Source organism: Rattus norvegicus, chromosome 1 (assembly GCF_036323735.1).
Source record: "Rattus norvegicus strain BN/NHsdMcwi chromosome 1, GRCr8, whole genome shotgun sequence".
NCBI lineage: Eukaryota > Metazoa > Chordata > Mammalia > Rodentia > Muridae > Rattus > Rattus norvegicus.
Genome location: NC_086019.1, coordinates 119,176,191 through 119,298,086, shown reverse-complemented (window position 1 = coordinate 119,298,086; position 121,896 = coordinate 119,176,191). Strand labels below are relative to the sequence as shown.

The 121,896-nt window shown below is 35.1% G+C and overlaps 2 protein-coding genes and 2 long non-coding RNA genes across 17 annotated transcripts; 2 read left to right on the top strand and 2 right to left on the bottom strand.

Annotated features, from left to right (window-relative positions):
- Positions 1–989: 989 nt before the first annotated feature.
- On the bottom strand, positions 990–93,843 carry Ube3a (ubiquitin protein ligase E3A). 14 transcript variants are annotated; one of them, XR_005487990.2, is made up of 14 exons: positions 91,434–93,843; positions 78,426–78,489; positions 76,119–76,238; positions 72,494–72,538; positions 39,007–39,290; positions 34,133–35,379; positions 26,509–26,653; positions 24,861–25,066; positions 24,088–24,252; positions 22,704–22,859; positions 22,531–22,604; positions 8,884–9,027; positions 3,478–7,873; positions 1,054–2,654 (listed from the first exon to the last, which is right to left on the bottom strand). XR_005487990.2 is itself a non-coding variant. In XM_063266837.1 (14 exons), exons 4-14 carry the CDS (start codon positions 76,136–76,138, stop codon positions 7,753–7,755), a joined length of 2,607 nt encoding a protein of 868 aa, XP_063122907.1. In that variant the 5' UTR covers positions 76,139–76,238; positions 78,426–78,489; positions 86,004–86,092; positions 90,903–91,300; the 3' UTR covers positions 1,054–7,752.
- On the top strand, positions 34,407–36,100 carry LOC120097268 (uncharacterized). Its single transcript, XR_005494493.2, has 2 exons — positions 34,407–34,545; positions 35,909–36,100. It is a non-coding gene; the product is annotated as an uncharacterized LOC120097268 (long non-coding RNA).
- Positions 51,187–72,487, bottom strand: LOC134483384 (uncharacterized). Its single transcript, XR_010060253.1, has 2 exons — positions 71,079–72,487; positions 51,187–68,694 (listed from the first exon to the last, which is right to left on the bottom strand). It is a non-coding gene; the product is annotated as an uncharacterized LOC134483384 (long non-coding RNA).
- Positions 93,844–95,182: 1,339 nt separating the features above from the next.
- Positions 95,183–116,717, top strand: LOC100912195 (protein BEX1-like). The gene is given in 3 exon segments (XM_063278646.1): positions 95,183–112,704; positions 112,706–113,020; positions 113,023–116,717. Coding segments are annotated over 3 exon segments (387 nt in total). The 5' UTR covers positions 95,183–112,677; the 3' UTR covers positions 113,068–116,717.
- The last annotated feature ends 5,179 nt before the right edge of the window (positions 116,718–121,896 follow it).

The following is a 121,896-nucleotide window of genomic DNA, read 5'->3' as shown; positions in this document are numbered from 1 at the left end:
CCTGGGTTCGGTCCCCAGCTCTGAAAAAAGAACCAAAAAAAAAAAAAAAAAATCTTTACTACAGAAATCTTTCATCATAGAATTATGTCACAGATATTATTATTCCTTATTTCTTAACTCCTTTGCATAGGTCTGCTTTGTTGAATTATGCAGATTTGAAGTGAGTGAAGTACTGGTGGGGTACTGAACATGTCTTTTATTTTAAACACAGTCTTTAGGTCTAGTGATGAAACCTCAAGCTTTGAGATGTTTCTGTTCATATTCAGGAAACTGTTTTGTTTTTTTGTTTTGTTTTTTTTTTTTTAAGTTTTACAAGTACTAAACAGCACAAATAGTCCATAGCAGCGAAACATTAAAATTACCAATTCTTAATTGAAGACAAAAGTCTTCCTCCTGCTCAGGCCCTCCTATAGCAACTCAAAACACCCTCCCTACCTATTTTAACAGGTACTTAGGGAACTTCTACACTTCAGGAAATATTGTCTTACTCATCGAGTTGTTAGAATTATGACAAGCAGTAGTGGGAAATGGTATATTAATAGCTTTATTTCAAGAATTTACCTTATGGGCAAACTCAACTTGCTTGGCTGTTAGTTTCCAATGCTTCCAATACCATGAAAGCATGTTTAATGGATGACACTCAGCTTCCAAGTACATGGTTTACTAAGGAAGAAAGCAGTTGATGGCTAGTTTCTTATAATAGTGATATATGTATGGCTCATGAAAAACACCCACCTGAACCCAAGACTGGTGTTAACTTCACTTTATTCAGCTGTCAAATGGCACTTTAGGCATGTCTTACCTTGGAATCCTTTCAAGAGTCAATTAACTCTCCCACATCATCCAGAATCTAAAGACCACAGAGTAACTTTCAAAATATATAATTTTTAACCTCACTGGATTTAAGAACAGTTGGAAAGCTCCAGGTATATTTTGAGACTAGTGTCAGTATTACCCTGATAGCAACCAGACAAAGATAACAAGAAAACTACAGGCCAGAAACTTTTATGAATATAGGTGCAAAGATGCTAAACAAAATACTAGCAAACCAAATCCAGCAGCATAGAAAATGGTTTATGTAGCATAGACAAGTGGGGTTATTCCAGGAATGCAAGGTTCGTTCAATACAAAAATTCCATCAATGTAATACAACATATCAATAAAGGACAAAAACTACATGACAACCTTTTTAGATACAGAAGCATTTGACAAAATTCAATACCCTTTTTTGATTAAAAAAAAAAAAAGACTCAGTAAGGTAGGAATAGATGGAATATTTCTCAACTTGCAGTATCTATGAAAATCCCACAGCTAACAACATATTTAATGGTGAAAGGCCTAAAGCTTTCCCACTACAATCAGAAACAAGAAAAAGTTGTACACTCTTGCCACTTCTATTTACTTCTATATACTGGATGTGCTAGCCAGGGCACTTAGGCAGGGAAATCAAATAAAAATAATTCAGATTGGAGAGGAAACAAAAGTATTTATATTCACAGATGCACAATCTTATATAAAAAATTTTAAAAACAAAATCAGTTCAGAATAGCTATGGTATGTAAGGTTAATACACGAATATCAATTCTTTCTAGATGTACAATGAGTAATCCAAACAAATATTTTTTTTAAAAAAAAGTTGTTTTATAATAGCATCAAGTGAAAAACATTTAACCCAAAAAAGCCAAGATGTATACACTGAAATCTATAAGAACAACATTAAAGGAAATTACAAACCTAAATAAATGGAAAGACACTCCATGTTTATGGATTAGAAAATTTAATACTGTTAAAATACCACCATACTTCAATCTGATGTATTGATTCAACACAAATACTATCAAAATCACAGATGCTTTTTATGTAGAAATTAAATAAATCCTAAAATCCAAGTGGACTGCAAGGGACTCAGAATAGGTAAAATGATCTTGATGTAGAACAAAGCTAGAGACCTAATATATCCTAAATTCAAAGCTTACTATATAGCTACAGTAATTAAGACAGTATGGTACTGGCACAAGAAGAGAGACACACAGGACAATGGAATAAAGTTGAAGAGTCCAAAACTAGCCATATTTATATTAGTCACTTTTATATGTGTTTCTGACAAGGATACCAAGCCCATTTATAAAGAAATTATTATTAGTATTTTTAACAATTAGGTATTGTTCTACTAGATATCCACATATTAAAGAATGAAACTGGACCCCTACAATGCACCACATGCAAAAATGGATCAAAGACAGAAATTTACGAACTAAAACCATAAGATGCTTAAGACATAAGAGAAATGAAAACATGTACACAAAGTGTTCATAGTTGTAGTATTCATAGTATGCAAAGCAGAAAGAACACAAGTATCCACAACCAAAAGAACAAGCAAAAAAAGATACAGTATATCAATATGACAATATTCAGCCACAAAAGAAACAGTACCAGTACATGCTACAACACAGATGTAGTTTGAACTCATTACTTTGGGGAAGGTGGCAAAACAGACAAAAAGGCCACATATTGTATGGCTCCATTAACATGAGATGTCCAAAATAGGCAAATTCATAAGCATACGAAGATGAGTAGTTGCCAGGGGTTGAGGGTTAAGAACAGGCAGTCACTCTTCATGGATACAGAAAACTTTTTACAGCGATGAAAATGCTCTGGAATTATATAAAGACAATTTCACAAATCTGTGAATATACTGTAACCACAAACTTTACACTTTAAAATGGTAAATTTTATACTATGTGGATTTTATCTCAAAGATGTGGGAAAACACAATTCTTCGACTTGGATGATATAAGGGCAACTATTCCAAAATAAGTCTTTATTACAGGCATTTTCTCTCTCTCTCTCTCTCTCTCTCTCTCTCTCTCTCTCTCTCTCTCTCTCTCTCTCTCTCTCTCTCTCAAGTTAACAAGCAAATGCTGGGAGAACTGCTCTCAGGATGTTTTCCAAGATGTTAGTTACCACCTGCAAGGTAATTCTACTGAAGCCACATAACCAGAGATAAGGTAGGAGTGGGAATAATCCAAGTCAAGGGAATTGCAGGGCCAATACTAAGATTCAGAGTCATTTGACTGAAGGCTACAACCTCAACCAATGTGTACTGTATTCCAGCTACCTTCCCTATCATTTTTTCTATGTGTAATTGGGTAATCGAAAATCAGGATAATGATCCCAGGTTCCATGCATGTCAGCTTAAGCATCTTAATTTGTTGTTTAATTTAGTTCTTTGATTTTGCAAAAGAAAGATGACAAATTTTAGATGGTCATGTGGACCCACCCTCTTAGCATTTGTCATCCCTTTTCTTGTCTGTATGACTTTTGGTAAGGTTTATAACCTCTCAAGTCACAGTGACTCATCTATTTTGTGAAAATGAAGGATCATGAGCACAAGCATTTGGCAGTCACTGAAAGTTCTTGTCAGAATTTACAGGACTTTGTACTTTACTGTTCAAGAAAATGTTAAATATGACTCACATATTTACAGAGAACAGAGTCTAGATGATTCCTCCATGAGAATTTGAGGGGCTAGTTAGCAACAGCAGAAAGACTTAAGGTATCAGTTGCCGTGTCTGCTGGGATAAAAGAGAGTGTGAGTGACATAAGGAAGGTGGTCTAGATTGCCAGAGTACACCAGAAGTCAAGATGTAGAGTTAAAAAACTGTCTTGCTTTCAATGATCTCATCTTTTCCAACTCACTGACTCCTTTTTCCAGGAGCTGATACCGTGATTCCAGAAAATCTATTCAAGAAACATGTGTATATTTCTTGATTAATGAGTATCTGCCTACTACCTAAGAGACACAGGGATCAGTACAAGGTAATTTCCACTATGAATTTACTCAGATTCCATAAAAGAAGATGCTTTAAGCAAAACAATAATGGGACAATATCAAAGCTAAAACACACAGAAAAAAAGGAAGGACACACACTTCTGAAGGCCTCCTCAACTGTTCCATAAATGTGATTCACTAGGGATATGCAGGCTGCTATTACACTAAGGAGAGAAGTCTTTTTGAGCATGGTACTTTCAAAAGTCCAACTGAAAGAATATGTGTGTTGTATAAAGAAAATCTAAGTAAAGGAATTTTGAGTAGGGATGTAAAGGGATGCTGGTGAACAGGAGGCACTAGGAAAGTATGCTGAAATCCATCTGTACAATTTATTTGAAGGAAAAGTACCCATACATACCAGAAAACAAAAATGAAAAGAATTAGTAGTAGTAGTTCAGTTAGGAAAATAACCTGAGTAAATCAAAGGATTTGGCCCTGAAATAAAGTAAAATTAAATAGGTTTGAGAGAAAATAACTGACAACCTATATATGCATAAACTGTGAGAGGGTAGGGAACAGCAAAAGACATGGTACATGTAGAAAGGTCAGAGGACAACTTTGTGGAGTTCTTTCCTTCTATGTTTATGTAGGGTCTTGGCAGAGTATTCAGGTCAAGTTTTGTATAGTGATCACCTTTACCCACTAAGCCACCTCACCAGGCCTCAAAATTGACAGTTTTAAAGGTAGTAACAAAAAATGGCTAGGAGATACAAGATTAAGAATTTTGTTTTTATAGGTACTGTTTTGTACTATACTTACTTTGAGGTACCAGGATGATGTACTAGAAATGCGGGTCTGATTTGATATGAGATATGAGACCCACAAGATATGAAACGAGAGAAAAATCTTTGGGAATTACTGAGGTTGAACAGAAAGTTCAGAGGAATTAATTCTAAGTATAATCAGCAGAATATCCACACAAGGAGTCTATGAGTTGGGATGGAAAAGTGAGCCTTTCAGGAAGCTTTACCTCAACCTATCAAGGGTTAAAAACAAGAGTTCTTTATTCTGGCAAATGGAAACTATTAGTATCATTCCAAGTATATTTTCAGTGAAATATCCCTGGATTAGCAGCCTTTACATAGTGAAATGCAGTACATACATACACCCAAACCTTCTTGTAACTGTTATTAAAGTCAATTTTCTGATTTGAAAGGGGAAGAGAAAAAAAAAGGCCTTTGTCTGTATTGTGTAAATATTTTCCCCACCAAACACCAGGGATTGTTTTACACTCTGACATTGAGTAAGAGAAGAAAAGATAAGAAAATGGAAGTTACTATCATCATCATCATCATCATCATCATCATCATCATCAATTATTTAATTCTGGGGGGCCTGGGAAGGGTAGAAAGGATAAAAATAAGTCTTGGGATAAGAAGTTAAAGGATGAACATCAGAAAGAGTAGCCTCAGTAAAACACTTCTTTTTCTAGGTTATATGGATTCTTGAGAAAATAATTCTTTAAGAGGTTGATTTCAGCATAGCCACCTTATGGAAACAGGGAGTGATGCTGCCCAGTGATGCATGTGCCACATGTCAATATGAACCGGTTCTCTGAACCCTCATTTATAGGTTTCTTTTGATATATACGTTCCTACACAGGGATGTACTTCCAAATAAAGGTAAGGTTATTACAAATGAATTTGATCACACAATTAACTTATAGACCACAATATGTACAGACACTCAATTTGTTTGCTGCAGCTGCCAAGTCTCCAGAAAAATTTTGCTCCAGACTGTGCTTTTATGCTGTAATTTTGAAATGTTCTACTATAGCAAGAGGTATTTTTTTAACTCGGAAATATTGTTCCATGACAATCTAGAAAAGCAATGATGAAAAGGCAGCCATAATAATGTGGCAACATGCCAAGAAAAACTGACTAGGAAGCAAGTGAGAATGTATTTTTACCTCTGAAAACATTTTAGGTTTATTTGTTTTCACTTTCTTTTAAATATACTGATGTTACTTCTGTTTGATAATCTATATTACCATTTCAAAACTTTCACACAGATATAGTATCACAACTACTTCAATACTGTAGTGATAATAAACTTGAGAACTGAAGAACACAAATCTCTTCATGAATTTATTTTATAAAATATACCCACTTAATTTGTCTTCTTATCACTTTCATAATACATAAGAAGCACAGTGGACTAGATGCCCATTATGATGACTATAGTCACATTTAGGGGGTCCTATAATCAAGGTAGCATACATACCACAACAGTGTTCTAAAGGCTAGCTCAGAAAAAAAAGGAAAAACCTCACATTACCTTATCACAATATGGAACGCACTGTGTTCTTTTTTCCCATTAAAGTATTTAAGCCACTGTTTCATTTAGCATTACAGTAAATAATAGCTCTGCCTCAACTACTACAAGAAGGAAAATAATCCTAAAAGACATCCTTTTCCCCTTCCAATGATTTGAAAGCTACAATTAATTATTCCCTGCCAATTTAAAACATCAGGTTGATTTGTACTAGTTGTGAAAACAATCAAGGCACAAGCTCAACAGGATATCTGTAGCTTGTAGTAAAATGATATACCAGTATGTCTCTCCTTAGTTAAAAATACATAATTCTTTTATTTTGTTATGCAACAAAAGAAATTAACATCACAAACATAAAAGACTAGGGATGGGAAACTACATTAAATGTCCAGCAATCTAAGCCTATTTGTATTTTATATATAGGACATGAATTCTTTAACACTTTTGAAGTAAATTTTAATTTGGAGGATATACAATTTAATTCTCAGGAGTACTAGTTCCATTCATTTCCAGGCCTGTTTACTGTGTAAATAAATAACACAAGGCACAGTAGCTGGACTTTCTATTATGCTGCAACACTGATCGAGTGCCTTGAAAAATAGTTGATTAAACAAGATGATGGCAAGAGAAGGGGAGACTTTGGATTGTCTATTTAAAATCTCGGGAATAATAAAGATTCATTTTAAGTGCACTTTTACATGCTTATTTATACAACAAACTTTCTAATTTTGTTGCAATAGGCTTGACTATCCTATCATTTGGCCAGATGCACTTTCCCCAGTAAACTTAAACAACAAAAACAACAACAACAACAACAACAACAACAACAACAATAAAAAAGATCCCTGTCCTTTCATATACTAAAAGGATTGGCTACTGAAACAGTTCATTGCAAGACACATGAAGACAACGTACTGTGGCATGAGTTGTTTTAATTTGTTGTGCTGTTACTAAAGTTCTGAGGGCTGTGGTTCAAACATTCCAAATTCTCCCTTCCATCTTTATTGATTCTCAAAATTTTGTACAGAAAACTCCTTGGGGGCTAGAACAGCAGTACTTGCACCACACTGTTTCCTTAACTTCAAGTTTCAAAAGCAAATGGTTAAAAAAAAGTTCCTGATTTGACTTAGATACAGGGACAAAAAAAAAAAAAAAAAAAAAAAAAAAAAAAAAAAAAAAAAAAAACAAACAAACAAACAAAAAAAAAACCCACATACTTGAAGATTACATGGTCTACAAATGGTGGCAATGTTTTCCTTGCGAGAATAGTTTCGTTGGTATATATATTTTAAATACTCAAAAAGGCTCAACCTCAAGCAGTAATAAACACAAGCAAAAGTGATTTAACCCTTAAAATAAATATTCAGAAAAACCTCTCTGTACATACAAGTGAAAGAATATGTAACACTTTCACGCAAAAAAATAATTATAATAATAATAAAGGATTTGTTCATATATGCAGCTGAAATCTGCTGTTCCAGCCCACAATGTCCCCAATGAAGAAGGGAGGCACAGACATAGATGAGTACTGTGGTTCACTATCTTACAGCCTTTTTGAACTGGGACACTATTACCATCAAATTATCCCTCTTATATTTATTAAGTTTTTTGACTTTTTTCTTTTTTTCTTTTTGTTTTTGTTTTGTTTACAGCATGCCAAATCCTTTGGCATATGTGATGGCCTTCAGCAATCTCTCTTTAAGTTTTTCTTTGCTTGAATATTCCGGAAGTAAAAGGACATTAAAGCAAGTATGAGATGTAGGTAACCTAAATAGAGAGAAAGGGAAAAAACAGGAAAAAAAATCATAAATCACTAGAAATATGCTCAGTGTTAAATGCTCCTATTAGATGCGTATCTTGTTAGGATGGTTTGTAATGAGAAACTACAGATTAAATAAATCATAAACATTGTGCTGTCCAGCTACAAAGATCAGTTGGATCTTTATCCTATTAAATTATGCAAATATTAAAGTGGTGCTGATGATAATAACATTTTATATCTACTGAGTTTCTACTCTATGTTGTCTATTGTTTCAGACACTTTACTACTGAAGTTCATTTAAATCTTCACACAACAAACATACTGTTACTAAACCCACTTAAAAGCGGAAATCACTAAACAACTTACTCTAAAGTTTAAAGAATATTCAAACCTAGATTTTAAATATTTCAAAGGTTAAGCATGTTTATATAGATTACAAATACTGCTGGCAAAATGACAATGATAATGATTTAATATAAACCAATTAAAATTAGAGCCACGATGTATAAAATAATGTAGAACTAACAGTAATGAAAATATATCTGTCCATGTATACCAAAGTCAACATACTAAGTAGGACATATTGTTCAGTCCCAACATAAAATAGTGAAGTATTTAATGGAGAAAGAAAACAATCAAAAGTCAAAATGAATTAACTCTAGAGTAACAATCTAGTATAATCTAAAGGAACAGACAATCCTCTAAATTTTAGTGTAGCCATTCAAGGTAGGCTGTTCTATAAGGCTTTCTTAATAAACAATGAAACAAGGGGAAATAAAAACATAACAACTTGATAAAGTATGTACTCCTGTAATCTCCATAATAAATTTTTAAGTTCGATAATCTTTAAAAATTACCTCAAATTGTGAAGGCAAAATATTCATTCTACTAATGTTTGCTGACTTCAATATTTCTATATAACATCAGATAAGTATATAGAGACTAAATGTTGCCTCTGCTTGCAAGTATGGAATATGGTGAAAAGGTTTACAGTGGGTACAGAGTTTGATATTACCTTTCTGTGTCTGGGCCATTTTTGGCTATAATCATCTTCAATTTTCCGAGTCCTCCAACAGGTGCTCTGTCTGTGCCTGTTGTAAACTGCAGGAAAAGTCTTTTCTGTTCATCTGTAAACGAATGAACAATTTCCCAGAACTCCCTAATGAAAAATGATACAATACTGGATTTAATTTAACATTCACTACAAACAAGCTCATTGCACTACAACATCATTCAGGCCAAAGTTAATAGGGAATATTAAAAATGCCAATCTTCTCTAAATTATATTTTATTTACCATTCTTCCACTAATTCATTCATTAGTCAACTTATGAAAGAGGACTGATAAAAGATTTTGAAAAAAATGTAAACAAATATTCCATTATTATACTTAGTATGTAAGTTTTCATCAGCCAGACTTTATATCTTGTAAGAACTATATATAGGATGACTATTAATATAACACTTTGCTCAAAAACTTCACATAAAAAGTATTTTTGTATTCCTATTGCTAACTGTGATTTTTTTAAAGTTTACTTTATTGTAAAAAGTACATGCATTTAGAAATCACAGAAGAAATCACTGAATGCTCAATATCCTACTCATATTTCTAAAACTTCAATCTAAAATCTATCAAGATCTTCAACAAAAGCATGAGTATAATAAATCTGTAATATATGCTGAGAATAATTCTGAAAAATCAAGTAATAAATCCCAAAAGTTAAAGGAAAGAAATCATACACAAAATAAGCACAGTTAGGGATCAAAATAGGACAAAAAATTGTAGATACTGAAAGTTCTAAAGACAGAAGTGACAAATTTTTTGAAAAAGGATAGATATGCGTGGTGAGGGACTTTAATTTTAAAAGAAAGTACATGAAAAACTGGAAGGCACTGAATCACATAAAGCAGAACCAAGTCTTAAAGAAAGAGCAGTTTAAACACCACTTTAAACACTCTACTACGCTTTGCTAGCCTGTGATATTTACTAACAGCAGGTCCATGGGAGAAAATATATAAAAAAGTAGTTGATAAAAAATTTAACTCCAAAAATTCAACACCCCTTCATGACAAAAGTCCTGGAAAGAATAGGAATTCAAGGCCCATACCTAAACATAGTAAAAGCCATATACAGCAAACCAGTTGCTAACATTAAACTAAATGGAGAGAAACTTGAAGCAATCCCACTAAAATCAGGGACTAGACAAGGCTTCCCACTCTCTCCCTACTTATTCAATATACTTCTTGAAGTTCTAGCCAGAGCAATCAGACAACAAAAGGAGGTCAAGGGGATAGAAATTGGAAAAGAAGAAGTCAAAATATCACTATTTGCAGATGATATGATAGTATATTTAAGTGATCCCAAAACTTCCACCAGAGAACTACTAAAGCTGATAAAAAACTTCAGAAAGTGGCTGGGTATACAATTAACTCAAATAAATCAGTAGCCTTCCTCTACACAAAAGAGAAACAAGCCGAGAAAAAATTAGGGAAACGACACCCTTCATAATAGATCCAAATAATATAAAGTACCTCGGTGTGACTTTAACCAAGCAAGTAAAAGATCTGTACAATAAGAATTTCAAGACTCTGAAGAAAGAAATTGAAGAAGACCTCAGAAGATGGAAAGATCTCCGAAGCTCATGGATTGGCAGGATTAATATAGTAAAAATGGCCATTCTACCAAAAGCGTTCTACAGATTCAATTCAATCCCCATCAAAATACCAATCCAATTCTTCAAAGAGTTAGACAGAACAATTTGCAAATTCATCTGGAATAACAAAAAACCCAGGATAGCTAAAACTATCCTCAACAATAAAAGGACTTCAGGGGGAATCACTATCCCTGAACTCAAGCAGTATTACAGAGCAATGGTGATAAAAACTGCATGGTATTGGTACAGAGACAGACAGATAGACCAATGGAATAGAATTGAAGACCCAGAAATGAACCCACACACCTATGGGCACTTGATTTTTGACAAAGGAGCCAAAACCATCAAATGGAAAATGAATAGCATTTTCAGCAAATGGTGCTGGTTCAACTGGAGGTCAACATGTAAAAGAATGCACATCGATCCATGCTTATCACCCTGTACAAAGCTTAAGTCCAAGTGGATAAAGGACCTACACATCAAACCAGATACACTCAAACTAATAGAAGAAAAACTAGGGAAGCATCTGGAACACATGGGCACTGGAAAAAATTTCCTGAACAAAACACCAATGGCTTATGCTCTAAGATCAAGAATCGACAAATGGGATCTCATAAAACTGCAAAGCTTCTGTAAGGCAAAGGACACTGTGGTTAGGACAAAACGGCAACCAACAGATTGGGAAAAGATCTTTACCAATCCTACAACAGATAGAGGCCTTATATCCAAAATACACAAAGAACTCAAGTAGTTAGACCGCAGGGAGACAAATACCCCTAATGAAAAATGGGGTTCAGAGCTAAACAAAGAATTCACAGCTGAGGAATGTCGAATGGCTGAGAAACACCTAAAGAAATGTTCAACATCTTTAGTCATAAGGGAAATGCAAATCAAAACTACCCTGAGATTTCACCTCACACCAGTGAGAATGGCTAAGATCAAAAACTCAGGTGACAGCAGATGCTGGCGAGGATGTGGAGAAAGAGGAACACTCCTCCATTGTTGGTGGGATTGCAGACTGGTAAAACCATTCTGGAAATCAGTCTGGAGGTTCCTCAGAAAATTGGACATTGAACTGACTGAGGATCCAGCTATACCTCTCTTGGGCATATACCCAAAAGATGCCCCAACATATAAAAAAGACACGTGCTCCACTATGTTCATAGCAGCCTTATTTATAATAGCCAGAAGCTGGAAAGAACCCAGATGCCCTTCAACAGAGGAATGGATACAGAAAATGTGGTACATCTACACAATGGAATATTACTCAGCTATCAAAAACAATGGCTTTATGAAATTCGTAGGCAAATGGTTGGAACTGGAAAATATCATCCTGAGTGAGGTAACCCAATCACAGAAAGACACACATGGTATGCACTCATTGATAAGTGGCTATTAGCCCAAATGCTTGAATTACCCTAGATGCCTAGAACAAATGAAACTCAAGACTGATGATCAAAATGTGAATGCTTCACTCCTTCTTTAAAAGGGGAACAAGAATACCCTTGGCAGGGAAGAGAGAGGCAAAGATTAAAACAGAGACTGAAGGAACACCCATTCAGAGCCTGCCCCACATGTGGCCCATGCATATACAGCCATCCAATTAGACAAGATGGATGAAGCAAAGAAGTGCAGGCCGACAGGAGCAGGATGTAGATCTCTCCTGAGAGACACAGCCAGAATACAGCAAATACAGAGGCAAATGCCAGCAGCAAACCACTGAACTGAGAATAGGACCCCCGTTGAAGGAATCAGAGAAAGAACTGGAAGAGCTTAAAGGAGCTCGAGACCCCTTATGAACAACAATGCCAAGCAACCAGAGCTTCCAGGGACTAAGCCACTACCTAAAGACTATACATGGACTGACCCTGGACTCTGACCTCATAGGTAGCAATGAATATTCTAGTAAGATCACCAGTGGAAGGGGAAGCCCTTGGTCCTGCTAAGACTGAACCCCTAGTGAAGGTGATTGTTGGGGGGAGGGCGGCAATGGGGGGAAGATGGGGAGGGGAACACCCATAATGAAGGGGAGGGGGAGGGATTAGGGGGATGTTTGCCTGGAAACCCGGAAAGGGAATAACACTCGAAATGTAAATAAGAAATACTCAAGTTAATAAAAAAAATAATAAAAAGAAATTTAAGTCCAAATATTACGAAGAGTCCTGCAAATGAGAAGCAAGGCTTTTGGCATATGAAATTTTGTAAAAAAGATTGAGTCGTGAATAACTTAAACTCTAACATGGAAAGTTTAACGATGGCATCATGAATCAGAAATAAAGAGATTAATAAATTCCAACAGAAATAGTAACACTTGCAAATTTTGAAGCAAATAGATAGCAATTTTAGAAATAAAAGATGATTCATAGATGAAGTAAGCAAAGAAGAAAGTCTTGTCAGTTTTATTTGACAAACATCCAAAATTTCCATTGACAACAGTCTAGAAATTTTTAAAAAGCAAGAAATGGGGAAGGGAATGAGAAGGGGAAAGGAGCTAAAACAAAATAATCGAAACTCAAGAAATGCTTATCAAAGTAAAATAATGGGAACAAATTGTTAAGTAAACTGATAAAACCTTTTTTTTAACCTTTCACTTGGTTAAAAAAAAAAAAAGTCCAAATTAGTAAAGATAAAGGACAATGGTGTAGAGAAAATACTGAAAATTTATCACAAAGTGCAATATCTCTAATGTATAAGAAAAGGCAAAGGGAAAGGAAATCTAAAAAGATTTCCTATAATTTAGCACTTATAAGGTTGAGGCAAAAGGTAGGCAAGTTCTAGGCTAGACTATGCTACAAGGCAAGATCTTGTGCAAAAGACAGGTGTGAGGTGGATCGATAATTGAATAATAAAATGAGTAAAAGACGGTATTCAAAATACAATTAGATGGTACAATGACCTTGAAGATAGAAAACTATACTGCAATATTATGTGACAGCTGTAGCCAAGCAAAAAAGTTACAAAGTAACCTCTACGTTAATATTTTGATGATATACCTAAAAGATTCTTTCTAGGTTTGTTCCTTGACAAGGTCTACCAGTCATAACATTCAATAGTAAATCTTATTCCTAAATGCAATTTTCTAATAATTTCTTGTAACAATGTTTTATTGTAGAGTAGGAGATAGTAATGTTCAAAATAAGGCAAATTTCAAATTTTACTGAAGTCGTGTATCATTTTAAAAATACACCGAGGCCAAGTAGTACGTCTACTATTCACAGTTCTAATGGTAAAAAACATTTACTATATTAAAAATAAATTCATGAGTTCATAATACTTGAAGACAAAAACTTACCTAATATTATTAAAAATATCACATTAACTCTTCATTCTATCAAACAAATACTTTGACTTTGCCTTTTCAATAGATTCATTTAAAGTAACAATATAATACTTGCTGATAAGAAAAAGATAGGAAAATAAGAGAATGACATATGTAGGATGATCATATAAAAGAAAATTATTTCCTTAAATGACCACTTTTACAATCACAGGTGAAATGATGGATAGAGTAAAGACAGACATAAAAGACATACAAGGCAAAGGACTATCGATAACAACAATTTTGTTATTACTTCACAATCTCTGTTAACAGAGCAAAATTAGATAGGAAAATTAGAGACCAACATTAATGTTTGAGATTATCTAAGACTTCTGTAAATACGACAGAATCATTTCACTTTTTAAAAAAAACATGAAGAGGGAGTTAGAGGAGCATAAATCAGCAAGAGATACCACTCTGGTTCCTGCCCCAACTTCCCTCAATGATAAAAGTGTACAAAGCCTCATCATAGAGAATATAATATTTCAAAAACGAAATATGTCTAAGAACAAAAACGTTCAGTCTTGAGGGTGACAAGGAGGTTTAAAAGTAAATTTGCTAAAATGAAGAAAGAAAACCAGAAATAACTCAAATGAATCGAGGAGGAATGACCATGTAAGCAGGGAGTTGGAGTGGAAGTGGGTGCATCCTCATAGAAGCACATGGAGGGGAGAAGGGGTATGGGAAAGGGGGAAAAGGAGATAACATTTGAAATGTAAATACATAAAATATCCAAGGAAAGTAAAATTAACACAACTAGAAGGCACATAATAAAAAAATAGAACAGCACAGGTTTCTCAGAAGTATAATCATACATATATTCATAAACATTTACTGAAATGTTAATTCATGAAGAAAGTTAAATTTCTTCACAATATATATTGCTATTTTCTTAGATGAAAATAATTGAATGAGGCATAAAGAAAGCTCTGGATGTGACATTCAATTCAATGGTGTTTGATAATCAAGAATTCTGAAGACAGCTTAGAGCTTTATTGCTGATTTATCTCTCTTTCCATAAATAGTTCTAATATGAAACGAGAAATTCTAGTGAAGAAGGCATAGAAATATGAATGTGTGATACTGAATTTCATCAATAAAATTGATATACATTGTCCCCTCAAAGAAAAGAAAGAAAGAAAGAGAGAGAGAGAGAGAGAGAGAGAGGGAGAGAGAGAGAGAGAGAGAGAGAGAGAGAGGGAGAGAGAGAGAGAAAATTAAGAAAATTAAGAATATAATAGGTGGAAGCTTGCAGCCAATCACTGGACTGAGAACAGGGTTCCCAATTCAGGAGCTAGGGAAAGGACTGAAGGGGTTTGCAGCCACATAGGAAGAAGAGTATCAACGAACCAGAAACCCTCTCAACCAACCAGAAACCCCAGGGCTCCCAGGGACTGAACCACCAACAAAAGAGGACACATGGAGTGATTGATGGCTCCAGCTGCTTATGTAGCAGAGGATGGCCTTGTCAGGCATCAATGGGAGGAGAGGCCCTTGGTCCTGTGAAGGTTCGATGCCCCAGTGTAGGAGAATGTTGGGGTCGGGTGGGAATGCGGGTACACCCTCATAGAAGAAGGGGGAGGGGGTGAGATGAGGCCTTATGGACAGGAAACCAGGAAATGGGATAACATTTGAAATGTGTGTACATATATATATATATATATATATATATATATATATATATATATATATATTTCTGAAGATCTAGAGAAAGAACTTGAAGAACCACTGCAATAAAGGGCAGAAAATGGGAAGACTCAGGTGAAGAAGAAATGTGGCATTTAAAGAATAGTGTACTTGAAACTACATTTCTTTAAAAAGCTAGGACAAACATTGTATATGAGGAAAAGAACATTGATATGCACACACAAACACACAAAAACAAAAACAAAAACACAGTCCTAGAAAACTCAAAACTAAGTTTTGCCAAGACATAAAGGCAAAAGGAGAAAAGAAGAGGGAGAGGGGGAAGGGGTAAGAAGGAGGAGAGAGGGAGAGGGAGAAGAGGGAGAGAGAAGGAGAAGGAGAGAGAGGAGGAGGAGAGGGAGAGGGAGAAGAGGGAGAAGAGGGAGAGAAAAAGAGGGAGAGGGGAGAGGAAGGAGAGGGAGAGGGAGAGGAAGAAGAGGGAGAGAGAAGGAGAAGAAGGAGAGAGAGGAAGAGGGGAGGGAGAGGAGGGAGAGGGAGAAGAGGGAGAAGAGGGAGAGAGGGAGACCAGAGGAAGAAAAGAAAGATCTGTTGAAGAAATAGGTATATTAGGTGATTCCACAAGTGTTTAAAATAATTTTTGTATACCAGTGCAACTGGAAATTAATTTGAAGAAACATCAAAGCCAAAAGGTGATTAACAGAGAAAGAACAGGAATACAAACTAGAAAGAGAAAAACAAGCAACAAATTGAAGAACTAAGACAAAAAATATGAAGTGATAGAAAGTTAAAATCTTTGAATTGAGTAGAGAATATGAAGAATTAATCACATTGGTGGTTCTATTAACACTAATAATTTAAAAGCCAAATTTGAAAAAAAAAACAAAAAAAAACAAAAAAATTAGCAATTCTCTGAAAAAGAAATAGAGAAAAGAACAAGCAAAAAGGACAGCTAATAGACCTTGAAATCAAAGAAAAGCCAAAAACTTTCATAAAGCAATGGATACAGAGCATGCAAAAAATAAAAAAAAAATTCCATTGACTGATAAGGTGAACATGAAAACCATATTTGAGCAAATAGCTAAAAGGGGGTGGGACACAAAGAACTGACGAACAAGAGTTATTTCCAATGAACTTAACATGAACTGAAAAAGAATTGAAGTAACACTACAAAAGGAAGATGAAGAGAAAGGGCAGTAGCATTATGAATTACACCCCTATGAAAGGTGAAGAGCAAACAAAATCAGGAGCTAAGTGGTTCAACAAGCCATTATAAAAACACCCATCAACTTCACGTGTCCCACTTAGATTTTAAGTAACAGGAGAGTCAGTTGAAGCAAGAAATTACAAGGTGATTGACTGGTGGGAGAAATACTGCAGGGTGGAGAATATGGTCAGTAGATTGAAAGAAGAAGCTTATTGGAAATATTTACCAAAAGATGGAGGAAAGTATGTGCAAACCAAACAAAAACAAAATGTTACCTAGTTGGTTAGTACCTCTATTTTACTGTAGAAAGTAAGAACTAATTGATCTCTGATCTTTTAGTCTATTAACATGTTTTCTCCCTGGAATGGAGAAATCATGTTTCCCTTTTATAGCACACAACAGGTCTTCTTCCCCTATCCTTGTAACTTACTTTAAGTTTCTTAGTATAGACATCTTTTCTGTGACAGACAAAAAAAAAAAAAAAAAAAAAAAAAAAAAACAAAGAAAGACCAGAGGTACCATTTCTTCTTTTGCTTTGTTTTTTTTATGTTGACTGTTTAATTCCTGTTTATAAGTCTTCAAAATAGAAGTTTAAAAAAAAAGACATTCTTCTACAAATGAATATGAAAATTACTATTTTGTATAGAAGTCCTATTTGTCAAGGCTGCAAAATTTATTTATTTTGTCAAAACCTAAAATAGGCTGTGAATTTTGCATGTTTATAGCAATTGGAATATATATTATTTTGAATGAATTTGATTCTTGAGCTTTTACATCAAAAATTATTCTAACATAACATACAATGTATTTGGAACCTTTCCCTTTGAGTGGCCATAGTACTAGGCAATTTCGATTGTTATGGTTTCAAAGTCTTTCTGAAGAAGATGTACTGATGAAGTGGTATATCATTCTTTTCATGGGGAAGAAGCATGGAAGAGAACAACAACAAAAATCATCTAAAGCCAAACAAAGCTTTTATTTTTAAAAATATGTACAATATATGATACTTACAAATATAAACTGTGACCCTGCTGGACAACATTATTAAAAAAAACTGTATTTGTACTTCATGCAAAAGCAAAGATTTTCAATACAGCTGAAGGCCTCAAGATGTAGGAAAAATGATAAAACTTCTCATTTAAAATTCTAGAAGTAGGGCTGGAGACTGTTTGGTGGTTAAGAGCACCAGCTGCTATTGAAGAGGATCCAGGTTGGATTCACAACCCCTCCATGATGGCTCAACTCTAGTGCCAGGAGATCTGACTCTGTCTTCTAGCCTAATGGACACTGCATATACATACTGCATAAGTACAAGTAAGCAAGCCACCCATACAAAAAAGAAATTAAAACAAAAAATTGTTATCTTTAAAAGTCTATTAGCTATTGTATTGTTTCATATTTTAATTTATAGTATTTTACAATATAAATATGTAATAAATTTATTTTTTTCAAAAAAGATAAACAAAAATAGGGATCAAAAGAAAACACACACACAATCTTATTAAATAGTATGTGCATGAGAACTTTGTAAATATCAAAAAGAGATGAAAAATATAAAGACATGAAAGTTAGAAATACATATAGTAAAAACTAAAATTCTAAAATAACAGGCTAGAAAAAAACTAGTTGAAAAATAAAAGATTTAGAAAACTTTAACGGAGAGAAACATTGAAGAAATATGACCAAAGTAAGGTGCAATTAGAAATAAATTTTATAAATTATGACAAATGCAAAGAAACTAGAGCTAAATTTAAAAATATACACAAAGGAGAATATGAACAATTTTACAATCTTTTAAAAACCTAAAATAGAAAGATAAAAACTATTAAGATTCAAAAAGTAATAAAATTGCACCATGCCAGACAGTCTTACTGATCAAATACATGGTTATTGAGGCACTAGGGAACATTCTGCTATGAATAGTTTTGGCTCTGAAGTGCTCTCCTATCCTTTGAGTATTAGAGACCCCTAGGTAAGACTAAGATAACCACATGAGCTGAGGAACTGTTAGAGGTACCAGCAAAAAAAAAAAAAAAAAAAACAGCTGGCAACAAGCTATATGAAGTACATATTCTCCAACATGTAAATTGTGGGAAATATTTTTCCTCTACTCAAAGACAGGTCACAGAGAGAGAGAGAGAGAGAGAGAGAGAGAGAGAGAGAGAGAGAGAGACAGAGAGAGAGAGAGAGAGAGACAGAGAGAGACAGAGAGAGACAGAGACAGAGAGACAGAGAGAGAGACAGAGAGAGAGAGAGACAAAGACAGAGAGACAGAGTGTGTTCAGTTGAGAAAAGTCCTTATAATCAGCACCAGAAAAAAGTAGGGAAACCTGGGCAGAATGAGATAGCAAAATAGTACAAATGAAAACCAAAGTCTGAGAACATAATAATGACTGATTATTAAACATTTTAATAGGATTCTGAGTCTCTTGACTTAACAGCTGAAGCATTAAAGGTAATGACAAAATCCTATTCATAGTATGTACTTTGTACTATACCAAAGGAGAAAGGTAACATTAACCCATTTACAAGTCCTTTGATCTACAAGAGTGATCTGCTTGCAAGATAAGCTGGTGCAATAGTGGCACAAAGCTGGTAGGGGTAACCAATATTCAATTTGAGTTAAGACCAACTCTATGAGCTAAACTTGTATCTAACATTGCTTGTAGGACTAAGAACCTGAGATCAGATAGCCCAGGAACCCAGAGGCAACCAAATACTACTGTTTTCTTTTTAATGGAATGTTACAGTAAAATGACTCCAAAAGCATCCTGCTTCATTTCTAGAGCTATGCCCTACTCAGCCATCATCTGAGAGCTTCTTCCTAAAGCAGATGGAACAAATACAGAGACTCACAGCCACAAAATAGGAAGAGAGTGAGACTATCTCCCCTCTAGGCTGCATGAACTCTGTGGAAAACGGGGAAGTCATGTAAGAATGGGGAGCGGGGGTGGAGGGCACACACTAAGGAATCAATGCCTTTTTGACACAACCAAATATTGCATGTATGAATTCAGAGACTGTGGCAACATGCACAGATCCTGCATTGATCTGTAACAGACGCAGTGCTAGAAGTGAAAAGTGAACATATATACCCAATTCCTAATCCAGAGGCTATCACCAATTCACAGACACTTGTAAATGAAACATTAGTTTTCTATAAGCAAGTCTCACTGAAGAAACATGCCACTCTTATGTGTGGGGCCATGTCCACCAGTAAATGGCCAACATAAAACTAACTCAAGGCATCTACAGAGGATCATGGTCTCATAATGTTAAGTCATGGTGTTTCTCCCCCCATACCTTAAAGGTCCTCTGATTATGTATTACAGCTTTGCATTTTTTATGAGATTATCTAATATACAAATGTGTGTCTCTACATCTATAGAAGGTTCTTTTAACCATTTTCCTTTGACTCTTTTTCTTGCTTAGCTGTTGGATCATCCCTATCTGTGTGCTGTTTATCATAATTTATTTTATTATTCCTTAGATACTCATTTGCTGTCTTACAAGAGACAGAAAAGGCATGGATCCAGATGGGAAGGGAGGTATGGGGGATCTGGAAGGGGTACAGGGAGAGGGAAACCATAATAAATATATTATATGGAAAAAAGATCTATTTTTTAAAAGCCCTCAAAAAATGAAAAAAAAAAAGAAGCTATCATACCAAGAACAAGGAAATTAAAATAACTGAGATTAAAAATTTGTTTGAATTTTCTGACAAGGCTTTTTAAAGCAATAGAAGTAATTATGAGCTTGGTCTCAGAAATATAAAGATGAAATAATATATAAGAAGCATAATATTCTAATTTATTCAAACTAAAGCATATATTATCTCAATACATCAATTACAAAACAATGCTGGAGGAGACTTTGATATAACTAAATAGAAAGTTCTGTCATGCTTGAGGTTTAGAGATTCCAGACTGATGAAATGACAATTCTCAATTGATTTATTCAATCAATTCAACCCAAATCAAAACCTCAAACAGAAAATTAATCCATGTAAAATTCAACAAACAGATTTTAATATCTATATGGAATTAAAATTAGTGAAAACATTGAGATCAATGAAAAAGTAAAGGATTTCACCCCATCTGACATAAAGACTTGTTCTTTGTTCTATAAAGGTAAAAGAATCGGGGTTGGGGATTTGGCTCAGTGGTAGAGCGCTTGCCTAGGAAGCGCAAGGTCCTGGGTTCCATCCCCAGCCCCTGAAAAAAAAAAAAAGGAAAAAAAAAAAAGGTAAAAGAATCAACAAGGTGTGATTTTGATCAAAGAACACAGGAATAAGCAGAGAAGAAGCAGGTCTAGAAGTAACTCATGCAAAACTCCATTTCAACAAAAATAAAATTCAGTGGACAAAAAAAGCTGCAGACTAGAAGAGCACATATATAACATGTTTGTAAATTACCCTTTAAAAAGAATACATTCTAAAAGAAATAGTTTATATCAGTGAAAAGTGGAAAAGACAATTCACAAAGTAATGGTTAAGATCATGAGTCATCAGTGATAAACAAATTTAAACAGATGAAATTTTATTTAATACTCCAAGACAACATGACCAAAGACTAATAGAGATATAAAACTGAGTTATAGCATTGTTGGTCATCTTAGGGTAAAATGACAGTACCGTTTTGCAAAAGCATACTTGCAGTGCTTCTTAAAGTTAAAAATGTTATCTACTACACATCCACAAACCTCTACTTAAAGTGCTTCTTCAGGAGAAATGAAAACACTTCAACAGTAAGAATGAAAATTTTATTTTTAATAGCTCTAATCTCATGATAATCCTATTGCCAATAATAAGAGAATAAATAAGCAAATCGCATACATTAATCTAAAATATTACTTTGCCATATTGTAGAGATAATGCTAGGATATTCCCATTGAGGCTTTCCTATTACCATGTTGATCCCTGTTATGAATCAACTTACAAACTGAGCAGCGGCTTGTTTCCCCAATGTAGGGTGATGCCAGGTCCCTGAGGATGGAGTGGATGGGTGAGAGTGAAAGTATCCTCATAGAAACAGTGGGATGGAGTATGGGAGAGTGGGGGAAGTGGATAACATTTGAAATGTAAATACATAAAATATCCAAGAAAAAAAACAAAAAAAAATTAAGTATATGTTCCTTCTATTCACTCAAAAAGAAAAAAAAGAAAAAATGAACAGCAATATAATGGCTGCCATGAGAAAACACCTTTGTGACTGGTATTAGAAAGTGCAAAGCAAGAGTAGTCTCTACAAACTGAAATGAATAATAAAATAATACTATGATATAAATATAATGGTAATTTATCATTACTAGACATAGTTAATATTCATTCTATTGTCCACATACTTGAGTCTTATAGCTCAAACGATCTTCCAGAAAAATATCTGATTAAATGCCCCTGACATCACAGTGGATGCCAAAAGGGCATTTTGACCATTCAGATTATAAGACAAGGGAAAAAGATCTTTCAGAGTTGGATAGTAGCATATTACAGAGAAGTAGAAAACAAGGGCATTTGACTAGAGAACAATATTAGTGGTAATACTGTCCCAAGAACTGTTCAGAATCACAAGTACACATGGTTCTTCCCAAGTATCTTAAAGACTAAATAATCTACCATTTATATATTACCAAAAATAAACCAAAGGCAAGAGAAAATAGGAGACATAAATCATTTAATTCATGAAATAAAGCATTAGACTGCATGAAAATTAGTAATATTAATACGAGCCTACTTTTGAGCTTACTTGTTCGGTAACCAGTACCAACAGATACATGACACAAAAGCACACATGCACTTCTTTGATGAAAAGTCTTCCTTTTTAAGAATTAAACACCTCACCTAATCACAACAGATTCTCTCGTATAGCCACCATCATACTCTGTAGTTTCTTCTAGTGCCTGGAAATCGAGATTCTGAAAATTATAGAAAAAAAAATGCACCTTAACATCTATAGTACACAATTAAAAAATAAAAAAATAAATTATGACCTTTTTTATAGATGTCTTTCTTACCCGGCTTCCACATATAAGTAATTCAATTTCTTCTGGTCTGAATAAGTATTTTAAGGGTGATTCATTAGTCACCATATGAAAACCTCTGCGAAATGCCTTGAATTGTTTTTCTACAGATTTATTGAGAATGTAGTCTGAATAGAGACTGACAAATTCCTGTAGGAATATTAACAAGAAATCAAATGCTATACAATTGAAACACAATTAGCTATTGGGCTACATAGTTTTAATACACTCACCCTCCACCCCAAGAAAACCTTCAGCAGTATTTCTCGTTAAAATATTTTAAAAGTAGATTTTGGAGAGTTTGTTCAGTACTTAAGAGCATTAGCAACTCTTGGAGAAGACTTATATTCAATTTCCAGCATTAACACAGTAGCTAACAACCATGTAGTTTCCAGGGAACTAAATACCCTTTTCTGGACACCATGAGCAATATATGCAAGTGCCAATATACAGGCAAAGCATCATACATATAAGATAAACATAAGTCTTAAAAAATTAATAAAATGTTCTATGTAAAAAGAAAATTATTTTCATAATCTCTCACTACTGACAGATATTAGAGCTGCAAGTCATGTGGATAAAAGCCATACAGTATGATTCCAAGAATAAATAAAAGAGAAATTAATATAAAATATAAATTTATCTAATAGTAATATTAATATGAAAATTACAAAGGACTTTACATAATAAGAGAAACTCTAATATACAATATAAATTTAAGCTATGAATACTGAATCTGAATAAACCAGAATGTCTCAGGTTTCCTCTGGAAAGTTTGGTGTTGGTATGCTGGCTACTGTATTCAGTTCAGCAAATATGGTACTTGGTAGTAAACTAAGCCATAATACCAAATTATAAAAATGTAGCCTGTATCCTGACAGTATAATATTTCACCAAGAAATAATAGAATAAATTAATATAGTTCTTAAAATTATACTACTTATTGTAATGTTTTTATGCTCACAGTTATCTTCTGTTGCCAAGTGAATACCTTTTAAAGTTAACAGAAATCAAATCTAATGTGGATAATTTCATAAGTATAATTAGACTTCAATGGAAAATACTTTTAAACACTACATCAGATCTCAATCACTGAGTTCTGTATACCTCTTAGGTTTAATATGGTAAGGCCCTGTATAGTAATATTTACCCCTTCATTCTTTTCTAGTCTGTTTAGTCTTTCCCTAAAGGAGAATTAATAATTAATTGTGTAAAAATCACATGAGCTCTTATCTAAGAGTTAGAAAATTGTAGCTTTACTATTTGGATAAAGATTTTGTTACTGCTTCAAACCATATTAGATAATTCTTTTGAAAACTTTGTAAGAATACTGCTTTGAAATTACATACTTACAAAACAATGACAAAAATTTTATTACCTTCCTGTTTTCATTTGTAATTGGAATTTTATCACCATTTTCTTTTAGATCATACATCATTGGGTTACCAAAAAGATCTGTCTGTGATATCTGGAAAGTGATCATCATATCATCTTCCACATTCCCTTCATATTCCAATAAATCCTTTAAACTCTGATATAAGATCTAACAACCAGAAAGAGAAGTGAGGTTACCAAATAATCACTAAAACAAATAAAAATAAATTGTTCATTCTTTGTGGAAACAACTTGCCAACAAAAACAAAGCCATAAATATTCTACATCTCTCAAGTAATGTAATAAAATAGGCTATCACAGGTAATGTGTCAATCTTTACTTAAAAATTCTTTAAATCATCAGTTCGGCAACAGAGTTCATACTGTGCTCTAGAATATACACTCTGTCTCCATGCTGGTGGCAGGACACAGGAAAAGGAAAAACAAAACAAAACGAAAAACAAAAAACAACACACGTATCAACTATACCTATCAAGGACCAGGCAATGGTCATTCTACTAAGCAGACTCACATGTGACACTGAAAACATGATGTTTATAACATTTTTTAGGAGGTCAATCAAAACATACTTGATGCAATATATACAAAATTATGAGTGTTTACTATACTTAACCAGACTAAAAGTACTTTACTGTAGTAGATAAAAGTAGATAATAACAAAAGTTTACAAATAAAATCATGTTTTTATATAAATTAAGATACACTTTTGTATTTAGATACAATCTTAAAGACTATTAATGAAGGACAAAAAACTTACTGGGTGAGAGTCTCCCAAGTCACAAAACGTTCCTTTTTTCCCCATTAGCTTCCTGTACACAACCATGGGAAAATGGACATCCAGTATACAGTTATTGTAAATAGCCAGACCCAGGACTATGCCAATCAGAGTAAATTGACCCTCAGTTTCAAAAGAAGATGGATTAAACCAAAATAATCTTGTAGCTTCATCGTATGTGAACATACCTATAAAGAAATAATTAAAATATAATTTATACTTTTTGAAAGACTAACAATTTAAATACAATTTTTAACAAAATCACATATGGAATTTAAATAAAGTAGATATATATTTTTTTCTATGTCATACACGTGAGATCTGATCATCAAAAATGTGTTCATTCGTGTTATACAATGTGGAAAACACAACAAAATAAAATCAAAATGTGGGTGATATTTCTGTAAAGTTTGTTCTATAGTTTTATTAAATTCAAGGTTTATCAATCTTTATTGACTAATAAAAGGTTCATTATGTTATAAAGCAAATGCATGATTAAGTACAAAAATCTGGAGAAAAGTTGATTAACTTTAAGTTACTTAAAGTTCATAACAAATTAGAGTTAATATAATATTTTGTGATCGTTCAGCTTTACATAATCTTCATTATTCAAAGCCAAACTCAAGAGCAATTTTTCCTATCATTATTTTATCTTTGTAAGCATTAAGAGGTTTGTCTTATTTTTACTAAACATAAAAAAAATTAAAACAAATTTTATATGCCTTTTAACTTTTCTAAGTTTATTTTCAGTTGCTTCTCAGGATAATTTTTAAACAAAGTTTAACTTAGCACTTGGTAAAATGAGTCAGGAAAAATCATGAGTTTAAGCCCAGAGTCCTTATATAGTATAAAAGATTGTCTAGAAAGCAAAATAAGCAAATCAAAAAAGCTTTAGGAAATGTTTTTCTAATGGAACAAGATTATTAAAAAAACAAATAAAACAGCATTAAAATATACTTTTAGGTTAATTTTATAAGAATTTTGGAAATATTTTAAAATGTTTCCTCATTTTAACTTTCAGTTTTAATGAGAAAGCAGAGTACGCCTATAGTTCTCCTTGAACTGTAGGAATATAAATTAAGTCTAGGCTTTTTCTTGCAATTTAATATTTGTGGAATAGTGGTTTCACAGTATCCAATTCATGCTTGCGTTCCAGTTTGAAAAATATGTAAATTATGTATGTATGTGCATTTATTTACTTGCAAGCCATGTTATAAACCCACGGAGTATCAAAAGTTCCAGTTCACAAATAATAAATGTGATAGAATTACACCAATGGATGCTCTTGGTCTTAAGTGCAACTAAGCTATAAAGTAACCAGAGAATAAATTATATAACCCATGATTCTCATTACTTCAGGTTTTTCAAATCCACCATCCTAAGGTTTTTCAAATGAAATTTACCGAGAAGGTAATTGTTTTCTACTAGAATATTTAGCTAAGTAATCTATGGAATAACTTGAATTACATTAGTAACAGAACAGTTCCTGAAGCATACATATTTGTTATCTGTAATTATGGGTAAGGTATGCTCGGTTCTTTTACAGCTTATCATAACTGAAAATACTTATAAACCAAGTTCACATTTCAAAAGATTAACACACCATCATAGTCTTATCATTAATACTTACCAATATCTGGATTAAAGATTTCCTCCACAACCAACTGAAAAAACTCTTTGGAAACGCCTCCCTCATCTACTCCTTGTTCTCCTTCAAATTCCACATACAACTGTTTCTTCAAGTCTGCAGGATTTTCCATAGCGATCATCTCTAGCTGTTAGTTGAAAGTATAAAGAGGACCATTGAGAACAGGAAAAGCGTAAGTAAAAGAAAACAAGGAGTAGCAAAAACAAAACAATAGGGAAACGAAACAATCAATTTTGTTTCTGAAAGGAAAAAAAGAAGCAAACTGACTTACTAGTTTTGGCAAAATTTATTTCAACACACAAGTATGTATTGTGTTTAAGAAGCTATATATTTCTTAATAAAGGATATAGCTAAAACAATGTTGGATTGGGGTGGGAAAGAGGAGAATGGTTGAAATTATGTCCTGTATATCTTCATCTTTTGGGGTCTAAAAGTCTATGAATTTATTCTCTTAAGAATCTCTATGTTGGTCTTCTTTAACTCATCTGTATGTCTTCATGTATGTACATGTACATATCTCCTTCCACCTACGATGTTATTCCTCAGGACCTGTTCGCCTTGTTTGTCAGGAAAGTATCTCTCCTTGGCGTAGCATCAGAACTATAATGACCACTCAAATTTTCTTTCCTTTAACAGACTTATGAAGATTAAACTCAGGACTTCTTGTAAGCTGATCTGCTTTCTTAGCTCACATACATAACTTTCAGTTCAGTATTTATTGAAAATTTGTTTTTCAGCATTATTTTCTGGTGAATATAAAAGAAACTAAATACTCTCTTACAAGTTTCAAATAGCACTAAATATTAACATTTAATTAAAGCTTCAATAAATCAATCCTATTTTCTAATGTACTAAAGGAACAGGTAATATTCTTCCCATATAAGATGGAAAATGCTTAAGAATATATCATTTCTAAGGAGCATGCAAAACTGTTAGCATATTATCCTTCAAAATATAGATTTTTAAAATTTATAATTTTATGTCGTCAAAAACTATCAATAGGAAGGTCTGATACTTTACGGTCAAATATATAGATTTAAAATTAGCCTTGGAAATGGAGAAAAAAAAATATCAACAACAGTGTTAGCTATAAACCTGTTCTAAAACAGAATAACTCTGAACACTTGAATTTACATGATCATCTTAGATCAAATTTAGTCCCAACACAATATACTGTTATTACTGTACTTTCTCCAGTTCTCGACCTGCTAAGAAAACATGTTAATTATTGATTCAAAGGTTTGTTGGTATTCAAGACAGCATACATCTGTCCAGTCTCTACCCTTTCCCAAAATTCTGATTCTGGTATATTCTATTGTGACCACTAAAAAATAATTTTCTATCTTTTTGTTTTGGTTTGAAATGTAAAATAAGCATAATAATACAGTATCAAATAAATTAATAGCTGAAGTACTTAAATTAATTCCCTAACATTAACTCTAAGTATGCAGTTGTACATTTAGTAATTTTAAATATTCCAAACTTTTTATATATTTTCGAACATGTATTTGATCCCAGCACTCAAACTCAGTGGGTTTACTGCAGTTATGTCTACATACAAAAGTCCAGTCCAATGAGGGCTTTATAGTGATTCTCTATCTAAAATAAGACTAACAAGAAAATAAATATTTCCAGTTTTGTCAGAATATTTAACCACAAGATTTTAAAAACAGAAGTATTCCAGGAATAAAAGCAGCAGCAACAACAATATAAAAAACTTATGGGTCACTTTACAATTAAAACTGATTTGATACCTATAACTCCTTAGCAAGATAGGCTGCTAAAACCATTTTATAGATGGTCTCGAAGTAATAAAAGGGCGAATAACTTAAGAAATAGTAATTCAGAGAAGAGAGGTTTTTATCCAGGGAGCAAGCATTTAGAGCATTGTTTACCTATTTTTCCAAAGAAACTAGAGATAATATTTTCTTTTGGATTTTGTGTGATTTTCTTGTTTTTCCATATTTTCAACAACACTCATTATTTTCAGAATTAGGATATATTCATATATTATAATTTAAAAATAGTTGGTAGCTTAATTTTGTAGGTGAAATATCAAATTAGCAATTTAAGAAGACCATTTTCCATGTTGCCAAAATGACTTTCTAAATTATTATCTTGTTTGAGATGATGCATTAGTAGCCTATCTTTTTAAAAATGTGGTAACAAAAACAAAAATTTAATACTAACCATACACAAAAGCCATAAGCAAAAGAAGTCTCATTAATTTTTTTCCCTTAAAAATAGTAACTCTTGCCAAGCTTTTAATCTCATCACTTTAGAGGCGGAGGCAGGCAGATCTCTGAGTTCCAGGCCAGAGTTGTTAACAGAGTGAGTTCCAGGACAGCGAGTGCTATACAGAAAAACTGTCTCAAAATACATCCCGCCCAAAAATAACTCTTAAAAGATTAAAACACACACACACACACACACACACACACACACACACACACACACACACCCCTACACTTTTAAGCCATTGTTGCATCACCTAAAGAATAATGTAGAAAATAAAATTAAAGTTATATTCCTTAGATGAATTTGTAAAATAAAGTTGTCTAACATGTAATTGGATACATGAAAACTGTTGGAATATGTTTATGATAATTCTGCAAAAAATCTGCATGGATTCTTGACTTTATTTATTAAACACTAATGGATTTGTATATGTATCTTTCTGGAAGTATAAAAATAAAATAGTACTGGCTTCATAGACAGCACTGGAGAAAATTAAAATACACTGACTGGTACTATTATGCTGTATTAAAGTACAGTGGTTAACTATTACTTCTTTTCGTACTAGGAAATCTCACTCATCACTCATCAACTGTTTAATATTTTTCTTAACCTCAATTGGCAACACAAAATCCTAGAGAGATAGTTTTAACAAGCTGACTTTATATGAAAACATTCCCAAAACTCTAAGCAGAATGATATACTGATTTAAAAAACAAGAAACATTCTATAACCGTATCTTCAAGGGTCAAAAAAAATTTTTAGCACCATCATTTAAAACCTTTACACATGGCTGGAGAGATGGCTCAGTGGTTAAGAGCACTGATTGTTCTTCCATATCCTGAGTTCAAGTTCCAGCGACCACATGGTGGCTCAAAATTATCTATAATAGAATCTGAGGCCCCCTTCTGATGTATCTGAAAATAAATAAATATGAAAAAAGGAAGGAAGCTAGCCTAAAACCTTTGGAAATCCCGAGTTTTTATCTCAAATCCTATTTTGACACAGTTGAAAAAAGAAACTGCTAATGATATTGTTAAATAGAAGCAACACTCAAATTAGCTCTATTTTAAAATTGTTTGGGGTAAAGAAGAGTGACTTACACACTTTGATAAATAGATCGTAAATGCAATTATCTTGATGAATTTAACTTTTTCATGTTCTGTAAATAACTCAAGACCAGTCTATTGTGCCTTAAAGTTTAAGGAGGTAACAGCTGAGTTAAATGATTACATCTTACATCCTAAGTCCCATCCAAAATCCAAATATGACATTCATTTCTGCAAGTAAGAATCTCTCTAAATTCCAATTTTTTTTTAATGTAGCACTAGGGACTTTAATAAATTTCATTCTTTTAAATGATTATATGATGCTAAGCTTTTATGCTACTGACTTGTTTACCTCTCATTCTGGTTGTAAGAAATTACTTTGAGGATAGAAATAAGAAGATTCCATTAATTTCTGTTAGAATAATTTTAAATAGCTACCATATTAAGCACAATTTTATTAATGAATGAATGAAATACACCTAGAGTAGTGCAGAAAAACTCCATTATTAAAGAACTATATGTCAACATATTTAAAAAAAGATCAAGTTTATGTTGCAATCGGTTTTTATATTAAGTGAAATAATGGAAGCTGAGTTAAATAATGCTTCTGGACTTTCAGAGAAAATTGGGCAGTAATGCAGTAATTCAAACAACTTTTTCTTCATGTATGTATGCCAGCTCCTGGGTTTTTGGACTTTCCTTTCCAAGTCTACATCTTAACAATTATTTGTAGTTAACTATGGAAAATTTTAGAACTTAACTAAATTTAATCAGGTCCCATACCACTGTCAATTCCTATTTTAGTCACACTGACTTCATTATCCCTTTTAAATACTAGCAATACTCTACACATGACACTAAAGTAATCAATAACCTATACGTAAAAACTGTACTAACCATTGTTTCCCAAATATTGGTTTGGAGGATAGATGTACCAAAATACTAGAAGGAACAGACCACTAAGTTTTCATAAGAATTCCTAATCTGGACCCCTAAAAGACCAGACCTCGACTTTTGTTGTGTATTTTTGGGGGGCAATTCTCCTTTTAGATTGTGAAGGGAGTCTAACTCATCTCACACATGGCAATACTGTCTCTTGATACATCTGATCTTATACTACTTTAAAAAAAAAGGTTTTAAGATTTTATATATGCAACATCTTTCAAAATGCTTTATTTTTTAAAAAGGGGAGAGAAAAAATGTGTCATTTATTTGCTGGATAGTAGAGGGACATGTGTGCCAAAGAACAACAACATGAGGAGTTCACAGAATAAGACTGAAGAGTCAATTATTTCCTACAATTTATGTCTTAGGAATTAAATGCAGTCATCAAGCCTGGTGGTAAGTGGCTTTATGTACTAAACCAACACAACAGCCTACAAAGAATTTTTTTTTAAAGAATATGTTAAAACTTCTACACTAGGATTGTTACTGAAATGGAATCTAGGTTCTCATTAATATTTATATCTGTATTATTTTCTAATTTTAAAAAGGGCAAAACCATTCAAAACAAAGTAAGAGAACTGTTGCATTTTTTTCTTTTTAGTAGAAATAAATTGTAGATTTACTTCTTTATTGTTTATTTACTGTTTAGTAGAAATAAATTTAAGAAAATAGTATACACTAACTATTCTCTTGTCAATAAGACAGATTTTCTAAAAATACCAGTTGGGGAAAAGAGTTGTTAGACAGATTGAAATCAATGAATGGACTTTTGCTTAAAAAAGAAAACTGGCCAGGAGTGTTTGTACACATTTATAATTTTAGCATTCAAGTGGGAAACAGAAACAATATCCCAAGTGCAAGGATAGGCTATATAAATATTCTTTATCAAATAAAAATAAAAAATTACTAATTTTAATTTACTACCCTACTGTCTACCTTTAAGGCAGCTAGTCTAACACTGAAATACGAGAGTCAAAAGAAAAGTTACAAAACTCACATATATAGGCTTTTCTAGGCCTCACTTATAAACTAAGGAGAAAAACATATTATTTCCTTCCTACTAACTCAAAAGGTTAGGTTCTATAACTTTTATTATGTATTTATTAATGTTAAATTCACTGCAAAACTTCTCATTCCTTTTTCTCTACACAGCTTCCTATACAGTTCAAAATGATCCGGTAAAAGAGACAGTGATGAACAGAAATATTCTGTCAAGCTATTTTATGAAAGAAAGAACAAGGCTTAAAAACAACAGGGGTTTATGTAGAATAAGACATGGAGACAGTAGAATTCCATCAGTTCACCTGTGGGCATTTTCTCAAATATAGCTTGCTGTAAACCTCCAACTTTCTGTATTAATCTAGTATGACTAAAATAATTACCCTTTGCTGGGGGTCATCAATTTGATCTCTAAGGCCTGAGTCTATGCTTATATTTCTAACCCTTTCATACTAGAATACTACAAAAGGAAAACATTTGAGAGGGGTCAGTTTAAAATGATTCAGAAAGAGAAAAAAGAGAAAGAGAAAGGGAGAAGAAAGCAAGATAGGGGAAAGGAGAAGAGCTCGGTGAAAACTCTTAAGAATTTTTGTGATAAATTCCATCTCCTTGTAACTCTACTGCTTATCAATGAGACAGACACACAGAATTGCTGAAGGCCAGCCAGGGCTTGTTTAAACTGGTACTAGTCAAGTATGGATATTATCAAAGGAATCACAATTTATAATGTGTCAAACCATATGACCAGTTGACATAATTAAATGGTATTTACTAGCAACAGTTTGTTAGCATAATTACAAGGCTTAACTGTTAATTTTACTCCAACAATTCATTAGGAAAATAAGGGGCTAATTATGATAATTTAAAAAATTTATTAATACTATCTAAGCTTTTACTGGCTCTTAATCCAATACCTTTATTACAGAAAAAAAAAAGAATATAAGAATATAAGAAGAAAATAATGAAAAAAAATCAGGAAGGACAGGTGCATAATTTTTCTATTAAATGTGGATTTAGTCCAATCTTATGGCTTTTCATATTTAGACAAATCCACCCCAAAGATAAATGTTCAAATAACTAGTATGTTAGTTATTCATTAATGGGTTATAATTTGTTAGAATATAAGGATGATGCTTCATTTGTAACTGGTACTAAATCTTACATCAAGTTAAACAAAAAGAACTAGCACTAACAAGAATAATTAATACCAAGGAATACCCTGAATTCCTTAAATATAATTTTGTTAACATATGACTGGCAATTTCCAAACCAATTTTCTGGTTTAACTGATACGGACTCTGCAATTCTTGTCATCTGTGGAAAGAAGGAACAGACAAGAGGCAATATCATTTGGTGGGGGAGGGAGGGGGGAAACAGGCAGTTAGAAGTTCCTGACTTCCCAGTTAAATCATATAGATTTAACTAACACTATTAATATTAATTCCAAGTCACAAAAATAGCTATTTTACATTAGTTTTAAAATTCACATAATTATTATTATTATTTAAAAAAAAATCCTACAGTGTCAAACAAGATACTGGGTGGCTTAGAACTCCAAAGACTTACTAGTTAACATAGACTAACCTTTCCTGGTCATATCATCAAGTTCACAATACAACTCTGAGTTGTATTCTACATAAAGGAATTTGATGAGCAGTTTTTAATTCTTTTACAATACAGATTTATTGTATTATTTCTTCCAATTACACCTACTTCCATTCTTAACATTGGGTATAACAATACCATTTGTCATGTGTTCCAATCTTTGAAAACAAATCTTTTCTTCTTAATGGAAACGTGTAAGGCTGGCTTTCAAGATTTAGAAAATCCATTCCTTTTGTTTGTTTTGTGCCTGTCAGTATGCACATGTGTATGCATGTGTATGCATATGTGTGTGTGTAAAGGCCAAAAGGGGGAAATATTTGTGTGGAGGTCAGAGAACGTCAAGTATTAGTGTTTGCTTTCTACCGAGACAGGGTCTGGTTATTTTTCAGTTTACATATGAGGTTAGCTTCTGAGGATTCTTCTGTCTCTACTTTCTATCTTGCTTTAGAAAGTAGTATTACAAATGGAACTATCATATCCTGTTTTACATGTGTTCAAGAAATCCAAGCGTAAGCCCTCATGTTTGCACAACAAAATGTTTATCCAGTGAGTCATCTCCCCAACCCTAGAAAATTTATTCTTGTTCAAAAGAAAATTATCATTAGACAACCAAGATACCAATATTTTTGGTAAGTAGCAACAAAGTTGGAGTAATATAAATCAGAAATGTTAACATGATTCTATCTTTTTTATTCAAAGTTAAAGAATTCACTGAAATATAACACTCTGCAGCTTTTAGTTTAAGTCCAATTTTAAATAATAGTCAAACTTACCCGGACAAGTGCATCATCTATAATATGGTCACGTCTGACTTTAAGTCTCAAATATGGATTCAACTGCTGTCCTTGAACTAGGCTGTAAAGAACAGTGATTCTTCTTTCACTGTACATGCGAATTCTATTGTCATAATACAATCCCAGATTCTTTGTGACAGCATTCAATATAAAGGGACATGTCATAAAAGAGAATTTGTTCTCTGTTTCAACTTTGAAAAAAGTATAATCTTTGTCCATTTCTAGAACATCATTCAGTGGTTCATTAATGAATTCTTCAAAGGAGATAAGTGGTTTTCGACAATCTAGAGTTTTAACGCCAATTTCGGTTTCTAGTGGATCCACTCGAGGACCTTTCTTATTTCTTCTTTCCTCTCCCAGAAGCTCCTGAAGTGTCAATTCACTGGACTCAGGTATAGGCTCTTCATCATCTTCCTCATTATGATTTGTGTCCACGTCCCCTCCCACTACATTTGCATAGTAAACCATTTTCAAACACTTTGAAGCAGCAACAATGGCATCATCATCATTCACTAGATTTCGGCTATTAAATTCATTGCTTATGACTTTGTAGGTAATAAGTTGCTGAAATGTTTCCATCATTCTCCGAATCTGGTCAGCACTGTATTTAGACCACAGCCTAATCAGTTTTCCTTGAGCTGCAAGGGGTAGCTTACTCATAGCTTTGCAAAATAACGGCAATGCCATTTCCAGATATTCAGGACTGTGGAGATTCCTATTTTCCATTACAATAATGAACAAATTGAGATAATTAGGGTCTCGAGTGTACACATTATGATATGTCAAATCACATTCCACGTTAGGTGACAGATATACAAGTGCATTCAGGAAGGCAGTTTCTATTTTTTCATCAGAGAGCAAACTGCTGTAGACCCTTCTTATAGCATCAATATCCACAGTCACATCATCAGGACCTAATTTTTGTACATTGTTGTCTCCCTGTGAGCTATCACCCATCCTTGAAGAAGATGCTTCTGAGTCTTCTTCCATAGCAGCAGCAGAACACGCAGCTTTTTCCTTTTCATCTTCATCCTTGTCTTCATCCTTCTCTTGAAGAGATTTCAATTCCTCCTTAGTGTGCTGTTTGACTTTCCGAAAGCTCTGAACCAGTGCCTCAGCACTAGAAAATATTCTTCCAATTACACGAATTAAAGGGGAGTAATCCTCTCTCTCCCTACAAAATTCATAAATTTCATATACTTTCTCTTCAGTTAGGTAGTCCACCTCTAGAAAATGGAAAGAAAAAGAACATTTATTATTATAATATACATGTTTATTTTGTTATAATTTTTACTGAACAAATAAAATATCTAAACATTCTGAATTTGATTTAGAATTTTTAAAAAAATGTAATTTACTTATTAACACCCTAAAATCACCAGCTCCTTTTTTATTTAAGTAATCCCAACAACCTCACCCTTTCTTTGGCACTCATTCAACATATAATTATTAATTATGCATTGGTAATTTAAGACTTGCCTTGTAACCGAGACATGTACTGGTATGTAACATTTATTGTAGATATGAACAAATATATATATTTATCATTTCATCACTGTACTTTATTACAACCTTACCGAAAAGCTACTATGCTAATAACCTAAAATCATTTTCCTTTACATTGTTCTCAAAAAACTAAGGAGGCAAGGTTTTACAAGGTTTCCTCAACCCCTTCATTTGCAATCAACTCTTTCTATACTTTTGTATATCGTAAAATCAAACTGACTCATGTTATGTATTCTTCATTTCTTCCAGAGTTTTCATTCTGAAGCTGAGAAAAAGATATTACTACTCAAGTAAACTCTACTGAAGTTAAAACTGCTACTACAGCTACTACTACCTATGACCATTATTTGGGTTCTAATAACTCTTAACAGAGCAACTAGAAATTATTACAGTCATTCAAAAACAAATAAAAGGAAGAAGCTAAGAGAGTAAAGACCACAAGCACCAAAATTCATATCTATTTTTCTCCCAGGAACAGATTTGGACCATAAATCTCCTAGCTTAGGGAAATTACTTTCAACAAAGGCTTTACCATTTCGTTAACAAAACAAAAGATATTTTATCTAATTGGGAAAAGATGACATTTTATATACTAAAGTCTTACAAATTAATATATTTATCAAATAATAATGCTGAAGCCAAACTTAATCTCTTTCATCAAAGAGTAGCACACTAGAATTATTAAATTAAACATTGAAGGTAGTTTAATTTTTTTATTTACATTGACAATATATCCCATACATTGATAATATGTCTAACACATAAATATCTTTACTATGATTGGTACATTTATTAAAGGTACCTATTCAACAGTAAGAGACAATATAAAATTCAAGTCCTCATTAATAGAATGGCTTCCAAAACATAAACCACAAAGCACTGAACTGTATATACTACAAAACTGATCTATGGACTGTTCTAGAGTATTGACACTTACTTATTTTATGATCTTCAATTCTTTGTTTCAAAAAATGCTCTATTTACTTATTAGGGGTGATGAAGCTATGGAGTTGAATGGATAACTGAATGAGTTCATTTTCTCCTTCTATACTGTGAGTCCCAGGCATGAAACTCAGTTACATGTACCTAGCTGAGGCAGCATGGCAATCCAAGTTCAATTCTTTAGTCTACTAAGAAATGTAAGAAAACACTAACATGGAGCTGATTTCTCATTATTCTAATGGAAAAAAATTATGGTATCTTCTTTGACCATTTCTCTTAACTATAACCAAAACACAGAATCTATCTATAATGAATAAACAGCCTGTTAGAAGATAATGTTTTATCTCCCTATCACTAAATTATAAAATTGGTTGGAAAGTGCATGTTCTACATATAGAACAATAAATATACATCCTGCCTGAAGGAGAATAACACTCTGGATCCACACACCATTGACTTGCAATGTCTTCTTTCAGAGCACATTCATCAAATGACACTGACATCTAGGAATACAAACTACTATTAATCAATACTTTTTCCAGGTAGTACTCGACTTAAAATGTTTAAAATGTTTATCTCTATCATCTGTCTGTCTGTCTGTCTCTGTCTATCTCTGTCTCTATCTGTCTTTCTCTCTTTCCCTCCCTCCCTCCCTCAGCCCCACCCCCTCTCTCTGTGTGTGTGTGTGTGTGTGTGTGTGTGTGTGTGTGTGTGTAAAGCAATGCAATAGAAATAAAAAACGTTATAATCTGGTTATCAACAAACAGGTAAGTAAAGAAACATTTTTTAAGATTCACCTGTACATTTTAATATGTGTGTTTTTGAAAACTGTTTGAGACATGGCTTCACATAGTATAAACAGACATATTGGAAATCAACACGGTCCTTCCTGAGAATCTGGACTACAATGCCACTAAACTCAGGTCCAAAACACTCTTAAAACATAACATTTTATACCATAAACAGTTTCATGCAAGAACAGATTTGTGATACACTAATTGATACCTACATATTTAATTAAAATTCAACAAATATATAATTATCATAATGAGAAATTAAGTATGATTAAGCCTGTGTAATTCCTAATTCAAAAATATTAAAGTAAATAAGTAAAGGCAATAAAATTTGGAGTGATCCACAAAAACAAGATGTGTAAAAAAGAAGCATACATGGGCTATAACTAGATAAATATACCAATTATATACTATATTTTTCCAGTTAGTCACATTCAACCATGGTGAAATATTATATTTCATTTACTGTTACTCTGTGATGTTCACTCTGTCGTAGAAACATGTATAATTGAGACATTGCAGCTTCTACATTCAAAATATTGATACCATTCACCTACTTATCTACAATGTGAACAAATTCATGAAATAGGACTGGTGTAGCCAAACTGAATAAATTATTTTTCTGATTTTTCTTTAGTTCAATTGTGAAACTAACATGAAATTCTAATATAATTTCATTTCACTAATTCCTTTAAACATGTTTCAAGTGACAGGGGCTAATCCGTAGCAATGTGAAACATTCAATTACCTTATTGCTAGTTGATAATTACTTCTATTAAGAAAAAAATAGACTGAAGAATCAATGAGGGAAAATAGAAGTTTTAAGAACTTTCGAAACATAGGACTATTTTTAAAAGACTAGATGCATTGGGGACCTAGCTCAGTTGGTAGTGCTTATCTTTCATTCATGAGATCTCCCTCAGTACCATATAAACAAAGTATGGGAATGTAAACCTTTAATTTCATTACTAGGAAAGTAGAAGCAAGAGAATTAAAAATATAAGAACAGTGTCACCTATCTTGAGCAAAACAAAAAGAAACAAAGCCCCACAAAAGCTGAGTAAATATTGGTAGGTTAGATCCCTAAGCAGTATGAGTACACCAAGTTCCTGAGGTAGAGAGCAGTATGTAAAAAGAAAATGTTAGAAGGAAAAAAATATATTATTCAGATAACTATTGCAAAATTTTACCCTGCTTTCTAAAAAAGGAAAACAAAGACTACCTTATACCTTATATTTGTATTTCTCCTTCTTTTACCACAGCCCCTGTAGTTCTGGACCTGATACCAGGTATTTACTGCAAATGCAATACATGTAGTAGATTTTTATGACCTAATAAGATATTAGCTACAATACAATCATTACAAATTGAGTTCAATCATTATCATATTAATTTTTAGAGTATAATCTGCTTCTGACAACTTCTGTATCAGTAAATATAAGAATAAAATATAAAGTAACTAAATACCTGTCTTTACCACACTTAAAAACAGTGGCTTTACTATACTATGATATCTTCAGGTTATAAAAACGCAAAAACCCAAAAACCACAAATTTAAATCTCTGAAATAGCTTTCAATTAACCATTTTGAATTTAAATATAGTCTCTTACCTTTAAACTCTTCCTTCTTGTTCATTTTTATCTCTGAGTTGTTAGATGCACCTTTTGAGTTCTCAAGGTAAGCTGAGCTTGCTCCTTTCTTGGAGGGATGAGGATCACAGAGTTTTGCATTAATTTTATAAAGCTCAAGAGCTTTAATAGCTGCTGCATTGTTATCCATACGAAGAAAAGTTGGACAGGAAGCACAGAACTCATTCGTGCAGGCCTCATTTCCACAGCCCTCAGTTAACTGATGGTAGTAGCGCTCTATTAGATGCTTTGCAGCTGCTCGCTTCCTGTACCAGACATTCAAACAATAAGCACAGTGATTAGTATAGCTCAGAAACAAAGCCCAACAGATAAGACAAAAGTTAGCTAAGCAATACAGCAATAAACTATTTAGATGTACAAACTGGAAATTGACTATTACCTCTCAAAGTGTTAATTAGTGAAATAAACACTTTCTAAAAAACCATAATAAGTATGTCAGCTTACAAAATTATTTTAACATGGTAGACTTTTCTTTGGCTTAAAAAAAGATAAGCTAAGGTGATGGTGTATGACCCTTAAACTGTATACCAGAACAACAAAAACAATAAAAACAGTAAGTTTACTATTACATCTGCATAGCAACTTTCCTTTTCATTATATATAAAAATCACTAATTCATAGTTCCAAATACTTGACTTCTGGTTAATATCAAATTTCTAGAGTTTATTTTTTCCCTCAATTAATAATCATGGGAGATTTAACAGTGCTTCACAAATTAACTATCTAAATCTCGTATTATGCCGAGAGAGAAGCACTAAGGCATATGACCTTGAACCCATACTTGTCACTAACCCTCTTCATTAGTTCTTATCCTAGGAAAGATAAAGTTTTTATTAGGGGAAACTCATATTCATCAACCTTATCCATGAAAATTAACATTTGATTAAGATATTTTTCATGTAAAGTAACCAATACAATTTAAGAAATAAATTATTTTACCAAACAAGTAATTGTTCTACATAATCTAAATCTAAAATTCTATTCTTTGAGATTACTGCAAAATTTAAGTAGAATTGAATATTTGGTCCACAGTAGTATAATTCAAAGCAATTTTTTTGGATCTATACAAGCATTGGACCTGCAAGTAGAAAGAATTCACCTAATTCCATTCTAAAACTTCATGCCATAATTTTAGATAGAACTAAGAGGCTAATGGCACTAGAGATAAACAAATAAGCACTGATAAGTGACTTTAGAGTCATTCTTTGCATGAAAGGTACTTATATTTAGAAATATTCCCTATATATTTACCACTCATAGTGTAAAGCCTGATGACTCAAGTTTGATCCCTGGATCCCACTTGGGGAAAGGAGAGAACTAATTACCACAAGTTGTCCTCTGACCTCTAAACACACCAAAACTTATGCCCAGTCACATATATCTACAGAAAATAAATGTAATAAAGTTTAAAATGTATCATGGAAGTAAGATATGCCACATATAGGAAAAGGTCATCAAAAGGAAGATATATTTCCTTATTATTTATAGAAACTACCATGCCTAACAATAGCAATCTGCTTCAATATACTGACAGCATGTACCAAGTAAAATAATTACCAACAGCCTTCCTATTATTTCCTTAACACAAGCCAGTGACCAAGTTATAAATGTAGTATGATTCTGTTTCAAAATATTAAATATTTTTCTAAATAATTAAGTTAATTCTTGCATGCTTTTCATCCTAACTACTTTATTTTCTATTACTATGTACTTAAACAATAAAAATTTCTAAGTGTCAGTAGGGAAGTTTCAACTTCATCTATATGATCTGAATGGGGCCAGATTGTTCAGGTTCATGAACAGGATCTGTAACTGAGCGAACTACTTACTTAGCCTTTCTGTGTCTCAGCTTCCTCATCCTTAGGATGGTGGTATATTTCAGAATTCTCATGATTTAAGAATTACAAGTGCTTAGACTATTTCGGTAGATTTTGGAAGAGGTAGGAAGAAAAACAGGAGGTGAAGATGAACAAAATGCATTGTATCATATATGAAATTCTAAAATAATTAATGGAATAGTATACCTGCTTAAGAAAAAAATATTACTTGTTAAATACTAAGCCCTATTGGTAAATGTCAGACACGATTGCAATTGCTGCAATTTCTATCATTTGCACACGTATATGACTTGGCCAAGAGAACTCACATTCCACTAAATCTCAGAGGAATGACATATGAAGCCACACGTGTGACAAAACTAAAATCTAGGCTTGACTCCAAAATTTGAAAGTTTAGTACTACTAAAGGAGAGATAGCAGAGTAAATGCTTGTAACTGACTAGCTTCTTTGCACCTAGTTACAAATAGCAGCCCACTAATAATAGTAATAATAATATTAAGTAAACAGAGGTCATAATAAAACCTCCAAAATACTCATAGAATCAACCATATTAAGTTGACTAACTTGGTTAATATGGGTTGATTAATATAAGTTAATTAATAGGTTAATATGGTTGGTTAAATAATATGATTAATCAACCATGTTAGTGATAATAAACTATTCTTTTCTCCATTATATATGATATACACTTGAATGCCAAATTCAGGGCATACAGATTCATTCAGGACATGTAAAAAGCCTCTAAACTTGGAAACATATATACAAATAATATAGCTTTTGATAACCTCCCAATGTTAATCCATAACATAAAAGTCACTAAATTATAGCTCATATGCCAAATCTACTATGTTTTACAGTTGAAGTTTAGAATATTTTGTATTCTTAAATCATTAAAAAATATTTTGTTTCATGTGTGAAAACTGCATAAAACTTAAATTTTTATGTCCATAATTTCTTATGTAACATAGTAAATTTCAAGTATTATAAATTTTCGGTGTGGACTCTATCATATTGGATCTAGCCAAAAGTAAAATATTTTGTCAACTTAAAATGAATTCCTTGTACATGCCAGTGAAACTTTCATCTAATTATCTGGCCTCCTTATTTTCACTTTGCGCTCAGAAGATGAATAAGGTTTTCTTCTTAAGTATTACTTTAACAAAAAGAGGCTGGGGAAAAGAAAGGAGCATAAAAGAAAAAGAGGAAAATAAAATCGGGAAATGAAGTGAATCCCTTTCTTGATATTCATAACCAAACTCTACGAAGAGGAGGTACCAGTTACTTTTGTCTATCACATTCAACTGACTTTTCTTGCAAATCCAAATACAATATATTGATTTCTTAAATAAAATTATGCCTTTCTTATTTAGTTCATAATAAGAATCAAGTGACAGTGTTCCTCTATAAACGATAGTTCCCACTTGTTTATTGCTTTCTAAGAAGCAAGGCCATTAAAAGGATTCTACAGAGACTGATAGGAGCAGATGCAAAGACCCCAGTCAAACCCTGAGAGCCTGAAGAGTCCTGCTGAAGAGGGAAGTAAGACTGTAGGAGCCAGATGGGTCAAGGACACCAAAACAACAAAGCCCACAGAATCAACTCAGTTGAGCTCATAGGGGTTAACAGAGACTAAAGCAAAAATCAGGGAGCCTGAATGAGTCTGACAAAGATCTTCGGCTTGTACGTTAAACTTTTGTAGCTTGGTATCCTTATAGGACAACTATCAGCAGAAGTAAGGGATGCCTCTGACACTCTTGCCTGCTTCTGAGAACCTTCTCATCCTAAATGGCTTGCCTTGTTTAGCCTTTATGGGAGGATAGGTGCCTAATCTTATTGAAACTTGTTGTTATGCCAGGTTTGATTGATATCCATGGGAGCCTGCTTTAAATGAAGGGAAAGAGGAGGGTAATGGATCTGTAGGTTGAGGGGAGGTAGGAAGAAGGGACTGAGAGGAGTGCAAAGAGAAGAAAATGCAGTCAGGATGTAACATATGAAAGAATTAATTAACAACTGATGTTTTCCGCAAATGATAATAAAAGGAAAAATAATTTTCAGTGTTCTCAGTAGCACTAATAACATTATTTGCTGCTTCCTAAATTAATTTCTAGATACCTCAATACTTAGAAATAGAAAGTAAATTATAATAAAACTAATAAAGTTGTAAGATAATTATAACTGTATACAGATAACATCAAGGAGATTATATACTAAAAGAATAAAGAATTTTCATATAAGTAGTTCAGCATGGGAATCAAAAACAATGAAATGGCTACCATAAAAACAAGAAACATAAGTAGAAAAATTAAAGAGATAACAAAGAACATGACTTATTCAAAGTGTCTTTTTTAAAAAAATAAGCAGTATAAAAACATGGAGATTTGACAAAATAGGTAAGAAACATAAATAGCCTAAGACTCAATTAATCCATGCATAGGCTAATAAGTACTGCTTCATGTTTTTCATAGGTAAATGTCTCAATATTTTATAAAGGGTTTTATAAAGAATGTACCTTTATAAAATCACTAATCCTACAAGGAATGGTGGCATATGCTTATAATCATAGCATCTGAGGCAGAAAGACCTTGAGTTTAAAGTAATTATGAACTCTGTGTGGAGGAATCAGAAAAACAAATATTATAACCTGCCACAAAATTGTTTTTAATGTAGGAAAGTGTCAAGAGTGAACAATGTGATCTCAAAAAGACCAGAAATATTCATAACACAGTTAAAATCAGTATAAGATAGGACCTATTGGGGGCTGGAGAGATGGCTCAGTGGTTAGGAGCACTGACTGCTCTTCCAGAGGTCCTGAGTTCAATTCCCAGCAACCACATGGTGGCTCACAACCATCTGTAACAGGATCCGATGCTCCTTTCTGGCGTGTCTGAAGACAGCATATAGTAAACTCACATACATAAAATAAATAAATCTTTGAAAAATAAGTAAAGAAAAGATAGGATCTACTGAAGTGCTATCAAATCACATATCACAAGGCTGATAGGACAAATATGACAATTAGTACCAGAAACCACGTGAAAGGCCACTATATATAAAACAAGGCAAGTTTCTTTCTTTTTTTTTTTATTATTAACTTGAGTATTTCTTATATACATTTCGAGTGTTATTCCCTTTCCCGGTTTCCGGGCAAACATCCCCCCCCACTTCCTTATGGGTTTTCCCCTCCCAACCCTCCCCCCATTGCCGCCCTCCCCCCATAGACCAGTTCACTGGGGGTTCAGTCTTAGCAGGACCCAGGACTTTCCCTTCCACTGGTGCTCTTACTAGGATATTCATTGCTACCTATGAGGTCAGAGTCCAGGGTCAGTCCATGTATAGTCTTTAGGTAGTGGCTTAGTCCCTGGAAGCTCTGGTTGCTTGGCATTGTTGTACATATGGGGTCCCGAGCCCCTTCAAGCTCGTCCAGTTCTTTCTCTGATTCCTTCAACAGGGGTCCTATTCTCACTTCAGTGGTTTGCTGCTGGCATTCGCCTCTGTATTTGCTGTATTCTGGCTGTGTCTCTCAGGAACGATCTACATCCGGCTCCTGTCGGTCTACACTTCTTTGACAAGGCAAGATAGATAGATGGATTGATAGATGGATGGATAAATACTAAAAATGCTTTATCTTTACAACCCAATGATCAAGTGCTAATAGTCTTCTATGGCCTAACACAGTAGAAATCTGAGCACACAGGAGCTTGATTCAGAGAGAAATAAAAAAAAAAAAAAAAAAGAATTCAGAGCCAGCACAGGCTATAGACATCTTGTCTGGGAAAAAGAAGCATGGAACAAATAAAGTACCTACTAATGATTTACTAAAAAAAATAAATGTAAACAACAAATTAAATAACAATCTCAATAATACATTTATCAGTCAAAAATCTCACATGGTATTTGCTGGTGAAGAGTTCAAGATAAAAATTAGTCCATTTCACGAATTGTATTAACAAAATAAGACTAAAAATTAATCAATACCAGAGGCTAGAGTGATAGCTCACTGGTCAAAAGCACTAGCTGTTTTTTCAGAGGAACCAAGTTCAGTTCCTATCATGATGTCAGGAGGATCATAAAACTGCCAGTTCCTCCAGTTTCAGGGCATTTAATGCCACAGGCACCCACACACTATATATAACATAAATACACATACATATATTAAATCTAAATACAGACAAAACCAATGCATAAAACACTTTGACAAAGCAGAACACACATCCTTGCTAACAACTCATTACTTAAAAGAAATCTTATGAAGAAGAAAATAGGCTTTCATGTCTTAGCAGTTTAATAGGAATGATTTTTTGTCCAGGGAATCCAGGTTTGACTCTCAACACCAACAAATTGGTATGCAGTCAGTTGTAACACCTGGGGGAGTTATGCACTTATCTGGTCTCCATGGGCACCAGCTACATGTGGCGCATACATATATGCAGGCAAAGCATATATACACATAAGATAAATTTTAAAAAGAGGAAGGGGAAGAGAAGGAGAAATATCTACTCTCACCACCTCTAAATAGTAAAGCACAAATCCAGTCATAGCTATCAGATAAAAAAAAGATAAAAATATAAAGGGACATTTGGAATAAGATGCAGGGCTATAGGCTGCTAACATGATAAGTAAATGAAAACAGCCAGAGGATTATCAAAGGGTAAATTCAAATTCTAAGAGATGAAGAATATTGGAAATCACAAAAGTGATACTGCAACAACTGAGAAACAGAGAAAAGACTGCAGCAAAAATGAAAAGCAGCAAATGGCTTCAGCCAAACTAAACTGGTAGTGATAAGGGATATCTCATCTATAAGGTAAGACAAGAGGGACTAAAAAGTACTCAGTCTTGATCACAGAACAAGCAAGAATCCTCATGAAAAACTGGAGGTTTTGGCATGACACTGACTTATTCTAAGTCAGCACCGGAGAGGGAAAAATCCAGTTTATAACTGCATTCTGAGTTCTGAGGAACTAGTCAGGGACCTACATCTATTTGAGAACAAACTATCACGGGGGTTGAAAAACATAAACAATCACCAAGTAAGGAAAATGGGGGAAGTCTTGCATAGTCTATGGGTGGGAAGACAGCTGAGAAAGGTAGACATGGAGTAGAGACTTGAATGCAAAAAAGTTGAGAAACTCAAAGTAGACAAGGCTTGAAGAGCACTGTGTCAATTAACCAGCACCTCTGTGACAAGGATCCAACCCTACAACATGGAGAATAAAGTATCAAGCCCATCCATATTCATGGGCAGCTCAACCTACAAAATTGGCTTGTCTGTCATGAGGTTTGCTGCCTACAGTAATTGACAAATCTGAAGGTAAGGTCTAGTGGAGAAACTGATTGCAGCTGTCTGATACCCCTGGCAGTATGCTTACCACAGGCAGGATCTAAAAGTACAGAGAACAATTTTCAAGAACAAATAATGCCTATCTATCTATCTATCTATCTATCTATCTATCTATTTGGATTTCCCTCATTTTAAAGCAGAATTGGGAGACAGCCTGTGGCTTGGAAATAACCAATTAAGATAGAAAAGCTGGAAAATCAACTAAGATAGAAAAGCTGGAAAATCCCTTAAGAAAATAATGAATGAGTGAATGAATAAATGAATACATAAATAGGTGAAAATAAAAAAAAATTAAAAATCCCTAGGCCATATACAGCAAAAATCAGCAAGCAAAGACACTGGTATTCAAAAACACTGAAAATCTCAACTCAAAAACAATTGTCTAAGACATCTGAGCTTTGACTAGTTTAAATCAGCACCAGCCTCAATAACTGGTCTGGAATATTAGGAGATGCAGAAGATATTACTCTAATACACTTTCTTTTACTCATTGCTTTAGACTTTATTTTTTGTAAGACTATTATTTATTTACTATTCTATTAATTTTATTTTGTTTCCTTGCATTACTTACCATTTGTTCCATTCCCGTTTTCCTTAGTAATCTTCTACATTTTCTTTTCATTTAAATTTGCTTCCCAATTTTTCCTGCCGAGACTTTTTTTCATTAAGGTACTATTTCTAATTTGAACCAAAAAATTTTTTAACTTCTTTTATCATTATTCTAAACACTTTTTAATGATGCTATAAAAGCTGGCATCAATAAATTTAAAATCTATTTCTAAAAAATGGTTTGGTTTTACTGTATGTGTTACAGGTTTCTTTCCTCCTTTGAATAGTTCTAAGGATTGAAAACTCAACGGAAGGCTAATTACAAACAAAATTAGAAAACATATCAATCTGGACAAGTGTACAAATTACAACACAGAAGCAAACAAAACATTAAAAATGAAAAAGTTATTTCAAAAGATCTGCATTTAAGAACGAATAAAAAGATGCTAAACTGGTCGAAATCTTGTTCAAAGAATTCTGAAGTACAACATGTACAAGAAATTGATATGAGTGGTAGGAGGGAGAATAATGGAAGTGAATAAAATGAAAAATGTCACTGGAAACTATAAACAATAGGACAAATCAAATACAAGACAGAACAGCAGGAATCGCAAATAAATCTTTATTCAAACACACCACAACACTGCAAGTAAACAAAACCAAACCCTTTAGGATATGATAAAAAATAAACTGAAGAATACATGAAGCAGAAGGAACTAAAAGGCACTAAAACAAAGTGAATGAAATAAAAGCAAAAAAACTGTTAAACCTGGAAAAAGAAATGAACATCTATACAGAAAGATGCTTAAAACCCAAATAAGTCATAGCCAGAAAGGACTGCTCCTTAGCACACTGTACTTCAAATCCTAACACTACAAAGAAAATAAAAGTATGAACATACTAACAAAGGCAAATTCACTGTAAAAATCCAAACTCTGACCAGAAAAAATTAAAGATAAAAATCTTTTTGGTGATGATTACTATATCCAAAGTCGTCTTTTAAATCTAATATAAAAACTTTCCGAGGCAGGCATAACATAAAGGCACTCATGACCATGAAACTACACTATCCACTTTTTTTATTGGTTATTTCTTTATTCACATTTCAAATGTTATCCCCTTTCCCGGTTTCCCCTCCAGAACACCCCAATCCGATACCCCCTTTCCCTACTTCTATAAAACTGCTCCCATACCAACTCATACACTCCCTCCCACTCTGGCATCCCCTTACACTGGGGCATTGAGTCTTCCCAGGACCAAGGGCTTCTCTTCCCATTGATGTCCAACAAGGACATCCTTTGCTACAGATGTAGCTGGAGCTATGTGTACTATTTGGTAGGTGGTTTAGAGATCTGGGGGTTCTGGCTGGTTGATATTATTGTTCTTCCTATGTGCTTACAAACACTCCTTAAGCTCCTTCAGTACTTTCTCTAACTCCTCAATTGAAGGCCCTATTCTCAGTCCAATGGTTAGCTCAAAACATCCTCCTCTGTATTTGTCAGGCTCTAGCAGAGCTTCTCCGGTGACCGTTATCAGGCTACTGACAGCATGGCTTCTTGGCTTTAGGAACTGACTGCGTTTGGTGGCTGCATATGGTATTGCTCCCCAGGTGGAACAGTATCTGGATGGCATTTCTTCAGTCTTTACTTCACAATTTGTTCTCATATTTCCTCCTGTGAGTATGTTTTGATCCCTTCTAAGGACTGAAGCAACCACACTTTGGTCTTCCTTCTTTTTGAGCTTCATGTGGTCTGTGAATTGTATCTTGGGTATTCTGAGCTTTTCTATCAATATCCACTTATCACTGAGTACACACCATGTGTTCTTTTGTGACTGAGTTACATCACTCAGGATATCTTCTACATCCATCTGTTTCCCCAAGAATTTCATGAAGTCATTGTTTTAAATACCTGAGTAGTACATTTCATTATGTAAATGTACATTTTCTGTACCATTCCTTTACTTTAGGTCATCTTGGTTGTTTCCAGCCAAGGGTGCTATGAACACAGTGGAGCATGTGTCCTTGTTATATGTTGGAGTATCATTTGGGAATATGCCTGGGAGAGGTATAGCTGGGTCCTCAGGTAGAATTATGTCCAACTTTCTGAGGAACTCCAGACTGATTTGCACAGTGGTTGTACCAGCTTACAGTCTCACCAGAAATGAAGGAGCATTCTTCTTTCTCCACATCCTCACCAGCATCTGCTGTCACCTGAGCTTTTGACCGTAGCCATTCTGACTAGTGTGCAGTGGAACCTCAGGATTGTTTTGATTTGCATTTCCCTGATGATTAAGGATGTTGAACATTTCTTTAGGTGCTTTACAGTCATTCAATATTCCTCAGTTGAGAATTCTTATTTTTTTATCTTAGTACCCAATTCTTAATAAGGTTATTTGATTCTCTGGAGTCGAACTTGTTAAGTTCCTTGTATATATTTGATATTAGCCCTCTATTGGATGTAGGAATGGTAAAGATCTTTTCCCAATCTGCTGGTTGCCATCTTGTCCTATTGGCGGTGTCCTTTGCCTTACAGAAGCTTTTCAAGTCTATGAGGTCCCATTTGTCAATTCCTGATCTTAAAGCATAAGCCACTGATGTTATGTTCAGGAAATTTTCCCATGTCCCCGTGTTCGAGGCTCTTCCCCACTTTCTCTTCTATTAGTGTCACTGTATCTGGTTTGATGTGGAAGTCCTTACTACACTTGGACTTGAGCTTTGTAGAAGGTGATTAAGAATAGATCGATTTTGCTGGTGAGGATGTGGAGAAAGAGGAACACTCCTCCATTGTTGGTGGGATTGCAGACTGGTACAACCATTCTGGAAATCAGTCTGGAGAATCCTCAGAAAATTGGACATTGAACTGCCTGAGGATCCAGCTATACCTCTCTTGGGGATATACCCAAAAGATGCCCCAACATATAAAAAAGACACGTGCTCCACTATGTTCATTGCAGCCTTATTCATAATAGCCAGAAGCTGGAAAGAACCCAGATGCCCTTCAACAGAGGAATGGATACAGAAAATGTGGTACATCTACACAATGGAATATTACTCAGCTATCAAAAACAACGACTTTATGAAATTCGTAGGCAAATGGTTGGAACTGGAAAACATCATCCTGAGTGAGCTAACCCAATCACAGAAAGACATACATGGTATGCACTCATTGATAAGTGGCTATTAGCCCAAATGCTTGAATTACCCTAGATGCCTAGAGCAAATGAAACTCAAGACAGATGATCAAAATGTGAATGCTTCACTCCTTCTTTAAAAGGGGAACAAGAATACCCTTGGCAGGGAAGAGAGAGGCAAAGATTAAAACAGAGACTGAAGGAACACCCATTCAGAGTCTGCCCCACATGTGGCCCATACATATATAGCCACCCAATTAGACAAGATGGATGAAGCAAAGAAGTGCAGACCTACAGGAGCTGGATGTAGATCGCTCCTAAGAGACACAGCCAGAATACAGCAAATACAGAGGCGAATGCCAGCAGCAAACCACTGAACTGAGAATAGGACCCCCGTTGAAGGAATCAGAGAAAGAACTGGAAGAGCTTGAAGGGGCTCGAGACTCCATATGTACAACAATGCCAAGCAACCAGAGCTTCCAGGGACTAAGCCCCTACCCAAAGACTATACATGGACTGACCCTGGACTCTGACCTCATAGGTAGCAATGCATATCCTAGTAAGAGCACCAGTGGAAGGGGAAGCCCTGGGTCCTGCTAAGACTGAACCCCCAGTGAACTAGACTGGTGGGGGGAGGGCGGCAATGGGGGGAGGGTTGGGAGGGGAACACCCATAAGGAAGGGGAGGGGGGAGGGGGATGTTTGCCCGGATACCGGGAAAGGGAATAACACTTGAAATGTATATAAGAAATACTCAAGTTAATAAAAAAAATAATATAGAAATAAAAAAAAAAAGAATAGATCGATTTGCATTTTTCTACATGCTGACCTCTACTTAAACCAGGACCTTTTACTGAAATGCTGTCCACTGGTTTGTTTTAGCTCCTTTGTCAAAGATCTAGTGACAATAGGTGTGTTTGTTCATTTCTGTGTCTTCAATTCTATTCCACTGATCTACCTGCCTGTCTCTGTACCAATACCACACAGTTCTTATCATGATTGCTCTGTAATACAGTTTGAATTCAGGAATGGTAATTCCCCCAGAAGTTCTTTAATTGTTGAGAATAGAATCATTTTCCCTGTCCTGGATTTTTTGTTATTCTAAATGAATTCACAAATTGCTCTTTCTAATTTTATGAAGAATTGAGTTGGAAATTTGATGGGAATTGCATTGAAACTGGAGATTGTTTTTGGCAAATGGCCATTTTTACTATATGAATCCTGCCAAACCATGAGCATGGGAGATCTTTCCATCTTTCTGAGATCTTCTTCAAGCCTTTCTCTTTTATTTTTATTTTACTTTTCTTGGATATTTTATGTACTTACATTTCAAATGTTATCTCTTTTCCTGACATCTCCCATACTCCCTTCCCACTTCCCGCTTCAATGAGTATGGTCGCACTCCCACACACACACACTCCAACCCAATGCCCTGGTATTCCCACATACTGCAGAAAGGAGCCTTCACAGGACCAAGAGCTTTTCTTCCTATTGATGTTGGACAATGTTATCCTCTGCTACACAAGCAGCTGGAGTCATGAGTCACTCCATGTGTGCTCATTTGTTGGTGGTTTAGTCCCTGGGAGTTCTGGTGGGATCTGCTTGGTTGATACTGTTGTTCTTCCTATGGGGTTACAAACCCCGTCAGATCCTTTAGTCCTTTCTCTAACTCCTCCATCAGGGTCCCCTTGTTCAGTTCAATGGTTAGCTGCAAGCATCCTCATCTGTATCAGTAGGGCTCTAACAAAACCTCTCAGAAGACTAGCATATCTGGCTCCTGTCAGCAAGCACTTCTTGGCATCAGCAATACTGACAGGGTTTGGTGGCTGCATATGGTATGGATCCCCACGTGAGGCAGCCTCTGGATTAACTTTTCTTCAGTCCCTGTTCTACTCTTTGTCCCTCTATTTCCTCCCGTGAGTATTATGTTCTCCCTTCTAGGAAGGAATGAAGCATCCACATTTTGGTCTTTCTTTTCCTTCACGTTCACATGATCTATGAATTTTTTTTTAGGTATTCTAAGCATTTGAGCTAATAACTACTTATCAGTGAGTGCATATCATGTGTGTTCTTTTTTGGCAGGGTTACCTCATTCAGGATGATATTTTCTAGTTCCATTCATTTGCCTAAGAATTTCATTAAGTCATTGTTTTTAGCTGAGTAGTACTCCATTGTGTAGATGTACCACATTTTCTGTATCCATTCCTCTGTTGAAGGGCATCTGGGTTCTTTCCAGCTTCTGGCTATATTAAAGTTCTATGAACATAGTGGAGCATGTGTTCTTATTGTATGTTGGAGCATCTTTTGGGCATATACCAAGGAATTGTATAGCTAGGTCCTCAGGTAATACTATGTCCAATTTTCTGAGAACTGCAAGACTGATTTCCAGAGTTGATGTACCAGATTACAATCTCAACAACAATGGAGGAGTGTTCCTATTTCTCTGCATCCTCTCCAGCACCTTCTTCAATTTCTTCCTTCAGAGACTTGAAGTTACTGTTACAGATGTCTTACTTGCTTGGCTAGAGTCACACCAAGGTATTTTATATTATTTGTGACTATTGTGAAGGTTTTCGTTTCCCCAATTTCTTTCTCAGCCTGTTTATCCTTCGAGTAGAAGAAGGCTACTGATTTGTCTGAGTTATTTTTACACCCAGACACTTTGCAGAAGTTGTTTATCAGGCTTAAGAGTTCTTTGATGAAATTTTTGGGGTCACTTAAATATGCTATCATATCATCTGCAAAGAGTGATATTTTGACTTCTTCCTTTCCAATTTCGATCCATTTGACCTCCTTTTGTTACCTAATTGCTCTGCCTAGGACTTTGAGTACTATATTCAGCAGGTAGTTGAAGAGTGGACAGCCTTGTCTAGTCCTTGGTTTAGTGGTTCAAGTTTCTCTCCATTTAGTTTGATGTTGGCTATCGGTTTGCTGTATATTGCTGTTACTATTTTTTAGGTATGGGCTTTGAATTGCTGATCGTTCTAAGACTTTTAAAATGAAGGGGTGTTGAATTTTGTCAAATTTTTTCTCAGCACCTAATGAGATGATCATGTGCTTTTTTTCCTTGAGTTTGGTTATATAGTGGATTATGTTGATGGATTTCTGTACATTCAATCATCCTTGCATCACTGGGATGAAGCCTACTTACTCATGACGGATGATTGTTTTGATCTGTTCTTAGATTCGGTTAATGAGATTTTATTGAGTTTTGTTGCACTGATATTCATAAGGGAAATTGGCCTGAAGTTCTTTTTCTTTGTTGGGACTTTGTGTCATTTAGGTATAAGCGTACTTCTGGCTTCATAGAATGAACTGGGCATTGTTTCTCCTGTTTCTATTTTGTAGAATAGTATGAAGAGTATTGGTTTTAGGTCTTCTTTGTATGTCTGATAGAATTCTGCACTAAATCCATTTGGTCCTGGGCCTTTTTTGTTGGGAGACTTTTTATTTTAAAGATTTACAGTACATATTTTAAGGAAAAATACACACAGGAGATTGACACAAACACAGGAGCTCAAGGAAAATTCATTTTGTAATTCTATAGTTGAAAAATAAAAATTAAGAAAGAAACAACTGTGCCTACATAAGTTAATCAAAAAAAAAACAAGAGAATTATAAAAGAAACAATAAAATTTGGCCAACAAAATATAAATGTTTTTAGCATTCCAATTAAGACAAAGATTAGCAGAGTGAATTTAAAACAGGAATGTATTTCACTCGATTACAAGCTAAAAGAGAAAAAATGGAGACTATGAAAATTGAGTGGAAATAAAAAAAGAACTGGAATAGTGAAATAAATATATAACTATATAGTATAAAAGAAAACAACCAATGAGGAATATACAATTATAAGTATGTACATATGTATTAAATGATAGTGTACCCAAATTCATAAAAAGAAACAATACTAGACTACTGTAATATCCAACCTCACACCCGAAAGTACTATGTCCATATAGAAAGTAACAAGTTAAGTTCAAATACAATAATCTAAACTTTCCAAATTAGTAGCTTATATAACCAAAAGAAAAAAACAAAGAAAGATAGAAAGATAGAAAGATAGAAAGATAGATAGAGATAGATAGATAGATAGATAGATAGATAGATAGATAGATAGATTGATTTACCTAAACTGTACCAAACATCAAATGGACTTATTCAAGACATCTGGAGAACATCTCACCTTCAGAATAAACCTTGGCAGCCCATGGAATTCACTAACAGATATATAGTATTTTTTTAACATTAAGCAAGTCAGTAACAACAATAAAAATTACTTTCCTGCATTGATCAGATCATAAGACAATAAAGTTAGAAATGCAAAAGGAACTATGCAAACCACACAAATACCTGGAGACAATACAATACAATCTTGTGTATCTTAAAGAATCACTGAAGAAGTCAGAAAAGAAACATTTTTAAAGGAGTAAGTCAAATGAAAAGAAAACATACTAGGATACAGCAAAAATCATCCTTAGTGAAGTAACTCAGACCGACAAAGATATATATGGTATGTACTCACTTAAAAGAAAGATATTAGAAGTTAAGTAAATAATAACCAATGTACAATCTATAGACCAGAAAGGTTAGGTAAACAGAAGGGAGTCCAGGAGGGAATACATGAATATCCCTAAAAGAGGGAAATAGATTTTACAGGACAACTGGGAGCAGATAGGGAGAGCTATCAGGTATATGTTGGGGGGTAAGGGGGTGGGGGTTTGGGGAAGAGATGGGGTGGAGAGTAAGAGTGGTAGAAACAGCTGGAATTGGAGAGAGGGGCAGTCTCATGTTGTTGTGGAAACCTAGTGCAGTGGAAACTTCCTAAAATATATGAAAATGATCCTAATGAGGTAGTCAAGTAATAGAAGATACAGAATCTCAAGTTGTCACCTCTTGTCTCCAGACAACCAAAATGAGTTGCACTTCAATTAAATAAATAGAATCTCATAGAAATTTCCTACAGCCCAGGCTGTTACTAAAACAATGGTTACTACCTGAAACCTAACAGTAGAGCCTTACTGCTGAGGCTAACACCCACATACCCACACAACTCAATAAACATGGAGAAGCCAAGCTGGTACCCACATACATGTATATCAACCCAACCACAAAACCTTTGACCTCTGTCCTTCCTGTAAAATATGCTAAAGCAGTAATATACAGAACAAGTGGGAGTGGTCAAAGAATGTCTCATATGACTTAAGGCCCAATCCAGGAGAAGAAACCCATACCCAAAACTGCTTGGATAACTAAGAACCAGAGACATATGGTAAAACAAATACTAATGATACTTTAAAAATTAAAAAATTTTAAAGTCAATAAAATGATTACTAATGATATTCTTGTATACATAATATATCAGTATCTTATCTAGTCATCGTCAGAGGGGCTTCCTCTGGTAGATGTGAACAGATGCAGAGATACAAAGACCGCAGTCAGACATTACATGGCCAGAGTATTTAAATGGGAGCTCTCAATAAAATCCTTGCAGCTCAGAGAATTCCTCAGAAAAGAAGGTAGAAAACCTTTAAGAGCCAGAGGAGATGAAGGTACTAGAACAAAGCCCTCTGAATCAACTAAGAAAGTCTCATATGAGATCTCAGAAACTGAAGCAGCAAGCACAGGTGGGTCTGTACCAGGTTAGTATGTATGAACGTATATGTTTGTGTGCGTGCGTGTATAAGCACACACACACACACACACATATGTAAAATAGCTATACAATTAGTATTTTATGGTACTCCTTCACTGGGTAAGCTAAGCAGAATAGTGCTTGAGAGCTAACTCAAGCATCTGAGTGACTAAGTAACTCAACTACCTCCCAAGCCCAGACCCAGAGCTTATCCTAACATCTACTCCAATTATGATCTACTAGAAATTATGAAGTGGCCATTTCTGCAGATCCAAAACTGCAGGATCTCCATGACACAGGATAATAGGATAGCCAAGAGGAATCCTGGTGAGGAGTCAGTATGGCAGAATCCAGAGGTCTCAAAATAGACCAATAACTCACGGAAATGAATATTCAAAAGTAGAGATGTGTGGACAAAAGAACTGTGTCACACACTACAGCTTCCAAAACAATATTTTTTCTATTTTAATTTTATTTTGTTTTAGGGGGGAGGTTGCAAGGGTGGAGGGTGGAAACAAAGGGATTAGGAAATGAGTGGTATATAGGTATGTGCTATTAAAAAAAAAAACACAAAGAATCAATATTTTTTTAAAGAAAGAAAAAATAGGCAACCTGAGAAAAAACAAAACAAAAAAGATAACTATAAAAAATGAAAACACAAAAAGCAAAAATAATTTCCTCCAAAAAATAGAAATCGCAGAGTAATGATACTAAAGAAAATGACCTGAAAAAAGTTCTGGACAAAGAATTCAAAAGAATAATTATACCTATAGTCAAAGAAAATAAAGATGAGATGTGTGAAATCGACCCAGGAAAATTGTTTGAATTATTGAAGAAAAAAAAGCCAATAAAAATAAATAATCCTGAAAAAGAAAAACTTCAATAAGCCAGCTAAAATCTTCAGTGGAATGCATCACCAACAGAATCATGTCAAAAGCAGGCAGTCAACAATGGAAGACAAAGAAGAGGACTCCAACCACTCACTCAGTAAACTAAATTACATTTTTAAATGAAAGGAGCATGAAAGAGTTTTGGGACTTCATAGGGACTTCATAAAAATCCTAAGCTCACAATTATGAGCATAGACGGAAAGAAAACCAAAGAAGAGGCATACAGAGTGTCTTCAGTAAAAGAGGAGAAGAATATTTCCCATCTTTTGAGAGATACCACCCAGATCTAAGAAGCCTAGAAAACACAATACAAAAGACCAGTAAATAAATTCACCCCAACATATTATAGTTTAAAAAAAATTAAAATACATGACAAAAGGGTACTAAAGGATACGAGAGAAAAGTGAAATCACTCATAAAGCAGACCCATCAAAATTAATATCTAATCAACAAAGAACTTTAAAGCATGAAGAATCTGGATCAGTGGTTCTTAACCTTACTAATGCTTTGACTGTTTAATACACTTCCTCATGCTGTGATAACCCCCAACCATAAGATTATTTCACTAAGAGTTCATAAATATTGCTATTGTTATCAACCGTAATGTAAATATCTGATATTCAGGATATCTGATATGCAACCCTTGTGGCAGTTATAACTCTCAGGTTGAAAACAGGATGGATCCTGAAAGATCACAACTGATAACACAAACATTATAGTTGTAAAACTTTACATAAAAACTGAAAGACAAATACAAATTTTCCATGATAAACAGAATAAAAACATATCTTTCAATTACTCTTATTGTAAATGGTCTTAATCCCCTCTCCAAAGACACAAAATAAAATTAGAGGAATAGTATCTACCAGGTGATTGCTACAATTTTAAAAACATAAGCAACAAAAACCAAAGCACAATTTCATAAGAGAAATGCGATTACATCTAAAACCACACATCAGTCACAACACAGTGACTTCAATACCCAACTCCCTCCAACAGATCATCTAGATAAAAATTAAACAGAAACTCTGGAGTTAAATGACATAATAAATCAAATGGATGTAACAGATATCTATAGAAGATTCCACATACATACTAATACACATTCGTCTCAGTCTATGGAATTTTCTAAAAAAATCAACTACCTATCAAGATACTGATAAGAATCACAACAATACATAATACTGTAACACACAATTCTTTGTATTGAATACAATGGAATAAAATTAAATATTAACAGTGATAGATATTGCAGAAAGCATGGAAACTAAATAACATTACTGAACAGTTAAGTTGGTGAAGAAAAAAGACTGACAGAATATTTAAAATTCTAGGAAGTGAATGGAAAAAACATATTTTATGGGGCATAATAAAGGCAGTATAAAGACGTTTATAGCACTAAATGTCTAATAACTTAATCCAACTGAGCATTTTGAAAAATAAAAACACACCAAATGAGAAGAGAGAATAAAAATCTCAGATGAAGTTAATGAAGTAAAAAACAAAAACAAAAAAAAAAAATACAAAGAATCAATGAAATCAAACATTGGATCTATGAAAAGATAAACAACTTCCAACAAACCTTAGCCAAATTAACCAAAGAAAGACAGGATCTAAAGTAATAAAAACAGTGATGGAAAAGAAAATATTAAAACAAATATTGAGGAAAGCTAACAAATTATAGGTCATACTTTAAATTATAAAGTGTGTGTGTGTGTGTGTGTGTGTGTGTGTGTGTGTGTACGTATGGTAAAATAATCTAAACAGACCCAGAGTAATCTATTTTGTTTTTCAAGTCATGAGTTTCTCTGTGTAGCCCTGACTGTCCTGGAACTAGCTCAGTAGACCAGGCAGGCCTTGAAATCAAAGATCATCCATTTATACCTCCCAAGTGCTGGGATTAAAGGTATACACAACCATCATAAGCCTAGAAACAGTAATTTACAAATTCTCTCAATTAAAAAAACCCAGGACCAGATAGATGAAGCATGGAATACTACCAGCCCTTCAAAGAACTGCTAGTATTCAACTTATTCCAAAAACTAGAAGGAAAACTTGGAACGTTTGACGATGCCAACATTACACTGAGACCAAAACAAAGATATATATACATATATATCATATATGTAAATATGTATATTATAACATATGTTTAATGTGTAATTATATACAACATACACATATATAATATAATTAAAATACATGTAATATATATAATGTCAAATTAAAATACATGTAATTTATACTATATGTCAGTATCTCTAATGAACATGGACCAAGAAATTCTCAACAAAATACATACAAAATAATGTCAAAAATTGATCAGAAAAAAATAGTCACCATGATCATTCATCTAGAATGTAGGGACTGTTCATCATACATACACAACTAAATAAATGTAATCCACCACATAGACAATCACAGAAACTACAAGATCATCTCATTAAGATGTGAAAAGGTCATTGATAAAATCAAATATCTCATAATGGTAAATGTTCTGGAAAATCTAGAGATACAGAGTACATAATAACATAATAAAGCCATTATGTAACAAGCCAGCATCCAACACCATAACAAGTAGAAAAACAAGTAGAAAAACTTCAAAGCATTTCAATAAAATTAGTAATTTGGCAATGATGTCAACTTTGCCCATTCCTGTTCAATATAATGCTAATAAGTGAAAGTTACAGAGGGAACTGAAATCAGATAGAAATTGTTAAAGTATCCTATCACAAATGAAATGATTCTATACCTAAAAGATTCTAAATATCTCCATCAGAAAAAAAAAAAATCCTATTCACTAAGAAAACACATTCAACAATGTCGCAGGGTACAAATTTAATACAAACACACACACAGAGCAGTAACCTTCCAATATACTAATAAACAAGCAGATTGAAAAAGAAATAAGAAAAACTATACCATTCACAATATAAAAAATTTAACAAAATAAAATTATATTGAAATAATCTTATTCAAAGAAGTGGAAACACTATACAATGAGAACTCTAAAACACTAATGAAAGAAACTGAAGACACCATAAGACAAAGAGATTTCCCATCCATGACTGATAGAATATTGTGAAAATGCCCATCTTATCAAAAGCAATCTACAAATTCAATTATCATAAAACTTGCAACACAATTCTTTCAGAATTGAAGAAACTAGTTATTAAACTTCCTTTGGAAACACACACATGCATGACAGAATAAAAAATAGTAAATGATTTTTAAAATACTGCTATAGATATCATCATCCCAGATTACCACAACATGTACTATACGGAATGATGTTATTTAGCATAAAATATACATTGACTAATAGAATAGAATGTAGTAGTATAAAAAGAGACATCTACAACCACCTAAACACTGCAAAAAGACTGACTTCAAATGACGTTGGTCAAAAGTGGAAAGCTGTACGTAGAAGAATGAAAGTTGATAATCATCTCTTACCCTGTACAAAACTCAACTACAAATGAATCAAATGGGTCAAGAGCCTTGAAATATGAGCTGATACCCAATCACAGAAAAAAAGCAGGAAATATGCTTGAGTTCATAAGCACGAGAAAGGACTTCCTGAACAGGAGTCCAGTAATACAGGCATTAAGACAAACAACTGATAAATAGGACCACATAAAACTTTAACTAAAAATTCTCTATAGTAGAGGATACTACTATTCAAGGTAAGAGGCAGCACACCTCTTTACCCTACTATATATCTGACCACGGGCGTTCATCTAGAATATATAAAGAATTCAAAAAACTAAACATGAAAAAAAAATAATTAAAAAACCAAGGCAAAGAATTAAATCAATTTTTTTCAGCACACTTAAAAATCAAGGAAATGCATACGAACACTTCCTTGAGATTCCACCAACCTAGTCAGAATGACAAATGTCAAAAAGGATAACAAGTGTTGAATTGGATATGGTATGGGAAGAGGGAAATACTTATTCATGTTGGGAATGTAAACCGGGGTATTCACTATGGGAATCAGTGTGTAACTTCCTCAAAAAGCTAAAAAAAAGATCTACCATTTGACTCACCTATACTACTTTTGGGTACCCAAAAGACTACATGATATGTGTGTTTCATTTCAAAAACTCATAGATGTTAGGAAATTACTTGGGGCTATAGGAGAGGTGGATAACTTTCAAGGAAGAGTAAACTAAATGAAATGGTATTAAAAAGTTAAGAAGGAATAATGGAACAAAAAGGTTATACTGGGCATAGAGATGGGTAAATGGGATAGTAGAAAGAATAAAGGGGAGGGATAAGAACACTAAAGAGCTCTGAAAATGATGACCGCCTACTATAGACTTTCTAAAATACTTAACACACACATACATAAAAAGAGGTTAAATGAACAACCTCACCAGCTTTCTGCCTGGAACACACATCTTAGTAAGAGCCGGTAGGTCCCACACAAAAAGCCTCAGAAACTCAGAAACTGTAGGCAGGTCAAGCCCAATTTCTCTTCTGCATGTCCTCTGCCACACTGACCACTCCATAAGGCACTGCATATCATGGTCTGACCAGAAGTATCAATGAGCCGAAACAGTTTATAGACACCATGTTTAAAAACTATAACAGCTGCCCAAAGATTTAACAGCAAGCACTATTCAGTGGATCCACAACCTGACAGATTAGGGTAATACCAAACAAGGAACAGAACCACTGTTCTGTTCCACTCAACAAAAGGGTGACTAGCTGTTCATATCAAGAACAACTACCAAAAAAACTAATTCCAGATGCTTTGGTCCCACTGAAAAGACACAAACATGAATAACTAAGACAATGTCTCCTCTAAAAACTAACACCCACAGTTTATTCATCTCTGAGAAAAACACTTTCATAAATGATGCACAGGAAAATGTCTTCGAACAGTAAATCCTTGTTGAAGGAACTCAAAACACAGTATGAACAAATGGCTGGATAAGAACTGCAAAAACACGAAGCTGAAACAAGTAATAAAATAACACAATATGTAAAAATCTAACTCAACAAAAAATATAGAAATCCTGAAGAAAAGTCAAAATGAATTGCTAGTGGAAATGAAGAATTCAGGAAATCAAACAAAAAAGTTCAACTGAAAGTATTGTAGAAGACAGAGACTATCAGGCCAGGAGGATAAGGTAGAGGAAATGATCAGTCAATCAAGGAAAATATTAAGAATACTTAGGAAACATCTAAAAATCTATGGAACTTATAGAGGACACTACAAAAAAAATACAAATCTGAAAATAAGAGTTATATAGTAAGAAACACTAGTCAAGAGGGGTTGGGGATTTAGCTCAGCGGTAGAGCACTTGCCTAGCAAGCGCAAGGCCCTGGGTTCGGTCCCCAGCTCCGGGGAAAAAAAAAAAAAAAAAAAGAAACACTAGTCAAAGGCACAGAAAACATCTTCAACAAAAATCATAGATAAAAATCCAAAACGCAGAGAGAAAAAAAAAACAAACAAACAAACAACAACAACAACAAAAAAAACAGATCAGAAAACACATCAATACCCATCAGAAACAAAGAAGTCTTCTAACAAATATCCATCAATCCTTCATGACAAAAGTCCTAAAGAACCTTAGGATACAGAGGATATAGCTCAACATAATAAAAGAAGAAACTCCTGGTAAACGTGTTAGAGAGGGACAGAGGGAGGGAGAGAGGGAGGAGAGGAAGGGAGTAAAGGAAAAAAGGAAGGAAAGGAAGGAAGCAAGAAAGGAAGCAAGCAAGCGAGTTCACTCTTGCTATTCCAGGTCAATATAATGATTAAAGTGTTGACTAGAGAAATAATATAAGAAAAGAAACTAAGGAAAACATCAGTAGGAAAAGAAATCAAGTTATTTTCATTTACAATAAAATGGTTCTATAAAAAAAAATAACTGTAGGTAACAGATTATTAAGACTCCACCAGAAAACTTCTACAGTTGATAAACACACTCAGTGAAGTAACAAGATACAAAAGAAAGACACACACAACTCAGTAGTCTTTCTGTACACAAATAATAAACACAAAGAAAAAGAAATCAGGGATGTATTCCCAGTCACAATAACTTCAAAAATAATTTGAATAAATATAACTATGGAAGTAAAACATTTGTATAATTAAAACTAAGAAATTAAAGAAAATATGTTGAAAAAGAAACCAAAAGATGGAAAAACCACCCATGCTCAGACTGGTATGATTAATGTTATAAAAAGTCATTCTACCTAAAACAATTTATAAACTCAACACAATTCCTATGAAAACCATAGCTTGATTTTTCATAGAAATTAAGAAATATTAAAATTTACTTGATAATTCACATGACAGAAAAACAATCCTGAACAGTAAAAGAAATGCTAGAAATATCATCATCTATTTTAAATTATACTACAAAGCTTTAGTAATAAAAGCAGCATGGTACTGCCATAAAGATAGACATGTCAATAATTCAATAGAAGTAAAGACCCAGATATAAGACCCAGACAATAAAACTAAAAACATTCTATACAGCAAAGAATTCATGCGAAGCAACAGAATACATTGTTTTCTACAAAATAAAAAGAACTCAAAAAACTAAATGTCCAGAAAACAACTGAATATAAAAATCGGGAATAAATCTGAGTAGAGGTCTCAAAAAGTGATATTTTCTGAACAATCAAACATCTTTAGCTATCAAGAAATGCAAATTAAAACACTGAAATTTCATTTTACCTCAGTGAGAATGTCTATTTCAAAGAAACAAATAGATGTTGGAGTAAATGTAGGGAAAGAGCTTATGGCTATTCACTGCTGACTGGAGTGGAAATTGATGCAACCACTGTAGAAATCAATGTGAGGTTTCTCAAAAACCTTAGTTCTACCACAAACTGGCTGGACCACTTTTAGAAATTTAGAATTTCTTATCAGATACTTACTCATTCATGTTCACTGTTGCTCTATTCACAACAGTTAGGAAATAGAAACAGCCTAAATGTCCACCAACTAATGAATAATGAAAATAGGGTACACTTACACAGTAGGACATTATTCAGCATTTTTAAGAAAAATATTATGAAATTGGTAGGCAAATAAATGGATGGAGTCAGACAGTTATCCTGAACAGACATCCAAACACAGAAAGATAACATTATATAACTACCCTCATTTCTGAAAGTGAACTTTGAGTCTTGAGACATTTGTATTCCATATGGAATACCCACAACAGTCAGAAATAATAAGTCATTAAGAGGATGGGACATAATGGCAACAAAGGCAAAATACATAGCATGAGTGGAGAACAATAGAATAAGAAGAGTAAAACTGAACTGGAAGGAAAAGATTAAGACAATGGGAATTAGATGAAGAATGACATTAAAGGCCTTTTGAAAGAGTCAGATGGAAGCCTAACAGTATAGAATCTCCATAATATATGTACCAGAAGAAAGATAATAGAATTATTCTATAAACAATACCCCAACCAGATACCCCATGCTACCAAATAAAGACCCTAGTACCCCAGGACTGGGTATTCAGATCACATAGAACCCCCATCCACCGTTATGGGAGGCTACTGCTAATACTCCTGGCTACTCTCCCAGACTGTTACATTTTGGTCATGAATAAACATGACCAAAAGCTATTTGAGGAGAAAAGAGTTAATTCCCCCTTACACTTCCAAAACAGTACTCATCATTCAAAGTACTTAGGACAGAGACTCAAGCAGAATAGGAACTTGGAGGAGCTGTTGCAGCATAATGGAAGAGTGCTGATTACTGGTTTGTTCCTTATAGCTTGATAAACTTGCTTTTTCTACAGACCTCAGGACCATCAGCCCAGGGTAACACCAACCACAATGGTCTGGGCCCTCTCAAATCAGCTACTAACTAATGAAATGCCCTCCAGGATTACCCACAGCCCAATATTAGGATGGCATTTTCTCAACTGAGGCTCCCTCTTCTCAGATGACTCTAGTTTGTATCAAGTTGCCATGAAACTAGTCAGCACACAACCAAAATTTGATCATAAGATCAGATTGCTACAGACACCAACCATGTCCTTGAACCAGAGCAAGGAGACATCATGCTGGTACTCAGTGGCAAACTATCCCAACTGGTTACAATCTACTATGTTGGCAGGTGCTATACAAACTCTTGAGAAGAAAGGCCTCAATCTTACGTAGTCATGAATCCTTCAAGCTAAAAGAGGCCTGACAAGATAGGACTACTAATAATGGCATAGATGTTTTAGGATAACCAGCCACTACATGATTGCATCAAAGGTGGAATCCATACCAGGTACAAAGGAGCAAAAAAACCTAAGATAGATAAGGTCATAGGCCCTAGGTTAGAGTCTATACCATTACTCTGCTAAACATCCATAATACTAAAATTACTCATTGCTATACCCAGGGAAAAGCACATTTCTTAGCTTTCACTAAAGAAGTTTTGCTTCATAACATATGGCAAATAACAGATGATCCTACCCCAAAACTGGTAAGCATGGCAAGAAAAGAAAAATTGTGGGGTGCTCAATCCCAAATCAGTCCCAAATCAGACATTCATCTCACCCAAAGGGCTGGAAAGTTGGTCATTCACAGATGGTAGACAACTTCAAGGAAACAGTCTTTTCCAAGAGACAACAGACTAGGTGCATATATGAACTTATGATAAACCCTTACGATAATATACTCAAGCTTCAGCCAGTCAAAATCCCAGCAGGGCTGGGGGAGGAGGAGTTGGCAGAGAAATAGAGCTGTCATTACAAGTATCTTATGAACCCCTGGTAGGGTGATAACACACTACATCAGGCCCAAATTCCAAGGCTAGCTTGACAATACAAATATTAATTCAATGGAGAATGAAGATGAAAAAATTTGAAAAAAGTATAATCTTAAAATAATGAAAGGGTTGAGAAGGCTGTAAGGAGGTTGAGGAAGTGATTATATTCAATTAGTGACTGGATGAAATTCTCAACAATTATTTAAAGGAAAAAAGAATTTTGTTAAAAAAAAAAAGTTAAAGTTCAACCTCTTTAGAGTTGTTGACCAGTGACATTCCAGTGATCCTGTTGGCTATATATTTCCTTAGTTTTTTGTTACCCTCCAGAACGTGATAAGACACTATTGCTGAAGATGCAATGACTTTAGTAAAGAAATGGAAAAGTCAAGCAAAAACTCACCTTTAAGCTTGATCCCTACTGACTAGGATCTGTAGAACTTGACAGTGCTATACAGACTACCAGAGGAGAAAGGTAATCAGAGATATTCAACTTACAACCAATTTCCATGTCTATAATCAACTGTCCCTTTCTATTTTTAGTTTCATGTTTCATATCTCTCTCTCTCATCACCTAAACCTCTGCATTCCACTAATACTGAGTCTATGCAGTCTAGTGGACTTGCCGGTAATTATCTTTCTGCTGAGAACACTATGGTCCTTAATTATCACAGTCCATTCCCAAAGTTTCCATATCATTTCTGTGCTCCAACAGCAATCACTGACTCCACCACTCCACATTAATTATCCATGATATATATATAGTAGGGAAAGTGTGACCCTATAACTTTTTCTTGTATCTTCAAAGAACCAAATTACAGACTCAACAATCTCCAATTTCTCTTTTGTTATTGCTTAGATTTTTCAGTTGGTGTTTCTCTAGTTATTTGACTTTAAAGAAAAACAGGTCAAATTAGGTAAATTTCTTCCTCATATTAGAAGGTTAACCTTAGATTAAAGAACTTTCAAAGGTTCAATCTGACCAAAAGTATGCTCACAAAACCCAGAAACGAAATTTTTGAAAACAGAACCAACAACAATTAGTTTAGTTTCACACAGAAACTAAAAGCATCTGACCTTAAAACCAGAGGTAACCCTGATAAAAAGGCTCAGTTCTCACAAAAAAATAAATAAATAAATAAAATCTGAAAAAACATTCAAGAATCATGGGCAAACTGACCTTAAAAGAAATCAAGTGATATTAAATCTTAGAAAGTGATATTAAATCTTAGAAAGAAAACTAGTAAGAACCGAGATCATAGTTTGACACAGTCACTCAGAAAAGACACCTCTGACAGGCATTATGTAAGAATTCTCAAACAAGAAAAAAAAAAAAATGCAGGTTAACTCAAGACAGAAGAGTCAGTGCCAGGTTTAAAACCTCAAAAGTTGCAGGTGAAGAACATAAAGCTAGTACAAGATATCACATAAATGAAAGAGCCAGTTCACATAGGGCAATATCAATTTCTAATCATAATTTAAGAAACAGGAAACCTCTGAAAACAGTATAGAAAAGATGGTTTAACTTTTTTTAATCAGAAAAGCCCACTGAGTTAAGAGAAAAAAAAGAGGTAGGAACAAAAGTACTGAGAAACAATGATGTCCCTCATCAAAAGATGGCAATGTACTAAAAATGCTTTTTAAAGTGGCTGAAATGTATGTATTCTGAGGATAAATTCAACAAAACTTGCAAACACTTTCAATATGTGAAACAAAGAGAAACTAAGAATGCTTTGTAGAACGTTAACAGTCATGGGAAAAAATTCCTACTAAATAAGATGCAAAAGTCTAAAAGATTTCGAGAAACCAATAGCATACAAATAACAACTCTATTTTGAATGAATCAATTTGTTTTGTTTTGTTTTTTAGGGGAGGTTGCATACATGTGTTGTGCACACAAACGTGCAAGCATGCATGCCTATGCATGTGTATCTTGAGACCAGAAATCAATAACAATCATCATTTTCTAATGCTCCTCAGCCAAATGTTTAAGACAGTAGTTCTCACTAAACCTGACACTCGCTGAATTATCTATACTGAATGAATGAATTTCAACCATCATTCTCTTTCTTCCCATCCACCAAGGCAGGGGTAAAAAGGCCATGTCACACTTTTTACATAGGTTCTGAGAATTTATTCTACGTAGTTGGAAAGCAGGAAATTGAACCAACTCTTTAGGCCCTGCTTTTAGGGTTTTTTTGTTTGTTTGTTTGTTTTTAAATTCAGGGTCTCATGTAACTTAGACTGGCCTTACTATATGGGTGACGCTGTCCCTGAATAAGTTCCCAAGTCCTGGGATTACAGGAGCAGAGCAAATCAACACGCCTAGCCAAATATCAAAATTACAAACTTCTGGTATGATATTTTCATATAATCCATCTGAATACTATCTGATTAAACTAATGGGCTAAAGGACATCAAGTGTCCATATCATATGCCAGTATAAAAGTTTCCACAATTATTTGTATTTCTTAACATAAAAGAACTTTATGGTCTCTATTTCCAACAATTACTCCTTTATCTTAAGCATATTTAGCACCATACAAAGGATTATTAAAATGTTATTGATCTATTAAAAACTTTCATTCATGCAATAATAATTTTGATATATGAAGACACAGATGTTTTTCCAAAGTTTTTATTTTTGTTGACAAATAAGAACTACATATATATAATCATATGTAACATGATGCATCAAATGAGTTTATAAATTCTAACATACACAGCACTTTTGCATGAAAACTTAAAAATTGACTTTTAGTGATATTCAAGAAAAAATACAATAAAAAGTCACCATGTTATACAATAGGGATCCTGAACTATATTCATTTTCCATGTTTTATTATATGTCCATCTATTCTACTCTGAGTAACAAACACTTTTAGAAAATCAATGTTTTTACATTCTACGTACAGTGAGATCATGTACTGCCTGTTTTGTTGCTGATTTATTTCATAGAAAATATGGAGTATCATTTCCATACATGTCACAGACATAAGACTTCAGAAAAAAAAATTTTAATGGATAAATATTACACCATTAGATATATATCAATTTTTATGTATTCACTGACAAACTGCTTTATTTCAGCATTTTGTTTCCTCTAATTAATGATGCAATCAACATTAAACTGCAGGTATCTCTTTCAACACACTATATATTTCTAGAATATAATTGCTAGGTCATGGCAATACTATTTTTAAATTTTATGAACCTATTATTTTTTATAATTGATCTAATTTACATTCTAAACAATTGTGTGAAAGATTTCTGTTTGCTTACAACCTAACCAACATGAACATTCATATATTGTAGCAAGTATGAGGTGGTATTTAACTGTTGTTTCATTTCTTAAGATGATTAGAAAGGTAAAGAACTTTTTTTCTCATCAATTTGATGCTGATCACGGTGATGCACACCTTTAATCCCACACTCAGGAAGCAGAGGCAGGAGGATATCTGAGTTTGAAGCCAGCCTGGTCTACAGAGCAAGTTCCAGGACACTCAGGGCTACAGAGAGAAAAACCTGTTTCAAAACACAAAAATAAATAAATAAATAAACAAACAAATAAATAAATAAATAGGTTTTTCCTCCACACAGAAAAAGAGCAAGGAATGCTATATGTGAGATTCTATATAGAATAGAGGAAAAGGAGAAATGTTATAATCTCAAAATAATTTTTAAAAACTCATTTAACAACTTTGCCATTTGTACTCCATTTTTCCCACATGTGTGGGCCAAAGTACAACAGTACTTGTCATACTCTGGACTGTAGTCCAATTTTATATTCTCTCACTAGCATAGAGCTTGCCAATTAGACTAGCCCCATGTATCCTCCTGTATCTTCCTCCCCAGCACTGGAATTTTATGTGTACACACTGCACTTTTATGTTGGTATGAAAGTTATCAAATCAGGTCCTTATGCTTTCAGGCAAGCACCTTACCTACTGAGCTCTCTTCCTACTGTAATTACTTCTTCAGAAGCACCTATTTAGGTCCCCTGTCCACTTCTTCAATGAGCTGCCTGACTTGTACAACTATTAATTATTCAGCATGTAAATACTTTCATTCATTCCATAGGGAGGTTATCTGTTAATTATACCTTTTCCTATGTAGAAAGCTATTGTTTTGTATAATCCTATTAGGTTTCTTTTTTGTAGTCATGTTTTTAAAACAAAATTCAAAAACAGTAATAATAAAAAGTTGTTCCTGTTTTCATATATTAGCTGAGAGTTAATAAAGAATATTAACTAAGGACACAATTTTGTCCTATCTAACATGCTGTTTTTTCTTCTGTAAGAGTGGTCAGTGCTCTTAAGAGCTGAGCCATCTTGCAGCCTCAAGAATCCTTAACTCAGAGAGTAAGGCAATATGGTCCCTGTAGTTAGACTTGCATTTTTAGTTGGTGTTGTTTCTTTTGGGGATTTCAAGATAGTGTTTTTCTGTGTAGCTCTGACTGTCCTGGAACTTTCTCCTGATGTCTCTGCCTCCCAAGAGCCCAGATTAAAGGCATTCAACCCCACCATAATAGGCTAAGATAAATTCCACTTAATTATAATGAATAATAATGTACTGTTTAATTCATACGCTATTACTTTCTGAAGAACTTTTGTTAGTAGCCTATAGTACTAGACTTTTTTGTTTTCATGTAAGAGTAATGATTTGACTTATAAAGTTTGAAAACCTTCACTGTTTTTTGCTGACCTTGGAAAATCTTCGTATTAGTTCTTCAAGGTTTAGTGAATTTCAGGAGTGATGTCATTAGGTTCTGGGCTTTATATGACAAGAGACTTAATTCCTGATTTTCCATCTTCCAATGGCACAACAATATCAACGATGGCCATCAATAATAGCATGTAAATTTAAAATGTTCTAGTGCTAAGAGTGTTCTATAAAAACCACTATTAATAATTTGTCCTATCTATTCTGCTAATATTCAAGCTAAAATATTATCTATTAGAGACTACTGGTACAGTCTAACTGTAAGCACTATGACGTTTCTAAACTCAGCAGGCCATTCAGTGCATGAAACTTTCAACATTTGGTCTGTTTCTTTAAAAGTCCAGCCCCATCATATCTTTGTAAGTTTTCAGTATACTGAATCTCAACTCAATTATTATTATAAGAATAGCGTTCCACAAAACATCATAAAACCTTTTTTCATTAAAAACAAGAAAAAAAAAGTATATGGGGAGTCAGGAACACACTTTAATCTCAGCACAAAGGGGGCAGAGGTAGGCAGATCTCTAAGTTTGAAGCAAACCTGGTCTACAGAGCCAGTTTCAGGACAGCCAAGGTTAAAGAGAGAAACCGTATCTAGAGGGGGAGGAAAAAAAAATGTACATGGGAAAGGCAATTGTTTAGTTTCTGCTACACCTGCACCTGCAGCTATCTAGGTATACAAAATAAACTTTTTTCTTTTAAACAACAAAATCAACAACAGTTACCTGGCTACTAAACTACAATAAAAATACCACCTCACATCCCTTAGAATGACTACTACTCCCCAAAGAAATTGTAATACACAGGTCAAGTTGTTAAACAAATTATAATGCTTTTATTGTAAGGAACGTAAAATGGTATAGCTGTTGTTTAAAGCAGCATGACATATTCTCAAAATATTAAAAACACAATTACCATGAAATACTATAGGCCCAAAAGAATTTTAGACAAGTTCTCAAAGAATGGACCCATGTTAATCACATTATTCACAATTGCTAAAGCACAGAAATAACCCATTAACAGATGAGCAGACTATAGCATATACAAGCAAGCGAATGTTACTCATTCTAAAACAAAAAAAGGAAGTTCTAGTATAGGTTATACACATGAACTTCGAGGACATTATATTATATAAAATAAGCCAATCATCAAAACGAACAAACAAAAAAAGCTGTGACTACACTTACTTGAAGTAGTTAGAAGCACCAAACTCACAAAAAGTAAAATTATAACTGCCAGCCACAGTGGGAAAGAAAAGTCACTTTTTAATGCACACAAAGTTTCAGTAATACAAAATGCAAATGGTTTTGATGACAAATGCTCAAAAATATATTAACAATACCACTGGTTTATATACTTTAAGACAGTAAAGAGTAAATTTTATACATTTCTTAAGTGTTTTAAAGTTATTAGAGAAGTTATACGGTCTCATAAATTTAAAGGATATTTCATAGTTATGTCTTAGAATTCATAATGTACACAAGCATTTAAATGGATGTAATCTGCTTTTAGTAAGGAAAACCTTGACTTTTTCAACCACACCTTAAACAAAGCTCCACAAATTATCTTTACTTCCTCCTAATTTCTTAAGAGAGGACTGTGTGTGTATGTGTTAGTGTGCCTGCATTAGCTTATGTGGTGAAGGTAGATTTTTAGTACATGTAGTGGGGTGTGTTTAGAAGTCAGAGGCTGTTTTTCACTGTACTCAAAGCTTGTCAATTCTACTAGCCTAGCAGCCAGCTTGCCTCCTACTCCAATCTTCATATTTACATGTCAAGTGCTATACTCGGCAAGTCAGTACCACAGTCCTCTGCTTAATTCCTTCTATTTATTCTTATTTTCATTTTTCATTCCTCATTGTCAAGTTTTGAAAAGGTCTCAATTCCCTACTTTTTTCTGTACTCAAGTGTCCTACTTCAGAACCTTGATGAGGACTTGGCCTACAACATTGTTCAAACATGCAACTGCTTAATCCCCAATAACATTTCGGGATTCAGCATAGTTTTACTCAGTTATACCAATTTTCCTACTATGCACTATATTTCTTTTGCACAGTTTTGTACTCCTCTGTATTCCCGCTGTATCCAAGTATAATTCTATTTCAATAACTAAAAAATATCAGATTGTGCTCCTTCTGAAGGTAGGAACTAAGTCTCAATCATTTTTATATCCAAAACACAGGACCTGATAATTAATATTGAGAGTAAACAGAGATCATATTTAAACATTCTTGCTTTCAGGAAACAGAGATCATATTTAAACATTCTTGCTTTCAGGAGTTATAAATTAATAGCAGGCACTAAGATGGTTCAATCTTCCTCTAATTTCCCTATTTAGCCACAACTGCTAAGGGCACAAAAACATTAAGAAATCAGAATCATATATGAAATTATCTAGTTACAAACATCTAATGGTTTGCAGAGGTTTGGAAGTATTTGGTAAAGGGATAAATATATATGTTCCAATCTCTAGATATAGTGTAAAGTTGTTCCTTCTTTTTCTTCAATTTTACCTTTTTTATTTAAATCCTGAAAGGTATTTTCAAATAAAACAGTGTAGGACAACTTAAGACACAGAATAACCTGAACCAAGTAATACTTACATTCGGCTAGCTTCAATGTCCTCAGACTGGGATTCTCCTGATGATCTGTAAAATGTAATTAAGGAAAAATATTAGCGAATTCCAAAAAAAGGTATAAAAATACAAGTAAGGAATTTGAAAACAAGACTTAAATTCTGATAAAAGGGTGTTTTAAAAGATTTAAAACTAAGGAAAAAAAGTAAGCAAAACAGATTGTCGTAACACAGTTAACAACCAACTTTAGAAACCTCAATGTTTGTTTGAAAAGGAAATTACAGTCATTATACTTAGACATCGAATTAGTATAAGCCATAATTATTTACAAAGCCAAACATGTATTAAAAAAAACAAAACTGTTACTTTCCATTAAGTTGGTTGCCAGCATTAACAAAATGGTATTCATAGTCTTGAAAGTGTCCGCAAACTGTAACCTGAGCAAACACACTAAGTTGTAGGATAATCACCTTCATTTTAATGGTGAGAGAACTGAGAGTTGTATTCATTTAAACACTGTCTATGTATTCAGAAAAGCAAAGATAAATACTTGCAGGAAAAATCATATTTCCCTTAAAACCTAAAACATTACAAAGGCATTTCTTGAAAATGTCTCCCTCTTTCTGCAACAGAGAATTTAAACTCAAATATAATAGTGTTCATAAATCTTTAAGATATTTAAATGCTATGCATCATTCTAATCATAATTCCTGTGGTTCAATAAGGAAATTAGACTTCTCTAAAAAAAAAAAAAAACACTGTCAGCAGCATGTATACGGAGTATTATATTTGCCCGAAAATTATAAGCTAGTTTTAGTTTTTATAGCTGCTGTTCATTTTCTTTAATTTTAGTGTATTAGCTAATATAGAAAATATATACCTCTAAAACACTAAAGACCATCCCATTTGTATTAGGTAGAATATAATTTACCCTATTCTGAGCATCTGGTTAAAGAATAAATTCCAGAGCTGAGCACAGCAATACTTTCCTATAATTCCTGTCAGCAGAACGCTAAACCAGGATCTACTTGCTATGGGGACAGCCTAATCTACACAGTGAGACACTGACTCAAAAAAAGAAAAAGAAAAACATCTATTACCCTATATATCTTTACTGTGAGTCAATGTTCTAAGATGAACTGAATTCAATATCTTTAAATGCTTCAAATTCCCAAAATAGGTTCAGAAAGATTAATTTAAATTTTCAAAATTGTATACAAAGATGATCTGTGAACTTATCACTGACTTTAGACTTTCAAAAGACAAAAAATTTATAAAGGTCTTATTTTGGCTCATGGTTATAAAAGTTTTTTTAATTTTTTTTTTAAACAATGATCCTTAAGTTAGGGGATGGAAAAGTGGCTCACTGGTTAAGAGCACTTGCTGTTCCCAGAGAAATTGAGGTTTGCCTCTCAGCACCCATTGCTCACAACCATCAGAAACTCCAGTTCCAGGTCTGATGCCCTCTTCTGGCCTCTATGAAAATCAGGTACACATTTGTATCTAGTACACACGTACATACCTGCAAGCAAAAGCTCTTACACATAAAATTTTAAAACAAAAAAGAATCTTAAAAGTTACTGAATTCGTTTCTTTAGTGTCAAAGAAATTTCACTTCTTTGCTATACTTTTAAATTAACACTCACTGCAATTCATTTAGGTTCCAAGTCAGTAACGCACACACATAGAAAGAAAGGAAAAAGGGTACGATTAAAATTGGACCTCAACAGCTCAGATAGTTTAGATTTTCTTAGTGGTTTATTTATATTTTCTGTTTATTACACATTTACATAAGAACTGAAATTGTGGATTGGCAGTAATAACAAATGCAAAATTCCCACCCTCTTCCCCCCAGGGAACAAATATCTCAGAAATAATGGTCTCCACCAGCCTTAAGAAACTACCCAAGATTGTTCCCAAGCTTATATCTCATATAAAATGGCTAGAAGAGCTAGAGAAACATAATGGTAACCCATACAGTTGCTAACTCATTTTTGAATGTGACTTTCCAACATCTGATATATTACTAGACTTTGAGATAAAGCTGGCTTGCAAAACGACAACAACTGTTAGCAATAAGGAGGCCAAATTAGAAGCCTCTAAACAGGTAGGAAGTAAAATGTTCTAAGTGAACAGGGAAAGGGAAAAATTTAGAGAAGGTTAGGAATGATGAAAAGAAAAATATATATATATATAAAAAAATGTAAGACAAGAGAAAAACAGACCCATATCTCAAGAGAATATTATAGAACTGCTGCACAATTTCAAGACTCTAAAATGAACTATAGATCAAACATATTGTCAAATGGCCAACTACAGCTATCTTCCATATTTCTGATAGCTACAAAGATTATGTGAATGTAGTACCATAATGCCAATCAAGAATTGCAAATATACTAGACTTCTATTTAATATTTACATATACCAGAGGGAGTTATTAAACACCATTTAGCCAAACTAAAGATTTAAGAAATCCCAGGAATGTCAGAGTATAAATAATTCAAAAAGTATAGTAATAATTAAATTATTCTTTTCTTGGTCTCTTAGGCATAATATAGCATATGCTGCTTCCATTCAAATAGTTTTACTTTAGTCAAGAGAAAAAAATAAATACGGCAGAAACATTTTTTTGAGAATAGTGTACATGTGAATGTCTACCCACAGACTATTTTAATACTATTTTAATTAAGTTACCAAAATACGTCCTAAAACTAAAGTTAACTTTCAAGCCTCAAAGTATATATAACACCTACTAATAAAGAGCTTTACTGTTTCTTTACTGTCAATACATTTGAAATAAGAATCCAGTACATGCTCCTAATTTGACCAAATTCAAAATATAAAACCAACCAAAAGTTAATAAGAAAGCCACTACCAACCCAAGACTGACCCAAGTTATCCTAAAGGTTGCCAGAATATTAATAATAAATAAAATTTGAAAACTGAAACATACCTAGTAACACTGGTGAGAAAAAAAGTATCAGTTTTAGGTATAGACTTTAAAGACAGAAAATTTAACCACAAAACACTAACTAATTTGAACTGGAATATGAGTTAGCAAAACCCATCCTTTTATAGTTATTGACAGAGCTATAGCTCCGTCTTTTTTTTTTTTTTTTTTTTTTTTTCCTGGAGCTGGGGACCGAACCCAGGGCCTTGTGCTTACTAGGCAAGCGCTCTACCACTGAGCTAAATCCCCAACCCGCAAATCCATCCTTTTAAAGGAGGTTAAAAGCTGCACTGTTAATGCCACAACTCTCTAGGAGAAAAGTACAAGTTTTACTAAAGATGCAACATTTCTAGAGAAACAATTACACTTCTGCCACATAAAATATTAAAAATACTACTGTATTTTCCATATATTTCTTAAAATGTCCATACTGTAACCTTCGAAATTCTTAAGAAATATTTTCTTATCTATCTATACAGAAAAACAGGTCTTTGGTGACTACTTCATGAATGGAAGGGCAACTAAGAAAAGCTCTACAATAAATATCTGAGAAAGGAGATTAAATGAAGAAATGGCTCCGTTCTTAGATCCTGAATTCTTAGCAATATTCCTGCTACCTATACATTTTTGTTATTTTTATAGCACATAATTCATTTTACAATGACAGCCTTTTAAAGACTGTAAAATAACATTCAATATTACCTTTTACAAGCTGTGGCCATTCGGTGACATCAGGGTGATAACAGCTTTGAGTCACTGATTAAAAACAGGTTGTCACACCAGTCTAGCTGCTAACTTGATCTGAACGTAGGCTTAATAATTCTAATAAATTAAACAAACCTTAGTTAGAACACTAGCATAAACCCAATTCATTGTTCAAATCATAATCTTCAAAGCTTTAAATCAGTAGTCAATATAAAATTTATTAGAAGAATAATCATTATAGGAAAGAAAACCCTTCTGAACTATTTTCCAGTATATTGTTTCTTAAATAATCTCTTCATTTGAGAAGAGATTAAATCCAAAATTCAAAACCACTCCAAAATCCAAAAAATTTTAAATCATGTCAGCAACTCAAAAAGGTTTGGATTTAGGAGTATTTCCGATTTTGAATTTTCAGATTAGATATGTTCAACCAGTAAAGTCTATAGGAACATGCCAAAATCTGAAAAATTCTTAAATCTGAAACATAATCTGGTCCCAAGCATTCTGATAAAGAGAATAATCCCTACTTTTCAGTATAGAATTATATGGTTCACAATCAACAGTACCCTTATGTACCACTGACTTTAGCTCTACAGAAACAAAACAGACACTTAAGAATAACAATAAGCAGCCTCAGAGTGATTGACTTGCCCAATATTTTACAAATAATGTTGAAACTGAGACCAAAAAAACAAGATAAGCTAATTTTCTACAAAGTATAAAAATGTTGCTATGGTTTAGCTTTGCTTAACAGTGTTCTGAGATTTAAATACATACAAATAAGCAAAAATTTAGACTATAGATTGTGGAAATAATTAAAATGAGACTGATTTAGTATCAAGAGGCTTTAACTGATAGGAGAAATCAGCTACCAAACAAGCAAAATATTGATGAAACTTCACACACACACACACACACACACACACACACACAGAGAGAGAGAGAGAGAGAGAGAGAGAGAGAAAGTGTGTATTTAAGTAGTATAATCTAACATTAACTTTTAGACACTTGGATCTATAAGAAAGTATTCATTCTCAAGCCCATAAGACTCAATTCTATGAATATACAAAATATGAACGTATATTCTATTATTCACATATTTTAACTTCCATATGTGATTTTAAACAAATCTGATTCAAGTTTCACAGCCCTTCTTATCATATCATAATCCCAACAAAATGCCAATACTAAATTATGATTTTATCCAGTTTTTCCCCCACAATCCTCTTCAACTGCTCTATTCATAAAAACAAATTTGAATGAGCTTAAAACAAACAAAAAGAAGTGTAAGATTAAAAAGAGGAAAAGGAAAGCCCCTTCACAATTAACACCGTCAAACTGACAACACAGAAAAACAAGATGACTGAAAGCATGGATCAGAACCCAATTTAAAATACAAAGGTACATGAGAATCTCAAGGAAATACTGAAGCATCAATGTTTGAGTCCATATTATTGCTAGAGTTGGCCCCAGTATATACATCAACAAATTTAGGGAATCCCAATAAATAGGATTTATAATCCCTATTAAGAAATAACTCAAATTCCCAAATTTTCCTATCATAACTATATATCTCCTACTAAGAACCTAGGCATCTCTGAAATAGCAAGGAAGAAAAGAAACATTCTTGAATAAATAATGTGGTCTATAAGAAAGTTCCCTTAGTTTCTCATGAAACTAATAGCTTATCTGGAATTATGTTAATACTGAAATGAATCTAACTTCTAACTTACAAACACATAAATAACAAAGTTTAAATAAAATCAACTAATTCATTAAAGAACTACACAAACTCTTAGGATTACAAAGTAAAGTACTCTCCCCTAGTCTCTTCTTTTTTGTTAGGTTCAGTGCTCAGCTGAACTGTTTCCAAAGACATTCTAAGATTCTACTCTCTGCTTGATCACTTACTACCGGAGAAATCTTGGACAAGTTACATAACCTCTCTAAACCTCAGTTACTCTAAAGAACTAAAACTCTAGTTAGGGTTATCATAAGAGTGCCATGTATACAATATGCGTGCAAAAGAAAGAAATTTTTTATACCTACAGCCTGACAGCCAAGTCTATTTTCTTGATCTTCTTGTCCATATCACTTTATGTCTCATAATACAGTAAACTCTAACAAATTCTTCCAGCATCCCACTTATATCTCACAGTCTATTTGGTAGCATACTTGGCACCTAGTAGGATCCTTTAAAAATGACAGGCGCCCAAATTTATTGAACGCATTTGTCATTATGCTAGCCGTAATATTAAAATAATTCATGCAATATGAATTTCAAAAAATTAAACAGAAACATACCATATTTCGCCAAACTTCTGAGGAGCTGGTGAACTCTAAAATCAGGCTCTTACAGATTTTTAACCTAAAATATAAAACACCTCACTCAATTCTTTTAACATAAACAACTGGATAGTCTTTCAAAAAGAATTACTGAAATCCATTATAAAATAAAAGCAAATTTAAATTTATCTTCAATACTTATAAAGATCCAAAAATATATTGAAACATAAATTACCCTACTCTTATTGCCAAGATAAGTAGTAAGGTCCCTATGTAGACTGTGGTCTGAATATTTTTCCAACTAGGAAAGCCATGTTTCTCATCTTCGTGTACAAAGATTAACACTCCTCAATCCCTTAACTCCTTACAAATGAGCTGAAAATATATTAAACTTGCTCATATACCTCAAATTCCTTCATATAATTATAGTAACTCCACTTTCAGTTAATCTCTATATGCAAAACTTCTGCTGTATAAAACCTCCTAGAGTTGCAACCATGGCTAAGTCCTTTGACCTTTCAGTCTCTCAGGTATATTAAATTGTTGGATTAGAGATAATGTACTAAAAGAATATGCTTTCCTGACCCATGACAGGGCCCCATTACTCGATTAAATCACTCCATGTGTGAATTCTTTACAAATAAAGAATAACAACAAACTTATTACAAAGCTTAAAGCAAGTTCTCCTATGATTTTAAATTTCTGTTCATAGATCATTTATAACTGAGTATTTTTCTGCCTTTAATGTCATTTAATCTTATTTTGTCATGAGAAAACCTAATGCCATAGATTAAGCAACTACAAAATAAATATATCTGAACATTATTTATAGGTAAGTACGTGGGTTGGTGGATGGGTACATGCAGGAGCGGGAGGGAGAGAGGGAAGGAGGGAGGGAGGGAGGGAAGGAAGTAGGTTGGTTGGGAAGGAAGGAAGGAAGGAAGGAAGGAAGGAAGGAAGGAAGGAAGGGCCAATAGATGGATGGATAAATGATGGATGGACGGACGGACAGACAGATTAAAAAACTGATAAATGGACTGATTTGATGGTCTCACTATATAACCTTGACTAGTCAGGAACTTGCTATGTAGTCTAGGCTAACCTTAAATTCATAGGAATTGCCTAATCCTGTCTCCTAAGTGCTGGGATCAAGGCTGTGGACTACCATACCCAGCCTTGTATTAATTATTTTAAATAAAACCAACAAACACTATGAGTTTAGGGAACTGAGTTTCAATCAACAACAAGATCACTTGAGGAAATCTATTAAAATATATCTACTAGGGAGGTATGGGTGAAGTACATCCATAATGTCAGTACTGAGGAGGTAAATGCAAGAGAACCAGAAATTCAAAGACAGACTTGGCTGTGTATTAAGTTCTAGAATAGCCTAAACAACATGAGAACCTGTCTTTTTAAAAAAAAAAAAGGACAGAAAAAGAAAGACAGATGCAGGGTTATCTGCAGTAATTCTGATTCGGAGCAATTGAGTGCATGAATTTGTATTGTGAACACACTTCAAGTGATGCATACATTCCATTTTACCTCTGTACTTAATAAACACACCTATTTTTACGACCCTATCTTTGGCATTATAACTTCCAGTTCCCAATTGTCAAATACTGTTTGAATATCTCAGCATCTAAAGTAATTTTAAAGTCTTTCTAATTCTCAACTATTTTCACACACACTCCCATACAAATACCCAAAACATTCTATTCTATATATTTGTATGTCAACAATCAAATTGTCCTAACAGAGAGAAAAATCTTCTGCCATCCTCTTCTTCTCCTATTTTGACTTAACCTAACCACTATTTACAACTCTTCAAATTTTTCATTCGACAGATATCAATTAGACTTTGAGTATATATTGGTAGTTAAAAACACCATAGTCTCCATAATAGATAAGATTTATCACATACTACTAAGTCCTTGGTAGAATTCATGTGCTAATGACTCAAATCAGAAAAGTTCAAGAAATATTGTACAATCTCTCCTGCCAAGTATAATATTGTTCACTCACTGCTACCAATTCTACCTCAGGAATCTCACCACAATTCAACACTATCCCTAATAATTCCTTAGTGAACTTTATTTGCTTTTGGAATAAAGCTTAATCTCTCCATCACATGTAATACTATGTAACCAAACCCTGTGAGTATACCCTTTCTTCCAAACTAGATAAAACATTAAGAAAGTATGTCATTAATTTTTATACTAAATGCATAAAAACGTTTATAGAATAAGACAGTTCACAGAAGAAAAAACTTGGGTAGCTATGTAAATGCAAGAATAAGATTCAAACTTCAATCTGTTTCAAAAGACTATCCATGTCCATTTTCTTATAAACCACTCTAGCTCAAAGTAAGGCCTGGAAATATTAGCTTTAAAATTCTTTTTTGTAATACCTCATCTTTAAAGAAAGAATTCATTGCTTCTTTTCCCCACATGGTTACTAAGATTGTTGTGACACAGAGCCTTGTTATTTTCTCTAGTTTTTCTCTTACATATTTTCACAGAACTATATCCTCTTAGAAATTAGAGTTTGATCATATCTCTCATATTAAAAAAATCCCTATGCCTTCTCAATGTTGATAACATAAATTTCAAATTTTTTATTACATATTAACTGAGGTCCTTGTCATATGGTCACATCCAGTCATCCAAATATTGTCCATAGACGATAACCTCCAGAACTATCGATCTCCCTAGGTTTTTGTACTCTATCATATATTAGAAATCTCTTATTTCTGGTCTTAATAATTTTGCATATCAGGACATTTCACTAGAAATGTTTTCCTGGACTCTGCAATTTCTATCCTCTTGATCTATTAAAATCTAGTTTAAAAAAAAAAAAACATTCTTCCTAAAACTTTAGAGCACACCAAATGAACAATAACAATTAAAAGCACTGAGACTGACAATAATATTAAGGAGAAAAATCAGAATATTTTTCAGTGAAATTATTTCAAAAAAATATATATATAGTCACTTTGAGAAAAATGCCTCTAGTTTTAGTTACCATGTCCCAGCCAACTCACACCTAGATATAATCAAGAGAATGCTGTATATTCACAAAAAAGCTGAACATGTGTATGTGTAATACTACACACACACACACACACACACACACACACACACACACATAAAATACTATAACAACCCAAACTGAATATATATCAAATCCCATATACTGATGACTGGACAGATAATCAGCCATTAATAAAAAAAAATAAAAATTTGAATAAGATGGCTTTCAAGGTCCTTGTCAACAATAACATTGTACAGTTTCTTTTAAATGTTTTTCAATAAATTATAAACACAAAGAAAATTGCTTAGCATATAGCAGGCCCTAGATTTTAAACACCAGTACAAACTAATTAAATTTGTTAAATTGAAACATGCAAAAAAAAAAAAAAAACAACAACATAAAACTCCTATCATTTTACCACTCAGAATTAAAGCAAACACAAAATAAGATGCCATTTTATCACTATTTAAAAATCTAACTATTCCAAGTACTGATAAAAGATGCTAGAAACAAAAATGTTCATTCACTGCTGATATGGTATGTATTGACAAATCTAATTTACATAAGAATTTCCATATCTAATCAAGTTAACCTATTCTCTAAAAACTTCATTTCTTTAAATTTCCCAAGAAAACCTTTACAAAGGAAGTATAAAAATGATCTCTGCAGCATTACTCACAAGAGCAATATAAGAAGCAATCTAAAATATTCATAAGCAGTGGGATACAATACTATATAGTTATCCCTATATTGTAATACCAAAGATCTAAATGTGCCAACATACACATCTCAAAAACATAACAGATAAAACACATAAACAAAACTTAAAAAAACACATAAACTGATGGCAGGTATGTACGAAACATATCTATAGAAAGTTAAGGATGATATCTCACTTATGAGCAAAGGTCATATTTAAGTACAAAACAGGAGATATTCAAGAACCTCAAGAAACCTCTTACATGGGTAAGAAGAGATGGTCACAGGACTTGGAGGAACGGATTAAGTTTCCAGAACAAAATCAAAACTGGCATCATTTATATTACTGGGTGGTAGGTAAGTAGATTCTTGATGTATTATTAAAAAGTATTTTATAACATGTTTCAATAAGAAATAATCTGAATATACAATGTCTAAGCTAAAGGCAAAACCCTGAGACTATGGAGAATTCCATGACACAATCTTCCCAATTTATGAAAAATATCTTAATAAGATAAAAATGTATGACTCCTGAGATTATCTCTGTGAATAGGATAAAGTCATCCAAGCCTGACACCTGAAAAAAAATCTCTGGAATTAAAGTTAAAAATTGAGAGAACTTAATCTACATAACTATCCTCTGACCTCCACACACATCAAAGTATGGCACTTTTATGCCCAAATACACATCATATAATACATAATAGTAATAGTAATAATAATTCAAAAGATTAAGATAAAATATAAAGGACTAAAGACTAGGTATAGAAGAAACATGCCCTGGGTTTAATGATAAGATCTCCCCCAACCCAAAAGAAAAAAAATCATTATTATTACAACATGATCATTTTAAGCACACAATAGGTCCCTAAATAATTAAGCTATTATATCCTGACCACTAAAAAAAGGATTCAGTATCATTTTCTAAATATTTGGAATGAATTATCAATATGAAAAACACATATACAACACACACAATTCTACCCTTCCTAAGATTGCCTTGTCAAATTCAGCACAGGCATATTTACAATGAGAAGGAGGCTTCAGAATGTCTCCGTTAATTGTCCAGGTCAATCTAGTACTGCTTAATTCTGCTTACCTTTAAATTCTCAAGCCTAGAGAATTATTCATTATCGTACATACACATTTCAAGAGCCTATAGCAGATATCCTAACCCAGACTTGAACAATCTAGAAAGTAGTAGTTCATTCATTCCAGCATTTACAAATGCCTGTATCTGCAGAAGAGAAAGGAAAAGAACAAAGACAAGAGGGTGGAGAGAGGGGGAAAAAAAAAGAGAAGAGGAGGGAAAGATGGGAAAAGAAGACAAAGGTTACAGAATACAAAATGTGTACACATTTACTGTTCTCCCAGACTATTCAGTATAGGAATAAACATCTAATTTCAATTGGTTACACTATGTGCACATTCTACTGATAAAACAGATCTGTTTTTAAGTTCACCTCTTCCCTGTGTTTCATTTAACTCAAAAAATTGAGCAAAAGAAATTTTCAGAATGGGGTAGGAAGTTAAATCAGACCAAAAAAAATCTTTCATTTTTAAAGTAACAAGAAACATAATGTACTAGCCAGTAATTATACATGATGTGAAGTACAGATAAAAGACTAAAAGTAACTCAGTTCTCCTACTATCCTTAAGGGTTTTTATTTTAAAATTATATAGTCCAATCTGTGGAGGAAAGTGTATTTCTCCTTTAAGTTCCTCAACTTTTATTTAAACTCTTACTCCCATCTCCAGTCTACAAACCTGTACAATTTTATATAATCAGTGAAAAACAGTAACAGAGAGAATGGAGAATGGAACAGGATTTAGAAGTGGAGAAATTTCATTTCTTTGAAACTAAGGATTTGGATTTTCGTAGTGTATTTTTCTATCAGTAACACATGATAACAGCTCACTTTAAACATGAAGACAAAAACACATTCTCTAATGAATCTATCTGAAATATGATTTATATATTAGTACACATAATATAAAACAGGTACTCAAAAACATTTTAAATTACCAAACAAAAACACATTTAACAAAGGCAAATATTAATTAACCTTATTTTTGACATATTGTATGCTTAGCAAATGTATCTACACAGAGGGGCATCTTAAGAAATCTTAAGGGAGAAAATACTAATAAATTGGGGATATGCTACTTCCCCTTATGATACACTAGGATTTATTCAAAAAAATAAAACAAAAACAAAAACAAAAAGAAAAGAAAAAAGTGACTATGCATTTCATCTTTTCCTTTCCAAAAAAAACAGCAGTATGATTCACATCTGATACTAGGTAGAGTGCTGAAACAATGAGAAGAAATTCTTATAGTGGTATCAACTAAAGAAAACAGGGAATGAGTTTCAGAAAGGACAAAAGTTCAAGGAAATAGCAAAATATAAAGTTTGTTCATACTAAATGACACATTTACTGGTTAGTTTGTTATATTATCCTCTATGTGGTTCATATCTTCTATATTAAATTAGAGGTATCAGCATTTATTTTACATCACAGATTATAAAACTAAATGAATTATGACCATGGTTTAATCCACAATGGCATTTCTAAGACTATTTTCTCACATCAGAGACAAAGTCCATTAGAAATTTGAAGTAAATAGCTATATCCTTTATTAAAAAAAAGTTTTATCACATTAAAACACTGTCCAGAAAGAACAACACTGACAGTATCTTCATTCATATGTAATTTGTGTGCCAAAACGCTTGCTTTAAACATCCTGAAAAACATTTTGAATTGAACATGTATGCACTGGACACAAAAATAATGGTTCACTCCCAGCATTGGAGCAGTGAAGTCAGAAGGATAAGTGAGGTCCTCTTCAACTACAAAGAAATTGAGACCACCATGGACTACATGATACCCTGTTTTAAAAAATATGTAAGACCACCAATAACTAAAGTGTCCCAGCACTTGGGCCAAAGATCAAGAATTCAAGGGCAGCCTGAAATAAACGGCCATACCTTGACTTTTATCAACTAACACTACTGCTGCTGCTGCCTCCGCCCGCCACCATCCACCTACCACCCACCCACACACATCATATCATCATTCAAAGGAGATCTGTAAGACTCCATAACATATTTTTTCAAAGTACTTTTTTCAACCTGGGGATGTAGCTCACTGCTAGGTTGCAAGGCCCAGTATTCTATCCCCAGTAATGCAAAACTAAAATTGAAGGGTTTTTTTTTTTTTTTTTTGAGGGGGGAATATCAGATTTCTGTCAGAGTAATGAGATCTGTACTATACTGCTCAGATGATGCTGAGAGGTAAGGAAGACCAAATTCTGAGATGCGGTGAGCTGCTTAGAGAAACAACAGATTCCACCACATAAAAACAGACAGCAGGATGTATAAGGCAAGTTTTATCCTGCTCATTTAAAATATGTTCAGGACCTACACACTACTTTCCTTTTTATTTCACTTCAAATAAAGATGCCAGCAAGATTTACATAGGATTCTCTCTCAGAAACTGATTTCTTAATGAGGCTCCTACTCAGATTTGCTATAAAAGCCTAAATATGGTACTATGGCCCCTACAGCCTGCCCTTTCCCATCATTCTTACAACTGATTTATTTTCAATTCACTTAATGAAGAGGTCAAGCAGAGCAAATGACAAGGGACTCAGCTTTGCAAATAATTTATCACTACCAATTAAGAGTTATTGTTTGTGTTAAATGTATGTTACTTATTTCTAGGTTTACTTGAAACCATAGAAGAAATAAGTGCTTCAGAATTTCAGTGGTTTAGGAAACAAAACAACCTAGGATTATTGAAATGGAGTTATCAAATCTGAAACAAATTTATATTGTAAATGCAGCTATAAAGGAGTACACACCTGCAATCCCAGCACTCAAAAGAGGTAGGAAGACCAGAAGTTCACGTTTATTCTCCCTGTCAGTTCCAAGATAACATCAGCTGAAGAACCTTTGTCTCAAAATAAATAAACAAAAATAAAATATCCCCAGATGTTTCTTTAACAGGCTTAGCCATGTTAACAGAAACAATAAGACAGTATTCCATCATCCTTTCTCCTACTAATTTCCTGGGCAACTTACTCTCTTTATACAATATCAACCAACTTTCAAGAAGTATCCCATATGAGCAGCATAATCCTCTGTACCAAGAAGGCAGTATCACTTTAATATGATTAACAATGCCTTAGAAAGATAAATGGCCTGCTTTTTAGCTCATTCTGGCTCAAGACAGAAGTCAGAAGAACAACAACTTCTGGCAACAAAAATCAGGTAAAACCTAGAAATAAATAATGTATATTTAAGCCTCTTTCACATAGCAGTATTAAAAAAAAACTATTTTATTTATAGATAGGTCCAATACTTATAATCTTTCCAAATTACAATCCAGTTAATTTAGTTGTTATAGACAACTAAAAATCAAGAAATTATAACTAGTATTTTGAAATTAAATGAAAACATAAGAAATTTGATGTGTATTTATTAATAAGCCACTTTATTAAAAAGGAATAAAGCATCCTCAAGTATTTCAAACTTTCACATTTGGAAAAAGAAATTGAAAAATAATAGTATTTCTACGTAATACAATTTATTTCACATCTTTTATTCAAAAGAATAAAATCCTATGCTATCTTATAAAGATTATCCTTTATTAATAGTATAAAAATACATAACTCCATAAAAGTGAATTTGTAATTGCAAAACTAGTGTGGTTATTCTTCTGAACAAATTCTGCCAATGAAAGTAGAACCTTTACCTAGGAGCCAGAGGCTCTAGATTAATTCTGACTTTAGATGAACTTAAGAAAACTATTTTAAAAATCTTCAATGCCCTCGTGTATTAAAAAAAAAAAAGTTAATACAGTAGCTGATCTCAGAAGAATATTTAGTTTTATAAAATCTCTGACTCTTATTATTGAAAGTCAGAATGGTAATCACTCTCCAAAAAAATGAGTCCTAAGAGGCTGAATGGCATACCAAACTAAACCTATTTCACTTTATATATACCAGGAGTGCATGTGCACTATAAATAGTATATTGTTGGGCTGCAACTAAGACATGAACTTGGATTGTTGCCATCACCCCCTAAAGGAGATACAATAGTACCCTTTGCAATTGTAGCTGAGGGGTTAAAGGTAAGTCTACAAAACTGCCCTAAACCTGGAGGGGCATAGACAATTAAGTTCTATAACATAATAGGATATCACATTAAAAAAATAAATTGGTGTTATGTGCAATAAATAACCAATCATCAGTTTTCAAATGATAATTTCCTTGGGGTTTTTTTTAACCCTTATAACTCAGGCCAGCTCACAGATTTCAAAGAAGCTTCAGAAACGTTAGCTGATAGATAACTATTTCAGACATAGTCCCCTATATGATATGTGAATGTTTGCACCCTACTAAAACTTCTCTAAAAGCCTAAAATCTGAGGTGATGAAATTACAAGTGTGACTTTTAGGAGGATCTACATTGATGAATGAGAGCTATGTCCTTATGTTAAAAGACCCTATGTCCTACTCTTAGCAGAGGCGATCTTTGAGTTGGAGGCCAGTTTCCCCTATTTAGCTATTTAGCCTATTTATTAGTATCAGAGGCTAATGAGAGACACTGTCACAAGAAAAGGAAGGGGGAGGGGAAAAAGACAAAAGAAGAGAAGGGGAGTGAAATGGAGAGAGAGCTAGAGAAATGACTCAAAAGTTAAATTGAAAGCACTTGTGCTCTTCCAGAGGACCTGGGTTCAAATTCTAGATCTGACATGGCAACTGAACAACAGTCAAAAATCCCAGTCCCAGCAGTCCCAACACTCTCTTCTCACCTTCACGGATCACAGACATCCACACCCAAGTGCACTCTCATACAATAAAATCAAAAAAAAAATAAACAATTAATACAGACAGAAACACAGAGACAACATGCCAACACACAGTGGTACAGGCCTGCAATCACAGCTACTATGGAAGAAAGTAGGAGGATTCCCAGTTCAAGGTCTGCCTGAGCTAGAGTCAGTACAGAGGACTAAGAAGTGGAAAAGCAGTTCCTAGAACTTGAGAGGTACTAGGTTCAGCCCCTAATCCTCCTAACATTACTCAAATTACATTGAAAATTAGCTTTGATCTTAACACTTCTCAATGTCCATAACTGAGATACGTTTTTTAGAGGGGGGTAGAGAGGTGTAAGACCAACCTTTGGTATTTTATAAATAGGCTGAACAGACTTAGGCTTCTGGAAAAATAGTCTCTGATTAAACAATATAAATCCCTGGCCTGACTTCATAATGAGAAAGAAAACAACAGAACAGATTATGGACTATAAAACGCTATATAAAAGGTGCTTTAAGATTTTCAGAAAAACTGGGTATGAAAATTGAAAGACTATTAAGCACTTTACAGTCTTTAATTCTTAAAAATCTGGAATATCTTCACCATCTTGTTTATAGATAAAACCATGTCTCATCGAAAATGAAATCAAGCTCTTACTACAAAGATATTTCTAGGCTGGGTGATGGTAGCCATAACTCTAATCCCAGCACTGGGGAGGCAAAAGCAGGTTCATCTCTGTGAGTTTGAGGCCAGCCTGGTCAACACAGGATAGCGACAGCTACACAAAGAAACCCTGCCTCCAAAAAGAAAAAAAGGAAGGAAGGAGGGAATGAAGGAAAGAGAAGAAAGAAAGAAAAGAAAAAAAAAAAGAAAGTTTGTTTGATTACACATTCTATCACATCTCTGATTGATAACATTTTTTTGAGACAAGTTCTCAACTCTTATTCTAGGCTGACCTAAACCTGGCCACAATCCTTTCTTCAATCTCTCAATTGTTGGGTTTACAGAAGTGAGACATCATGCCTAACATAACATTGTTTTTATTTTTATCAGTAATGAAGTAAAATACTGTCAAAACCAAAACTCTATTATCCTAAACCTTCATATGAAGAGAACATCAAAGACTTTAAAGACTATTTTTATATGACCCTCTGCTCTGATACTTTTTTTGTACTTGAAAGTACTTAGAAGACCATCGGTTAAAATTCAAACCCAGTTGCAAAAATCAGAACACTTGATGTTTTAATAGCTGCATATACATGTAATATAAATCCATTAACAGTAATTTTATCATTAATAACAAACATAAACCTAAGTAGAATAAATGGTAATATACCAGTAACCATTTAAGGTTTTATTTTTTTAAAGGACATTTGAAAAAATCATCTTAAGCCCTTGAACAGAAAAAAATTAGCTATGCCCAATGGAAAAAAAAAAGTTGATAAAAATTGAGAGAAACGATTACAGCAATTTTTGAGGGAAGAGAGATTGACATAAATGTTTAAGATATACAACTGAATAAAATTAACATGTCAGAGAAATTAGTCTCAGATGAAAATTACATTTTCTATTTAAAGCCATAAAAAGGGCAAGTAGCCAGTCCTGGTGGTATACAGTTTTAATTGCAGAACCCTGGAGACAAAGCCAAGAGGAAAGTTACAGGTCATCCAGTGGAGTACCATTAAGACCCTTTCAACAAAAAAAAAAAAAAAGAACGAAAAAATGGTGATGGTGGATATTTCAGAGATTAAAAAAAGCCACCTACAAAACCTGCATGCAAAAGGGATTTTTTTTTTTTTAAACTCATGGTTAAGCTCCTCAGGTATATGAGGAGCAATACCCAAAGAATTACGTGTGTATACCACTCCACAACACACCAATGCAAGGTAAATATTGACACAAATACTTCACAGCTTACTTACATTCTGATTCTGAAAACAAAGCTACAAGTCATCTCATCTTTATTATGTGTTGTATCTTTCTTAAAATATAGACTGCAAATTGATGAAGTTCTCATTTTTATTACAGATTTTGATACATGGCTTTTTTGTAATGCTAAGTATCTATGGATTTACAGTCATACTTAGGCTTATCAGCAATACAGATGCAATATCCATTCCCTTAAAAGTGCAGTAAGCAGATTCTACTTAAGAGAATTTAATACTAAAGCAGTTTCTGTCATACATAACAAGACAAAATTTTCCTTTTATCTCTCCTAAAATCTAAATCTGCATGATTTACCAAAAAAAAAAAAAATCTTAAGTAAAAGTAGTCACTAATCTGGGATGTGACAAAAAAAAAACAAAAAACAAACAAAAACAAAAAACAAAAAAAAAAAAAAAAACACTTGTCATGTCACTTGTCCAACAAGATTTACTAGGTCTTTGAATATTTAGCTTTTTAACAGCTATATTTCTCCCCCACCCCCTGCCCCACAGCTATATTTCTTAAAGTTCAGGCCATCTTCATTTCAAACGCACTTCCTTCTCCAAAGCATTTTAACATAATCTGCTGCTTCTCCCAAAACCCTGGGTTATACGAACATCCTTTGCGACATTAGATAATTGTGGATCACACATCCCATATACTATTTGGTTAACATTTGCAACAGTACACTAGCTACTTAATACAAACCCAAAGAGATTTTGTCTATTTCAGTATCCTCAAAAGACATAAAAAAAAATTGACGTAAAATTGTCTTTAGAGGATTCTAAATGTGAAAAAGTCTTATTAAAATTATATTTTTTATTTTTAAGGCTAACGCAATTATAGCACATTCAACTCTGACTCTTCCAACAAAAAGCCTCCGCATCAAAATGGGGAAAACGTCCTTTTCATTTTCTCAACTGAAAAGGGGGAGGGGAGAAGAGGAGGAGACCAACTGCTTACAGGTTTGCATTTAAAATTAACACAGCAGTTTCTGAGGAATCCAGTAACTCACGTTCAACTACTGAATCCTACCAGACGCAGCACACGAATAAAACCACAGCGCAATCCTTGGGCTTGATGTGCCGCTTCATCCGTCTTCCTTCCAATCCACCCCCTACAATACCCCAACCCACTAAGCACACTTCTAAATATGTCTTCCCCACCAGAGCGCCCCTTTGGAGGAAAAGGACTTCCTTTTGCAGCCTGAAGCCACGGCTGGCTCTCCGATCCCTGCTTAGATGAGGCCCCAATCTCGACGCCCTGCACGTCCGCCCCACCCCGGGCCCACTCGGGTACCCGCGGGTGACAAAACCCTCCCTCTTGCGCTCAGCCAGCACTGACAGTTAAGGCTGCAGCAGCCGCAGCCACCAGGGCCTAGTCCTGGCACCGGCCCCTCCAGACCACGCGCCCAAGCACTCGCTCACGGAGGCGGGTGAGGGCCCAGGCGCCTACCCTGTCAGCGCGGCCTGGAGGGTGACGAGGGGACCGGCGGTACAGACCAGAGGGAGCGCGCCGGGCAGGCCGCGGCCGCAGCAGCACTGACCTGTCCTCGCCCCCGCGCGTGGGCTGCGGCCCTCGCAGCTGCGGCCGCCTCACTGGTCCTTGTCGCCCTCGTCCACCGCCGCCGCCCGCCACCGCCTCGTTCCCTTTCGCTGGCGCCACCGCCGGGTCTCATGCGGGACCCGCGCTTCTCCTCAGGAAACTGAGGCCGGGAGGCCGGGCGCCTGGGCAACCTTGAAGTCGGCGCTGAACGGCTGCTGCCGCGATCTGTCCACGGTGGGGGGCGAGGGTGGCGAGCAACTCCGAAGAGAAGCAGAAGGAGGCGCCACCGTCCGCGACTGGTCGAACGAGGAGAGTCGTGATGAGGCGGTGAACAGCTGCGTGGCCCGGTGCGCGAGCGAACGCAGGAGGGGCGGCGAGGTACTTGCGAAGACGAAAGGCCCTGTCGTCTCCTGTAGTCACCCAAAGAGGAGCGCCACCATCTTGGGAGAAACACGGATCTCGCGAACGAGGACGAGAAGACTAGGTGGGCGGACCGAGTATCCCGACAGGCAGCGCGCGCCACCCTGCCGGCGGAGGGCTCCAAGTCCGGAGGCGGGAGACTAGGCGAGCTCGCGCGTGCGTGGGACGACGACTGTCTCCGCCCCGCCCGGATTGCATCTCTGCAGGGCCCTACTCTAGTTCGCCTTCGCTCTTGGCGCGGGTGCCTTTGGGAAAGGGAGATGGCTTTGGGCTAGGTGGAAGCTGGCCAGCACGGTCGCCATCTTGAGACAGGGCTGAGAGAGGCTTGGTGTTTTTAGCCTATGCTCCTTTTACCCAATCTATAGACCATTGTCTTCGGTGTACTCGGGAGAGCTGACAGGGCTAGCCAGCCGAGGATAGCCTCGGAGTCAGAGGGTCGAATAGGCTGAGAGGGTATTGCCTACTGGCAGAATAAAGAACCTTAGAAGTATTTAGTTGTTATGGCTGACCCCTACGACTTTTTTGCAGGAACCCGAGAGTGAGCAACCTTCCAGTAAACAAGGTCATCCGCTTAGGCCTCTGCCAGGACAGGATTTGTCACTGGTTTACCAAACTAGTAGGTAAAAGCCTAACCAGTGGTGTCTTCCAGTAGATTGTCAACTGAGTGAATCCCTGCTTGATCCCACATGGATAGAGACTAATTTTGATATGCAGAAGACCTGAACTCTTTTAGAGCCATGTGACTTCTTGGTACCAAAGTGATGGTTTACTTAGGTTTTTTGCTGTTGTTGTTGTTGTTGTTAATGGTTTTGACACTCAAATTATTACAGACTGGCTGACACGTTATTTTCTGGCTTGCAACTTTGTAAGCCTTAATCATCTAGTACTCAAAATGTAACAATCACATGTAGCAATGTGCTTTTCTGTTTCTTGCAACTCCTATAAATGGATACATATACATCTCCCCACTATAAACAGCTATTTTTGGGTTTTTTTGTTTGTTTGTTTCTTTGTTTTTCAAAACAATTTCTCTCTGAAGCCCTGGCTGTTCTGGAGCCCACTCTGTAGACCATTCTGGCCTTCAATTCAGAAATTCACCTGCTTCTGCTTTCTGAATGATGGGATTAAAGGCTTGCTATTTTTTAAAACTTAAAAAATAAGCAGGGGCAGGAGGTGTAAACTATTGCACGAAAAATAAGTGCAACTGTTCAGTCAGATTGTAAGATACTTTAAAATTTTTCTATTCTTATTTTTTTTTCTTCATTAAAAATCCTCATTTGGAATACCATTGTATTATATGAAAAGAGCTAGTAACAAATGTAACCTTTTAAAGAGTTATCTTTGCAAATTATTAAAATACAAAACCAAAACGAAGATCATTAGACTACTAAGAAAAGTAAAGTATTGCAGCGGAAAGATGCTTTCAGCTATTCACTTCTAAATAGAAGTTGTCTGGGAAAAAAAGGAAATTTTCTAGTAAGTAATGTGAATTGTCAAAATATAGCCAACACCGCAGAGTTCTAAAAAGCTTAAAAGTTTGAAGGATATAGATATCCAAATGCCAATCAAGTTCTATACGGAGATCGTGGAGAATCCCAATTTATCATACCAAACTGAAAAAATTATTTACTTAACGTTAAATATATATTCTTATATGGGCCTCTGATGATCAGGACTTCATGTATTTCAATTTATTATTTTTAAAATTTAGAAACATTAATGCTAACATAAGGGTGCATGCCTGAAACCCCAACATAGGGAAATCTAGAGTTCTATGGAAGGTCTCACTGTAAAGAGAGACTATCTTAAAGGGAAATGGAGAAAGCAATGATGTTTATGCCAAAAATTATTAGCATGAATGATTCCTGACAACATATTTGCATACTTCTCAGGAAAAGTATGTTTTCCATTATCAAGCTTGTATCTTTTTTCAAACACCTTTTCTAGGAAAAGCTACTTGGTATATACGTGTGCAATAAAGTCTAAGTGAGACTCAATAATTTGAAATATTTTCTCATTTCAAATATAAAAGAACCATGTAAGTGTATAAGCATAGCCATGCTATAAACAAACTTAGTGTCTACTATTTAACTCAGAACAACATGGTCGCTGTGAAACAATACAAGGCAATTTCTGTACATATGTTCAATAAGTCAGTTTAAGAAAAAAATCAGGCCTATAAAAGTTTTTTAGAGCAGTTGACCACTTGTATGGTTTTGAAGGTGTCAACTAATATTTATCTGTTACTCCTGAGCTGGAATAAAAAAATCATCAAGAAACAGTATAAATACCCAACATTAAAAAAACGATCAGGGGAAAATTTCTTCAACAGAATAACAATGGCTAAAGATTTAAGAACAACTATAGACAAATGGAATCTCATAAAGTTGAAAAGCTTCTATAAGACAAAGGATACTGTCATTAGGTCAAACTAGCAACCTACCGATTGGGGAAAGATCTTTACCCACCCTACATCTGATAGAGGGCTAATATCCAATATATACAAAGAATTCAAGAAGTTAGACTCAAGAGAACCAAATAACCCTATTAAAAAATGCTGTACAGAGCTAAACAAAAAATTCTCAATTTTTTGAGGAATATTAAATGGCCTAGAAGCATGCATCTAAAGTAATGTTCAACATCCTAAGTCATCAGGGAAATGCAAATCAAAACAACCCTGAGATTCCACCTCACACCAGTCAGAATGGCTAAGATCAAAAAGTCAGGTGACAGCAGATGCTGGCTAGGATGTGGAGAAATTGGAACACTCCTCCATTGTTACTGAGATTGCAAGCTGGTACATTCTGGCAATTCCTCAGAAAATTAGAAATAGTTCTACCTAGGACCCAGCAATACCACTTCTGAACATATACCTAAAAGATGCTCCAACAAATAATAAGGACACATGCTCCTCTATGTTCATAGGAGCTTTAGTTATAATAGCCAGAAACTGGAACGAACCCAGATGCCCTTCAACAGAGGAATGGATACTGAAAATGTGGTACATCTACAAAATGGAGTACTACTCAGCTATTAAAAACAATGACTTCATGAAATTCATAGGCAAATGGATGGAACTAGAAAATGTCATCCTGAGTGAGGTAACCTAGTCACAAAGGAACACACATGGTATATACTCACTGATATTAGCCCAAAACCTTGGAATATCCATGATACAACTCACAGACCATATGAAGCTCAAGAAGGAGGAAGACCAAAGTATGGATGCTACATTTCTACTTAGAAGGGGGAACAAAATAATCACAGGAGGTAGGGGCAGGGAAGGACCTGGGGGGCAGAGAGGAGGGGGAGGGAAAGGGGGAGCAGGATAAGTGTGGCAGGAGACTGGAAAGAAATACAAATGTTCTGGAAATTAAACAGAGGTGTGTAGCAGTGAGGGATGGGGAACTAGGAGTAGCCACTAGAAAGTCCAAGATGCCAGAGAAGCAAGAGATTCCCAGGACCCAATGTGAATGATATTAGCTGAAATCCCAACAAAGTGGAGATAGAACCTGTAGAGACCATATCTAGTGGATAGGCACAATCCCCGATTGAGAGATGGGGCCACCCACTCATCTCAACAATTTTAACCCAAAATTGTTCCTGTCTAAAGGAAATTCAGGGATAAAGAATCGAGTAGAGACTGAAGTAAAGGCCATCCAGAGATCTCCCACCTACCGATCCATCCTATCTGCAGAAACCTAGACATTATAGCTGATGCTAAGAAGTATTTCCTGACAGGAGCTTGGTATAGCTGTCCTCTAAGAGGCCCTGACAGAGCCTGACTTATACAGATGCAAATACTCACATCCAACCATCAGACTGAGCCTGGGGACGCCAATGGAAGAGTTAGGGGAAGGACTAAAGAAGCTGAAAGAGATTGCAACAACATAGAAAGAACAATATCAACTAACCTGACTGCTCAGAGCACCCAGGGACTAAACCATTAACCAAAGAGTACACATGGGGGGAACCATGGCTCCAGCTACATATGTACAGAGGATTGACTTATCTGGCAACAATGGGAAGAAAGGCACTTGTTCCTGTGGGCGGGTGGGGAAGCACCCTCATAGAGGCAGGGCAAGTGGAGAGGGGATGGTAGGTTTGAGAACCAGAAACCAGGAAGGGGACAACATTTAAAATGTAAATAAATAACCAAAACAAAGAGCAAAACAAAACTGTAACCCACATTTTGGCATTGTTCACACAGTTTTTTGGGGGTTTTGGTTTGTTTGGGTTTTGTGTGTGTGTGTGTGTGTGTGTGTGTGTGTGTGTGTGTGTGTGTGTGTGTGTGTGTTTGATCACATATTTTCTTTTTGTAACAGTGATTCACCATAAGTTTCTAATATGGATCTAAAATCTGAGAACAAGACCTATTTGACCTAGACCCTGCCTTTCTTCCATACCTATCTTCCTATACACCACAATAAAACTATTGCTTAAACAATACTTAAACATTTGCCAGTTGCTTAGAGCCCTTAAGCATGTACTTCCTTCTTTCTAGACATGTCCAAGCACCTCTCTGAACAGCCTTTCTGATCTTCCCAAGGTTCATTGCTTCTGCCTCTGTAGTACTTCTTTCCATCCTGCCACTTGTTGTATGGTGTTGATGTATGACTGACTTTCTCCCTCTACACTTTTTGAGAGAGAAGTGTTCTTGACTTTTCCTCTTTCCTCATATTAACACCTACCTAAACTAGAGTAATTCCTCAAAAAATGAATGATTTAATCAGCCTTTGTTAATGTAAAAATAGTAAAAGAAAATAGTTAAGAACTATAGTCAGTGTCTGAGGAGATTCTCCGTTACTTAGATAATATAATAAAGTAGTTGGTTTTCGCCATTATTCTATTCAAATTATGTAAAACTATACAACATACAGACATGCTTTATAGAATTTAATGGAGACAAAAAATCAGGTAGTTTACCTAAGAAGTCTGAATTTCAAAAATTAAATAAGTTATAAAATATTTTATCTCAACTTGAGGTTCTGATCATAATAGTCTATGAAATTCTCTTAAATTCATGACTCATTCAACAATAATCCTACTAACTACTCAAATAGCCAGGAATGCACAATAAGTTTGGAAGACACCTTGCTACCAAACCTGGAGACCTAAGTTTCAATGTCTGGAATTCACATGGTAGAAGGAGAGAACCCAATTACAAAAATGACTGTGATGCACAGATATGCCATGGCATGAATATGCATGTGTATACACACACAAATTCATACAACAATGTTTTTTTAATTACTTGAGCAAAAGCCTGCAAATCCTATCAAACTTTATTTGACCTCCCTTGGTTATTTCAATCTCTTTGTGCTTATGTTAATTTGGGAAGTCAGTGGAAAAGAGAAGTATTTGACTAAACACCACCTCCTCCCCTTCTCCTCCTCCTCCTCCTCCTCTTTATCCTCCTCTTCATCTTCCTCTTCATCCTCCTCTTCATCCTCCTCCCCTCATCCTCCTCCTGCTACTACTGCCACTGACATCACCAATACTACTGCTATAATGATAATCTGAACTATTCTGAATGAAATAGTTCCATTCGAATCAATAAAAGAGTCACACTGCATCCATATGTTTAATATCTTAATATATTTATTGGTTTGGGGCTCTTAATTTTTTAATCCAAATATGTTGATTAAAAAATTTAGTATTAAAAATGGTACACTTATTGGGTTCCTTCAAGCTCACAAGAATACATCTAGGGTCTGGAGAGATGATCAGTAGTTAAGAGCACTGACTGCTCTTCCAGAGATCTTGAGCTCAATTCTTAGCAATAATATCATGGCTCACAACCATCTGTAATGGGATCTAATGTCCTCCTTGTTCTGGTGTGACTGAAGAGAGCAACGGTGTATTCATATACATAAAATGAATGAATCTTTAAAAGAAGACATCTGGTTAATCAATAATTATTAATATTATATGTAATGTTAAGGTAATATTTAATTTTTAAATCTTACTTGACACCGATATATGCAGAATACAAAATTCTACTGCTGAAATGATCTTTTTCTCTGTAAACTCTTACCATTGCTGCAGAACTTTATTATTAAAGCTTACGTTTTTGTTTTGTAGTATTAGAATACAAAGACCAAACATTTTAACAGTAGTAAGACAAATATCATTCACAGCAATGTCTTTCCTGTTGCTTTTACTTATTTTTTTAGGATACTGATCAAATCTATAAATTTGAATAATTAACATCAAGTTTCTGCAGTAGTAATGTGTTGTATGTATCTTTTACTATCCTGCCTAAGCTCCTAGAACAGGTCACACTACCAGCCCTGACCCAGCTTCCCTTGAACCCACAGATAACACACACACATACACACACACACACACACACACACACACACACACACACACACAGTTGTTCAAGTTCAAACTTGCCTTTTGACAAAATTGCTGGGCAACAGACATGGCTAGTATACATTTTGTATATTAGCAAATTGAATTTATAGTAAGAGGTGAGTAATTGGCCCATGTTTCACAACTTAAAAATTAATAGAATTACAATCTAAACAAAGTGATATGTGTGTGAGTAAGTGTGTGTGTGTGTGTGTGTGTGTGTGTGTGTGTGTGTGTGTACACACATGCTTGTGTTTTTGTTGTGATTTTTTTCTCAAGGTAAAATAGTTTAACTGAATTTCTCTCCTGGTAATACAGTTGATTGAATCAGGATCTCACTCACACTAGACCCATAGCATAAGCATCCTTGGTTGTTCTCCATCCTATGCAGTTCAGATATTGGCATATGGTACATATCAGAGTCTGTTGTGCCCTGTTTTTGAAGTACATGGTGGACAATTAAGGGCAAAAGTAATAGCTTATACTGTTTGGGAAGACTCTCTGTTAACAATGACCAACAACTAAAAAGAGTTGCTTCTCATGCCCAGTATTGAGATTTTGTTATGGCTCTTGGAGGGAGTACTGTCATCCCGCATGAGAAATTCCCATTTAAACTGCATATGTATATTTGTATACTAACTTAAATGTATTACAGATATTTTAGATAGGTAATTAATATGATTTCTTATGATCTTTTTATACATCTGTATCGCTATTTTACCCTTCTCCCTCCATCTTTTCTACGTATCTTCACCCATTACTAATTAGAGCCTCTTTATGCTTCCCCTTTTCCTGTTCATTTCATTTATACCCTACTATTGTCTCTGCTTTGCTTCCTTCACAATGGTACTTTTTACTTTACTAGCTTCTAAAGTTACTCCGGGTTATATACTCAGATCTGAAAATTTAGAACTAGGAACCTCAGATGAAGGAGAAAATGTGATATATTTCTTTCTGAGTATGGGTTCCTTCACTCAATACAATCTCTTGTACATGCAAATTTTATTTTTCTTTACCACTGAAAAGAATACCATCATTATGTGGACCACATTTTGATTATGTATTCATCAGTAAATGAATATGTAAGTTTTTCTCTTCTATTTCCTAGCTACTGTGAATAGAGAAGTAATGAATATGGCTGACCAAGTATCTGTGGAGTAGGATGTCAAGTCCTTTGGAAATATGCCAAGGAGTAGTAAACCTGTGTCATATGGTTTACTTTTACCATTTTAAAGATTCTTCACACTGATTTCTAGAAAGGGAGGCTGAACTAGTTTGCAATCTCACCAGCAATGAATTGCAGGTTCCCTTTTGCTGACAACCCCTTCAGTATATGTTGGTCGTTTTTTCTGTTGTTATTTTGAGTTGCCATAATCTTGGATGGGGTAAGAGGAAATCTACTTTTTTTCTATGTGCATTTCTCTGAATGCTAGGGACATAAAATTTTTTGTAGTATTTCTCATCTATTGTTTTCCTTCTTTTGAGAACTCTCTATTTGGGTTTCAGGCCCATTTTTGAATGGGTTGTTAATTTTTCTCTGCTTTTTAAGTATTGTATGTTTTCTGGATATTAATTGTCTGTCAGAAGTTTAGATAGTATAGATTCTTGCATAGATTCTCTCATTCTGTGGGCTTCCTCTTCAGTTGATTCTGGTTAATTGATTACTTTGCTGTGCTGAGTTTTATAGATGACCACTTGACAGCTGTTGACATTAATTCTTGGGCAAATAGATTCATATTCCTGTAGTCTCCGAACATCCTCCTACAAAAGCATTCCTACATCTACCTATGTTTTCTTTTAGCAGTTTCAGCATTTCAGGGGTTTTCTTGTTTTGTTTGTTTTAAGATTTATTTATTTTGTGTATGAATACACTGTCACTGTCTTCTAACATTCCAGAAGAAGGCATCCGATCAAATTTTGGTGAGCTACCATGTGGTTGCTAGAAATTTAACTCAGGGCCTCTGGAGGAGCATTCAGTGTCATTAACAGCTGAGCCCTCTCTCCCATCCCTCAATATTTCAGGTTTTATGTTTAGGTCTTTGACTCATTTAGAGTTATGTTTTGGGGTTTATTTTTTGGTTTTGGTTTTGGTTTGGTTTGGTTTGATTTGGTTTGGTTTTGTGAAAGCTGATGGATATGTGTCAGTTTCATTCTTCTCCATGTCAACATTCAGTTTTCACTGTACCAGTTTTCTCCAGTGAATATTTTTGACATCTATGTTGAATATAAATGACTGAAATTACATACACTCATCTTCATGCTTTCAATATTATTGCATTGGTTTGCATATATTTTTTATGCCAGTGCAATGTTTTTTTATGGCTGATGATACACTTTGAAATATGAATTGGTAATCTTTCTAGCATTGTTCTTTTAGCTCAGCATTGTTTTGGGATATCTGTGGTATTTTATGTTTCCATATGACTTTTAGGTTAGTTTTTTTCCCACTATTTTTATGAAAATGAGATAAGGATTTTATTTCAGGTTGCATTGAATGTGTAAATAGTGCTTGATTAAATGATCAAACTCAAAATTAAATCTACCAAGTCATGAGCATGTCTTTCCATTTTATACTATTCTCTATCTTTAGACGTGTAAACTTCTCATTGTAACATTCTTTGACTGCCTTTGCTATATTTTCTTTGATGTTGCTGTGAGTAGGAGCATGGCCCTGAACTTTCTTTTTATCTGTGTTGGTGGCATACAGAAAAGCTGTTGATTTGTACAAGTTGATTTTATATCATGCCGTATTGGTGACTTTTATTGTTTCTAGTAGTAATTTGCTCGTAAAATTTTTGGCATCTCTTGTGTAAAATATCATGTCATCTGCAAACGGGAATATTTTTACTTCTTTTTTCCTATTTGTATCCTTTTAATTTCTTTCTCTCGCTTTACTCCATACTTCTAGAATGATATTGAAAAAGACTGAAGATAGTGAACAACTTTGTCTCATTCCTGATTTGGATGGCATTGCTTTAAGTTGTTCTCGATTTAGTATGATGTTTGCTGTGCCTTTCTCATATATAGCTTTTTTATGTTAATATGTTTTCTCTCTAGTCCTAGTTTCTCAAAATATTTAAAATGAGTTCATGATAGATTTTGTCATGGTTTTTTGCTCTATTATTGGTCATCTCAATAGATGGACTTTTCCCCTTCAAATCATCTTATCAGATTTATTACATTTATTGTCTTGCATATATTGAACTTCCCTTGTTTTTCAAGGATAAATAAAGCCATGTGGTCATGGGGGATAATCTTTTTGATGGATATCTGTATTCTTTTTGCTTGAATTTTTTGAATCTATATTCATCATTGTTGTTGACCTGTAGATTTCTTGTAGCTTTACCTTGTTTAATATTAGAGTGATCTTTGCTTCATTGAAGGACTTTAGGGATGAGCCTTCTGTTCCTATTTCTTTGACTAATTTAAGAATGATTAGCCCTAGATAATTTTTTAAAATTCTTGTTCAGTTCTACCGTGATTCTATCAGGCCCTGGATATATTTTAGTTAGAAGACTTTGTATCACTATTTTAATTTCCAGATTTTTATGGGTTAATTGAGACTGTTGACTTCTTCTTGCTGTAATTTTGGTTATGCGACTGAATCTTAAAATTCATCCATTTTTTGAACTTGCAGTTAAATGGAGTTCACATTTTAAAGTATCCCCTTATTTTGAATTGCTTTGGTTTCTGTTGCAAGGCTTCCCTATTCATTTCAGATTCTATTAGAGTCCTTTCTTTCTTTAATTTGCTTGGTTAGGCCAAGGGTCTCTTAACCTTGTTTATCTTCTCAAAGAACCATCTAATAGATTTGTTGATTCTTTTATTGTTTTAATAAATAATTAAAACAATAAACAATTGTTTATATTTGTTTATTGTTTATATTGTTTTCTTTATTATTTCTCATGATTAACTACATTAAGATTTCACTTGCTTTGGTTGGTTTTTCCAAAATTTTGAGTGAAATTATTAATTCATTTATTTGTGCTCTGGTATTTAAATGTAGGACTTAGAAGTATAAATCTTCTTCATGGGATTATTTTTTATGTGTCTCAGAGATTTTGCTCTTTACGTTTTATTTTATTTCAGGGAACTTATTTTTTTTCTTTTCTTACTTCTCTCTTGATTTCTTCTTTCTCCACTCATTCATAATAAGTTATTTAATCTTCCTGAGTTTATATATGAATATATATCTATTTACTAGCAAATTAAGTTTTACTGAATTATGGTCTGATAGAATACACCAAGGTATTTCATTCATCAGTGATTTTGTAAATGTTTGTTTTATATTCCAGGGTATAGTCTATTTTAGAGAAATTCAATGTGCTGCTGAATTGAATTTTGTATTCTTCATTATTTGGATCAAATATTCTAGAGACATCTGTTAAGTCCATTCATATGATGTCATTTAATTCTGATGTTTCCCTATCTAATTTTTTTGTTCAGATAACCTGTCTATTGGAAAAAGTGGGATACCAAAATCACCTAATATTGATCCACTAATGTTACTCTGTGTCTTTAAGTCCAATAGAATCTTTTCTATGAAATTTGGCATACGATATTTTGCTGCATATATAATTAGGACATTACGGACTTCTTGATTAACTGTTTAATTAACTAGTTTACTTAATTGTTTAATTAATTAACCTAATTAGCATGCAGTGTTTATCTCCTTAGATTATTTCAGTTTGAAGTCTGTTTTGCTAGACAGAAGGGTACCAACACCTACTTGCATCTTGTTCCCATTTCATTGGAATATATTTTCCTACCTTTTCAGTCTAAGGTAATGCCTTACTTTAAGATATTGTTTTTACAGACCACAGATAAGTGGATTTTGTTTCTTGGAGCCACAGATAAGTAGATTTTGTTTCTTGATCCATTCAGCCAAAACTGTGCTTTTGACTAGAGAATTGAGGTCATTAATAGTTAAAGATTTTATTGAAGTATTTGTGTGGTAGTCCTTATGTTATTGATTGTTGATGTTGTTAAGTTCTTAGTGGTACTCTGACTTTTAATAATAATGGCTTTTTGTTTCCTCCTACAGTCTCAAGGCTATGTTCATTTCCTTTCTTCAACCTCAAATATCCTTTGATTTATTTACTTACTTACTTACTTATTTATTTATTTATTTATTTATTTATTTTTACTTATTCATTTTATATCTTGCTTACTGGCCCCTCCTGGTCAGCCCCTCCCACAATACTTCCCCCTATCTTCCCTCCCCTGAGGGGTGGTAGATATTGAGAAAAAGCTTAGAGAGGTCAAACTAAGGCACCCTGAAGAGACAATAGGAGCTTCACCTACTCCTGGTATCAGGCCCCTGTCATTTAGCCACAGCCCTCCATAGAGAGAACTGTGACCATCAGTCATGTAGGAGCAGTACCCCTAAGTCCCTGCATATGTAGATGAGGCATTCCTAAGATCTCAGAGCAAGTCAATAGGCAGTACCTACTGACACACCACAACACACCTCAAAAATGAATATAAGATCTTATCCAAAAGGAATAAAGGTGTGTGAGAATTACTCCATACTCTGAGATCATCTGTCACAAGAACTGTAGCACTCCCTGGGAAAAAGAACTGCTCTGTCAAAGCTTTGACCAGCAAAACTGCCCTGCACTCTTCTTGCCAGATAGCCAACCCCCAGCTCAACCCAGCTCAGTTCAGCACATCCAGTGCAGCATCTAGGAGCAACAGCAGCCGCTGAGGCATCAGCACCAGAGCAGCAGCACCAGAGGTGGTAGCAGCAGCAGCTGAACCGGAGGCAATTCCTCCTTCTGCTCATGGCGTTTTCCCTTCACTTGAACCCTCCAACCTAGCCAGGTCAGAGATCTCTGCAGATAGTCACCAATACACAGACTAGCATCTGGCACCCAACGTAGGGCATGAACCCACAACCCTGAGATTAAGAGTCTCATGTTCTACCGACTGAGCTAGCTGGCCTATGAATATTGTCATTGGCCATACATGGAGCTATATGAAGGAATTCCTCCCAAAACAAGGAAGCTTGGTTTATGGCTATTTTTATTCTGTAGGATTTTCATAGGGCACATATCTCTCTGGCCTGGGGGATTTTTTATGCGATGACCAGTTGCCCATGACAGAAAAGAAGAGAAACATTTGTCTAATGGGAACATTCCCTTAGCCTATTGGCTTTGGGGAACTCCACATAGGTCCAAAACACTAAGCCTTCCTGCCGATTTAAGAATTGACAGCTGCCCTATGGCTTTTAAAGTGGCTGCTGCATTGCCAGGTTTTTGTTTTTGTTATAAGGAGAAGTTAGAGAGTCTTTGACAACTCCCGTTGGGATTAAGACAGGGTCCAGGGGGGACCTTCATCAAACACCAGGGAGTAGCTCTAGCCAGGAGGCTTCAGTTGCCCCTTCAGCTTGTTCAAGTCCATGCAATGACATCTAATGAAAGCACAAGAGGAAAGGATAGGTTGCTTGTCTCCAGAGTTAAGGGAGGGGCTCACCTTCCTATATTATCTGTTCGTGTAGTTGCTATGCTCATAACCCACATGATCTCACAGTCCACTTCCAGGTTCCATATCTGAGGGAAATGCACTCCCTGACTACACAGCCTCAACAGGACATTCATAACCTCTACTGAGCAAGTAGACTAATTTCCTTTGTACACACTCAGAAATATAAAGGGACTTCATGCCCGCTTATCCCGCCTCCCCCTTGCTCCCTCGGGGCCAAAGAATAATAGAAAGAACACATCAAACCCTAAAAGGCCAACTTCTAAAACAAAAGACAACCACCTATGCCCCAATATACAAGGAATGATGGCTCTGACTACATTAAACATATTTAGCATCTACAAAGACTCCAAACACCCTGCTTTCTCGCTCCACTGGTACACAACAATTCCCCATCCTAGTATGATGGCATGATCGTTTGGATGAAATTTGGAAGGGACTAGACCCTTTCCTTATAACAAGGAGGGGTTCCTTTGTGGTTTTCCACAGGACCAGCCTAAATTTATCGGGATTCCTGTCAGAAATATCACCCCACCAAACAAGAAAATGCCCCACCTCTCACTGTCAGATCAAGGACAGAGGAAGAGGAAGAGGCAGAGAAAAGACCACATCCAGAGTGACAGCAAGATCTCCTAAAAGGACATTCATAGCCTGGTGATTGCTGCCCAGGCCATGAGACCTCACAAGCTCCCCTCTCTAATCATATGGCTTTTTTTTTTTTTGGTCATTTTTTCATACTAACTCTGCTACTGGCCAGCCTCTCCATAGCCTTCCCAACACTTACCACTGGAGATTCTATGCCAGGGAAACCTACAATAGATACCACAAAGTTATAGGAACCCAAGATTGCCCACTTAAAGGATTTCAGACCAGGACTGAGATCCCCTTACACGCCGATTCCATCTCCACTATTGCCAGCCCTTTCCTCTGCTTTCCTTACTGAAACACAGGTGACTGTCTCCAGGAGGTCTTCACACATGGAGGTTGCAGATATTGAACTGCAAAACGGAATCCACCAGCCTTGGTAGCACCATGCTCACCAACCTTGAAACTCATTTTCAGCTCTTCATAAGTGATCCATGAGATAAATGTTGGCGAACCGGAGTCATGGATAAACTTTACCCTATCGGCTATGCCAAATATCCCATACCTGACCTGCATGTCCCGTGAGCTTGTTCCCACCTACAAATCAGTCTTTACCCATGTTGATATTCTCCAGCAGGAAAAACAGTCTCAGAAGGAACTCCAAGTTACCCTCTCCTAGCAACAGTACATCCAATAAGCAGCTGACCTCCTTCCCTTAACCACCTATCCCATCTCCTCCCAATGCCTTTTCTATGCTTCTCTCTTCTGACCATTATTAGCTACTATTCCCATTAACATTTCCCTTCATGAACTCCATGGACCCTTACTCACAAGGAAGCACAAGACATTCCTCTCTTTGACCTACCCACCCCTGCTTCCTGTTGCTTTAGCTTGTAAAGCCCTCTGCAAAACCCCATCTTACATGTTCCTGTGACATCACCATCATCAACTCAGTAGTTAGTATGTGTTAACCCTCCTGCTCTCCTCTGTTGCAAAGGCACTACAGGTGCCTGTATTAAGTCCCCCTTTCCAAGGCTCCTGCACTCCTCTGATAATTGTTCCCCAGGTTTATCTCTATGAACCTGAAGAATTCACATTGCAGATGGGAGGAAGCAAAATGAAAAGTGAGATCTTCTTTCCTCTGCTCATTGGATGAGGCCTCACTGCTTCACTGGGTGTGATGGGAACCACTGGAGCAGCCCTTGTCCAAACACAACATCTGGCCAGCAACTTCCAGAACAAGCTTGACCAGGTAATGGCCTCCACTACACATGCCTTGAGTCTCTTCAATGCCAGATAACCTCCTTAGCAGGAGTTGTTCTCCAAAACCGAAGAGCCCTAGACTGCTGAGTACTGACTGCTGAACAGGGAGGCCATTTCATTTAACATCTGGGCATGTTATACTCCCAACTCCCCAACTCTGTGGTACTCTCACCCCTTGGTAGCTTGGCGTCTTCTCCTCCATGGTCTCAGGTTAGTCATTGGAGCCTTGCTTCTTTTGGCACCTTGCCTCATTCAATTTGTAAAGCAGTAGATGAGTAGCATTGCAAAGATCACCACCAATCAGGTCTTGGTTCAATACCAAACTGTTCACAACATAAGAAATGGTTACTTTGCTGACACCTCTACTTTATTAAAAGAAAGTGGAAGTTGTGGGGCTGTGGAGCATGAGAGGAAGCTTCAGAACGTCGAGGCCTGAAATGCCAGGGACTCTAAAGGAGCTTTGTCTACTCCCGTCATCAGGATCCTGTCTTGTAACCACAACAATTGTGACCATCAGCCATGTAGGAGAAGCATCCCCCAAGCCCCTACATATGTAGATGAGGTGTCTCTAACATTTCAGACCAATACAATAGGAAGCACCTACTGTCAGAACACAACCCACACACCAAAACTGTATATAAGATCCTATCCAGAAGGAATAAAGGTGTGTAAGAATTACTCCACAATCTGAGAGTATCTGTCTGTCACAAGAGCTAAAACACTGCCTGGAAAGAGAACTTCTCTCCCAAAGCTTTCACCACCAGAAGCTCCCCTGTACTCCCCTTGCCAGCTAGCCAGGCCTCCTCAGGCTCAGCCCAGCTCAGTTCAGCACAACCAGTGCAGTGTCTCAGAAAAACAGGAGCAGCTGGTGCAGCTGCACTAGAACAGCAACAGCAATGGTAGCAGGAGCAGCAGCAGAGGTGTATGAGGCAATTCCCCCTCTGTGCTCATGCCCTTTCCCCTTCACTTGAGGCCTCCCACCTGGCCAGGCCAGACATCTCTGCAGATAGCCTCTAGTATACAGATTGCCACCCTACTTCTTCTCTGAGCAGGTGGGGAACCCCTGGCTATCTCCCCCCACTTCAAGTCTCTGCCAGCCTAGGTTCTTCCTCTTCCGTTGACAAGACAGCCCAGCTAGAAGAACATATCCCACATACAGGAAACAAGTTTTGAGATAGCCCCTGATCCAGTTGTTTGGGACCCACACGAAGACCAAGCTACATATCTACTACATATATGTGGAAAAGTCTAGGTCCATCCCATGTATGTTCTTTGGTTGATGGTTCAGTCTCTGAGAGCCTCAAGGGTCCAGGTGTTGGTCCCCCTCTGGAGTCACTATTCCCTTAGGGGCTGTGGGTATCTGCATCTGCCTGAGTTAGCTAATGGGGTGAACCTCTCAGAGGACAGCCATGTTAGACTCATAACAGTATCATTAGTAGTGTCAGGGATTAGTGCTTTTCTATGGAATGGGTCTCAAGTTGGGCCAGTTATTTGTTGGTCATTCCTTCAGTCTCTGTCCCATTCACAATCCCTGAGTTTCTTGTAGACAAGATACAATTTGGGTGAAAAGTTTTAGGGTGAGTTGGTGTCTCTATGGCTCTACTGTAGTTCCTACTTAGTCACAGGAGGCAGCCTCCCCAGATCCCACAACACAAATGTTTTGAGTCACTGCTTAGGTTACCCTCAATGTTTCTTGGTTGCCTCCCCTATCCCAGGTCTCTGTCTCTTCTTAAAGATGCTTTCCCCACCTTACCCCTCCCCCAGTAAAGTTGCAGATTTCCATTGATTCACATGGCCATCCAAACAGCCCCCTACACCTCCCCACACCCAGGTCCCTAGCCCCCTACTCCCCTCCTGATTCCCTCTCCCACTCAGTTCCCTCCCTCTATCTGCCTTCAACAACCGTTCCATTCCCCTTGCCAAGTAAGACTCAAGCATCTTTGTTTGTGTCCTTCTTCCTGTCCAGTTTCCTTGGGTCTGTGGAGTATGGCATGGACATCCTTTATTTTATGGTTAATATCCTTTTATAAGTGAGTATGTACCATGAATGTTCTTTTGAGACTGAATTACCTCACTCAGGATGATATTCTCAAATTGTATCCATTTTTCTATAAAATTCATGATGTAAATTACCTGTAAAATTGCTTTTTCATAGCTAAATAGTATTCCATTTTGGAGATGTACTTCATTTTCTCTATCCATTCTTTAGTTGAAGGACATCTAGTTTATGTCTGAATATTACTAATATGTCTGAATATTACTAATAAAGCTGCTATGGACATAATTGAGCAAGTGTTTTTGTGAGATGGTGGAGCATCTTTTATGTATATACCCAAAGTGGTATGCTAGGGTCTTGAGGTAGAACTATTTCTCAGTTTTCTGAGAAACCACTAAATCGAGTTCTAAAATGGCTGTACAAGATTGTAATCCCACCAGCAATGGAGGAGTGTTCCCCTTGTTCTACATCCTTGCCATCACTTGAGTATCTTAGCCATTCTGATGGGTACAATCTCAAAGTTGTTTTGATTTGCCTTTCCCTGATGAGTAAGGACTTTAAACATTTCTCTAAGTGCTTCTCTGCTTTTTGAGATTCCTCTTTGAGAATTCTCTGTTTAGGTCTTTGCCCCATTTTTTTTTAGATTGGGTAATTTGAGTTGTTTGTGTACAACTTCTTGAGTTCTTTATAAATGTTGTATATTAGCCCTCTGCTAGATGTTGGGTTAGTGAAAATTGTTTCCCATTCTTAACACTGCCATTTTGTCTTATTGGCAGTATCTTTTGCCTTACAGAAGCTTTGTAGTTTCATGAGGCCCAATTAATCAATTGCTGTTCTTAGAGTCTGAGCCATTGGTGTTCTGTTCAGGAAATTGTCTCCTGTACAAATGCATTCAAGGCTATGTCCCACTTTTTCTCCTATGAGATTTAATGTATCCAGTTTTATGTTGAGGTCCTTGATCCACTTGGATTTGAGTTTTGTGCAGGGTGAAAAATATTGATCTATTTGTTTCTACATGGAGCCATCCAGTTAGAGCAGCACTATTTGTTGAAGATGCTTCCTTTTTTCCATTGTATGGTTTTGGAATCTTTATTAGTAAATCAAGTACCCATAGGTGAGTGGCTTTATTTCTGGGTCTTCAACTTGATTCCATTTTCTTTTCACTTCTGATTTTCTTTGGATAGTGTCTCTCTGTCTTTTGGTTAGTTAGGCTATGAGTTTGTCTATCATGTAGATTTTCTCAAATAAAACAAACAAACAAAAAACCAAAAAACAAAAATTAGCTCTTGTATTTGTTGATTATTTGAGTTGTTTTCTTTGTTTCTAACTGATTGATTTCAGCCCTTATAATGACTTTCTGTCTTCTACTCCTCTTTGGATTGTTTGCTCCTTTCTTTCTAGAGCATTCAATTGCTAGTATGAGAACTTTCTAATTTCTTTATGGAGGTACTTAGTGCTATGAACTTTCCTCTTAGCACTGCTGTCACTGTGTCCCATAAATTGGTGTATGTTGTGCTTCATTTTCATTAAATTCTGAAAGTATTTATTTATATCTTCCCTGACACAGAGTATCACTGAGTAGAGAGTTGTTCAATTTCCATGACTACGTAGGCCTTCTGGTTTTCTCCTGTTGTTGAAGTCCAGCTTTAAATACATGGTGGTCTGATAAGATACAAGGAATGATTTCAGATTTCTTGTATCTGTTGAGTCTTACTTTGTGACTGACTAAATGGTGAATTTTTAAGAAGGGTTCATGAGGTATTGAAAGAAAGATATATTCCTTTGTTCTTGAGTGAAATACTCTATAGATGCCTATTAGATCCATTTCATTCACAATATCTGTTAGTTTTATGATTTCTCTATTTAGTTTTTGTGTGGGTGACCTGAAGATTGGTAAGAATGGAGTGTTCAAATATTGAACTATGAATGTGTGGGGTTTGATGTGTGTTAATCTTTAGCAATGTTTCTTTTACAAATGTGGATGCCATTGTGTTTGGGGCATAGATGTTCAGAATTGAGATGTCATCTTGATAGATTTTTTCCTTTGATGAGTAAGAAGTTTCTCTTTTGATTAATTTTGCTTGAAAGTCTGTTTTATTAGATATTAGAATGGCTACTCCAGCTTGCTTCTTGGGTCTGTTTGCTTGGAAAACTATGTTCCAGCCCATTATTCTGAGGTAATATCTATCTTTCTTGCTGAGGTGTGATTGTTGCATGCAGCAGAAGGATGTACCCTGATTTACCACATTCTGTTAGCCTGTGTCTTTTTATTGGGAAATTGAGTCCATTTTCATTAATAGATATTAATGACCAGCGATTTTTATTTCTTTTTATTCTGATGTTGGTGGTGTTATTGTTTGTTTGAGTTTGTGTGTGTGTGTGTGTGTGTGTGTATGTGTGTGTGTGTTGTGTGTGTATGTACATATGTATGTGTCTGTGCTCTTCCCTTGCATTTACTGGTACGGAATTATTTCCTATGTTTTCTTGGATATAGTTATCATCCGTGGGTTGGGGTTTTTCTTTTAGTATTTTCTATAGAGCTATATTTGTGGATAGATATAGTTTGAATTTGGATTTTTCTTGAAATATCTTATTTTCTCCATCTATGGTGATTGAGAGTTTTGCTGGGTACAGTATTCTAGGATGGCATCTGTGGGGTTTTTTTGTTTGTTTGTTTTGTTTTGTTTTGTTTTAGCAGTTGCAAGATATCTCTGTCCAGGCCCTTCTAGGTTTTAGAGTCTGTTGAGAAGTCATGTGTAATGCTGATAAGGCTGCCTTTGTATGTCTTTTTCCCCTTGCTACATTTAATATTTTTTCTTTGTTCTGTAGATTGTGTGTTTTGAGTATTATCTGGTGAGAGGATTTTCTTTTCTGATCTAGTCTAATTTGTGTTCTTTAAGCTTCTTGTATGTTTATAGGTATCTCTCACTTGAGATTGGGAAAGTTTTCCTTTATGATTTTGTTGAGAATTTTTTTCTGGGCCTTGAAACTGAAACTCTTCACCTTCTTCTATCACTATTATTCTTATGTAAGGTCTTCTGATGGTATCCCAGATTTTATGGATGTTTTCTGTCAGGAATATTTTAGATTTAACATTTTCTTTGGCTGATGGACTGATGTAAGCATTTCTTCTATTGTATCTTCAGTACCTGATATTCTCTCTTCTATCTCCTGTATTCTGTTGGTGATGCTTGCATTTGTTGTTTCTCATCTTTTCCATAAGTTTTTCATCTCCAGTATTCCCTCAGTTTGTGTTTTCTTTATTGCTTCTATTTCCACTTTCAGGTCTTACAAAGTTTTATGTATTTTCTTCATCTGTCTTATTGTATTTTTCTGTACATCTTTAAGGGATTTCTTTCTTTCCTTTTTAAAGACCACTACCTATTCGATTGTATTTTTCTGTATTTCTTTAAAGAATTTCTTCATTTCATCTTGAAAAGCTTCTACTATCTTTATAAGATTTGATTTAAAGTCATTTTTGTGTGCTTCAGTTGTGTTAGAATATCCAGCGATTGCTGTACAAGGGCAGCTGTGCTCTGAAGGTGTTATTTTGTTCTGCCTTTTGTTGATTGCCTTTTCACAAGGACCTTTAGTCATCTGGATGGCTTTGGTCCCTGGATGTTCCTGTTGTAGTAGGTGTTGGGAGGGGGGTTAACGTCAATCGTCCTGATTTGGCAGACGTCTAATGTTTATCCTAAGGTTGTATGGTTCTGGATCTGCAGGTCTGTACGGTTCAGAAGCTGCAGATCCGATGAAGGTAAGCAGAGAGGTGTGAGATTGGATGTCTGCCTGGGATAGAGGGCTGCTCAGAGTAGCTTGCCATGACCAGAGGACTCAGCAAGTAGGGAAAGATGAGTGGAGGAAGGGGTAAACACCTTGTATGGATCAGGTTTAACAGGTCTAATGAAGGTGGGAGAAGAAGTGGGGCAAGAATGGATATCCTTGCTCTCCAGCCGGCCATCCCTAACGGAGGTACCTGTTCCTAGTGGCACAGCTCCTGGTGGCGCAAGCACGTGCTCCCGGGCAGCGCAGAAAGCAGGAGGAGGAAGAGCAGAGCAGGTCTGAGGACCAGAAGCTTCGCGGCACACCTGGTGGTGAGCATCACTAGGAAGAGGAGAAGGCAAAGATAGGCCCAGGAGCAATGGAGTCCAAAGATCAAGGAGCAAAGAAATCTCAATGTGGAAAATGACCATCAGAAAAAGGAGGAAAAGGAAGAAAAGCCGCAAGATACCATCAAAAGGGAGCCATCTGTGGCCCCCACTTTTGAGGCTGGCAAAAATTGTGCACCTAGAGGAGGTCACAGGCAGTTCCGCGTTAGGCAGCCCATTGCCCACTGTAGATGGGACCTGATGCACAGGGTTGGAGACCCCCAGGCCAGGATGAAAGAGGAGAATGTACAAAGGTTTGGGGAGGATATGAGACACCTCATGGGCAAGTTGAGGGAAAGGCAGCTGCGGGAGATAAGCACTGACCTGATAAGCATGGTGACCCTCACTATGACCACCATGATGAATTTTGCCTTATTCCCTGAGTCCTGAGGTTGTCTCTGAAGATGCTATGGGGACCTCTGATTTGTGATGTACTGTTGTACAAGTTTTGAGGTTGCTCCTTTTGTTTAGATCTCGTCTTGTTACCAGCTTGTGTGAAACTTGTGTTTTTTTACTCTTTTGTTATCAGTTAATTCTTTTGTTATCAGTTGCATGGGAAGGTCCATATGACATATTGTGAACCTAATAAAGCAGATTGAAAAGGCAAAAAAAAAAATGGATATCCTTCCTGGGATAGCAGGTTGCTCATACAACTCATACAATTTTTCTTGATTTATTTTCTTTTAGTTTGGTTTGGAAATATTTTTAGGCTATTTTTATCATGGAAAGTTGTTTGATCATTTGTTTGTTTTTTTTTCCTTCCTTCAACATGGCAGATAGTTTTGCTGGATTTATCAGTCTAGTTGGTCTTTTAGGAGCTGGAATGCTCCAGGCTCTTCTAGATTACAGTTTTCATTGAGAAAACTAGTCAGCCAATCAGCTGTTATTCTGAAGGGTTTACTTTTGTTTGTGATTTTTTTCCTTTTCATATTTCAATACACTTTATACTTAGAGTTTTAACTATTGTTTGTCATGCATATTTTTATGGCATTTTCTATTTTCTGTGTTATTATTATTCTATCTGTATGAGCCTTTCTTTCCCGAGTTTGGGGACGTTTTCTTCTATAGTCTTATTGAAGGTCTGTTCCATGTCATAGACTTAGGATTGTTCTCCTACAACTATTCCTATAAGTCTAAGGTTTGGTCTTCTTATGGTGTACAACAATTCTTATATATTTCTTTCCTATTTTTTCCACTTTCTTTACTTATTTCATCTAGATCCCCTATTGTATCTTCCAGAATATTGTATCTATATTCTATATTCTGGATTCATTTACTACTTATAAGACTTTCCTTTGTGTTCCATAGTTGGGTTAGATTTTTCAGTTCCATCTTAGCAGCTTAAGTGCTCTTCAATGTTCTATCTCTTTATTGAGTTCCTTTTTGAAATCTTGGATTGTTTTAGTCATTTGGCCATCCACGTGTTTGTATTTTCTTGGGCATCACACCATTTCTCTTTAAGTCTTTATTACCTTTAAGTTGACTGAGCTGTTTTTATATGGCTTCTCTAAACTTAATTATTTAGTAAAGTTTACAATTTTTCATTTAAATTCTATTTCCTGAGGTCCATCTGGAATTCTCATTGGCAAACACTTCTAGTGGACTGGAATTTTTTTTTTGTTTTTTGTTTTTGTTTTTTTTGTTTTTGTTTTTGTTTTTGTTTCAAGGGTGCACACACAATCCAGCCTTTTGAATATAAATGAATTGATGATGATTCATTAGAACTTTTGACAAGCTTACAGATATAGGAGATAAAAATAAAACAGTCTGTTGGGGCTGGAGAGATGGTTCAGTGGTTAAGAGCACTGACTGCTCTTCCAGAGGTCCTGGGTTCAATTCTCAGCAACCACATGGTAGCTCTCAACCATCTATAATGGGATCCGATGCCTTCTTCTGGTGTGTCTGAAAATAGCTACAGTGTACTCATATAAATAAAATAGATCTTTAAGACAAACAAAACAAACTAACAACAAAAAAAAACAACAACAAAAACAATCTGTCAGGGATGAAGTTCCTGGCAAAACTCCATGAAGTGAGATGAGAACCTAAAGAGTTAATCCTTACAAATAAGGAAAATTGAAGGAAATCGATGTATCCCCCAAATTTTAAAAATAAAAGTCAAATAACAGATTGTTCAAAGCCACATGAGGTCAAAAATGCAAATATATCCTGATAATATGAACAAGTGAAGCAGCACTATTCTAGTAGTTTTCAGAATATATGGAATTAAAATACATGCTAATAGTTATCTGTGACTTTGGAGGGAGTTAACATAATTAAAATTGCTTACATTTTTGGATTTCCATAATGATTATATCATCCAAGTGAATTACAAAAAATTCTCAAAGTTACAGGGTACATAGTCAAAGTAATTTTTACTGCAACTATAATATAATTTTAATTTTTTTCAAATTTGTAGAATGAAAACAGAAATCACCAAATTAATAAATTTACAACAATACAGGAAAACACAAGATAGAAGCAGAAAATATGCTGAAATAATATGAACATAACAAGAACAAAAATAATTTCATTAGTTAAAAACAATAAACAAAATGAACCAAATGCTACAGAAAAGGAAACATATTCAGAAAATAAAATAAAATTTCAATGTATGCTATTAAAAGGAAACAGAGGGGTAGAAAGGACTAAAAGTTTAAAGATGAAAACCTATATACACTAATCAGAGCAGTATTACCATATTAATCGATATTTTACAAAACAGAAAGTGGCATATATGACACAGTACATAATCTTTCACTCTCTTAGTCAGGGTTACTATGTAAGGGTTTGAAATTCACTGAAGGAAGACCCCAGACACAGATAGTATGAAAAAAGAAAGGACATCTTTTCTGCAGAATTAACTAGCATGCTAGGGTCACCATCATTTCAGAATGGCAACACAAACAAGCCCCTTTTATAACAGAACTGCTAATATCTTCTGAGATAACAACAGACTTCTAAAACCTAGGACACACTCCAAGGGGTTATAAAAACCAGAAACCAAAGGTCATAAAGAAGACATATTCCACAGATGCAAAAACAGGAGATAATAACTGGGTTTATCTATACAAAACTTCAACAACAGCTTGGTTATGGTCTTTAATTTTCCATGAACCTGTAAGCTAATAACAAATGACGGATATCTAGCCAGATAATTACTTCTTGTGGATATACATGTAGACATTCTCTGTTATAAACCTCTTATTCAATTTATGACCTGAATTTATGTGCTAACTCGTAGTGAACTTTTTACCATGTGAACACATACTCTGAAAGTGCTAAGAACAAAGAACAGAGACAAGCATCTCTCCCTTTCTCTCCAGAGACATAGAGAAGTGCAATCCATGCCAAAATAGAACATAGGCAGCTTTACCTAGCCTTGTGATGTTTTTTACTATGAGGTGCTAAACCAGAGATTGCAGCTTCTCCCCTCAGAGCAACCCAGACAGGCTGATCAGCTGTGGAAGCAAAATACCTAACATTAGGATGGATAGCAAATGGCTTATTGCCAAGTATCTGAGTGGAGACAAAATGGAATAAAAAAAAGGACTCTTTAATTATTGCTGTGATGCTATAACCAAAGCAATTTGGGGAGGAAAGTGTTTATTTTGTTTATTTGGCTTAAGATTTCACATCAGCATTCATTATCATAGAAATCATGATAAAAATTCAAAAGGGCAGGAACCTAGGCCCAAAAGCTGATGCAGAGGCCATGGAGTAGTACTGTTGCTTACTGTCTTGTTTGCTTCCTTTGGCTTGTTCCACTTGTTTAATTATAGAGCCCAGAACTATCAGCCTGTGAACAGTACCAATTAGAATAGGGATAGTACCTCCCCCATTGATTACTAAATAAGAAAAAGCCCTCAGAGGCAACCTTATAGCTGAAAAGCTGATCTGGATTTTGTTATCTTTGTTGTGTATGGGGTTTTTCTATTTGGAGTGGGAGTGAGAGTAGGGGTTGAAACAGGAATATATATATATATATATATATATATATATATATATATATATATATATATATATATATATATCTCAAACTTTACAAAGTAAATTCTGAGGCAAAATCCTAAGTAGAGATAAAAAGACATAAATGTTGACAACTAAGATTTCAGCACAGCCAGGAGATAGAATTACTCTAACTGAATGTATATCTATTAATGTACCTTGAAAATATATAAAGTATAAATGGTAAAACTCAGAGAGAGAGAGGGGGAGGGAGGAAAGAAAAAAGGAAAAGAAAGAAAGAACATGTAGGGGAATGCTAGGGAGGGGAGGAGGGAGGGAGTGGGTGGACCTTGGGAGAACGCCCTCACAGAAGCAGGGGAGGGTGGATGGGATAGAAGGTTGCCAGAGGGCAAACTGGGAAAGGGGATAACATTTGAAATATAAATGAATAAAATGTCCAATAAAAGAAAAAAAATTAAAAAGTATTACATCAACAAATGCACGGTTTCCTCACTTTTTTTTTTAACATACAACTGGGATTTTTTTTAAATTGGATTTTATATGTATTTACATTTCAAATATTATCTTCTTTCCTTCTCCCATTCTGCCTCTCCCACCACTTCTACAAAAGATACCCCCCACTCCCATCCACCCAGTCCCACCTCAACAACCTGGCATTCACCTACATTGGGGAAATGAGCCTTCACAGGATCAAGGGCTTCTCCTCTTATTGATGCCCAACATTACCATCCTCTGCTACATATGCTCCATGTGTACTCTTTGGTTGGTGGTTTAGTCCCCTGGAACTGTGGGCAGGGGAGGTGGTGGATATTGTTGTTCTTCCCATGAGGTTGCAAACCTCTTCCTCTTCTTCAGTCCTTTCTCTAATTCCTCCATTGGCGTCCCCATGCTCAGCATCCTCATTTGTATTAGTAAGTCTCTGACAGAGTCTTTCAGGAGACATCCATATGAGGATCCTGTCAGCAAGCATTTTTGGAATCTGGAATAGAAATTGGTTTGGTGGCTGCATATGGGATGGATCCCAGGTTGGCACAGTCTCTGGATGGCCTTTGTTTCAGTCCCTGCTGCAATGTTTGCCACGCTATTTATTCTCCTGAGTATTATGTTCCCCCTTCTAAAAAGAACTGAAGCATCTAAATTTTGGTCTTCTTTCTTCTTGAGCTTCATATAGTCTATGAGTTGTATCATGGGTTTTTCAAACTTTTGGGCTAATAACCACTTATCCATGAGTACATACCCTGTGTGTTCTTTTGTGGCTGGGTTACCCCACTCAGAATGGTATTTTCTAGTTCCATCCATTTGCCTGCAAATTTCATAAAGTCATTGTTTTTAATAGCTGAGTAATTCTCCATTGTGTAAATGTTCCACATTTTCTGTATCCATTCCTCTGTTGAAGGACATCTGGGTTCTTTCCAGCTTCTGGCTATTATAAATAAGGCTGCTATGAATGTAGTGGAGCATGTGTCCTTGTTATATGTTGGAACATCTTTTGAATTTATGCCCAGGAGTGATATAGCTGAGTCCTTGGGTAGTACTATGTCCAATTTTCTGAGAAATTGCCAGACTGATTTCCACAGTGGTTGTACCACTTTGCAATCCCACCAATGTTGGAGGATTGTTCTTTCTCCGCATCCTCACCAGCAATTGCTGTTGCCTGAGTTTTTGATCTTAGCCATTCTGACTGGTGTGAGGTGCAATCTCAAGGTTGTTTTGATTTGCATTTCCCTGACGACTAAGGTTGTTGAACATTTCTTAGGTACTTCTCAGCCATTCAATATCCCTCAGCTAAGAAGTCTTTGTTTAACTCTGTACCCCATTTTTAATAGGGTTATTTGATTCTCTGTAGTGAAACTTTTTGAGTTCTTTGTATATATTAGATATTAGCCCTCTATCAGATATAGAATTGGTAAAGGTCTTTTCCCCATCTGTTAGCTGACATTTTGTCCTACTGACAATGTTCTTTGCCTTATAGAAGCATTGCAATTTTATAAAGTCCCATTGTCTATTCTTAATCTTAGAGCATAAGCCATGGTGTTCTTTTCAGGAAAATTTCCCCTGTGCCTATGTTTTGTAGGCTTTTCCCCACTTTGCTGTATTGTACTTGCAGACAGGAGCCTAGCATGGCCATCCTTTGAGAGGCTCTACCAGAAGTTGACCAGACTTACAACCAACCATTGGACTGAGGTTGGGGAGCCCTACGGAAAAGTTGAGGGAAGGACTGAAAGAACTGAAGGGGATGGTAACCCCATAGGTAAACCAACAGTGTGAATTCACCTGGACCAATGGTAGCAACCAAAGAACATACATGTAGTGGTCCGTGGCCACTGGCACATATGTAGCAGAGAACTTGCTTGTCTGGCCTCAGTGGGAGAGGATGTACCTAATCCTATAGAGACTTGATGCCCCAGGGAAGGGGGATCCCCGGGTATGGTACAGTGAACTAAAGTGAGGTGAGGATGGGTGAGTGGGTTAGTGTGGGTGGAGGAACTCCCTCTTAGAGGCAAAGGGGAAGGGAGATGGGTTGAAGAGCTCTGGGAGGGGCACCAGGAGAAGGGACAAGATTTGAAATATAAATAAATAAAATAAATTTTTAAAAAAAGATTTAAATGGGGGTTGGAGATTTAGCTCAGTGGTAGAGCACTTGCCTAGCAAGCGCAAGGCCCTGGGTTCAGTCCTCAGCTCCAAAAAAAAAAAAAAAAAAAAAAAAAAAAAAAAAAAAAAAAAAAAAAAAAAAAGATAAAAAAAAGATTTAAGTGGATTTAACAGCTTATCAGTACATAACAAAAGGGAAGAATAAAATTTAAAATAAATTATTAAATAACCTAACTCTAATGTAAGTTCCAGTAGAATATCATGAAAATAAGGGACAGAAGGATTATTATGAAATAGTATGACAATAATGTCTTCAAAGTATTGAAAGATATGAAGTTACAAATTAAAGAGGAGCAAACTTTGGGGGAAGGTGATGTAAAGAGAATTCAACATCTTCCAGTTGTTAAAAAGTCAAATAGAGTTGGATGCTTCTAAAAGTCATCAGGAAAATGAGACAGGTGACCTTTAAGTATGGACAATAAGAATGACAGCTAAAATTATATTAGAAATTGCAATTACAAAAAGACAATGGAAGGACATATTCAAGAACAGGAGAGAAGAAAACAGCCTTCCTAGGGTTTCAAACACAGATAAAATATTATTTTTATGTATATGGATGTTTTGCCTACATTTACATCTGTGTACAAAATATGCACTACATGCCTTCTAAAACCAGAAGAGGACATTAGAGAGCCCTGTAACAGGAATTAAAGATGGTTGTTAGCCATCATGTAGGTACTGTGAACTGAACTGGTCCTTGGAAGAGCTTCCATTGCTGTTAATCACTAAGTCATCTCTCCATTCTTGAAAATGCATTCTTTTTTGTAACTAATCATATTTTTTATTCTTCTCTCATACATTGCATCCCAAGTGAAGTTTCCCCTCTACCTGTCAACTCCACCCTTCCCCAAGATCCACAGTCTCTCTGCCTCCTCTCAGAAAAGAGCAGGCCTCCCAAGGACATCAACCAAACATGGCATAACAAGCTACAATAAGACAAGGCATATATCATCATTTCAAGGATGCACTAGGCACCCCAATAGGAGTTGGTCCCACAAGCAGGCAAAAGAGTTAGGACAGCTCCACCACCACCACTACTAGAAAGCCCACCAAAAAAATCAAGCTACTTAGCCATAGCTAATATGCAGAGAACCTATGTCAGACCCCTGCAGGTTCCTTGATCTCTGTGAGCGACCTTGAGTCCTACTCAATTGATTCTGTGGATCTTATTCTTGTGTCCCTGAACACTCTGGTTTCTTCAATGCCCCCCACTCTTCCACAGGACCCACTGAATCCTGTCTAATGTTTGGCTGTGGTTTCTGCATTTGCTCCCATTAGTTACAGGATGAGGTCTCTCTGATGCTACAATCCATAGACCCAGAGAAGCCAAGTAACAAGGAAGGCTTAAGGGAGAATGCAAGGATCTCCCTGGGGATAAGAAATAGAATAGATTTTTCTGGTGGGCCGGGTGGGTAGAGTTGGGAAAAGGAGGGATCAGGTGGGGATGGGGAGGGAGAAGAAAATACTGGGAGAAATGCTTGAAATTGTGACATTTCTGGCATCAGGGTAGAAACTAACTGCAATAGAAACACCAGAGAATCTACAAGAGTAACCCTACAAAAAATTCCTATTAACTGGGGACACATAGTCTGAACTGGGCATCTCTGTAAACAGGAAAGACCCCAAATGGAGAGACTAGAACACCAACTCAGCTATATTCTTAATAAATAAATGTAAAATAAGAATGAATTAGAGAATAAAGCTTGCAATATCCATGTCAGCAAGGTTTTTCTAAAATAAATTCTTCATGGTGCAAGAAAATTATTCCTGATGAAAATATAAAACTGTAAAAAAGAAGAAAAAATACTGAATGTATAACTTTGTAAAAAAATGTAAGCAAGTAATAACTGCTAGAAAGAGTTGTAATGCACTGTAAGATTTATGATAGAAAATTGAAATATATGCCAGCAAGGGCACAGAAAATGAAGCCATTAAGTGCATAAAATAGGTTTTAATGGTAAAAGTAAATAAGATAATTATTAGGAACTGAGAAATTAATACTAAGCATTTATTTAACCATTAATATATTGAAGAATAGGTAAGAAATTGGTAAAATCATTCATCATTTAAAAGCAAGTGTCCCTCTTCCAGAGTACAAAAAGTGACTAGTGAGTATGCATTCCTGAACAGACATCTATAGCATCTATCCTATGACCTAGATTATATTATCAAAAGGGACATCGAATGATTTTAAGATCTGGATGATGATATGGAAATGACATAGAGAGAGAGAGAGAGAGAGAGAGAGAGAGAGAGAGAGAGAGAACATGTCTGGCAACCTGCACAAGACATGAGGGGGAGGGGGACATGTGGGGCCATATGGTGAAATGAAAGAAGAATGGATTCCTGCAGTTTATTTTCTGATTTCCATATGCACACCCCCATGTGTATTAGAAGGCAGAGTATTGGGGGTGAGTATGTATTAGTCAGGGATATCTAGAGAAACAGAACTGATAAAATATATGGGATTCATTAGAATGGCTTATTATTCCAACAATAGTTGTATGGACATTTCCAAGAATCCAATAGTTGTTCAGTCTATGAGGCCAGATTTCTCAGCGGGCCATCAGAGTATATGTCAGAATCCTGAA

Coding starts and splice junctions, on each gene's coding strand:
- Ube3a (XM_006229310.5), bottom strand. CDS start 76,138: ATGGCCACAGCTTGTAAAAG. Junction 39,291..72,493: donor GACATTGAAGCTAGCCGAAT/GTAAGTATTACT, acceptor TGTCTGGTACAG/GAAGCGAGCAGCTGCAAAGC. Junction 9,028..22,530: donor AGAGAATCTGTTGTGATTAG/GTGAGGTGTTTA, acceptor ATTTTTCATTAG/GGAGTTCTGGGAAATTGTTC.